This window comes from Harmonia axyridis, chromosome 1 (genome assembly GCF_914767665.1).
Source record: "Harmonia axyridis chromosome 1, icHarAxyr1.1, whole genome shotgun sequence".
NCBI classification, from domain to species: Eukaryota; Metazoa; Arthropoda; class Insecta; order Coleoptera; family Coccinellidae; genus Harmonia; species Harmonia axyridis.
Genome location: NC_059501.1, coordinates 43,979,339 through 44,101,234, shown reverse-complemented (window position 1 = coordinate 44,101,234; position 121,896 = coordinate 43,979,339). Strand labels below are relative to the sequence as shown.

General features: G+C 33.9%; 3 protein-coding genes across 4 annotated transcripts; all 3 read right to left on the bottom strand.

The window, feature by feature from the left end:
• Nucleotides 1-1,457: 1,457 nt before the first annotated feature.
• On the bottom strand, nucleotides 1,458-3,214 carry LOC123671467 (isopentenyl-diphosphate Delta-isomerase 1). Of its 2 annotated transcripts, XM_045605324.1 has the most exons (3): nucleotides 3,151-3,214; nucleotides 2,646-3,081; nucleotides 1,458-2,585 (listed from the first exon to the last, which is right to left on the bottom strand). In XM_045605324.1, exons 2-3 carry the CDS (start codon nucleotides 2,922-2,924, stop codon nucleotides 2,121-2,123), a joined length of 744 nt encoding a protein of 247 aa, XP_045461280.1. In that variant the 5' UTR covers nucleotides 2,925-3,081; nucleotides 3,151-3,214; the 3' UTR covers nucleotides 1,458-2,120. The 2 variants fall into 2 exon arrangements, with proteins under 2 accessions (XP_045461280.1, XP_045461281.1); XM_045605325.1 differs by having other exon boundaries at nucleotides 2,646-3,197.
• Nucleotides 3,215-6,078: 2,864 nt separating this feature from the next.
• Nucleotides 6,079-112,610, bottom strand: LOC123671464 (photoreceptor-specific nuclear receptor-like). The gene is made up of 8 exons (XM_045605321.1): nucleotides 112,529-112,610; nucleotides 84,205-84,472; nucleotides 56,981-57,084; nucleotides 24,291-24,411; nucleotides 13,773-13,900; nucleotides 6,975-7,204; nucleotides 6,679-6,910; nucleotides 6,079-6,616 (listed from the first exon to the last, which is right to left on the bottom strand). The coding sequence occupies exons 1-8, from the start codon at nucleotides 112,608-112,610 to the stop codon at nucleotides 6,378-6,380; spliced, it is 1,404 nt and encodes a 467-aa protein (XP_045461277.1). The 3' UTR covers nucleotides 6,079-6,377.
• LOC123671465 lies at nucleotides 108,103-109,560 on the bottom strand. The gene is made up of 3 exons (XM_045605322.1): nucleotides 109,109-109,560; nucleotides 108,834-109,055; nucleotides 108,103-108,783 (listed from the first exon to the last, which is right to left on the bottom strand). The coding sequence occupies exons 1-3, from the start codon at nucleotides 109,307-109,309 to the stop codon at nucleotides 108,118-108,120; spliced, it is 1,089 nt and encodes a 362-aa protein (XP_045461278.1). The 5' UTR covers nucleotides 109,310-109,560; the 3' UTR covers nucleotides 108,103-108,117.
• Nucleotides 112,611-121,896: the final 9,286 nt, after the last annotated feature.

The following is a 121,896-nucleotide window of genomic DNA, read 5'->3' as shown; positions in this document are numbered from 1 at the left end:
AAATTTCTTTCATAATGAAATGTTTATTGATCACCCTGTATGACGGTACTAAGCAGAGATTCAGAATTTTCATTATGAAATCATTCTTTGTGATTACGAAAACGAAAAAAATCATGATATCAACGTACAGGGTGATTCAATATTCAAGAAAAGAGAAGAGGTCTAAAATTTTCTTAGTCGGAATTTGATTTATTCGATTTCAAAAATTCTGAAGGAAGGCGATAGTAAACGGTGACAAAAGTTCAAAATTTGAAGTTATTCGGTGGATTAGTTGAAGAATTATTGAACTCTAAAAAAATTCACTCTTAAGGGAATGTTTATTGTTCACCCTGTATGACCGTGCCAAGCTGAGATTTAGAATTTTTATTGTGAATCAAATCTTTGTGTATGCAGAAACGAAAAAAAATCAAAATGTTCACGTGCAGGGTGATCCAATATTCATGAAAATAGGAAAAGTCTGAAATTCTCCTAGTCCGGATCTGATTTACTTGGTTTCAGAGATATTGAAGGAAGTCGATAGTAAAGGATGACAAAACTTCAAAATTTGAAATTATTTGGTCTATTAGTTAAAGAGTTATTGAACTGTGAAATTTCAGTCATACGATGAACATCACCCTGGATATCCCAAACGAAGGCACTCAGGCAATTGAAACCTTTTGATACTAGTCCTCCATGATGACCTTTATTCATGGTATCCGTTTGTCGCATTCTTCCCGGGGCACCTTGTATAATAATAAACCTAAGTCTTTTTGAGATACATTCACAAATATAAATAAGTTTATTTAATTAGGGGTTTATCTGTCCATAGAATTATTGTTAATATGAATTACAACCCATCCACAAGTGTTATACTTTTGTGGGAGATCAATGTTTGTTCATTCATTAATTAAGTTAGAATTTATGTACATTATTTTTTGTATTTCGGAATGAATAAACGGTATTATTGTTATTCTGTAAGAGCCTTTCACAAAATTCATGAATTTTTTTCATGGAATTATGTAATTAAAATACTCGACTCCAATAGTGGCACAAAAATTTTACACTTTCTGGTAACGACTTCATGAAAACAATGTCACTTAAATCCTGATATAAGGAATGTTTTGGATTAAAATAGAAAAGAACGAGTGAAAAAAAAAAGTTTTCATCCAGAGTAGAAACAATAAGACACTGGGCAATAATTAGCATTAAAAACCACCAATGACTATTGAACAATATCAATCAATGATAAAGTACCTCCTTTAAATGATGGTAATTTTTGTGTTCTTTTGAGGATGAGACTCAAGTTTAAAGATATAAAAAAATTTTGAATTTTCTTAATCTAATAGGCCAAAAAATGATATGGTAATGAAAAAGCATTCTGATGTCTTGAAAATCATATCATTTTTTAGTGAACATCACAAAGTCCCCTGACCTATAATCTCATAATAATTTAAAGGTTAAAAGGGTTTAAAAATGAGTCATTTGACACTTAAATTTATTTTCACTATTTTGAGGGTATTTATTAACTTACATGCACCTCAAAACTTTTTCTTGGGTAAGGCCTTGCATAACTATATACAAACGTCCTTATAACTAATATAGATAATTCTTGCTTTATGCAGAAGAACTGTTTTATCCTTTCTAGTCTGTAAAAAATAATATCTTGAAGAAATTTTTAATATCTACTATGAATTCCCTCATTCAATCATTTGATAACTTTTCATGATAGAATTTACAAATTCCAAAAAATGGACTAGACAGTATTGATATAAATCTTCTTTATTGTGGATCATAATTATAACTGCATATACCTATAAGTCACCGACACATTGAATTAAAAGTACTTCATAAGAATCAAGATCTACTTATAATTTGAGTATGTAAAAATGTTCAAACTGTAGGGAATCTAACAACTCGCCAAAAAACTAAATAGTAAATATAACTTTCAAAATCTTATTTTGGAATATCCTATAATCTTTTCCATCAAAGAAAAGAAAATAGGAAACTTGTGTCTTATTATACTTGTAGAAAAATCTTAATACTAAAAAAAATTCATTACTAATAAGTTTACAATAAGAATCTCACATCTTCAAAAAAAATATATGGAAAAACTATAATTCCTACTGGAAAAGAATGACAATTTAATGAGAATCAAATTTCAAAATTTTCTTGTGTTCTACATACGATTCCAAGTCATCTAAATTGTCCCACCATAATTTCAATCGATGTTTTAGAATAAGATTGAACCAAGGTGTTAATGGTCCACTAAGAGTAGGAATATAATTATCTACTTCAGTTCTTGGTACATAACTTATTTCAGATATTTCATTAGGATTTGGTTTTAATTTATAATCTCCTTTTAAAAATAAGATGTAGTCTATTTCATGTTCACCCCATTTGCCGTTACCTTCATCTTTATATATTATTCTGGTAAGATAGGTAAAATCCTCCACTTTCATGGAATCTAATGGAATTCCTAACTCAAAGTTCAATCTCCTGATAGCTGCCCTTTTTACTCCTAATGCATTTTCTTCAACTTCTTCTCCAGGAATATCAGCTATAGGATGACTGCAGCATGAATTTGTGTAGTGATCAGGATAAGTAATCTATAAATACATTTTTTAATATGAAACGATAATTATATTGATAAAAGCCATTTATCATACCTTTTCTGAAGAACGTTTTTGTAAAAGTAAATCTCCGTGACTGTTGAATAGAAAAACGCTTAATGCTCTATGAAGTAATATATTTCCATTTGCTTGTACTTTATGACAATCTCTTTTACTTGCCGTGCCTATGACTTTATCTTGTCTAGAAACCAAAAAGCAGTTTTCCGACATCGCTTTTTCTTGTACTTCACTGATTTCTTTAGTCATTTTAGAGGTAGTTGATATGTTCTTCAATAAAGGTAAGCTTATTACCCTTTTCAATGCCGATATCAACATATCCAATAAGAGAATATTAGCACTTGGAGAATTCCAAAATTCTATGAAAACTCTTTTCTATATGACTTTCAATCTAACCTTCAAATCATTTATTGCCATTGAAATTTATATTGTGATTGTAGTTCTGGCAATGATAAATTTTATAGTGTCATAAAATCTAAAAATAATGAAATGTTGAAGACTGTATTATTTTATATATAAAAATATATAATTGTCCATGCCTTACTATATCTGAGCGTAGGCTACGAATTATCGATGTCAACTATCATCTATGGCGTTATGATTCTCAACAAACATGGAGGAAAACTAGTAATTATTTCGATATGCATGTTGTGTTAGTGATAAGTGAGTTTTTATTAATATTTTTATTTTAGGTGATTACTTTCAATTAATCTATAAATTGTGTAGTGTATTTAATGTAGGTATGCGAATAAAAAGTTTTTTAAGTTTCAATTACATCGAAATCGAAAATTAATCGAAAGAAAAAATGGAATATTATTTGAATTCGACCATTCGACGAGCATTATTAGTAAACTAGATGATTTTGAAATTCCCTCAAAAAAAAAAACTCATCCCGGCAATATAAACTCAAGCTTTGATGCAAATTATGCTATTTTTTTCTATTAATTTGCGTCAGCTTATGATGAGATATAAAAGTGAACATTTCCATAATCTATGATTGTGTGTTTGCTTATTGAAGACAGTCAACAAAATATACTGGGTTCTAGTTCATGTTCAATAGGTGAGCCCTATCATTTCCTAAAAAAAGATAAAAAAAATATCTAACCTAACATTTCATTGAATCTATAATAAACGAAAAAATCAACAGAGTATGACGTTTCTTGATGAATTAAAACTGCATCTTAGTGATGTTTAAATTCATTATTGTCATCGAGTGAAAATTAATACTAAGGGGACCAAACCTGTCATAGTTACTCCCTTTTCATTGTACAGGGTGGGCAAATTTCGATGTTTTAGCACTACAACTTTTAAACCAGAGGAAAAAGACAAAATCTGATACCCCATTCTCGGTCTCTTTTCTGATTTTCATTTTTGGCCACCTTCTTTTGTTTTCGAGTTATAAGCGAAAATTGGAGAAATGGCGATATCGAAAAACATTTATATCTCCGCTAATACTGATTATAGAGCTCTGAAATTAAAACATTAGCCAGGTACTTTTTTAAGTAGAATCCAGTGGCTTGCTTGTATTTTCAAAAGGGTCTTTAATCACGAAGCTATGACCCAAAATTATGTTTTTTCAAATGGAAACACTAGATTTCTGTGCCATTTTTCGAAAGCTTATTTTTTCCTGATTTCAAAAATATATAACATTGTATGGTTTGTATCAAAATAAATAGCAAAAAATGGTCAAAAACCATTTTTTACCTAAGAGTCTCAATATTTTAATGGTTTCAACTGTTGTTGAGCACAGAAAAATTGAGCTTTCTATAATAAGAGCAGTGTCCTTTCTCCTTTCGTGTTTAGGTCTGTTGAATTTGTTTTGTTCACTTGGTTTCTGAATTGCTTCTGGGGAGTGTCATTACAATATTCGTTGTTTTTTTAATGTATTCTTGTTGGTACTGTTATGACGTAATGATATGTATAAGTTCAAATATAGATATTAGTTTTTTTTTGAAATTATGCTTCAATATCATAAAAAATATGTATCGGACAAAATGACATACTATCCTGATGGACAAAACGACAGTGTATGTCATTTCGTCCGATACATGTCAAGAAAGTATATTTTTGAAAATAATATGGAATTTTGTTGATTGATATTCACGTGAAACTAATGAGCTCATTTGCATGTTGTTTTGTACTCATTTTGCACGTACAATACGCGATATAACGTGAAATTCTAGTATGTATCTAGTAAAAAATACGATACCCTTTCCTATTGAAATTTTTTCACCACTTCCCCAGAGACAAGGCATAAGAAAGCCAAAAGCTCACAAGTCACAAATGCAATTGTCACTTAACGTTGACGCCTTATTTTGACAAAATTAAGGCTAAATCTGCTGCGACCAATCCACCCAAGAAGAAGAAGAAACGAGAAATTACTGAAACGTTGAAAAATAAAAAAGTTGTTGACGATGAAGAATTTGACACTGAACCGTTTCAAATCGAAAATAAAATTGAAGATGACGATGACTGTCCCTGCATTTATTGCAATGACGTTTTTTTTCGTTTCATACCTGGTAAGCAGTGGCTGCGTTGCATGCGGTGTTTTCACTGGGCTTATAACTCGTATGCTTCTGTTTCGAGAACCAAAACCTACATATTTTCGAACTTTGCATTCGAATATTATGTTTGTCATTATGTCTATTACTAGTATGTCATTTTGTCCTTAGTATACGGACAAAATGGATTTTGTTAGAAGTCAAAATAATTTCTTATATCTTTCATAAGTTCAATTCACTTTTCAGCTTATAATACTTAAAAACATGTATTTAGCACCAAAATGGGAGTATTATTGCAATAACTGAAAATATATGATTGAAAAACAAAACAGTATGTCATTTTGTCCGCATTTCCCCAACAGTTATTGATGCAACATCCAAACATCCTGTACGACGAGGTCGCTATTTTTTGTTTTTCAAACATAGCAGGTTAGGAAGGTTCAGGTTATTGAACTATTTTCTTGACAGGGTTGAAGGTCAGGTTGTTGGAACAAAAACCATTTATGGTTTATTTATTAGTGTTTTAAAAAAAAAAACTTGTAATTTATTATAGAGCCCTGAAGAAGATTTTAGAATAAAGTCGAAACATGTCGGCAATGGTCTGAGAGGTGGTTTTTGTTCCAACAACCTGACCTTCAACCCTGTCAAGAAAATAGTTCATCATTAAAAAAGGTCTCAAACCAATAACTCGTTCAGGTTATTCTTCTAGTGCATAATTTGTACAAAAATACAGCAGAGACGTCTCTGGAAAAATGAGATTATTTGAAGTCTCAGAAGTTTGAAAATTGGGGTTATAGCTTCTGATTAGCCTTTTTCTCCATAATTTGCAGATATATACAATATATGAATAACGTTTATACGGGATGTACAATTGACATCATAGTTTAAGGTTACACTTCTATTGCATAATTTCCTCAAAGAAATACAGGAAAGTCGATCATTGAGTACCTACCTACTAATTGGAAAATTTGAATTCTGAAAATTCGGATTATATTATTCTTTATATGGTAACCAGATCTACAGGCAATGTGGATATACCACAAATGTGGATCTATGGACAATGTGGATTTACTTGTGAGGCGTACAAGTGTTCTCTAATTATGATAATAATGAATTATTTTCCAATGATTTTTATTGCTCTAACATTAAATTCAATGCGAGTATTATTTATTCTACAAAACAGATTACATAATATATTCATGTCTATGGTTGATGAAGAAATAATTAATTCGATAACAGCGCAATGTAAATAAATAAATGTAATTGTTTTTTAATTTTTATACATATCACACAAAACTTTCTCCATAGGTGTATTTCCGATAGTTTTTTGAAAAAAAACAGCCTCTACTCGAGAGGGTGGTACTATCCGTAAAAGAGGTAACATTAGGAGAAGTCTTCCAAATCTGGCAACTTGCCCTGGAAGTTGAGTTCTGCAATGTTGCCACAACATTACTTGAGCTTGATCTTGAAGATTTTCTATCTGACTTGGATCCTTCAGACCCCTTGTTTCTGAAAAATTACATTACATTACAAATTTTCATGAATATAAAAATTTTTTCGCAGTCTCCTACCTGCTCTGAAAAGAACAATGGCTTTCAAACAGGCAAATTCAGCCGGGTCCACGTGAACAGCTTTGAATCGGATTAATGTATCTGCTAGATATCTCACATCGGTAACACTATTTCCGTATTTAGTGTGTTCACTGATGTTGAACAAGGGACACACTGCAACATCAATTGGCATGCACCACTGAATTGCGTTCAATAAGAATAATTCACTCCAGGATTCTTCGAGGAGTATGACCTAAAATAATTCATTCCAACGATTATAATGTTGAACATGTTTAAAACCCAATTATTTACATTACCTGGTCTCTAAAAGGCAAACTAGCAAAACTTGGCAAATTTTTAGCCCATTTGACTGCCATGAAAAGAAGTCTTGCTGAAGTTTCATAAATGGTCTCATGCGTTCCTGGATAAATTCCGGACAAGTTGCCTAGGTTTTGTGGCTCTGGTCTCAGTGGCCCACTACTAGAAGAAACACCGCATCCTGAAGTTGGGGCATCATCTTCTTCATTCGTGACGTCAATACTCTCTTCTACAAAATAGATAGTCTATTAGTAGATTAGTGGTTTAAGTATAAAATTTTCAAAATTAATAGAGGGGTGTTCTACACAAGAATTGTTCTATTGATCAAAAAATGTTTCAAACGAATTAGTTTCCATAAAAATTTATTTTAGTAATTCAGTTGCCACAAATGACTACAATTTCCTTGTACTATCCAAATCATGTGGCGTATTTTTCTCCATTTATCAATATAAGATCAACCATTATATTAGGTACTGAAAAAATACCAAGTATGTGCTATCGATGCGATCGATCAAATAGAATGACACACAATTTTTACTACCAATGCACTGGGGGTGCCATTTGAAAATAAAAAATGAGGGGTAGCTACCACAGGGCTGTCAAATGTAAGAACCTTTTTTATGCATCATTGGAAAGGTACTTTTGATGTTTTTCAAAGCAATGCTTTTAATCTTGTCAAATAAGCTAGACACTGCCTGTATACGATAATTGGGACACCTAGTATATGAGACGTTAGTGAAATCCAGTTTACTGAGAATTGGAGACTAATAGAGAAATATAAGAAACGATTGGAATGAACGCCAAAAAGTCACTATGGTTTTTAGAAGGGAACAAATCAGAAATGAAACACCTTTTGCAGAATGGGCATTTCTACACAAGTTATGCTTCAAAATGAGTTAAGAGACTTAAAATACACAGAGGGAACACCATTAAGAAAATTTTCGTCAATATCATCTCTGAGTTAAAGGCTCCAGGTGGAGAACTTGATCTAATATCCTGCTTCACCTCGTTGAAATGTCGTCCATGTTAGGGCTATTCTCTCCATCTTTGCAGTTTTATTTTTTTTTTGGATCTGGTGGTTGTATGAAAATCGCTCTCTGTGCAGTTGTAAGGTGATGATTCGTTTGCTTCGCACATTATTTGGTAGAACTCTGATGTACTTGCTTGATCTCTGAAGAATTCTCCTAGGCTCTTTATCTACCCACGAGCAAGTTCCATGATGTCCTTCAGGCCCCTGCCTCCATTATTTCTCGGAAGTATCGTCCTCTCAATGCTGCTTTTCGGATGGCGCTTGTTTGCTTTTGTTATCAGCGTTTGCAAGTTTTCGATGTCTGTTTTGCACCATGGAACTATACCGAATGAGTATGTTAGAATTGAACATGCATATGTATTGCAGATGTGAGCCAATAGTTCGAAGCTTCAATGTCGACATGATCTTGGTTCACTTCGTTAAAATGTCGTCCATGCTTTTCTCTTCATCTTTGCAGTATTTCTTGGAAGATCTGGTGGTTGTATGAAAATTGCTATACCGAAAAAGTATATTAGATTTGAACATGCATATGTAGTGATGGCTCTCGTCATGTTTTTGCTGTTGAGGTTTGTTTGTAACATTTTGTTGGTTCTCCTAATAAACTCAGTTATTAAGTCTTCATTCTTGATTCGTCGGTTTTATTTCATTCCAAGGTATTTGTAAAGATCGTCCGATTTCATTGCTTCTATCTCCTGTCTATTGGAAAGAACGATCGGTTCATCTTGAATTCTCCCTCGCACATCAATTACTGAATTTATATTCAGTTCAATTACTGAATTTATAGGGAAGAAGTAATCACAAAAGCAAAAAAAAAAACATTAAAAATATTGATAATCGTGAATCGAATTGATTAATTCTAAATAAGAAAATTAAAAAAACGTTTTCATAAGATACGGATTTTTTATTTAGTATTTCAAATCCCATTTCGAAAACTATCTTGTATCTAGTACCTCGAACACTCATGTTCAAAGAATTCTGTTTTCTTTCATCTTCATTTTGCCAATTCTTTTTATTTTGGTAATCCTGTTTATATTGTCAACTTTGAAAAATAAAAACCTTTTTTTTTATTCGAAAATATTTACTATTTTGAATCAGTTCGCTGTACTTCTTCTCTTACCCGTTCATAATCTTCCTACTTAAGAGCTTAGTGCTCGAAATATCGAATTACTTTTACTAAGTTCTAAGTAATCGTGAGTCTTTTGTGAAAATTGGTGCTCAGTGCTTAGTGCTCGAAGCCCTTTTTTTCGAGTGCTTGCTTAGTGCTCGACGCGCTATTTTTCAGTGCTAGTCACAGCTCTGATTGGGAAAATATAAGCTTTTTACGTTTCTAAATTAAAGCCTTATACAAAACCTTTGAAGATTTTCATTTTACGTAGTGAGTGTCAAAAAGAAAAAAAATTCAACAAACTAGTCCAAGGTCCAAGATCAACATCTAAAATTAAAATAGGGAACAGATTGTCACGTCCATTTTATGTAAATAAGGGATTACGACAGGGATGCACTATATCACCCACTTTATTTAAAATCTATATAAAGCATGCTTTAATGCAATGGAAACGAAAATGTTCTGGGATGGGCATACCTTTGAATGATACGAACATCTACACCCTACAGTTTGCGGATGACCAGGTAATAATCGCAGGAGACAAAGAAGATCTATAATACATGACACGTAAACTGAAAGATACATATGAGTATTGGGGATTGGAAATGAATCTGGAAAAGACTAAATATCTTTGTATAGGAGATCAATTGAGTGAACTGGATATTGATACAGAAAGCATACAACCTTGCAAAGAATACAAGTATTTGGGAGTGAAGTTCGACACAAGCGGTACAGATGAAAATGAGATAAGATCACGAGTAACAGAGGCAAGAAAAGTTCAACATCTACAATACAATGATCAAAAGCCAATTAACGTATGGATCTGCGACATGGAGACTGACAGAAAGAAATAAGAGGAGGATAAAGGCTGCAGAGATGGATGGGTTGAGGAGATCGGCTAGAATATCAAGAATGCAAAGAATAAGAAACCAGGAAGTACCTAATCAAATGGGAGTAGAAGGCACAATCATGGATGATATAGAGAGAAAACAGCTGATCTGGTATGGACATGTTCAACGAATGGGACAATCACGACTGCCAAAAATAACAGTGGAGTGGATACCAAACATGAGAAGACGAAGAGGGAGACCAAGAAAGAACTGGATGGAGGGAATACGAAAAGCAATGAGAGATCGAAACTTACAAGCAGGGCAATGGGAAGATCGCAAAAAATGGATTCTAGGCATCGGACAACGTCGTCGCACGTTTTAAACCGATATATAAATATATATATATATATATATATATATATATATATATACTAGTCCAAGGATGAAAGATTGATTATTTGTTCGAAGAAAGAACAATTGAAATTTTTTTCAATTCCACAAATGAAAAACTGCTTCTCTAGTGCCATCCTATATTCACATACGAGTACACCCTGTATAATTACGAAAGCTTTATTGGAATTTTACCCACTAATGAACCTAATCGCGGCAAGTTTTGTTTTTTCGTTTCGTAGTTATTGTGTTTACTGCCGGTCGGAAGGACGAACTGAATCGATTTTCAAAACTGATTGATCTTCAGTAAATTTGAGACTTTTCCTTGCTCAAAATTCTAAAACTACGGACATTGTGCCGAAATGATGTAACGACCGCTCGGAGAACGAGCGCTCAAAAAATCATCGAATACGTTACCACTCTTTCATTAATGACGTAATCATTTTAAAATTTTCAACAAAAGTTGGGCACTTAAAGTGAATAGTTGAGCAGATTTGATTCTATTTTAGTTACTCATTTCAGTGAACAAAAAGAATCTGCGTCTTTGCGCAGGCCTCATTAGCTTTGCGAGCACCTGAGGTTTTGTGCCCTAACTCTAGCGAGAATCGATGCCAGCTCGCAAGGGGAAATAAAGTTTGATTTGATTAGATCATTTGAATAAAAACGGGGGAGTGTGTTGAATGATGTTTTATTCGAGGCATTATGGGTAGCGATTTAAGTAGCTTGAGCGATAAAAGTGACATAATGCTAAAGAGGGAAGCGGACCTTTATTCGAGGTGAAGTGATTTTCGAATTACTGGTTGGGAAGAGGCTTTTAATGCGTATGTGGAAGAGAATTTCATTACATCGAATTGGATTGAATATAATGTGATTTATGTGAATGTAAAATTGCAATTGTGTCCTATTTTATATGTACTTAATTCAAAAATGAAAATGAAGGGTGATATAAGTCGGTGAATTTTGAGTTTTCAAATTCTTCTGATGATGTAGAGTAAAAATGGTACCCATACCTTTTTAGGGTGTAGTGTAGTATTCCCTATGGAGAAAATTTGTTCTGATTTATAATAATATTGATAATCATGGTAATGTATCAGATATGTCCGATCATGATGATATGAATTTTGAAAACTCAATTAATAATGCTATTGAATGCTGAATAAACAAATATCAGCAACATGAGGAAATTATCCTAACGTTGAAAACATTTATATTTGAATATATCATCTAATTTGAAATACAAAATCTTCAAATATATCAAGAATCAAAAATCAAGAAAAGGAAGACACCAACAGAAAAATCGACAAAGAGTAAGTGGTGACTTAATATACATAGCACAATGAGTTCGTATTGTGTTCAGCAGGTTCTAGTAGTCGTCAGTGAATAGGCTAGACACCGGTTTTTGAAACCCTTCCTTATAAAGGAATACATCTACTATTTTCTGAAAAACCTTATTTCGGGAATAATAATAATCTCAAGTTTAAAGGCAAAATAAACTACTCTTCTCGATATAATTTGAGATTAACGTGTTCACACATAAGACAGACAGATTGATAGACAGACAGACAAAACTAAAACAAGAGTTTTTTCATAAGAAAAGGGTTATAAACTCGATAATGCTCTGTTTTAGTTTTCAGAAATACATGCAGTAGTTTATATTACTTCATTATAAATATATTGTTATTGTTATAACATATTTTGAGTGGATATGTTTTTTAGCGTGAATAATTTTTTATACTATCCCCAGCAGATTCACCCTTTGAATAAAGCTGATTATCTTGCTGAAGAGTTGTTTTTCAGTTGGTTTCGGTTCAACGTTGCAACAGAATTAATTCTGCTGGCCCATAGAGCTTGCCATGAGGAAGAATTGTAAGTGAAAAATGCTAGAAAAGCACTGACCTCGTGTTGAAAGCTTTTGAGTGCTATTTCATTAATTCGTCTACTGCGCCCTTGGTGATCACAGTCATGTATATATTTATGTGTTTATTTATATACTATCAAGCCATTCTTGACGTCTAGATGAAGACTACCCTCAGTTCAAGGCAGCTGCATCGAAGAAACATCAATACTTTTTCTCTGCACAGACCACCCAACAGTGACCCTGAAGAAAAAGAAATAACCCCCTTCTTCACCGACAAGATCATAGCAGGATACCTGAAATCGAAGCAACTCAACTGATACATCAGTGCAATAAAAATTAAAAATTAGGGGAAATCCATAATCTTATCTTTGTAAGACATGATGACACAACACACACGTGCGGAAAGAAGAACTAATTTCAAATCATTGCTTCGGTTTCAAAAGAGAGCATGCTTCAATAGTACGGCAACTCTTGATGGAGAGATAATTTTTTTATTCTTGTTAAAATACTAAAACTTCCTATAATCAGCGAATAAATCTTCATACCTGCAGAGTAGTTTTCCATGAAAAGTTCTGCTAAAAAGTCGATATTCTCATTTTTTATAATTGAAAATTGTCTCAAGAAGGGAAAGAAACCTTATTTGAAAGTATCTTTCCTGAAAGTTCTACTTGTATTCATACTAACTCATAGTTTCACTTCAAAATGAACAGCATTTTTTTCAAAATGAAACTAGGTTCACTCAGCATAAAAAAACGGAATGGATTGAATGGCACTGCAAATAATAAAATGAGAGAACAGTAATTTCAATTTATAACATGAAATATATAACCAATCGGTTCATTCCTATGATTCTCAAATAAAGTTAAATGCATGGGGTTTGCTTAAGGAACCTCAGAATTTTAGTACGTAAAATCGAATGAAATAATAAAAAATATAGGTTCTAATTTGAAAATCTCGAGTTTTGATGGATTTGAGTTGTCTAAGTTCATGATCTTCTAATGAACACCCTGTACATTTTTGGTCGAAACCGCAAACAGTCTTATAATACTAGGTATTTGCAGAATCGAAACAAATTTTTTTTTCCGAAAAAAGCTTTTTCTGACGAAAAATTCAAAAACATTGTGAGTCCTCATCGCCTCCATTTTCTTTATAAAAATTCCATTATCTCATGAACCATTGAGTTTTCAACCAAGGTATGGCATATTGCCAAAATTGTCGTCAAAAAAGCTATCTAATGATGCAATAATATACAGGGTATGCCATTTGAAATAACAAAGTACCTACTACTTTTTGATATAAGCGGCAACACCGCAGCACTGAAAATATTTCAGATCGATAGAGCAGTTGTTCTTGTCTAAGAAACCAACTTTTCGATGAATTCTTGCTTTCCGTTCTTCGTAAATGTCTAACGTACCATCGACCGTGATACACCCTGTATATTAGACCCAAAGACGTCTTATGATGTTTGTTGAGATGATCATGAATTTTTGTTGTAAGTGAATAAACAATCATTGGTTTCGAAACAAATGTATTATGCGATCAAACAATATCATAAAATTTCGCTGATAAAAAAATATTGCCTACCGTCATTGTCACTACTCTCCTTTGGTGGTGAGGGTGCTCTAGTTGAAAGTGATGGGGGAGGTACACCGGGTAACAAATTTTGTGTATACCTACTTGGAGAAAGTGCCATACTTAGTGATACTGGTGGCCTGTAAAAAATAAGGTAGTTCGAGATTATGTATGGCGAGTTATAGAGTTATCTGATCGAATTGAATCATTTCAGATGATATTCACTACTCAGTCATCGATGATGAGTAGCAATAGTGCTACTCATAATGGATGACAGCACTTTCTGTGGTTAACTGTAACCTTAATTGCAGCCACCATTATGTTTATATTCGAATATGAAAATCGACTAAATTTTTGGTTTCTAAAAAATGTGGTAAGTTTATATAAACTCCTCTTCTTGGAAACATTCACATATTATTTATTGTATATCTGACCTGATCCTTTATGAATACTTTCTTGAAATTTCTTATTCTTCATTCATATAATTTGATGAATTGATTGATAAGTGCTGGACACGGAATTATTATGGTTTACTAGTCCAGTCAGTATGGATTTTTGACAGGAATGTTTTGGGGAAATTTTGATTTCTTCGATTTTATACATATGTTTTTCTGCATATAACTTGTAAAATATCAATTTTTCATGAATGGCCTTTCATACAAAAACAAAGTAAATAAAATTCCAACTAATTCCTTTCATTAAGGTTTTTTGTCCGATAAATCGTTCTGGCTCAAACCATAGTTGAAAATTGGCGTATTTTATCTGGTTCTACAAAAACCAATTTTTTATACTTTAGAACTGAAATTCATTATAAATGGGAAGTGTTCTACTCAATATTTCACCGAAACTTTTCCATAAGGGGCCTTGATATAGCAAATTGACTATACCTACGTCGAAGCGCCGACTCTAGAGCACGTCTACTCTCAAGGAACCCGCAGAACACATCCAATCAGTGTTCATTTGCGAATAAAAGGAGCCACTTAACTATCTGGAGAAACCAGACCACAGTCTTAACAACACACCAAAGATTTAAGAGACATGTCTTGAGGATTCAAGTTCAGTATCGCATTCTATATTACGGACACGAATACTTGCGACAAGTTTGCAGTGTCGTCGTTTTAAGAGCAATTTTCTACTGAATAGGATAGAACTAGAATCTTCAAAATCCTTTTTTTTTCAATTTCAATACGTCCATTTTTAACGAAAATACAGCCATTTGAAAATCCGTTAAAAACAGTTTTTTGATACTTTTTTTTTCCAGTAATGTAAATATTGGCGAAGCAGATCCAACACATTTACTTTTATTTTAGTTTTCTTTCATCTTTTTTATTCTTTATATTAATGGTCTATTTCATCTCAACTGGAGGAAGGCAATATAGTTTTGGTTCGTAATAAAATAAACTATGCTGTAAATGTGTTCTTGTGTTTTATGAAATCTTGGGGACTATTATATTTTTATTTTGTATACTCCTTGTGTTATGACCATGTTCAACGATACTTTTTTTTCTAAATTGGTATATTAAAGTTTCATAAATATATATTTGTTTGATATTAAGTTGTTTTGTCTCGTTGTTTAATCTATTAGTATATTAGTATTGAATAGTCTTCCAACTTCAAGAATGATCTTTAGTATAGTATGTTGGAAAATTTCCAAGTGTTTTAAATGAGTACGAAACATACCACCCCATTCTATTTTCTAGAATGCCGAACGTTTTAGCAATATTAATATTGATACTAATATTAGCAATAATAAAAAATTATCTCCGTGTTTGTTCGGTTCAATCAAGAGTTGCCGGACTATCTACTCTATGCTTGGAATCAGGTTTAGCCCAAAAAATTGATTTCTCCTCTAATATCCATTTATCGATATTGTTCATTATCGTGTCCTTTGCTGCAGCCAAGTTAAAAAAAGTCCAATTTCAATAGCCACTTGTATATTGTGACAAAAGTAAAAATAGTCTATATCCACATCCTTCAAAAAATAAACATTGTTTCCATAATCAATGTTTAGTATTAACCAATGTTTAGCAAGACACGAGATATGTTTGGCAACATTGCAAAATCTCGACGGTGATCATAGAGTAATCAGTAATTTAAATTTTCTAGTATAATGTTCTCCGATTTTGTGGTGGAAAAGTTAATATAAATTATTATTACAAATTGTCATTAAATGATAATTCACGATCTGAATCTGAATCCATATTTCAATTTCGAATTTTCTCACGAAACCAAACACAAAAAAACAATGTGACACAATCAAGTTATGTCCATACAGAAAAAATGTTTATGGTTATTTAATAATTATATTTAATTTAATAATATTTAATAATTTTTATAAGTAAGATGTCTAAAAACATGGTGTATGCACCCGTCAATTTTTGAAAGGAATCACATTCGACCAAATTGAACATATTAGTTTTATTTCGTGGCGGCGCCGCAATGTCATACTTTTCATTTCGATCTTTTTTCCTTTAATTTTGACAGGATACATTAATTAAAACCCGATCCTAGCCAATCAGAAGCTTAACTAATATTCTCAAAATTGGCAAAACCAAATCTAATCAGTCCATACACCTGGTTTTTAGACATCTTAGTTATAAGTCATATGTTCCGACGTTTTGAGTTGCACAGAACCATGTTTGAAACTAATCGGCAAGATAAACGTCCAAATTTTCCTGTTTAGTGCAACCGATGATTGGGCCACATTAAACGTCATTTAAAAGATGATGCAAGAGAAATCAGAAAGTTATCAATGTTTAAATTTTTAATCAATGTTTAGGCAAACGGTGCAACTGGACATTCGGGATGCAAATGAAAAGGATCGTGTTTTCAGTAGATATCAAGTTGTGTATCGAAAGAAGATAAATATGTACTACGTAATACATTTTGATACATCTCAAAAAATAACCGCGGATAAAGCATAAAATTCACTATTCAAAAGGTGGAGAAGAATAGTCCGACTCAAAATGGCGAAAGCGCCGGGGACCCGCATTTTCTCTTTCCTCCAGACCCGTTACTCCTGCCAACGACAAATTATTATTGCATTATTCTTCTCAAATAACACCGGGTATGCTTCGACGGTAATTTTGATGAAAGACATCAAATTGGTTGAAATATTAGGTACGTAAAGTGTATTTGGTAAATTAATTTTCTTCAACTGTAAATATCAACGTGACTTCACCTTTTTCGTATTTGTGTTGTTTGATCTTCTGTTGTTAATTTTAAAATATCTTTTTTGGAATTGTGATTGATTTCTCAGATCTGGATCCAATATATAGGTGCCGACTATTTATATTTACTTTTTTATTTTCACTATAGATTGGTGGTGTAGGATCAGAGAAACAGGAAAATGATACTCTGTTAGTTCGCCGACGTTTCGGAAAAATTTATTTATCATCAAGCACCGTTATGAGCCCTGAGGATGGAAATAAATTTTTCCGAAACGTCGGCGAACTAACAGAGTATCATTTTCCAGTTTCTCTGATCCTACACCACCAATCTATAGTGAAATTAAATTTTGGATCACCACTTCAGATCTTGTGAAATAATTTATGGTTATTTTTTGACAACATCATCTCTAATATGGGTTTTATGGAGGACATCAAGCACCGTTATGAGCCCTGAGGATGGAAATAAATTTTTCCGAAACGTCGGCGAACTAACAGAGTATCATTTTCCTGTTTCTCTGATCCTACACCACCAATCTATAGTGAAATTAAATTTTGGATCACCACTTCAGATCTTGTGAAATAATTTATGGTTATTTTTTGACAACATCATCTGTAATATGGGTTTTATGGAGGACATCAAGCACCGTTATGAGCCCTGAGGATGGAAATAAATTTTTCCGAAACGTCGGCGAACTAACAGAGTATCATTTTCCTGTTTCTCTGATCCTACACCACCAATCTATAGTGAAATTAAATTTTGGATCACCACTTCAGATCTTGTTTACTTTTTATTTCCAATTGCTGAATAAATTTTTATTTTTAGCCCTGAGTTCTAAAGTCCTATGGTTGAAACTACCACAATTTCCACAGTTTGATTTTATTTCCTTATCTGAAAGTTTCTTCTTATAGAAAGTCTATTTTATGTTCCAAAACTGTTGAGCCCTTTATTGTGATATTTACTGTTTTTTCAAGATGTGCTTATTCTCCATCACTCTTACTTGATAAGTTTTATTTTTGATTTCATCTAGAATTCTCTGGATTCTATAGCTATTCTTAAATTTTCATATGACATAGGAAGGGAGTATTACATTATGATCAGTAAATCTTTGTCAATTCAAATTCCAAGTTCAGATAATGCATCTCATCTTCCTCTATCAGCCGATTTATTGAGATGTTCTCGAATACCGCTTTCATTCATGTTTTTTAAAATCCTATTTAATAAAGTAGCAGGTCCTTTGAATTGATTGATTTTGCTTAATGTATCTTTTTTGGATAACATCAAAATTAATACCTACTGATCTTGCATTTGAATCACAATGGGCGCTTTCAGCAGAAAGATCGGTAGCGTAAGTAGCTCCGCTACTGATAGGTATCAGTTTGGTAACGTTGATTTTCTCTGCTGGACGGGTTGCTCCTTTTCTTGACAATTCTGTTCTGTGGGTTCTTCTTGAAGGTTATGTTATGATTACAGAATTTTGGGTTATAATTGATTTTAATTTCTAAGTTTAACTTCGCCTTTCGGTATTATTACTTTTTCATTTCGACACCTTCGAAATATTGATCATGGATATGAGAGTTATTCCATTCGTTTTTGATGGCAGAATCCCTGTTTTGAATTTAAATGTGCGAATATACTTATTGTATAAAACCGAAAATAAGATTCATCAACGAAAAAATATAAATTTGTTTTCAAAACATTTATTTCAGACTATAAAACTGGCACCAAGACTTTTAGCTAATACATGCTAAAATATCAACAACAAAAAATAACTCAATAAATTATTCTTAACATTAAGTCAATTATCTGTTCTTGAAATGTTCATTGAAAAAAAAATAACACAAGCAATTTCATTTTTACTAGTCATCAGAGGATTTTGAGGCAATTCATATCCAAATCTAATCAAGAGTGATTAGATTTAGATATGAATTGCCTCAAAATCTCATTCCTTTCTGCCAATAATCTGTTGTGCTCTTTTAATTCATTTGTAATTTCGGCGAGTTGATTTAATCGCCTAACCTATATGTTACGGTTTCAAGTTCAAATTCAAATTTCGTCCCAAACCACTGTCACTTGTCAGTTACTCAACATGTTCCCAAAAAGTAGCCTAAAATAAATTCGCTACCTAAAATGGCGACTGCTCCGTAGCATACGCTCCCTAGCGGAAACTGATAAATTGCGTTCAGCAGAAAAATCATAGAATATTGACAACTGTTCCACAACTGTTGTGTCTGCTGAACGCGGCCAAAGAATCCACTTATTTTGGGTTTGTTCTCAGGGCCGTCGCTAGCCAAACTGCCGCCCTAGGCAGAGACAAAATTTGTCGCCCTAACAGAAGTTTTACAGAATGCTAAAACTGAATTCTTATGGATAAATGATGAAATATATGAATTGAATTCAGGTTTCAGATTCTTCTGCTGAGTTTCGACTTCATAAAACACTCGAATATTAATTTTTTTCTTCAATATGATTAAATGAACCATTATTTTTAATTCGAATATATGTTGCAGACATTCTTGATTGAAAAACTTTTAAGATTAGTGAATTTGACGAAAAAAATCGTTTGTGATATTCGTTGAAATTAAAAAAAAAATTTATTTGATTCATTTTTTCAGTATTCTAGTTTTCATGAAAAAAGTTGATAATGCCGCCCTCCGTTATTTGCCGTCCCTCTAGAAACCCTGCGGTTCAGGTTCTTCTGCTCAGTTTCGACTTCATAAAAAGCTTTAACATTTTGTTTCCTTTTCTTCAAGGTTATCGAGCAAAACAATCGGATGAACCATCATTTTGAATTCGAATGCGCCCACGCCCAGCACTAGTTAATTTGATATAAAAAATGAAAAATATCAAAATACAATGGAATGCTTTACAAAATAATAAAACTCCTTATATTTCTTAAGAAGAATAGGCTTTGAATGGTGAAATGAAATCGTTTTTCGTATATTTTGCTTTCCATTCTGTGCAATCAACATTCTGATTATTGAAGAATTGAAAACAAAAATAATCCAGAAGCCGCCCCAAATGGCAATAAATTCGAGAATGTTTATTAGCAAATCGAACGCCGACAAAGTGATGAATGCGTGGGTTTTTTTAGCGTCAACTTGTAAACAACACTATGAGGGGATAACGTAACATCTGGTTATTTATGATTATAATGTGGCACCTTTGATGGTTTTTGATTATTATTTGTCGGTATTTTTCCTGTTGTTGCTGACCGAATCAAATCTCATTCGGTACTTTCCATTTCTACACATGTGATATTTGTTGACCGAGCTTGAAATGCCGCCCTTGAAATTTGGCGCCCTAGGCGACCGCCTACCCTGCCTACCCCCTAGCGACGGCCCTGTTTGTTCTTATGCTGTGTCACCAAGTTTGAATTCTTTCCAGGTACATTATCCAATAAACTCTGTTATATTTTTTGCTCGTGCTTGAAACATCGACGTATCATAATTATAATTAATCAATAGATCTTTTCTGTAACTTGTTGATATCTGAGTCAGTTACCTCCATCTATTGTATGATATTTCAATTTGTCGATTTGTGTTTTACATTCTTCAAATTCAACACTTGGAAAACTTTGATCCTTTCCGCCAAACTTGTCGTGAAGTATACACTATATCTCAAAGTTTGAGACATAGTGGTTTTGAGTTATTTTGATTGAAATAAAAACGCTTGTCAAATCATAATAAATATTCAACAGAGCGCGTCCAGTCAATCTCTCTCTTTCCATTGTACTTCTTGAATACATTTTCAGTCTCTTGACTCTGATCATACAGATACGGGGGTAATGAAAAATTATGTATTAATAATTGTGTCTTTCTCATGATATTTCTTCAACTCCCTCTTCAACTATTGAGAATTTTAATACATTATTTTGATATTTGAGCTCTTGGAATATCTCCTTCACTTGATGAAACTTGGGCTGAAAAGCAAATTGATAACCGATACAGTAAATGAACACTGTTTCATGATTGATTTCCCATTATTCTTGATACAATCCGTGACAGGTGAACGATCAAATCATTTCCTCCTGGAGAAACTGATGAAGTGTGAGGAATGACACTTTGATGTTTTTTTACGTCCTGCACTCCCTTTCGAATCAGTAGGTGATATGGTTCTATGTGATCAATCTACCGGTATAATAGGGCGAGTTTTCGACCTCAAGTCACCGAGTGAAAAAGTATTATGAATTATTCACAGATGCTTGAGAACTGAATCGTGGAACGAAGAGCATGAACATTGACATCACTGCCTGAAATTGTTGATAATGTCTCTTTACGAAAATCTATTTCGAGGTTTAATGGCAGTGGCGACGCCAGCTTTCAAAAACAGAGGTGGCCAAGAAGGGGCCGGATTTTTTTTGGGGTGGGGGCAAAGTAAAGCGGAACTATCGTTCTGCTAATATTTTAGCCTCATTTTTATAATATCAGGCATTAGATTCTTTGCGTTATAGAGTAATCATATTCAATTTAAGGACAGATTCGTAATCAGCGAGTTGAACCCTACCTTGAAACATTATTCACAGCTTTCCTGATAATATCAGGGTTGTTTGATCCATGCAGCATCAATTATTTCATTTATCCACTCATATTGAATTATATTTTCAACTGCTTTTGAGCAATTAATAGTATCTATTAACAAACAGCGTGAGTTATAATAACTCACTGCTATAACTCACTATAATAAATCGGAAAAGATGGCTCTGTGCTTCTATACTTCTGTGCTTCTATTCGGTTGGCCGAAAAGGAACATTCTATTATTGTTATTGAGGGGAGGAATGTCACCATAAACTTCAATTTTGACGTTCATAGATTACTTTTGGGGTTTGCCAATAACGTTCATTCTCTATTCTTGTATTTTAGTATTTATTGTTATAGTCGTAGATGAAGTATAGTATTCAACTTGCGATAATGGTCATAACTCACTGGATGAATTACAAAACGAGCCCCAGGCGAGTGCTGCAAACTTCAAACAGTTAGTGACTTTGCTTGACTTTATAATGTTATGAATTTCCTGAAAGGATGCGATATCGATCTTTAAAGTTTCCACATTTTCCTCTAGAATATATAATTCCTTGCATATCATGAATCAATCTGAGCGCAGTGCTTTCGCCGTTCGCCAAATACTGTTGTCTTTCTTTAAAAAGTGAGATTAGTTGCTCTTCCCTGCTATTATTAAGGACTTTACTGAGAATTTTCTTGACTCCATCATTGGGCTGATTGAACATTCGACGGTCCTCAGGAATGAACGTGTTCTGAGCTTCAAGTCTTGTCTTGCTTCTCCCTGATAAAGCCCTTGATATCTTCAGCGATCGAGTTTTTCGGTTAGACCTTGCATCGAAGCGTCCGATGACGTTTTAATCTTCTTCGATAATGATTCCACGGATGAGTCCTGTTCCTTGGGGGTCAGATATAAGCTTATCGGACGCATAATGTTTATAGTAAATAAACATTATATTATTATATTCCTCGACATTTGGTTCTCGAAAACCTACCAATCGGTCCATGACTTTGTTGTCATTCGATCTTCATTGAATTCGTTCCCTAGATGAATGAAAAGAGTATTGTGCTCCAAACCAAGCTCAGATAGGGCTGTTATCCGATGAACTAGTGGAATATTCTTCAACATCGCGATGTATTGGCGCGGACGACCTATCAACCCGTAGTTAGATGGCGCATTCGGTGTGTCTACAACAATTTCTGGGTATTGTCCGCAATATTAGTAAGAATTTTTTCATTTGAGTTGATGATTCTGCTATGCCATGTTGGATGCTTGCGATAATGGGCAGTGTTCTGGGATCGAAAATACTCCTCAAGTCCCCATTGAGTAGTTGCTGTCCTAGCCTGGAAATTAGTCTTTTTTCACCAGAGTTGGTGAACACAGTAATTTCTTTGGCATCTTATCACTCGAGATACTCGTATTTGAAACTATTTACAAACAGTCAATTTTTCATATTATGTGCTTTCTTCAATATCAAGTTCAAATTAAATTTCTGGAATACAGGAAAAACTTTTTACAAGATCTATGATAAAATACTTTCTCTCGAATGACTGAAAATGTTGTGGAACGCATCATGCGGACAATAACGAATCCTCGAAGAAAACAACTTTTGTCGATCACGTTTTCTGACTAATTTTTTAATGGCTGTGATATGCGGAGTTTCCTTGTTTTCACTATTTTTTTTGTTATATTGACTAATTAATTATTTTATTTTTGTGATACGTTATTTTTATCTTCTATGAACAGGGTGGTCCAGATTTTAGTTCTATAACTTTGGCGTCAGATAGAACAACTCGATTCATGAAAAAAAGTTCATAGAAATATATATCCTAAGAAACATGCTTTATTTTACAGATACGGGGTGTTCAATTTGAAAAAAATCAGTTTTTCACTTATAAGAAGTCACTGACTACTCCAGAATGTTATAAATTGCGGTTTTTCCTCATTTAAAAATCTTCCTGGATTACTCTCAAAGTATTCATTTTAGGTATAGGGTTTGCTTTAGTAACCCCCACTATTTTTGTTCGTAGAATCAATTGAAATAATTAAAAATATAGGTCCTAGATTGAAAATCTTGAGTTTGGATGAATTTGAGTTGTCCAAGTTCATGACCTTCTTATAAACACCCTATACATTTTTTTTTTCATAAGAATGGTAAGAGGTATAGCATATTGCCGAAATTTTTGTCAAAAAAAGCTATCTAATGATGCAATAATATACTGGGTGTGCTATTTGAAATAAGGAAGTAGTAGTCTGTTTCCGGTATAACCGGAGTTGTAGAGATATGAAGATATTTTAGGGAGAAAGACCATTGTCTCAAACCCCAATATGCAAATTTTCAGCTCAAGATTATTATTAGTTTTCCATAAACGTCTAATAGGCTATCCCGGTCAACCACCCTGTATATGCCTCCAAAATGCACTCCCATAATTAATTTTTTTTTATGTTAACTCGAACGATTCTGGTAATCGTTTGAATTTATGTCATTATAAATATCAATACAATGAGAACAAAGTAAATACCACAAATAATTACTTCATTTTATTCTATTCATAATGAATTTCCGCCAAGTAGGATCCGAATACATAAAACAAATATCAGTAATGATTTGTTTCCATGCAAGTATAATAAATCTTCAAAACCACAAGGGACAGTCCCTAGCACTTAATATTCAGAAACTTTTTTTTGTTAATAGAAATCGTCAAAATTTCTGCTAGATCCACTGCAGAGGCGTGAAAAAAGGTGATTGTAAGAGCAACCCACGTTAGGCGTCTTTTTCTTATTGAAGTCGGAGCAAAGGAGTCGAGGGATCAAAAACCCATATTTTAAATAATGTGAAAAATATAATATATTGTAGCCTACCCGAAAACTCCAACTGCCACTGCTGCTTCTCGTAGAGCTCTTTCTTGTTCTGCACTCATGTCTCTCAATGTTTCTGGACGAATGGTTGCTGTATTCCTTGGCTGTCTTTCATTTTGGACAGCTGAAAACAAAACTTTATCTGAACAGGTTTTTCATGTCAAATGTTAAGACTGTCGATGGTGAAATAATGTAGGATACATGTTCAAATAGATACCAATACTGTAATAAATAAGTATTCAAAAAATTCAATGACATACTAGTCTAAGTGTTGGCATCTGAGTCTATTCATTTCACAAGTCAAAGTCAAAAATATTCCTTTGAATTCCACAGACGTTGATACAACCAAAACGTAATCTTGCGTATAACCACCGATCTATGTAGCTAAAACCAACCTGCAATCGTACAGAAATTTAAGAATTAGGAAAACTCCTCAAAATAAACATTACAGTGGGTTATATAAAATACCCACCAGCATAATCAAACAAGCTCTGCCTGAAGTAATTGAGATCCTAGCGCACATGATCAATCTGTCTTTTGAGATAAGAGACTTCCAAGAACTAAAAAAAAACCGGCAAATATCGAACCGATACTGAAAAAATGGAATCCTAAAGACATGGGTAACTACTGGCCTATCAGTATTCTTCTAAGCTTCTCAAAAATGTTTGAATTGATAATGTGCTCAAGAATGGCAGAATTTCTGAATAGTTATGACTTCACCAGCACCAGCACATCACATGGTTTTTTGAAAGGAAAATCCACACAAACGGCAAACTAAGAAATTAGCTCTGGCAATGTTTCTGAATATGTCAAAAGCATATGATTCCATTAACCAAAATATCTGCTCAATAAACATCAAGCTCATGGAATAAGAGGAAGGGCATTAAAGTGGATCGAAATCTTATCTGTGTAAGAGAAAACAAAAGGTAAAAATCAGTGAAAATGGTTAGAACGCTGAATTTGAAGAACTTTTAAACGATAGAGGTTGAGCACAAAGAGGAATCCTAGGGCCTCTTCTGTTTTTCATTTTTCTCAACGACCTAGAGAACATCTTGGAGGAAGAAAGTCATTGATAAGCTACGCAGACGACACCAACTTACTGGTTGGGACAAAAGAAAAAATGACTTAGTCAGAGTAGAAACCAACTTCATATATAGGACACAAGAATGGTTAAAAAATAATTAATTAATAATACATCGAATTTACAATCTTTTAATTTTTAGCACCAACAAGAATGATAGATGCAAACCTATAGGCATGACATTGGGAAATGAGAATGTTCTACACAATTTCTGGGTATTTTCATAGACTATTTTCTGCCCTTCAGAGCACATGCAGAATACTTGAGTCACACACTAAGGCAAATCAACTTTTCTATCAGAATATTTAAAAAGTATTTGAATGATAAATCATTGAAAATAAAGTCATATTATCATGCGAATTTCAAATCTAGGCTCAGATATGGTATAATGATCAGGGGTGGTATTGATCCAAATTTGAGATAAATGTTTCTGCCACAGAAGAGACTAAGAATAATTTATAATCTAAAGTTTAGGAAGACATGTAGGAATTAGTTCGAAGGAAACAATATATTCACTGTGTACGGTTTATATATTTATGAATATGCTGTATTCATTCATAGGAACAATGATAAATTCATTGCACATATCACTAGTAATATAGGTACAATACTAGAACACAAAATTTACAATACACAGATGAATTTTGAATGAAAAACATCCCGCATATGGTGGTATAAGAATTTTCAATAAGGTAGGTACCTAATAGTTTTATATAAGTATAGCCTAAAATTTTTTAAAAATGAAACCATGGATTATAACCCTATGAATTAGGAGTTTTTTTCAATACCAAATTCAGTTGATTATGTTTGATTGTAGGACACTATTTCATTTCAGATTGTCATCTTGATGAATCTTGAAATAAAGAAATATTTTTATTACCAATTTGGATTCAGAGAATGTCAGCTGAGGGTGCCATCGAAGAATTGGCCAAAAAGGCTCTGTATGCGTTGAATGACAATAAGAAAATGTTAGCAGTATTTTTAGACTAAGCTAAGGCATTCGGCACGGTCTCTTATGGTTTATTGCTTCGAAGATTCGAACAGAGTGATGTTAGAGGATCGTGTTTGAGATTATTCGGAAGCTACCTATACAAGAGAATACAGTTTGTGTAGGTTGTTGGAAAACTTGAGTCTACCTCGAATTACACATACTGGTATGCCGCAAGGTACGATATTCGGACCGATATTGTTGCTGGGCTTCATAGACAGTTTTTTAAGTCTTCCAAATCTTGATATTATTTCTTATGCGGACGGCTCTGTTATTGTTTTTTTTTAGGTAACTTATTGTATGAAGTGTATGCTGCGTTAAGGAAGGAATGACTGTCATCAGGGAATGGTGGTCAGATAATAATTTGGCCATTTCATGACATATTCTCTCAAATCGGATGATTAGCCTGAATTTACTTATATAACTATAGCCTTTCAGCTGATTGCGGCTATTCGTCTGTATTAAAGGTTGATCGCATTGAATGTGTGCATATTCTTTGACCAATATTTGATATAGGATGTACAGATTGATTTACTTATTAAGAGGCTGAAGAAGTTATTTCATGTATTCTATAATTCTCGTGGAGTGCTGAGCCGCACAGGAATGTTGAGAGTATATGAATCTCTTGTGGTTTCAATATTGAGGTATGGAATTGTTGGTTAAGAAGGAGTTTCAATTTATCTTCGAAGTACCTATCCTAAAAGTACCAAAAAGACATAACACAAATAGCCTATATCTAGATACTTAACATCGTAAAACAATTATATCTTTATGAGAATCTCCTCAGCAAGTTCAGAGCAGAGAAATCGTTGGTTGATCAAGGAGAGACGTGTTCTTAATCAGGCGGTAATGATACCTAGACTGAACAGAACCCATATTAACCATAGTTGGCTGTATTTTCAACCTAAGTTCTTTATTATTCTTCTTTTGTATCTTGGAAAAAAAATTAAAGTAAGGAATAAGAAACACAACAACTAGCTCAAACGGTGTTAAATTCCTAATCATAATGAATTTATTCTGTAATGCAAGGGTCAAGTTATACGCCGCAGGTTTTGGATACTCCATGGGTGGATATCTCATAGTTAGTTTTGATTGCAAAATGGATGTAAATGAGTTTTTGTTCCATTTCGATTGGATCATCACAAATCGATTGGATTTATCACAAAAAAAATTTCACTGTAATTTGAATAAATATGTGTTGGGAGTCGAACTTGCGACTTTGAGATATACCCTGTGGAATGTAAATTTGAAGTAATCCAAGGATATTAATGGCTTCAATAAAAGAACCTTTTCATATTTTTCGGTTCTGTTTTCTTATTCATGTTAAGTATAAAAAATTTCAATTGTGATACATTTCAACAATTTCGGATGAATTTCTTTTTCGCTGTACCATCAAGGGCGGCCCTAACCTTAATTTTTGGGGGAGTCACCGTTATGGGATTCAAGATTTTTGATGGGACCATTTCGTAACTTGTCTGCTTGAAACGCATATTAAGTGTTAGGTGGTTCCATTTTGGTGGGGGGAGGGGAGTCATGACCCCCTTGACCCCCTAGGACATCGTTTATATACCATGACATGTAAAAAAGAATTTTCGATTTATGGAAATATTTTTTCATAGAAATTCTTAGAAAATTGAGTTCAGAAAATGAATTTCAATTTGGAAACCGAGAAAAAAATCCCTAACGTTGTAGGTTTCCCGCCATTTTGAATTTTTTGTTAGAGTTCATCTCTTTTTCCGACCACACTCAACAAAATATTGCTAAATGACGTTCTACACCCTGTGTCGCTCATGAGCGACACAGGGTGTAGAACGTCATGCTTGGAAAACGAGGTATGTATGTGTCTGTCATTGGGCAAAAATTATTCTCCCAGTTTCATCTACCTACATGACTATATATGTTTGTCCAGTTTATAATGAAACACCCTGTATATCAAGTCGTCAAATGTATGTTCACTTCTAAATATGTCGTAAGTATGTGAAATTTTGAATTTTATCAATTCATTAAAACATGAGTTGGCAAATATTTTTCTTGGTCCACTACCTTAAATAAATGCTTCCCGCAGTAAAAAAAGGTTTTTCCTGTAAAAACGTATGGTACCTTTTACGTTATTCCGGCCAAGATGTATCGATATGATCATTGTTATACCGTATTTATTCTGGAGAGCCTCTGATACATAAAATACGAATTACATATTGTTCATATTGTAATAAAAATATTTGAACTCGAAAACCTTGGTGGATGTTTGTTAAGGGAGTTGTCAATGCTTAAAAACTGATAATAATGACACTCTCATAGCCACTCTGCTACCCCAAAGCATCATCGTCGCATTATTTGAAAAACCACGCTCAATTACTGCAAGGGCGTTTTGAATGTGTTCTCATTAAGTCACGTGCTTGCGTGTCTATGAAGGGTTAATGTCGCAAATGGGCTCCCCACCGAGTTTGTTCAATCCGTGTAACTGTTATTCTTTTCGAACTGTAACATTGGCTGACATGTACGTAAGAAAAGTTTTCTCAAGTATCTACAACATAAATTGCTAAGAATCATAGACAAAAATATTTCAATGAGTTACTTGTGAATTATATATTGGGGTAACTTATCTACTATGAACACAGATGATTGTTATGAAACAGATTTTATTAATTTGACTGCGCACGACAAAAATCAAGAGAATTCTAAATAACTCTCTAATTATTGAATATAAGAGCATAAACATGCTAGATCATCTAATAGGCACTCGAGCTTTGGACACAATGTCTCAAATGGTTAAGGGGTTGGAAAAACACAATTATTGATTTCTTCCTTATTTCATAAGTTGACGTATCGGTCCTCGGTTGGGACCTACTTCATTACTTCTACAATAAAATAACATATCTAAAATTACATTCACAGAAGTGATATGTTAAAACGCACCGAAACGCGAAGAGTTACCATTTCATAAGTTGACTACACTTAGAAGGTAGTTGCACTGAAAGTCATACAATTTTGGTGGAAAAATAGCATAAAGTGTCTTTATCATAAGCTCAATATCCACTGTTATTCACTCTCAAAACTTTCAATCAAAAAAGGTTTAGCTAGCTCCTGAATCATCTGACAACTGAGTAAAAACGAAAAAGGAAAAAGTCGGGTTCATAGAATGACACTTCACTACAATTGACATTCGAGAACATGAAACTTATGTCCGACAATTCACTCTCATTGAATTGGTTTAAATATATTAGAAATGAATAAATGTTACTTATGATGTTCCCAATATCTTTTCTGTATATCTTTCACAATCCAAAACTCTCACTGAATCATAGTCCATCCGATCATCGATTGACATAATGTTCAGGTTATGCACAAACCTTTCTAGGATTCTTTATATCACTTTCATTCTGGGCTATTCTCTCTTCATTTGTTAGTCTTTAGTATAAACCTCATCACAGTTCAGACAAGGCATACCTATTGGATACCTATACTACGCAACTTTTCTTTTTTTCCTCTTTTCTCTATTTCATATTTTTAGTTGCTATAAAGTTTGTTAAGCTCAGTTCTTGGTATCGCTAGTATACCGGTTCTCTCCGGCACCAACCCGGTAACACGGTGATAATTAAAAAAACTTATATATGAATAAATATTTTATATAGTGTGTACATAATATAAGGAATAAACTCATTATGCAGAAAACGAAAAATTTCATTCGCATCTTTTGACGTTTTAGTCGCATTGATGGCGTCATTAATGTTTCGGCTATATAGTTATTGTCGCTAGCCAAACTGCCGCCCTAGGCAGAGACCCAATTTGCCGCCCTAACCAGAAGCTTACTCTGCAGAATGCTGAAAATTAATATTGGATAATCGGGATACAGGGCTAAAATACAAGGCTTTGTACAAACTAAGCAAAGGTTATTGGTGAATATGTAATCAGAGATTTTGTGTGGAAAACTCCACACTTTTTCGATATGATTGAATTTAACAAGCGGATGATGCGGGTGAATCATTATTTTTAATTCGAATAAAAGTTTCAGACAATGCAAAGATCTTTCAGATTAGTTAATCAGCAATGAAATTCAGTGAAATTTAAAAAAAAACTATTCAATACATTTTTCTAGGAATCCAGATCTTTCAGAAAAAGAAGATATTGCAGACCTCCATTTTTTTCCGCCCTTCTAGAGTGGGCTCTTCAGTTTCAGGTTCTTCTGTTCAGTTTCGACTTCATAAGAAGCTTGAAAATTATGTTGTTTTTTTTTTAAAGGGGTCTCTAATGTTTCAGCGGTCAGTTCAAAATTAAGAACACTTTATTCTATGCTAGAGAGCGTCGATTTATATGAAGTTTTCACTATTATTTATTTCAAAGAGTTCGTCATTGTGGAAAGAGAAAAGTCCTTATTCATCAATTTTTTGGAATGAAAAAAAAAATTAGATGAATTTTTTATTGAAGAGTAAATATATGCATAATATAACTTTCTAAACAAACATTTCCTTTATTATGAATATTCACATAAAAATATAATACAAAAAGTACCTATTGTCAAAGGCAGATTATGCAGTTTTTATAAAATTAAAAATAAAGACGTAAATACGTATTTTCAATTCTCACAAGCGGTAGAAAAGGTCGGGAATTCAGGGGAACGTTGGGATTGCTTCAATCGTCCTGAAGAGTGGTGGGATCTCAAAAACGCTGAGGGGAGAAGAGTAGTAAAACTTTGGCAGATCACGCAAATGCCACGTGGTATGAACCCTTCTTGAGATTATCGAGTAAAACAATCGGATGAACCATTATTTGCATATTCTAATGCGCCCCCGCCCAACACTAGTTAATTTGATATAAAAATGAAAAATATTTTCATATAATGGAATGTGGCATGAAATGAAAAAACTTCTTATTTTTTAAGAAGGATAAGTTGAAAATGATGAAATTAAATCGTTTCTCCCTATGAGCCGGGTTACGCGACATCTGGATATTATGAGTATAATAGATAATGCGGCACCTTTGATGGTTTTTGATGTTAATTAAATTTATCGGTCTTCCTTCCTGTTATTGTTGACCGAATTAAATCTCATTTGGTACTTTGAATTTCTACACTAGGATTTTTGTTGATCAAGCTTGAAATGCCGACCTTGAATTTTGACGCCATAGGCGACCGCATACCTTACCACCCCCTTAGCGACAGCCCTGCATTCGTAAGAACATATTTTTCTCCACTAGCACATCAAAAGTTTTGTCATGCTAATTAATTAATAAGGGAATTTTCGAGAAAAATAATGTTATATTGATTATACACTTTTCTAGGCTTCATTCTAACTAATTTATCAAATAATTTATAGCTGATGACGATTTGAATTTTCAATTTCAAATTTCAATTTTCCTTGAATTTTTTACAAATCTTTTTTTTAATTGTTATTTACAATTTTAATTTATTTCTTCTTAACAATGGGTGGGGTGTTATGTAACCAATAATCGTATCGCTAAGGTCACAGATGCTCTGAAATCTTTGATTTGTTTGAACAATTTATACAGGGTATATGGGCCGATGGTACCCTAGACTTTTAATGAAACGAAAGATTTTTAGGATTTCTATTGAAAAATTGGTTATATCGAAAACTACTAACAACATTGTTGAATAGAACACCCAGTATATTATTACTTTTATCATTTTGCCGTAGTTTCTTGATTATTTCTGTTTCAATTTCCTTGTCCCAATGTCCAGCGGTTTTTGAGTAAATGATTGATTTCCTTCTTGTTTGTGCTAAATATAGTTTCAATTAATAAACATCCATCATTTCGGTACTTTGAATCCTAGAATGCTGACATTACGGTTACGGATTACCAATATCCCATGTATCATTTACGTTAATAAAATACAGGGTAATTCGAAGTCACATCCTTCAACGAAACATACTAAAATGATAAACCATAAAGAGTAAGTTTTTTCAAATGCACCTGCATATCATAAGAGGCATCGAAAGAAAATGAAAATTTCCTTTCACTCGATATAACATGTTCCTATACCATAGGTACAATTGTTTTAGATATCCATATTTTTATATTAATTCCTTATAATGACGCATCGTTCTTTGAAGACCATCTAGTTTTCTAGTAGGACATATTCTTTTGAGGGTAAATTTATATTTTTCAAATGAATCATTAATCAACAGTGAAAAATTATCAAAAAAACTCAAAAACTTTAGAAGCCCGCTTCGCAGCATCGATTACAATCAAATTTAATGCGTGTGCTGCACAATGAACGTAATCTGCATTCGAAGTAGGCTCTTTTATAAGAGCTTGGACCCCTCCATATATCTATACCCGACATAACATTTGCTCTATCGAAACCCTACCCCATTTGGTGAAATCCATTGCATATTTTTTATGGTAATTCGAATTTAGTCTGAAGTCCTTCTGCACTACAATCGGATACTGATGTGAATTCCAAAAAGGAATGGCAGATTTTTTTTAGGTACAAGATAATCATTTTCTGCTATCGAGTTATAACGAAAAACTACAGAAAGTTGGTAAATTTTAGACAACTCTCGTGTTGTATCCAAAGTAACAGCCAGAAATGAAGCTTCCTTGAATTCATAAGCAATACCACAGAGTAATAAACACTGCGATAGAGGGAGCATTCGCCATTTTCAGTAATAATAAATTTTGCCCTACATAGACTATTGAATTTCATATAAAGAGGAAAATGAAACCCATATCAGTGATACGATATTTCACTCAATACGCTGGTTTCCCTGAAAATAAGAACTTCTTATTCTATAGCGAATCAAAGTTTCATATTAACTCAAAATATATTGAGATAATTATATCGAGCTCACCAAACGACGTGAAAGAACCGATGACTCTAGGAGTAAAACAGTTTGGCACCTAGCTTGGATATCAGCAGGTAGATGCAGAAAATAATAAATAATATTCTTACTATAAATTCTATAATTAGTTGAATTATCGAATTCAAATTTTCATAATTAATCGGGGATGAACCATATAAATATATTTCTTTTTTTTCACAAATAATACTTAATCAATAAACACAAGCAAGAACCTTAACCAGCTGATTATTTATGTTGCTCTTTTCGTGACTACACTGTACGGATGGACATAGGTTCAAGTTGACCAAAATTTTCTGATTTTCTACTTAAAAATACATCAGGAACAAAAGTTAATACTTTCAGTCCAAGAAATTTTACTGGTTATTTCAGAAAGACAAAATATAGTTGTTTGATTCTATAGTGAATTCGAAAGATATTAAAGTTTTTTTTTAATGAATCAGTTATTGGTTCGAAAAAACCTTCATTAAAACAAAATTAAATGGGGATTTCGGAAAATGTTATGTGCGAACTTCTCCTTATTGATAATGGTTTAATGAGTCTACTTTATTAAGGATATTCAATATAAATATCAAAAAATTGACCACTTCGTGACTATTCCTTCACAATAATACATCGTTATGATATATTTAGTTTATTTTTGTTTTGGAATATAATTCCAATTCTAAAAATGATAAAATATATAACCAATCAAAAGAAAATCAAAATAACTAAAACTTTACCTACAAATTGAGTGAACGATTAACAAATTGAATAAGTAAATTAACATAAAGACAGACGTACGTTTCGGAATTTTTGTATTTAATATTACAGTTTTTCATCATCAGTGTCTTATAGCATAGTATACGAAAAGGATTCCTCATCTTATACTATGCTTATAGTTCAACAAAATTACTGAATTTACCAACTCACCAGCTGTACCTATATCTACTTCACAAAAATTACAATTGAGGAACTTCAAACTAACTAAACGTAACTGTTTCTCTAGTAAGTATTCACAAAGAAAGCAATTACTTCAGGTACTCGTAGATTGTTTTCTTGTTATTCTCTTAGTAATACTTATGTATATTGAGGAAATAAAGTCATTATTATTATATACAAATCGACATTTACAATTGAAAAAACAACTTGATGAGGGATATTCAATATAAATATAAAAAAATTGACAACTTTGTGTCTATTCCTTCACGATAATATTATCTTTATGATATATTTGGTTAATTTTTGTCTTGGAATATAATTCCAATTCTATTGATGTTGAGTTAGTGATCCGGATCTGGACATATCTATCGTGCTTTGGAATAACATTAAACGCAGTAAATTTCATAGATTGCTTCATTATTTCCCCTTTTTTCTATAAATACCTCAATTCGAAAGAAAAATCTCATACCTAATAATTATCAAAGTGTAGAGTTAGAACAAAGGAGCAATATATTCGGAAAAAATTTGTCCAAAACATCAATGAAAATAAGAATTTTGAATATTTCTGAGGGAAATGAAAATTATTTCGGAGAATCCTAAATCCATACTAATAAAGTGTAGAATTCCACATTCATTCCGTAAGATTCTGGGTAAAAGATTCGGTAGAAAATTCGGTTAGGTAGGGGTCTGTCAAAGTCAATGCACTCTATACAGAGGATCTGGTATTCGTCCCAAAATCCAGGCCTATTCACTTGACGCGATTCGGCAATGGGGTGGGGAAATGGAAAATGGAACAGCAGACACTGCGCCAGTGTAACGAACATCCATAGCCGGGATTTAGGAGACGCTGATTAATGGGATTCGAAGCCGGTTAATTCCCACCAAAGGCTCCACCAAAACTCCCGGGACTGGAAGCTCGGTATGTGACCAACCTGACACGAAGGTCGGAGCTACAGAACATTCTAATCCGCATCTGAGAAATCGCATGCGTCGACTTTGTCAAGTTTTATTGGAATATCGAATATAGGGAGGGTTGCTATTCGGTTCGATACCGTATTTAATGTGACTTTCCTATTCTTTACTACTTCTACATATTTTTACTAGGAAAACAAAGAAAATGAAGAATATCTTTCGGAATAATAAATGATCTCTACTCTATTTCATATTACATATAAAGATTTGGTTATGATGAAAACTTATAGTTAAAATTTTTGGGAACATATACAGACAACCGAATTTAGAATATTCGATCACAAATATTCTAAATGAAATGAACTAGTGGATAAAATTAAAGGATCAAAATAAAATTAAAATTTTTCAGCGGAATTTCAAACGGCTGTATTTTTGATAAAAATGGTCGTATATCAATTTGGAAAAAAACTTTTTGAAGCTTGAAGTTTATAGTTTAGAGATCTCATGATGAAGAAATTCTTCAAGCAACGTTTACTGTTCAATACTAATAAAAACAGTAAATAAAATTTCTGTGGAATTTTTCCAGTTTCTATTTTTGGCATACAACTTAACCACTATATGGATGAGAAAACTTGTTCACTCTGCTTAAAATTCCTTCTTTCAAAACTTCGATACGAGCACTTCTCGCTGAAATATCGAACTTTGAATTGAAAAGGACCTTTTTGTCCTTCATCAATATCATCAATATCTCCTCAACCAATGTCTGCACAGAAAATTTGAGGGATGTTTCGGAATCTTGAAAGATTCCGCTACGAGAAGGTACCATTGATTCTTCGACAAAAATTTTTTTCGTTCTCTACATTGATTTGAAGAGTTGAGGAAAAAGGGCTTTCGGAGGTTAATCGGAGCCGAATTGAAAATTCGGACAAACCACCAATGTGAAGTATGCGTTTTACAATTCAATATCACCTCAAGAAGCCCACAGAATATCAATTTAATCCATGGAGCGGTTTCTTTGTTTCATTCGATCAAATTTTCAATAAAAATGAAGGATAACGATTTTTGATTTGAATGTTCATAATCTCCCATAAAATGAAGAAATGAAATGTTTATTTTTTTTGCATTTTCATCAATAACAGTGTTTAAATTCATGAAATTTTTTTTCACTTGAGATTCTTTTTTTTTTATTGACTACAAATAATTCAAGGCAACATGTTATTATCATTTCTGTATAAGTTGACATATTCAGATTGAAGGGCTTCTTCTTCATCCAAATAAAATCTTTACCATCCTTCCTTTGCTCCAAAAGTTGACGACGCATGTATTATAATTAAATCTGAAACCAAAAAAAAAACAGAAAAGGAATACTAAATCTTATAGTTTCTATTATATTGATTTGAAGTAACCGACCTATTCTAAAAAAGAATACTGAATGGATAGCTTAGTAATCACCATGAAATTTAAATATTGAACAAGTATTCACCAAGTGAATTCATTCACTGGTTTCATTCAAAGTTTATTTTCTACTTTTTTCTACTATTGCAATGACCACGACCAGTCCTGAGTCGATTTAAAATACATCAAATTTTAACCTAACCTAACCGACCTATTCTAAAAAGGAATTTGATACTGAATGGATATATCTTAGTGATCACCATGAAATTTAAATATTGGACAAGCATTCACCAAGTGAATTCATTCACTGGTTTCATTCAATAACAATAATAATAATAATAATAATTTATTCATCCATAGCGACATATTACAAATACGTATTGGACAAGTCAATAAAACAACAATAGAATGAAAAATTTCACATACTAGCTATTATTTAAAACATATTAAGTATATCAACTTCCTAACCTGATATGCTTACAACAATCGTAATATTCAGTTAGGGTATAGAAACATTGAGACATTAAGAAATCATTAACTGCCCTTTTTCAATATCCCTATTGTTCTTTGGAAGGGAATTGAACAACTTAATTCCCATATATCTGGGAGACCTCTCATATCCCACCAGAGTGTGACGTGGTATTATTAGTATCGAAGAGTGTGTTGTTAAGTAAGTATGATTGTAATTCATACGCAGAAATGAACCGTCATTAGTTTTTACATATGTTACAATTTCCATGATGAACTGAGATACCACTGGCAAAACACCGAATTTTTTGAAAAGCCCTCCCTCTACATGATGTTCTCATAGGAACTCCAGCCATATGTCGTAATGCTCTCTTTTGAAGAAGAAAGACTCGATTTAGTGCGTGAGAAGTCCCCCAGAATACAAGGCCATAAATTATCCTTGACTTGAATTGAGCATTGTAATGAGCCATGCAAATTTCCATATTGGTTATAGATTTGAACCTATAAAGAGCATAACAAACAGAAGACAACTTTTAACATAAACATTCAATATCCAGTTGATGCTGTCATCAATGATTATACCTAAAAATTTTGTGATGGTAGCATGCTCAATTGACCTATGTTTCACCCTTAACAGAAAACTTTTATTTTTATGTTCTAAGTAGTTCTTAAGCCTAAAACAAACAAAAAGCGTCTTAGAAGAATTAACAAACAACTTGTTCGATTCAAACCAATCACAAAATAAATGTATGTGCCTCTGTGCTTTACATGAAACGTCAGTGAGCGAGGTTCCCGAGCATAAGTATGTAATGTCATCTGCGAACAATGTTAGATCCTCAGCATTCTCAACAATATCTGGCAAGTCGTTGATATATAATAAAAAAAGCAAGGGTCCAAGCACGGAGCCTTGGGGAACACCCGAGGAAATGTTCAGAATGGACGACTTACAACTATTGACCTCCACTAATTGCATTCTATTACTTAGGTATAAGATTTCAAAAGTTTATTTTACCGCGAAGACCTAATCTATCCACTTTTTCAAGAAGCAAGTCATGTGATACAACATCAAATGCTTTACTCAAATCCATGTATAATGCTATGTTCCATTTACCTTCATTTATATTATCATAGAGTTTATTGATGAAATTGAATATCGCTGTTTGGGTTGACCGACCTTTTCTGAAACCATGTTGACACGATGACAAGATTTCAAAACGATTCAAAAATTTATTGATTTTTTCACATATTACTCGCTCAAGAATTTTAGACAAAGTCGACAAAAGTGAAATTGGGCGATAATTTTCAATAACTTTAGGATCACCCTTCTTATGTATCATTATGACACGTGCTAGTTTGAGGATAGGTATCAGGAAAAATTTCCTGTAGATTTTTTGGTACTTTTTATGAAAACTAACTGCATTAGGATGTTTTGTGGCTTTAGCTAGAGCATATAGATGTTTTAACATTATAGAAGACATTTAATACCTTTAGTTATCCATGGTTTCTTACGTTCTTTATTATTTAATATTTGTCGAATTAAAGGAAATGATATGTCTATATAATTTATTTATTTTACCGATATATAACCAAGCCATTTTAGGCTTTGCACTACCTATCGATAAGCCCTTCGATCTATCAATTGTGGATTTACTAACAATAGGCTTATATATGGAATTTTTATCAACATTTGGTCGTTTCTTCCGTGAAGACTGCGTTCTCTTAAAACTCGGGCCGCCGGGATCCTTAGTTGCAGAAGATTTAATTGAAGCAAGATCACTTACTACACCTTCTGTTACCGCTGCATACCTATGTTTTAGTGGATTTCTTGCGCTCTTTTATTGTTACAGGCTGTTCATTACTATTAATCATCTGTGTATTTACATTTTTTGAGGATCGATTATCTTTCACTCGTGAGACTTCATGATTTTCATTTCTTAACATTGATATTTCAGTTTTTAATGCCATAACTTCATCTTTTAGTTTCATGATTTCATTATTGGCAATTTCAAGTTTATTACATACCTCTGTCTTTAGTAGTTCACCCACATTTGCAATGACTAATTGTGACAGCAATGTATGAATTTCCTTATTACTTAATACATCACTCAGAATTGCTTTTAGGTCCGAGGAACTTCTTGTTTTGGTTCCAATCACTGCTGAGTGATATCAGCAGGATGTTACACACAATAGTTTTTAATTAGAATATCGTTCTCACAAAGAAATTACTCAATTTTTACGCACGATTCCATAACGGGTCTAACTCAAGCGATGTCCGTACGACAATGATTCTTTTATAGAATATATTTTTTTATATATATATAGTTTGTTTTATACTTTCTTTCTACTATTGCAATGACCACGACCAGTCCTGAGTCGATTAAAATACACCAAATTTTCCTAGGAATAATGAAACCTGGACTTTCTCTGAAGGATCAGCGAATAGTCTTTTATTGAAGGCATTTCAAGAACTCCATTCAGAACGCCAATTATCCTTTTCACTTCCATTAGATTGAAACGAAGTATTAGTCCATAAAGATTTACATGACTTTTATCTTGCAGTTCTAGTATCTGGCAAGTATGATACGATTGGAAATAAGTTGGGGTAGACATGAAATTCATTCCAAAATTTCTTGACTGCAACTTGACTACGAAACCGAGGCGGAAGTATATGTGATAGCACTGATAACCAATGATAAAAGTGTTGATCTAATAGTTCCACTGATAATTCTTATGAAAACGTTAAGCTGTGCATCAATTTCATGACCATGCACTATTGAACCAAACAGAACAACAGTATTGAGCAGCAGAAAAAAACAAGGCCAAAGCAGCCGTACGAAGAGTATTGGCATCAGCAACCCATGAAGAACCAGCTAATTATTGAAAAATATCATTCTTCAAATTTATTTTCATACGCAAATTTCCCAAGGGAATCTTGAAATTCAAAAAAGAATGAAGTCCAACTTCAAGATTTTATGTAGTATAATCATGATTCGAGATTAAATGTGACTAAACGCTAATCAAAAATAGTTTTCCATAATTTTTGAATCTTCATTTAAAGTATTTTCAATAAATTGGAGATGAGAATGAAGAAACACAAGAGCAATATCATAAGAACAGATGAATTACTCAAATAAGGTGATAAATTCGAGGTTTCAATATAGGATATTATCGATTATGAATTCTCTAATCTAATTGAAAGATAGCAAAGGCTGCTTGAAACATCAACATCCATTATCCATTTCTGTAAAGGAAAATATTTTCATTTTAAAAATTTTATCTTAATATAAGGGACCCGAGATTTCGATATATTTTCTTACTTTTGCGGCTTTATAAATGATATATTTCTGTCAACATTTTTTAACATGATGAAGGACAAAATTGACAAGCAATCGATATCATATCTCAATTCCCTGAAAGTTTCCGAAGTAAATCGGGGTACCTACTTTTTTCGGTTATTAAATGATGAAAAGGAAAACCAGAGGATAATAATAGAGGGACTTAACTTTATATCTTATGCAAATCCGTCGCTCCTGCTTTGCCACACCCTTGGGTGATTGGCTTCGTTTGAGTTCATTATCGGTTGGTGAGGCGTTCTCGACTAGTTGTGCACGTTTTGTTATTTGATGATGTGCTTTGTTTCACCTCCGCGCGGTTAACGCAGGATAAACTAGGAATAATTGTAAAGGGGGTGTCAGTATATTGTTGAGTCTAAGACTGAAAGACCATATACCGAAAGCATTCCCGTTAAGTTAAATTCCATTTTCCATAGTTAAAATGAGGTGAATATAAAATATATGAAATGAAGATAAAGATAATATGAGTATTATACGCCTTACAATATCTCTTTATAAGAAGAAAGCTAATTGCATTGAATTTGATTTAAAATCATTTTAAAATGATAAAAAAAGGTTTCGAAAAAATGATTGAAATGAATGAATTTCTGACTAATCTATGTAACTGAGGTTAGGTACTCTTGTATTCATTATGTATTCAATTGGAAAGATCGTGAAAATGAAAGCCGAGAATTATAAGAAACAATTTTACATTTCAGATTTTATACGTTATACAATTATCGGTCCTTCAAAAACTTGTATCAGTATTACTTTCAAACTGTAAAAATGTGCCATTATTGTAAGTTTTATTTATTCGAAAGAGTTAATAACACAACTAAAGCTTAAATCGAATTTAAATCATTTACTTGAATACCTCTCGAGATATATCTCTTAAAATCATGATTATTTTTAATGAAATAATTCTGACACCAATTTTTATGCAATATGCCATACCTTGGGTGAAAACTCAACTGTTCATGAATTAATAGGATTATTATAGAAAATAGTGGCGATAAGGACTCACATTTTTTTAAAATATTTCGGCAGCACAAGCTTTTTTCGGAAATATTTTTTTTTTCGATTCTGCAAATAAATAGTATTATAAGACTGTTTGTGGTCTGGACCAAAAATGTACAGAGTGGTTATAAGATCTTGAACAACTTATATTCATCAAATTAGATTACTTTTTATAGTTTCAGTCGAATCAATGTACAAAAATAGGGGCTGTTACTGAAGCAAACCCTATATCTAAAATGAATACTTCAAGAGTTATCGATGAAGAACTTTAAATGAGGAAAAACCGCAATTTATTACTGTGTGGAGTAGTTTGTGCCTTCTGGAAAATATAGAAAGAAACTAAAATTCGATGTCTCCATAACTAAATTTGACATTTCAAGAATTGTAATGAATTATTCGTAATTGAAAATTGTATTGGTTAATTGATCCAAACGAAAACTCAATTATAATTCATGAAATGTAAAATTTAGTTAGCCAAAAATCGAATTTTAGTTTCTTTCTGTGTTTTCCGGAAGTCACAGACTAGGTACTCTGCGGAAAAATGTAGGCACAAGAAGAATTTCTAATAAAAGTAGAAGAGAAAACTGGAATATGTGAAAGTTTGGAGATTTGTGAAACAAGAAAGAAGATAGAAGTTCACAATATGAAAGAAAGATGAAATAATAATTAACTGAAAACTATAAAAACACAAAAAGAGTAAGAAAATATTGATGAACAATGGAAAAATCGGGGGATGGAATAAAGATTTGCAAAAAAAATATAATGAATATTGAACGACAGGAGACAAATTCCACAAAGAATGTTAGAGAAGCAGTACTAGAAGAATTGAACAGAAATGTTAAAATACAAATACCAAATAATTTATTGGATGCAGACTGTATACAAAAGTTTTGAAAGAATATTAGAATATTTCATCCAAAAATTTTCAAAGAATTTTTCTGGAAGGAAATTCAACAGAATAAAGTAAGAAAACAAAGGAGGAGGATAAAGAAAGAAAGAAACGAGTAAAGGAGCAGAGAAAAAATGGAAAATAAGTTAAAAATTTGTATCCATTTGCGGAAATTTTTTTTTTTTTATTTTTCAAATTTAAACAAATTTTGGGGGATTTTGTTATAGATTTTTTATTATTCAAAAAATAGTTTGAAAAGAAAAAGATTCTATTGGTTTGATCGATTTCAAAATTGGGCGACAGTGCCATAGACATTTCACAGACGAAATGCATCGAATTGAGAAAGAAAGATTAAGGACTAGTTGCACCATTTGCCTATACATTGATTAAAATTTAAACATTGATTAATTTCTGATTTCTCTTGAAAAATCATAGATTAATCAACGTTTAAATTTTTAATCAATGTTTAGGCAAATGGTGCAACTGGCCATTAAAATCCAGGATAGGGAGAAAAACATTTGATAGAGTTTCGCATAATTTTTATTAGAATATTAAAAAGTCAAAAATTCATATTTTGTTATTGGATCGGATTATCAAATAATATCGACGATCCAAAACAATACCTATGTTATTACCAATACAATTCTTGAATTCAAACTGAAAATTATACTTATACATGACATTTAATATGAAAATAGAATGCTATATTGTAGTGGTACGTCAAGTCCGAAAATATGATTCATAATTTATATTGATAAACATCAAGCATCATATTGGAAAAGTCAGATTTAAATCATTATAAAATATATTTCCGCCGAGAGTATTATGGTCTTAAAAGTATGTATTGAATTTTTGAATATTTTATTTTGATTTGGGAACGAATACTTTTCATATCGAATCTACAGGGTGTAACATGGGTGGTTGGCCTTAACCTATAGTGATGTATACTGGTCATATGAAATTCAAAATCTCATCTGATAACATCAATTATTATCATGAAAGAAATAAAAACAGGACCGTAATTTAAAAAAAGTTACATTAAACATGAATTCTTTTGTTTGCAACACTTTCGAAAAAAATGTGCCATTTAAAGTAAAATTTGAATTCATTACACTGAATTTTCTTTTGTTTCATGGTACCAATGACATTCCTCTAAAAAGTATAAAAATATAGATTTCGAAGTCTGAAAGAAAAAACTCAATAATCTGAGTCCGGCCCTGGAAATACTGAAATAACATGAAACGTTATGTATAAAGTGAACAAACCCATAAAATTTGAACAAAAATGAACTGCTGATTTCCGTATGCCAAAAACTAACAGTATTAGGATACACATCAATCTGCATTCACCACTACAAGCTGGACCGTCGCTAGCCAAACTGCCGCCCTAGGCAGAGACCCATTTTGCCGCCCTAACAGAAGCTTACTCTGCAGAATGCTAAAAATTAATATTGGATAATCGGGGTCCAGCGCCTGCTCGAGCGTTTTTACCGTCCCGGCAAAAATACAAATAGGAACCCTTTCAGGTTTGGGATTTTTTACTAAGCAGCGGGGAGGGTGGAGTTTGGGTTGGATGTTGGTTTGGTGAATTTGTTTTCAAAGATTCAGTGTGTGAAAGTGTGAAAAACTCCACACTTTTTCATAGAAAGTATTTTAGGGAGGAAAAAATTTATTTTAAGTGTAATTTTTTTATGGATTCAAATTTTAATCCAATAGATGATTCAGGATAAGTGGAATGCAAAAAACAATAAACTTGCTCAACTGAATTCTAATTAATGAATGATAAAATATATGTATTGAATTTAGGTTTCAGATCCGTCTGCTGAGTTTTGACTACATATAACGCTTGAACTTTTCATTTTTTTTTCTTTGATATGATGGAATTGAACAATCAGATGATGCGAATGAACAATTATTTTAAATTCGAATAGATGTTACAGATATTCAGATATGTTTAAGATTAGCAAATTTGATAAATAAAAAAAATTATTTAATTCGTTCTTCCAGTAATCCAGATTTCCCAGAAAAAGCAGATAATGCCGCCCTTCCTTAGTTGCCGCCCCTCTAGAGTGGACCCAGCAGTTTCAGGTTTCTAGGTCAGTTTCGGTTTTAGAAAAAGCTTGAAAATTTGTTTGTTTTTTATTTATTTATTTTTATTTATTATTGAGTAAAATAATCGGATGATGCGGATGAACCATTATTTAATTCGAACGCGCTCACGCCCAACACTAGATAATTTGATATAAAAAATGAAGAATATTATAAAATAATGCAATGAAATAATGAAACTTCTTATATTTTTTATGAAGGATCAGTTGGAAGTGATGAAATGGAATTGTTTTCTTATATATTGCATTCCATTCTGAGAAATCAACATTTTGATTAGAGAATTGAAAAGATAAGAATCCAGAATCCCAAGTAGCAATAAAATTCGGCAAAGTAACGCGACAAACCTGATGAATGCATGTGTTTTTTTAGTGTCAATAACTCGTAAACAGTACTATGAGGGAATCACGCCACATCTGGAAATTTATGAGTATAATGTATAATGCGGCACCTTTAATGGTTTTTGATGTTAATTGAATTTGTTGGTATGCCTTCCTGTTGTTGCTGACTGAATTAAATCTCATTTGGTACTTTGAATTTCTACACATGTGATTTTTGATGCCGCCGCAGATGAAGTGAAGATAGCCATGTTGGTCGCCAACATTCGTCGTGAATAGGCACTCCAAGAAGAAGAAGATTTTTGATGATCAAACTTGAAATGCCGCCCTAGGCAACTGCCTACCTTGCCTACCCCCTAGCGACGGCCTTAATTCGAGTATGCTATTCTATGGGCAATGGCTGACTCATTTTACACATTACACCCTGTATATCGTGGTTTCTCCATAGCAGTTGATATATTTTATTATGTAACAGTAATCAAGAAACTTAATTGTAAAATTTGGAAATTTTGTTTGATTCTCAATAGTTTTCATAGAATTTTGGGAAGGCTAAGGCACCTAGCGATAATTTTGGATTCACTTTTTGTCAGCGTGCATATGACTGCAAGCAAATATCAGTTCATATCCTGTGGAAACGAGGTTTAAGGTTCATAATCCCCACTTTTATCAAATTATCACGAATAGCGGAGATGAAAGCAATCGAAGTTCGATGAGTGGATACTGGAGACAAGGGGGAAGGGGAATTTCAATTGCACGGCATTCATCCAATATGAGCCAACAGAAATCCTCGATGAAGAGAACGTCTCCTGAAGTTGTTCATTCCACGGCTGGAGTTGAATACTGACGAGCCTTGGGAATTTGTTGTTCGCCAACTCCAACAACGGGGATTTAGGAAGCCGATAAAGTTTCGATGTAAGAATATGCTACAACTAAGAAGAAACTGAAAATGCCGAAAAAAGTAAAATATATTGTTAACGTACTAAATTCAAATAGTGGAAAATCTCTATCCTCAATTTCATGTTTCAGTTCTAATTTGATTTGTCAATTTCTTTATGTTGTTCTTTTTGATCTGTGGATAACAGTGGCCTACCCAGACATAAACCTTGGGGGGATTAAAGAGTTATGAACGAAAAAAAAAATTGGTTATTCGTTTCAATGTTGAAATTCTGAATTTCAACATTGTAATTTGACGAGAGATTGAAGGCTCAATTTTAATTAATTTCAATACCATTTTATGACTGCAAAACTGAGTGCAAAACACAGTTGTTTTAAGAATAGTAGGCATTGTTTGTAGAATTGCCTTTCCATACAAGGAGACAGGATTGCTTTGGCGTTTACGCCCGGCTGATTATCGGTTCGAACACAATTAGGAAATAATTATTTCTCAAGAACACTCAAAATCTCGACATCATTTTGTCACGAAGTCTGTATTTTCTGAATTTCATAGAAAGTGGTCTCAATTACAACATTTGTCATGCGAGGTCACACTTGGGTCGGCCACTGGAAATGATATTTTCTTGATAATTTCGAAATTCCTAATTCGAACGAGATGAAGTTTCGCAGTTTGATGAAAAATAAAATTTGAAACTTGTAGAGCACCATACTGAGAAAAATCCCAATGTATAAAATCTCAATTCCTTGTGTGATGAAAATTGTTTCATATAAGTACACAATTGTGTACTAAATGTGTAAATCAACAGTTTCCGAGATATTTGAGTTCTTGTTTTTAAAAAGATTTCATACCTTACTTCTTTCTCGTCAATTTTTTCTATGTGGACCAAGTTTAATTCAAATTTTTTATTATTTTCATCAGAAAAGGATATGTATGAAAAAAACAAAACTGTGCTGTATTAGATGTTGAATGAGAATAAGTAAATATGATTTGAATTTGGTATATGAAGTAAAGAATAGTAAATTTCTAATATAAATTTGCCTGCAACTTTCGAATTCCACAATTTTTGTATGACAAAATTATTTTGAAAAACTAGCCAAATTCCTTCTTTATTTCCTAAAAGAGTTTTCATTAGAATGCCGGCACTAGGTTTGTTCAGGGAGATTTTGATTTGAAAGGGGAAAGTAGCAAATAATGGAAAGTAAGGAATTCAGTATTTTTTTTGCAGTTATACTAAAAATTTCAGGTGAAAATGTATTGTATTATTAAATCTTTTTTTTCTTGTGAACAACTACGCAACCGGCTCCTGCGCAACCTCCATCACGTGGGTCACCCCCTTCTACTATAAATACAGGACCTCTCGTGGTTGACATTCAGTTGCCTCGAAGGACGGAAGATAACCACACCTACTAGAATACTATTGTTGATGATACCTGGGGAGTAGGCAGATTGAGACCCCGGCGTAAAGTCAACGGTTCTTGAGAATGGCTCCAAAATCGGAGCCGAAACGTCGAACACGACAAAATATTAGATGCGGTCCAATCCGGAACACACAGTTGCCTCGAAGGACGGAAGATAACCAGACCTACGAGAATACTCTTGTTGATGGTACCTGGGGAGTAGGCAGATTGAGACCCCGGCGTAAAGTCAACGGTTCTTGAGAATGGCTCCAAAATCGGAGCCGAAACGTCGAACACGACAAAATATTAGACGCGGTCCAATCCGGAACACACAAAGTTCAAATATTTCCTACCGCGGAAACCTATCCGAACATATATATATATATATATATATATATATATATATATATATATATATATATATATATATATATATATATATATATATATATATATATATATATATATATATATATATATATATATATATATATATATATATATATATATATATATATATATAATTCTAATTTATATACTAGACTGGTGAGGAAGTTCCTTACATCCCTCTGAGCAGCCTTGGCACAAACTGTCCGGCTGTTCAGGGTTTACCTACCCTTTATGGTGATATTAAAAAAAAAAAAAAAAAAAAAAAAAAAAAAAAAAAAAAAAAAAAAAAAAAAAATATATATATATTATATTTAGTATTACCGCCTTCTGCATCCACATTATTGTATTGTGCGGCAAGTTCAGTTCTTTGATGTGTTGAGCTCTTCTATAATAACTGACAACAATCAAAATATAATATATCACTCAAAAGATCCTGTCACCTAGACAGGGTCTTTTTTCCTTTGAAGATTCGTATTCCGTTATAGCGACATTAAAAACGACTTCTTCTGTGAACCCTTGTAGAGTGTGCAGATAATTTGAGCAATTTTATGACGACCCAAAGCTCTACTGAATTAGAATGAGTAATGAGCAAAGGAAGCTTAAAAGTTGTTTGTTGGGTTTCCTTTGATATGCGAAATGCCCAAAGGATGGTGCAACAAACCGTGCTTTCAGAGACGGATGAGATGAATGAATTTCCCGAACATATAAGAGAAAATAGGAGGCCGCATTAATCTTCGAAACGAAAAATTTTGCTTCATGAACGGAAAGGACTTCATCAGAAGAAATTCTGTAAAATGATATTCGAATATCTACAGATGCATGCCGTAGGTCAATAATTTCTGATATATGATTTTCTTTTCTTTAGAAATAAAAAATTTAAAACATCCTAGAATTTGCGCAGTTTTCATTATAGGATGTGCTAAATCCAAATATCGAAAAAAATTCGTCCCTCCGCCAGTGCCGTACAGAGCTTTTCTCGAAATGTATAATAGTTATTCCCACGAAATTTGCTAGAAATCAGCAGAACACGATAAATAACGAGCGTTCATCAAAATTCGTGGTCAAGAGTGCTATGGAGAAATTAGAGTTGATTTTCTGTGATTACAAGTAGCGCTTAGCTTCTTCCCACATTCGAAGTATGTAAACAAAATGTTAGAGATATGGTATATGATATCCAAAGTCACTTGAATTAGCCCATAAAAACGCTTGGCCAGATGCTTAGAATATTAATGTTCTAGGGCCAGATGTCTCTTCGAGTTTGAAGTGGATACCGCGATCCGCTAAATACCAGGGTCTATTTGAAAGTATTGTTAGGCAATAAATTCACTGGCCCCAAAGGAATTTCTGAAAACTTGGACAACCTCTTTCAATCGAAATATTCTGGTTTCCTCCAAGTGACTTTGGATATACTATACAAGCTAAGCGCTACTCGTTGTCACAGAAAATCAATTCTAACTTCTCCACAGCACTCTTGACCACGAATTTAAATGAACGCTCGTTAGATTTCAAAAGCAAACATTGATGTCATAAATTTTCTATGATTCTGAAGACGTGATCAACAAGAAATTTTGCATAGAGCTAGGAAAGATAAACTATACGATTTCAGAGCCTATCAGCGTAAAAGAATAAACAAACCTCACCTATGCTTTTTCAACCTCCTAAAGCGGGAATATTAGAATAGAATAGAAAAGCCTTTATTGGTGATATTGCATAACAATATAGTGAACTAATTAACTCGTTAACTCATCCTGAATATTTAAATTATATCTCAGAACAATAGAGCTCGATCATGTCCGATCCTCGTCATCTCTCTTGTCCTCGTCCACGAGATCCTGTCCATCTTTGGGCTTGTCCGTAGCCTTCTGAGAATTTTTCCCACAGCCTAAGATCTACCTAAAAGTAGAGCTATCTGCGTTAACATACATATATGTACTCACTAAGTCTTAGTTCTTTGATAATTACAGTGCGCGTCAAAATCATGGAACAAATTTATTTTCTTAGAAGAAAAATATTTGGCAACAAAATCCTAAAACAGGTCAATTTTTGTTTCACTTTTACCAAATTTTTATGCATTTTTGAAGGATTTTTGTTGCACCCTGTGCCATCCTCATCAACCCTCTAAATTTTTTGAATAAGGAAAGTGGGTCATGTAGTACTTTTTTGGCATGGTCTTTGTATCTTCTTTACAGGCGTGCAGAAATTTTCAAGAAAAAAATGTTTTTTTTTTGAAAAATTAGTCAGTTCAAAGAGGTTATCAGTATGTGCACTTTGTCATGGCTCGTTTACTTAGAGACGATAGTACCTGATGAAATTTGTCACAGAATGAAAGTTGGCCATTACAGTTTTGTTCATGCACAACTTTCCGTGATATGCTGAATTGTTTCGTTAGTTGGACATCCATATCGGCATTGATCATCAGTAATAGTTCGATCCTTTATGATATGTTTGCAGAGTTTGTCGTTGAGATCACTCAATCTTGTATAGCTAGAACATTCTTTCTCTAATTCTGTGGTTATTCCGTTCATTCTTCCACATCTTGTAGAACAAAATCGTGCGAGAATATATCAGAAACGCACAGTTTTCATAGTTATATTTTATTATTCTATGTTGGTACTCCGAACTTTCCGCCACGGCTTTATCTGTCAATTCATCAATTTGCCTTGAAGAAATCAGTTCTGCCAAGCAACATTTTTCAATGCAAAAATCACTAAATTATATTTATGGAAATATTTCATTAATTTCAATGAAAATGCATTGAATTAGAGAAAATAATGTATAATACTCGTACAGAAGGCTCATTCTACCACTCGTTCATTCCAAAACTCGCCACTTCGTGGCTCGTTTTTGAATTTTGAACTCGTGGAAGAATATCAATGCCTTCTGCACTTGTATTATAAATAACTATTCTGGATACATTCCATCTAATGTGAGCCAATAGTTCGACTCTTCAATGTTGACAATGAGGTATCATAAGTCAAGCAATTGTCATTTTTACTGTGTATTTTATAGTGTTTTTTTAACGAGAAACAAGCCGTTTAAATCTATGGGAGATGATTTTTTCATCTATCTATCTATCTATCTATCTATCTATCTATCTATCAATATTTGGGCCCTGTAGCGATCCTGATACACCCGAGTATTTGAATTAATTTAGTTAATGGAACGACGTCAGTGACCTTTTCCAGTTCCCAAGATCGACGAACAATATCGGCTAAACATTCGCCAGATAGACTGGTGTCAGATCGAGGTCTGGGGCGATATTTCATGATTGGTCTCGAGACTGTGAGATATAGTATCCAATGAAGTTGTCACCACTGGTGGTTGAATGCAATGAACAAGGAAAGATTATATGGTGGCGGCGAGATAGAGGCAGATGAAGTTGGAGAAGAAGAACTTCTGCAGATGCTGGATTTGGCGATCAAGGATCTAAGCGGAGGGCGACAAGTACTGGCGTCAATAGTGTCAGGCGAGAAGGAGACGTGTTTGGAGGGTCCGAATAGGACCCAACCTAATGTGGTGGATAAAGCTCCAGGGAGCTCAGATGTTGGACGTCGAATTTCGGGTAGTATTAACGCGGGAAGGTTGTCTGAACCAAGCAACAATTTAATATCACGAGGACGATCAAATATGTAATCTACCAAGTGGAGACTTGTCAATTCGAGCTATCTAAAATGAAATGATCTGGACGGAATTAGGTCCATTATTCCGAAGTGATATGGGTATGTTGACTACCGGAGTCCAAGAGTGCGCGTGTGAAAACGTTTTTTATGGGCTGTTATCAAGCCGTAGGCATTAGATAATCGGTTTCGATTTTTTGAGTTGAAAAAGATCGAGGTCTAGGGAAAAAGAGGCGAGAAGAAGAGGTCAGATGGCAAGATGATGGTTTCCGCAAAAGTCATTCAGACTGTTCTTCATAGGACCTGAATGAACGGCGTTCTGATGTTGAGAACAGCGTTCTGATGCACAACTGCAACTCGTAAGGATTTCGAAGAAGTAGATGCGGAGGAGTTTGAGCATGCAGGTGATACAACACGAACTGGAGAAGATACCGATAGAGTGTCTGAAGATGATGAGGGTGTTGGATGTTGTAACCAAGGTTCTTCTTGCCACGTAGCTGATGAAGATGCAAGATTGTATGATTACAAGATTGGGAAGATTTTAGCAGTCTATGAGTTCTGAACAAAGTTGTTATTATCTCATAAAAATTATATTCAAGAGAGTTGTGGCTAGCTTCATAGGATGCCCATCCAATACAGGCATTCGCTTGAAGTAACAATAAATAAGGAATCAGGTAGGGTAGTTTGCTATTTCATCAAGACTAATTATTCTACTTGACTCGAAATAGCCGACTACCTCCGCCTAATTCCTTATTTATTGGTACGTTCTCAAGAGACCAGACGACTCTTAGTATTGAAACTAGTACGCGTCGCTGATCTACCTTGAAGGTAGATCTACATAGTCCATAGGTCCTATTTGCCCATAGATCTGCATGGACCACAGACATACACTAACCACAAATCAAAATTGCTAGTATATCAACTATGAAGGTACTTTGTCTCTGATAAACGTACCAATTTTGATAGTATAATCGATATCGGACTGGTATGAAGCGATATACTGTTTCAATAATTTCATAAATAGGTATGAGCAACGTCCAGCCTGTATATAATTTGGGTATTGGAATAATATTGAATTATTTTAATCAAGTGACAATCAAGTTGACAATAGTATATTTTCCATGAAACATCCTTGTTGAAACACAAATAAGAAACAAAAAATGCCAATCTATATGTGTGATCCGTTATTGAATTGGAAAAATAAGCAAAAGTTATGATCTCAATTTTCAGATTTCATGTCTCAATTTCTCTCTGTTTTCCTAATTCCTTATTTATTGGTACGTTCTCAAGAGACTAGTCGACTTTTAGTGTTGAAATCAGTGGCAAGAGCCTCACGGCTCTTTGAACAGGAATTCGCAAAAGTATTGACCAATGTGTTAGCAGCATCTCACAATACCCCAACAATAGAAATAGTGGTGATAGATATACTTGAAGAATTTTTCCAATATATGTTGGGAACTTATCTAAGTAGTTCCGAAAATCTTCTTAGACTATTTAACGAAGAGTAAAAGTATATTTGAAAACCTTCGGTGGGCCACAAAGTCCACTATCCTTCTTGTCCACAGGATAACTGCATTTTGTGCAAGTAGAGCAAATGCAAATTATCATCTCGATCGTATAGACAATTTTGAAATTGATACAAAAATTAAAACTCGAACATCCATATTTATGGGAACCTTCGTCGTATTATACCCATTAACGAACTTAAGCGTGGCATTTCAAATCTGAAGCTACCCTGAAAATTTTAATATTCCAGCGTTTTGTTCGGGAATTATCGTGTTGACGACAGGACGAGAAGACATTCTTAAATTGTATCACTAATTCGTCTTTAAACAATAGAATCTTTTCATTCGAGACCGTTCCTGGTTCAAAACTCTAAAATTACAGGCATTGTGAGGAAAAACTGTCACTACAGATTCGACTAAAATAAAATGTATTTTGTATTTGTGAAATGACAACCGGAATGTTCATGCCAAATTTCAGGAGGATCGTATTATGAAATGCTCTTATCTAAATAAACTAACCGACAATAAGAATCACATCTCATATATACTCAGGTACATACAGTTCTGTGATCTCCAAAGTACTTTTTGGCGATTAAATGAATGAGCGTTCAAACACCAAATGTGAAAAACATTGTCCTTTTTATGATAATTTGGATATACTATGCTATATGAGATAAAAAGGAATAATAAACCATGTGTAAAATTTTGAAGTCGATTCACGAGAAGTGTTAAATTGACAGACCTGATGATAAACTCATTAAAACCATACAATTTCTTCATTTATCAATTAACATTAAAATTGTCGTTATCTTTATGTGATTTAGCAGTTTGCTGGCGGAAAATTATGGGTGTTTTCTGCTCCGAGAAGCTGAAACCAATCGAAGAGTCCCTGTGTTGCGTTATGGACGAAACCGTGTGAGAATCAGGTCAAGAATTCTACCACTGTTGCTCAGCGGTTCGTGAAAAGCGATCAAAGGCCGTCTGGGAGATGATAAGAAGGAGAAATAGAAACATAGAGCCGCTACCTAAATTTCATCAGGCAGTGTCTGGAGCCAGCGTTGTACATAACAGCATGTGTACAGTTTTTTCGGTCAGTCCATCGACTGTTGCGTCACGGTGTCAACCGTAGCGTTTCGACGACTTTATCCAACCAATGGGATCAATGGCACCGTTTTATAGCAACCGCGCAGCTGGACAGCGCCTGGACGTTCCGCTGACTAGCGTAACTTCTTCTTCTTCATACGTTAGGACAAAGTCCTGTGTTTTCTACAATATTCCTCATTCCTGGGATACAGAGGTCCAACTTTCATACCAGCGCTTTGGTGGTCTCCCTGGAAGTCTTGCGGTGTTAGGCCTTTCCGTTTTTGCTATTTTGGGCATTCGGTTATCATGCATCCTATCCACATGGTCTCTCCAATTTATGCGCCTTATCCTTGCCCATCTCAGTACATCTTGAATCCCGCAGATATCTCTGATCTCTTCATTTCTCTTATGGTCGAGTAATGAATAGCCTGCTATATGTCTCAGCACTCTCATCTCAGTTGTTCTTAGTTGTCTCTTGGTTTCGCCATTTTTGGCTCTTGTTTCAATACCATACGTCATGATTGGCCTAACACAAGTCTTGTATATTCTGACCTAGATAGGCTCATATATTTGTTCCTCCATATTATGTCGATATCAACGAGGCTTTTGTAATTTGGCTGTTCACCTCCTCTTTCAGATTTCTTCTACTTGTTATATTAGAACCAAGGTATGTGTATGACATAACCTGCTCTATGCTTTTATTATATACCACTAGCTTGCATCTTCTTGGTTCCCTGGATATAGAGAGGCATTGGGTTTTTTGGTGGAAATAATCAGCCGCACTTTTGAAGGCGTAGAGGAGTCTCTGGAGGTTATCTTCATCTTCTGAAATTATGACGGCATCGTCCGCATAACACAAAATTTTAATTTCTTCATTTCCCATTCTATATCCTCGGCCTTTGATCTTAACCTGTCCTATGATTTCGTCCATAATAATGTTAAATAATATTGGACTTGTTACGATTGGTATTTCCTTCGTCATTCCTGAGTCTGTCTTGATGAATGTTGACGCATCAGTATTAAACTCGCTAACGACCCTAATTATGTTTCGATCTACTTTTCGTTGTTTCAGTAGCCTTACTATGTCGATTAGACGTACTCTATCGAACGCCTGGGTAAGGTCAATAAAACACATAAATGCCGTTTTGTTGAATTCTATGGCTTTTTCAGTGATCTGCCTAATGGTAAATATCGCGTCGATTGTCGATCTGTTATTTCTAAAGCCTTGCTGTTCCTCGGATATTCCTGTTGATGCTATCTCCTCTGATATAATTTTTGTAAAGACCTTGGATACTGAGCTAAGAAGGCTTATACCACGTTAGTTTTCAGGACAGGCCTTTTCTCCTTTTTTGAATATGGGGATCGTGATGCTTTGTTTTTACTGTCCTGATATTTTTCTTGTTGTGATTACTTTGTTGAACAACATATAGAGTTCTTGGATACAGTTGTCCCCTCCGTATCTGAGCAATTCATTAGTTATCTCGTCTAACCCAGGTGACTTTCTATTCTGTAGTGTTCCGAAAGTTTGCCGTATTTTATCTTGTGGTATGGAATAGTTTCCATTCTCGTCTGCATCATAATTTTCATTTACAGCTGCGCTTGATCCGCCATACAAGCGATGGAAGTGTTGTTCCCAGGCTTCTGATGAGATTTTTGTTATCTTTAGGTGTTCGTTAATTGTTTTTTTCTGTTTCACGGCATGTTCCAGACCTTTTTCTGAGCACCATATAGATCATGCTCCATATCCGAAGAGAACGCCCGACTTGGCTCTCTCGTGTTTCTCTTTACCGCTATAGATAAAAATGAAGTCTTCGTATTTAGTGTTTCCTTTTCCTTTCTTTTTTGTTTCTGAGAGAGCACATATGTCAATTTTGTGTCTTTTGATCTCCATCAGGATTTCTTGGTCCTTATTGTTTAAATATGTTATATTTCAGCATCCTATCCGTAGAATAGTCCTTAATCGTTTTTTCCTTTTTCGCGCCGGGTCGTTATCCGATTGATCAATCATATCATCCGAGGCAATATTGTTGATTCTAGGAGCGATAGTGATTTTTTACCACAAGCAGGCTGCTAACCTCACTTGTAAACCCTCCTCCTTTATCCGGGCTTGGGACCGGCAGTGCCCTGATGAGCAACTCAATCCGCCCATCAGGAACCACTGGTGCAACTTGATCTTTGTAATCTGATGACTTTAGGTTGGAGCGGCATCGTGCAGTTGTGCGTCCAGTGTTGTAAGGCGAATAGTTTAAAGAAAACTACAAAATAAATATAAAATTCTCATCAGAAGATGATGAAGTCCTAATAGATTCAGTGAGACAACATAAACCTTCATATAATGTTGGATGCAGAAGTTATAAAGGTTTGGTAGACAAGAATAATATTTGGAAAGAAATAAGGGAGACAATGGAAAGAACCGGTGAATATATTTATTGTTATTCAATTAGAACATCACAATTGATCCAATTATAAATTAATGTGCAAATTGATGCGTGAAATTTGACATCCGAATTGGTTGAAACCAATTTTTTTTCGATCTTTTTTGGGCCTATACAGTGCTTTTTGTTCAAAAATCCGGGGGCGTTCATTCAGATCAGGATGCAAATTCAAATTCATATTCTGATACTGAGGTGCTTAGTGATTTTTCTCGTTGAATCGATTGAGCCCAACAGATTTTGGGTGCAAAAGAGCCTTATACGAGATAAGAGGCCCAACTTTGAAATTTCAAATGCAAAGCCATCTTTTTTATAGCAGATTTCAAAGTTGAGCCTCTTATCTCGTATAAGGCCCTTTTGCACCCAAAATCTGATGGGCTCATTCGATTCAACGAGAAAAATTACTACTGGTAATCAGTATCAGTATATGAATTTTTGCATCCTGATCTGAATAAAACCCCCGGATTTTTGAACAAAAAAGGGCCCAAAAATGGTAGAAAAAATTTTAGTTTCGACCAATTCGGATGTAAAATTTCCCGCTGAATCCGAAACGGCAATAAAAAAGATGGGTTTGCATTTATATTTCAAATTTGGGTCTCATATCTCGTATAAGGCCCTTTTGGGTCCAAAATCTGATGGACCTATTCGATTCCTCGGGAGAAATTACTAAAGACCCCAGTATCAGAATTCCAATTTTCCAACTGTGCGCGAAATAAATTCACCGTTTCCAGACTTTTGAACCACCCGGTATATACTGAACTATATTTTATTAAGGAATTCATGGAATATTCGTTCAGGGCTTGATAATTGATTAATTTGTTACATTTTTGACTGCTTTCTTTTTTCATTTGTGTGTTTTACATTAATTAAATAAAGATTATTGTTATTTCTTCATTCATTCTTCTCTGTCATTACAACAATTCCCATAATTCTAGAACATCCGGTAATAATTGTTAAACGTATCGAACAAATTCTGTTGAGACTTTGCCTTTATTCATATAAGTACCTAAATGAGAATATAAATGTTACTCTTCCATCGACGAAGTTTACATGCAAACGACTTTTTCATTTCTTATACAAAAATTGAATTCAAAAGCATATATGACTTACCGTCTTTGTTCATTCCCATGGTAAGACATTTTTTCAATCTGCATGCTTGACATTGATTTCTATGTGCCTTGTCAACAATGCATCTTCCTGTCCCAGCTTGGCATCTGGAACAATTTTTCCAATTGTATCACATTAAATTATGAAAACGTGGAAGCAGCCATTTTTAATTTGAAAGTTGAATATTTCCGAATGAATATAATGTTTAAAAATTTTACATCCCGAACTGCGGAAAATTATGCTTTCCACATGCGATTCCGTTGCGGTAAAGACATGTACGAATGACATTGCAACATCATTTTTTCTACAACCCCAAATAAATTTTTTTCTGAAATGCAATACTTCATATTATGTAAATCTACCCATTATGAATATCAGTTTTCAAAACAAGTTTGCTTGGATACTGAAAATGAAGTACTACAGTCAGTCTCACAGAATTTGTTGGTGCTGGCTGCTCATAGTATGACTGGTAGATTGTGAATAAGAGATAGAAAAATCGGTTATAAATTGAAATTACATGAAAACAAAACAGTGTGTTGAGTCCACTTTGTTCCTGAGATATATAGCGATACATTATGATAGTCAATAGTCAGGCAGCAATCCTTCGATAAGTGAGCTCAGTGCTTTTACTGAGCTCACATATCATCGATTCTAAGATGGTAATGGAGTGTCTTAGAAAAATCAATGAAATAGGCAAGAATAACATGGTATTTTCAGTCAGGATAATGAAAAAACCGAAACAGAAATATTCGGGTAGAATCTTCCTGGGTTGGATCATTCCAAAAACTTTTACACTGCGAGATTCGAGAAGTATACAGGGTCTTTCACGAGGAACCTCACCCATATTTATACGGGAAACTACTGAACGTATTTTCATGAAATTCAGCACTTATAAGTATTTCACGATGCTGATGAAATCTAAAATATTTTCAAGGCATGAGCACCTCCGGTTTTTCCGGAAATGACGTCAACTTCCGTTTTTCAAATTAGAACACCATTTTTTTATTGCAGAAATAGATTCCTTAGAAAATTTCAAGTTATTTTGATGTAACATTTTTCAGTTTTGGTTGGAAAATTCTCTCTGAGCGGGAAAATTCTAAAAAAAAATCGAAAATAGAGCTCCGCTGAAACAAGAATAACTTCGAGGTTTTTGGATGGAAAATTTTGATTTTTGGGATTTTTGAAGATGTAAGATTGATGTATCCACTTTAGAAATCGAAATCGCGATTCATGATACAGGGGGTGAAAAAATCGCTTTCAAAGTTAGGGATGACAAAATCGTGAAAAATCAATTTTTTCAAATTAGAACCCCATTTTTTTATGGCAGATATTGAATCTACGTTCAAAAATAATGTGAGTGTATGCATCACACCCTTGCCCTAAAGTGGATATTTTCTGAGTTATTCACAAAAAACTGTTTTGCGTCTTGAATTTTCAGCTATTTCTTTTCCCTTCACGCCAAAAAGATGAAATTTTCAGGAACTGTTACTTAAACCATGTTTTAGATTTTACTACCCTTATATGCAAGAGAAAAAAGTTACAGGTTGTTCCTAAATAGATGGCGAATTTTGATTCGAATTTGTATCGGAAACCTCTTTATTTCAACTAATCGGCCATCGGTTTTCTCTCCAGTGATAAATAAATAATTCCTTATGAACCATATGCAAAAACTTACCATGTTTTACATTTTTTTTTTTAATGATAGATATCATTAATTACATCTGCCAAATTCCTCTTTATTCAGTAGCATTTTGTGTGTACTATTAATTTGGTGATAATTCGTATTAAGTTATAAAATCGATCACTATGCCTAATTTTACCAATGAAGATTATTTAAATCTCATTCTACTTCATGGAGAATGTAATAAAGTTGTAGATAGAACGATTCGACTGTTCATTGAGAGGTTTCCTGACCGACCCAGACCAACGAGAGATACCATTAACAGAACCATGACAAACTTGAGAAATGTCGGATCTTTCGTTAAGAAAACTATACACAGAGAAAAAAGTGTAGTAGAAGATGAGAACAACGAAATTACAGTTCTTGCATATTTTCGTGTGAATCCTCAAAATTCTCTCAAAGATGCCGAGATTGATCTGGGATTATCTCAATCGAGTGTTTGGAGAATATTAAAAAAAACATAAAATGCACCCATATAAATTCAATAGGGTACAGCATTTGAAGGAAACTGATTTCGTCAGGAGAACAGAGTTTTGCGAAGCTATGATGATTCGATTTCAAAAGAATGAAAACTTTTTGGACTGTATAATTTGGACAGATGAATCTAAATTCACAAGGAATGGTTCTTTCAATAGGCATAACAGTCATTATTGGGATGAAGAGAACAACCACCACTTCAGACAATGGAACTTTCAAGAGACCTGGAGTTTCAATGTTTTTTGCGCCATCAAAAATAATGCAATTCTCGATGTTCACATTTATGATGGGACTTTAACTGGTAAGATAGAACACTACACATGTTTGCATTATTTAAAGAGTGTTCTCCCTTAGGAGATAGATATTCTGACATATTGACTCAAATAATTGAGCCGCTAGTACAGAACCATAATGACTTATGGTATCAACAAGATGGCGCGCCTCCACACAATCCACTCAATGTGTCAAATATCCTCTACAGGCTATTTGAAGATCGATGGTTGGCGGACAATGGTCCACATCTTTGGCCACCACGTTCTCCCGATTTAACTCCTTTAGACTATTATGTTTGTGGTAGGATAAAAAATATTGTCTACTCAACTCCCCTGACTGATAAAGAGGACTGCATAGAACGAGTCAGAAATGCGTTCAGGTTTGTTTAGATTTTTAGATTCATAGTTTTGAAACTCAATTTGGTTTTTAAACACTTTTGCAGATCTCTTCCTCCCGATGAAATAAGAAGAGCAACGCACGAAGCATTCCTGGGACGTACAAATAAATGTCTAGAAATTAACGGTCAAAACTTTGAGCACCTTCTCTAGTTATAACTGCGAGAGTTTGCCATGGTTCTCCTAATAGTAACTTGAAGTCGGTTTCAAGGAGGGGTGAAAAATCTACAGCATGGTTCAAATAACAGTTCCTGAAAATTTCATCTTTTTGGCGTGAAGGGAAAAGAAATAGCTGAAAATTCAAGACGAAAAACAGTTTTTTGTGAATAACTCAGAAAATATCCATTTTAGGGCAAGGGTGTGATGCATACACTCGCATTATTTTTTAACGTAGATTCAATATCTGCCATAAAAAAATGGGGTTCTAATTTGAAAAAATTGATTTTTCACGATTTTGTCATCCCTAACTTTGAAAGCGATTTTTTCACCCCCTGTATCATGAATCGCGATTTCGATTTTCAAAGTGGATACATCAATCTTACATCTTGTAAAATCCGAAAAATGAAAATTTTCCATCCAAAAACCTCGAAGTTATTCTTGTTTCAGCGGAGTTCTATTTTCGATTTTTTTTTCGAATTTTCACGCTCAAAGAGAATTTTCCAACCAAAACTGAAAAATGTTACATCAAAATAACTTGAAATTTTCTAAGGAATCTATTTCTGCAATAAAAAATGGTGTTCTAATTTGAAAAACGGAAGTTGACGTCATTTCCGGAAAAACCGGAGGTGCTCATGCCTTGAAAATATTTTAGATTTCATCAGCATCGTGAAATACTTATAAGTGCTGAATTTCATGAAAATACGTTCAGTAGTTTCTCGTATAAATATGGGTGAGGTTCCTCGTGAAAGACCCTGTATATCTAAGCAAGAACATACACCTCCTCACTGTATTCCTTCTAGGGCATTGTCACCTTATACGTCATGAGAATGACAAATGCAGATGATGTGGGAAGGAGAAAGAAATTCCGGATCACCAGGTGATCCCAAAATCTGCTTTGGACGAGAAACTTGTAGATGTAAGAAAGTAGCCTTTTTGTAGCCATCGCAAGTACAGAGTTCATTAGAACTCTGCAACTGGAAGATGAGCAGTAAATTACGTTATGGCGAGAATAGCTATGATGGGGGACACAATAGACCATTAGGTCGCTGTGTAACGGAACCCCTTTAATTTAATCTTAATCTCAAGTCTACTTTTCATGAATGGATTAAGTTGTATTACAATAACCAAAGATAATGCCACAATTTTATAAGTTAATAAAAGGTGCTTACGTGTTACGTGCAAAATTTTTTCAGCAAAAAATAACAACTTGGTCAGAGCAATCAGTTGATGTTATCTGATTTTGAAATCTCATCAACTCATGAACCGTTGAGTTTATACCCAAGTTATGGCATAGATACTGCTGAAATTGTCATGAAATATTATTTGAACTGGGGTCGTTGTGGCTCGGTAAGCCTTCCGGGAACTGCGATCATGTAGATCTTTTGTTATCTAACCACTCATTCGAAGTGGTCGTCAATGCCGTTGATAAAACTGACAACCTTCTCAGGGGCCTTGGCCATTACCTCACGGGTATCCAGGACCGGCTTCCCCATAATAATGGTTCTTAGGCCAGCCAGCTCTGGACACTTGCATACCATGTATTCAACCGTTTCTGCTTCTGTTCCACAGAGCCTGAAAATCTCATCTGATGTCTTTCCCATACGGTACAAATGATGTTTGTACGCCAGTGCCCCGTCAGCAGTCTCACCATCACCCGAAGCTCAGCTCGTGACAGCTTCAAGAGCTTTCTGGCATAGGTAGGTGAAATCATCACGAATTTCTTGGCCTTAGTAAGTCCAGGAGTGTTTTTCTAGTGGATTATCCTGTTATGTAACTTCCATTGCTGGACCGCTTCCTTATATTGGTCTTTTCCTCGCCCATAGAAAGGCTCAGGTCCAGCAAGTGTTAACCTTGATGCACTTTTTGCAAGTTCATCGGCTTTTTCATTTCCTTCAACACCACAGTGCCCTGATACCCATAGTAGTGTCAATTCATTGCTTCTGGCCAGTTGCTTCATGGTGTTAACGCCCTCCCAGGCCAACAGAGCTCTGGCAGTACGATTCCAGGAACCTCCCTCAGCGTGGTCTAGCTGTCCTAGGTGATGTGGACATGCGCCCCTTGAGGTTCATTTTAAGATACCCTGAGCGCATACATAAACAGCCAGTATATCGGTCTGTAAAGTAAAGGGCTCACTTCCCAGTGCTTTAGAGGTCCTCAGTTTAGGTCCAGATACCCCAATGCCAGTACCTCTCACTGATTTTGAGATAGGTGTCAAGAAATAAGCAATCTAATGATGTAATAATATGTACTTCGTGGGCCATTTGAAATAAGAAAGTAGTAGTCTGTTTCGGGTATAACCGGAAGTTGTAGAGATTTGATAATATTTTAGGGAGATAGATCATTGTCTCAAACCCAAATATGAAAATTTTCATCACGTCTAATATGTCATAGCGGTGAATAACCCTGTACAGAATTTGCGGAAGGAACGCACAGCAAAATACAAACTGTCAACATGAGAAATTATAGACGAAATCCCCATTCGATGAACGAACGCCAAAAAATTATTGGAATTAGCATTTCAGTGATGGCGTGAACACACCTGACTTGTCGTCAGTTATTTTTCCAAATTTTTTCAATTCAATTTTCGAGTTTGATAAATGTAAACTGTGTTTTTTCAATGACAAAGGATATCAATAGAAATAATAAACCGAAAGAGTAGAGTTAGTATTTCCAGCTATTGAAGAGAGAAGGAGGATGACCGAAAAATGCGATGGTTCATTCTGATACTCTGATGCTGAGTGGTACATAGTGATTTCTGCACATATTGATTTCGACTGACCATAGGAACCTGTAACAGGATTAAGGCACTGATTTAGGGCTCCGGTAAATTGAATACGGCGGCAGGAGAGGATAACGTTCGATCTGCCTGCTGCGGGAGTGCTCTGTCATTCAATATCCGAAAGCTAAACCGATTACCAGTTGGCGATTAAATGCGCCAGACTGACGCCGGTATCGACCATGTTTGCGACTTGATTACGCGAGTTTTCTGTGAATTTGCTAGTGATACATGCTTAGACGAAATCCCTTTTCGATTATCAGAAGAAAAGAATCCGAAGATTCTGCAGCTATTTTTGATAATTTCAACCGTTTTCTCTTTCTATGTGAAAAATCTCATAGCGAGTAATCGCATAAAAATATAGAAACATTTTTTCAATACATTCTCAGATTTGCCATTATCCATAAATATCCATTTCAGTCCAATTATTTATTGGATCAAATTTCAAATCAATTTTAATTAGGCTTCATTTAGTTTTAGTTTGCTTACTTTATAAGAGAATGAAAGCACTGGAAATATCTCCGCATGGATTATTGTTCCTCTTTTCTCATAAAATATACCAAAATATTGAAAAAGCTCCTTTTAATAATATCTATAATTTGGAACATGAAACTGTAAACTGTGACCTACCCATTCGACTATTGTAACGTGTATGTAAAATGTAGTTATTATGTTCATAGCACACACACACACACATAAGTGAATATGGCCATATATATTTCATATGGTATTTATTACCTGCTCTTTGATGATTAATAAAATTTTCCTTCTTTCCTCAGTAATGATTAAAATGAAAATTGAGTATGAAAGAATACAACCATTTAGTAATGCTACATATATACTTCACTAACATAAGTTAATTAAAATAACATGTATCTCACCTTAAATGTCTCATTATTTATGACAAAATCAGTATATTCAATATAAGAGATCTAAAAACCTGGTGTATGGACTGATTAGATTTTATTTTGCCAATTTTGAGAATATAAGTTAATTTTCGTTGTCAATTGTAGGTAGCGCTTTTAACAAATTTTGTCAGATTCTTGTTATTTATTATTTATGAATTTTGTGATATTTTGAAGCTATGTATCTTTCATTATAGTTATGACCTGTGTAAGCAATTTTTGAAATTGTAAGAACACCAATAAACTCTCTCTATATTTCAAATATTTGAATTCATTCTAGTAAACATTTTGTGTTTTGTTTCACGACTTTGCATAATCATACTCGCTTACACATCGCTTCTGATTGGCTAGGATCAGGTTTTAATTAATCTATCCTTCAAAATCAAAGGAAAAAAGAACGATATAACAAGAAGCTATGTTATTGTACAAGTTTTATTTCGTGGCCCACGAAACTAATATTTTCAATTTGGTCGAATGCCATTCCATTAAAAAATTCACGAGTGCATACACCATGTTTTTAGACATCTTAATCAATATCAATCAATATATGTTTATGATATATTTGGTTTATTTTTGTCTTGGAATATAATTCCAATTCTAAAAATGACAAAATTAATAACCAACCAAAAGAAAATTCGAAATAACTAAAACTGTACAAATTGAGTAAACGGTTAACAATTGAATAACTAAATTAACATAGAGGCAGACGTACGTTTCTGAATTTTTGTATTTAATAATACAATTTTTCCTCATCAGTGCCTTTAGTTCAACAACTACCAACCCATCACTTTATATCTACATACTTCACAAAATATGGTGAGTTGGTAGATTCAGTAATTTTGTTGAACTATAAGGCACTGATGAGGAAAAATTGAACAAAAATCCCGAAACGTACGTCTATCTTTATGTTAATTTAGTCAATTTGTTAACCGTTTACTCAATTTGTACAGATTTGGTTATTTTAAATTTCTTTTGGTTGTTTATTAGAATTGGAATTATATTCAAAGACAAAAATAAACCAAATATAACATAAAGATATATTATGGTTAAGTTATAGACATAAAGTTGTCAATTTTTTGATATTTCGTATTTTTTTATGTGTCATGTTTTAGGATTTGTCTTCTTTTTTTTTGTTGTGTTGAATTTTTGCAGAAAGGTACATGAAATTGACTCAGTTGTTGTCTGGCATTTACCGTTTTATTTAATTTTGATTGTATCTCTATCATTTCCCATAATTCTCTCTGTTGTCGATCAAGTTTTATTTTGTATTTTGTCTCTTCAAATTCATGTTTCTTTGGTTTTTTATGTTTATTGAGTGCCGTTGTTGCGTTTTTCGTGATTGTTGAGTCTGTCGTGTAGAATCTTTGTGATGTCTGTTCGATGTATTGCTTTTATTTGTACGAAATACTGTTAATTAAATTAGTCCTCTTTGATTTGGCTGCTGAAGTATTTAGTCTGCTAAGAATCTCCTTTATTTGATTTTGTATTTGATTCGTATCCACACAAAGGTTTGGAAAGATGTACTAAATTATCCCAAATATCTTAAAATCATATTGAGGAAATTCAATATTTTGTTGGGTTTCTTCAGATCTTTGACCGTTCTGTATTTTTCAACTTGGCAACGTTCGAAGTTTGAAGGTTCACAGATAAATATCATTTATTTATCCTTATAAAAGTGAAAAGTAAAATGGATAACTCTTGCACGAAATGAGATAAACAACGATAATAAATGATTGAAGATGAATATCAAAGTTTATTGAAAAAGTGAGTTTATGTTGGCTTTCATAATAAAATAGCTCATTTTGAGGGTTAAAATGGTATATCTTATGGTTGGAAAAACTTTAGTGTGATTTTCAAATAATTCATTGATAATAATTCATCTAAGATATATTTTAATATATAAAATATAGTCAACTATGAATATGTGAATAGTCAAACAGTGGAATAGCCGATAATGTGGACATTAGTGTTTCAATTTTACCTTCTAGCACGTCAAGCGACTTATGAAAAAGTCTCTCTTAGATTATTGAATTACATACTTGTTTCCATTTTTTCTCTTTGTTCTGTTTTCCTCTGCACTGTATTTTCTTGTGTAAATTCTTTAGGAAAGACAACCTTCGGCTTGGTTTGTCTAATAACTAACTCATTTTGTTTTCCGAATGAAAATAAAGACGATATATTATTATTACTCGTATATATACCCGGTGATTTTTTTGTGCTGAATCAGTCAAAAATCTCGTAAAGAAAAAATGTTTCAAATAAAAGTTTGATGGTTTTGAGGGGAAGCCCACTTATGTCAGAACCTCTTACATTCAATTCCGCCTTGTGAGGGTATGGGGGTTCACTTTTAATGAATGTAACATTTTTTGAAGTTGAATATGAGTATTGTAACGTTCTTTCAAAAATCTAAACATCAATAAGTTCTGCATTCTCCTTGGAAATTATACTTTTTTACTATTATCAAGGATATGTTATATAACAACAAAATAGAATTGTTGGGAATACTTCATGTACCTAATAACCGAATATTTATGCATTTATTCATTATCAAATAGAATCAAATAAATTTCCATTTCATGGATTTTTCTGTCAACTTTAGAATTTTGTTACCATATGAGTTGGTCTACAAGCTCTATTTTGCATCAGTGAAAATGTAAATTTACCTGAAGAAGCCACAGTGTTGGTAAAGCAATTATAAATATTAAAATATTTGAATATTCCGAATGTACGAAACAGATAAACAGTTTCCACGCCATTCTATAAAATCCCAAGAGACGTTTGCCGTCTGGTGATTCAGGATTCAGGAACGATGTGGAGTTACCCTTCAGTAAATGTTTTAGGGCTCAGGTGGTCAGGCCTGACGGGCTCTGTCACCCTGCTATTTAGGGTCTGATACCACCCATTGGTGGCATATTGTTGGAGAGAATCAGACTATAAAGATTTCACTTTGCTTTAATGTGCTTTTGATGGATAGGGATCAATGATTGATTGCCGTTTGATGATAAAATTCCACCAACTCTCTCTAGTATAATTTTTGCATCTAAATAAGAAAATTAGTGTTCTGCACATAGAAATAAATCACACCGACTTTCGTTTAATACTGCCGTAGAACTTTATTTGAACATCAAAGAATATGATAATCAGATAATGACAAAACTTATTCTGTAATAGTTCGTGGATTTTATCAAAAACAATAACAAAAGATAAATTGCAAACTATATACAGGGTGTTTCCTAAACATGCGGCAAAAATTCAGGGGGTTGTTCCTTGGACTATTTTAAGCATGTTTTGTCCTTGGATGATTTTTGAAAAACCTCTTTGTTTCGAACAACATTTTTCATATTTTTAAAATTAATAATAGTTTAAATAAAATTGCGTACCGCACTGTGTTTACTAAGTAGGCACAATTTATTTTTAAATTTGTTTAACAACATTCCAATTACTAAACCCCTTAGATTATTTCCTATGGGGCCATCTAAAATCATTAGTTTATACCACTCCAGTAGAAAATGTGGAAGACTTACGAAATCGGATCATTGCTGGGTGTAACTTAATAAGAAATGATCCTGGTGTTTTTGAAAGGGTTCGGCAGTCAATGAGGAGAAGATTGGATGCTTGTATGCTGGCTAGAGGTGGTCATTTTCAACAGTTTTTGTAGGTTGAGTTGAATTTTCATGTAATTTTTCATAATAAAATGTTATTATCTGAAATTTTGTTTCCCCTATATCTTCGAAACAAATAGGTTTTTCAAAAATCATCAAGGGACAAAATATTCTTAGAATAGTCCAAGGAACAACCCCCTGAATTTTTGCCACATGTTTAGGAAACACCCTGTATATGGTTCGTTCAGTAATTTTGACATCCCGGGCAGCTAAGGAATATCTAAATTAAGTTGGTAATGGCTCATTCAGTAATATTTCGGATGCAGAATTCGGGTTGGTATTGGAAATATCTGGATAGTATTTGACCAAGAAAACAACAACAGAAAATTACATAAAATTAATTGGTTACAAGTTCAAAACAGTTGATCAAAGGAAAATTCTTATTAATGAACAGAAAAATGTAATGAGTAGAGTACCATATGGTAAATAGGTAAAGAGAATATTTGCAAGAAAATGTGGAATTCGATATTTGAAAATGGCAGTCTTATTCAACAAGACTCTAGAAAGAAACCAAAAGGTTTGCCAAGTCTATTCAAGGGTGAAGGTAGAAGCCAGAAGGTACACTATTTTGAAGGAAGATAACCAACAAAGCTGATATCAAGCTACGAGTATATGAATAATATCTGTGAACAAGGTCTTGTCATTTCATTTATAGTTTATTTATATTCTACTTTGAAATTGAATATTTTCATATCCGTTTTGGTTCTCCAATAAGAAAAAATCTGATAGATTCAAATTTTTTTCATGGAATTTTATTAATTATTCAATCGAAAAATGTATTCATAAGAGTAAATTGAAGAATTTCTTTAGCTCTTTACCACTTAAAGATAATAACAAAATACAAAAAATTTAAATTCACAAGAATTATTTCAAAGCAAAAATTCTTCAAGTGGCTGGAGGGTGAGTCAAAGCAGTTATGGGCAAAATACTAAGGATATGTAAGTAATATTAATAGCAAATAGTATAAAAACATTCTCATAGGTAACCGATAAAACATAGGAAACTTGGTAGAACAAATATGTATCTATATTTTTCATAACAGTTTAATCAATTAATCATGTCATGTACACTTTAGTGGTAAAATTTTTTACCGCAAGTCTCTACGATGAGTGGATCCTGAGATATAGCCGCTTACCTCGCTTATTTGCCCACCCTGTACAGTTTCAATGTGTAGTGACTTTTGAAAGTATTTCACACATTGGCTTGGCTGATAAATTGGTTTCAATTTGGAAAGTTACAGTACATCTGCATTGTTGATATTCTTCATATACTAAATGGATCCTTTAAAATTTATTTCTACCTTATGGTATGGCACTTTCATTCAAACTCATCAACCAGTTTTTTCTGTTTTTTTTTCACCAGTACGGCTACCACAAATGAATAATTGGCCGTAGATCCTGGGATAGTGCTCAAGTACTAGTACCTCAGTGGAATTATCGAGATTAATAAAGCAGGTAGCATTTTCAAGACAAAAATTTCACTGGATAATATTATAACTATAACAATTTTCGTCTGCAAAAAAGTTTTCGCATCGAATATGAATGTTGCGCTTCAAAAACTTGACCACTCAATATGTTAACAAAGATAAATCATGTGCCATTTCTATGTTCAGAACACGGAGAATGTCTTTCCTCAGAATTTCAGCGTGAGCCCATAAAAGTAATGGATTCCGATTGAATTGGTTTCGTACTTTGGCAGGATTGGAAAACTTTTAACGAATAGGCCCTTGAGAAAATGATAAAATCACGGAGAAGCTCATACGTTTTCGTAAAAAAAAATGAATTTTATTACATCACCAAACCAACCCAGCTCCACTAAAATTTATGTCTGTGACTATGAATCCGATGGAATTAATCAGGCAAACATTCAATAAAATGAAAAATTTGCGATAAATATTGTCTTTATGCGTTTGCAACATTTTCGCTCATGACTTATGATTTCTTATATACAAGATAAGGTCGAATAGAAAGCAGTATTTAACGTCACAAGTTCATAGTCAACATTCGATTATACCTCGAGTCACGAGACGTAGATCGAGAAACATCACGAGAGCTCTAGGAGATCGAGTAGTATTTCGCGAGTGTTTCTATTTCTGAGATTGAACTAAGGTCGAATTAAATACTAAAGATAATAAAAATAAATAATATTGAATATTCAGTTTTCTTTCAGAAGTTTCTAGGATATCTGATACATTCAATATTAAAATCATAATAAATATTCAACAGAGCGAGTCCAGTCTCTGACTTCCCATTGTACTTCTTATATACGTTTTCAGTCTCTTGAGGGTAGAATAAGTTCTTTCTGACGTGTCCGACAATACTGGTAATGTACAAAATATCTTGCATAACATGGATATGTTAGGAAATAACTGTACAGTGCATCCCATTTTGGGTGAGACTGCCAGGTTTCTCGCTTGTTATTTAAGATAGAGCCTTGCGGTTTTCACGTTCCTGTCCTACTTTTTCGTGAAACTCAAGTTGGTTTAATCAGATTTTGCATAACTGTTTCCGTTCAAAAGATACAGGGCGATTTTGGAAATTGATACTTTTCGGACCCCTCCTTCATCTCCGAAGTTATTAGGAATAATGCTGAGGTGAAAACTACATCTGATTCAGAATTCTGCGTAGAATCCAGTGGCGTACTCAATTTTTTTTCTCGGGGTATGGTTTTGAAGATTCAATACAAACCTATATTTTTTTTAATGGAACACCCTATATATCATTACTTCGTTGAATTCGTTATTTTTTTTCCTTCAAAATGATATATAATACTATATAGGTAGGATGGTCAGAAATGTTAAAAAATACTAAAACATATAAATAATAAAGACCTTTATTATTATTATTATTATCCCCCGACTTTTGCCTATACGCGTAGGATTTCACCTCGCCGTCGGCTTCTCACTCCTCGTTAAGAGGAATATTCACTCAATCCCAGATATTTAAAATATCAGAAGGGCAGAGCTCGGTCGTGTCCGGTCCTTGTGGTCCCCCTGGTTCTCGTCGAACTTCTGGTCCTCTTACAAGCGATCCTTGGACCTGTCCTTCGCTTCCTAGGAATTTTCTTACCGTCCTTGCAGTACCTAAAAGAACAGCTTTTTGCATTATATTATATATATACTCACTAAGTCCTAGTTGCTTGATATTTCTCTTGAGATTTTTGGGTACTATTCCTGTGGTTGAGATGATAATTGGAATAGTTCTCGTTGATATCATTCCCCACTGGCGCTTTATCTGAAATTCGAGGTCCCTATATTTTGAAATTTTTTCGACCTCTTTTTGACGCATGTTGTTGTTATTGGGTATTGCTACGTCGATGAGTATTGCTGCCTTTTGATGTTTATCAACTAGCAATATATCTGGCCTGTTGTGAGGGACTGTTTTATCAGTCAAAACTGTACGATCCCAGTACAGTTTATAGCGTTCGTTTTCCAGGATGGTTTCCGGTCGGTATTTGTAGTATGGCACTTTTTCAGAATGAATTAGTGTTAATTTAGTTGCCATTTCTTGGTGTAGTATCTTTCCTACTGCATCGTGTCTCTCTTTATATTCATTTCCTGCAAACATTTGACATCCTCCCGTGATATGTTGGATTGTCTCATTCGTTGGACACCCATAACGGCATCGATCGTCAGTAATAGTTCGATCCTTTATGATATGCTTGCAGTAATTTCTTGTTGAGATCACTTGATCTTGGATGGCTAAAAGAAATCCTTCCGTTTCTGGATACATCGCACCTGATGTGAGCCAATAGTTCGACGCTTCAATGTCGACATGATCCTGGTTCACCTCGTTGAAATGTCGTCCATGTAGGGGCTTTTCTCTCCATCTTTGCAGTTTTTCTTGGATTGTCTGGTGGTTGTATGACAATTGCTCCTTGTGCAGTTGCAAAGGTGTTGATTCGTCTGCTTCACACAGTACTTTGTAGATCTCTGACGTGCCTGATTTGTGTTTGAAGTATGTTCGTAGGCATTCAATTTGACCATGGGCAAGTTCCATGATGTCTAGCAGACCTCTGCCTCCTTTATTCCTCGGCAGTGTCGTCCTCTCAATGCTACTTTTCGGATGGTGCTTGTGTGCTTTCGTCATCAAGGTTCTCATTTTGCGTTTCAGGTTTTCCATATCTGTTTTGCTCCATGGAATGATACCGAAAGAGTATGTGAGAATTGAACATGCATATGTGTTGATGGCTCTCGTCATGTTCTTGCTGTTGAGGTTTGTTTTTAAAATTTTGTTGATTCTCCTAATGAACTCAGTTGTTAAGTCTTCCTTCATTCTTTGATGGTTTATTCGTCGGTTTTGTTTCATTCCTAAGTATTTATAAAGATCGTCCGATTTCATTGCTTCTATCTCCTGTCCATTGGAGAGAGCTATCGGTTCATCTTGGATTTTTCCACGCACTACGCTAATCGTACGACACTTGTCCAATCCGAATTTCATCCCCACGTCTTTCGAAAAATTTTCCACTAGTTTGACCATAATTTGCAAGTGGTTTCTGTTGCCTGTTATAAGTTTTAGGTCATCCATGTATAGCAAATGATTGAGTGCAATGGTATTTCTATTTCCTTTGACATTGAAACCTCTTTCAGTAGCATTCAGTTGTTTAGAAAGGGGGTTCAGCGCCAAGCAGAACCATAAGAGACTCAATGAATCTCCTTGGAAAATTCCCCTTTTTATTGGAATCTCTTTAGTAGTTATGTTCGCCGTAGAGAGTTCGATATTCGTTCTCCAGTTGCACATTGCATACTTCAGAAAGTTTATTGTAATTGGATCGATCTTGTATATTTCCAAAATTTTTGTCAGCCATCCATGTGGAATAGAGTCGAAGGCCTTCTTATAGTCAAAATATGTCATAAAAAGATTTCTGTGTTTTTTGAAGGCTTGGTTACATCTGATGGAATCTATGATCAGCAGTTCCTTCGATCCTAGTGCATTCTTGGAACATCCTTTCTGCTGTGCTGTCATTATGTTATTTGTCTCGCAATGTTTGTAGATACGAGATGCTATACATGATGTGATGATTTTATATATTGTTGGTAGACATGTAATGGGTCTGTATTTCGATGGATCCGCTGTGTGTTGCAGATCCTTCGGTAGGAGATAAGTGGTTCCTGTTGTTAGAAATTTGGGCATTTCCGTTGGATTCCTCATAACCTCATTTATGGTTTCAACTAGCCTGCCGTGTATACACCAAAATTTCTTCAACCAAAAGTTGTGGATTCCATCTGGGCCGGGTGATTTCCAATTGTGTGCGTTTTTCAATATTTCATGGAATTCTTCTACAGAAACTGCGTTATGCGGCATGTGTTCTATTGTCTCACAGGATTTCTCTTCACTTCTTATCCAATCAGCCTGGGAGTTGTAGGGGGTTGGTGAAGCCAATTGATCTGTCCAAAAATTCTCAATATCCTCGACGGTTGGATAACTTCCTGGTGTTGCTGACATATTGTTGTTTAACATTCTATAGAATTTTCTTTCGGAGTTTTCAAAAATCATATTATCCTGTTTTCTTCTATAGCTCTCATTGTATCTTCTGAGTCTTTCGGAGTACACACTAAGTTTTTGTTTCAGTGTGTCTAAAATTTGTTGAGCATTTTCATTGTTTGGATCATATGTTGTATGTTGCCGGTGACGATCCATTATTATATTCACCATTTTTTGTAATTTTCTAGACGGCGAACCTTTTGCAAATTGGGTGAGCCTCCCAATATCTTGGCGGATGCTATGCACTTTATTTTCTAGCCTTTTTTGCCAATGTGGTTTATTTTGTTGTTTTTCTCTGGCTGGTTGCTGACTTTTAGGTTTTGGCTTCACACCTAGCACTGTTGCTATTGAAAATGCTGCACAGTATATGATGAGGTGTAATGATTCGAGATCATGGTAGTCAGAAAGATACTTTGGTATAATCTCCTTGTTGGTCATGACCAGAAGATGAGATAGTTTCTTGGATGTCCTCAATCTTGGTAGAATCGGTCGTCTCAATGGATTTGTGCCCTCAAAATCTATAACGCATCTATTCATTGTGGCAGATAATCGCTCCAGTAGTTCTCTTTGGTCTTCTTCTGGATTTTCGACGGGTGCAACATATATATTCCGTCGTTGAGCATCACTTATTGCTATCACATCTGCGTTGTTTTGTTCCTCAGTGTTCATTTGTGCATTGATGTTCTGTTGGTTTTCAGCACAATCGTAGTTTTCTTCAATTGTCGTTTCGTTGTTAGTGAGGTCTCTATTCTGTAGCCTCAGTTGGACTTCATTTTTTATGGTGTTAAGTCTCTCATCGGGTACAAGTTTATTTCTCAATATGACCCGGTATTGGTCGGCTACTCTTTGCTCAGAAACTTGGAGTTCGGGATAGTTTCTGTGGAATTCTGCAAATAATTTTTGCCGGTAGCCTATTTTATCCTCTTCCATATTAGTCACTTCATAGTATATGCGCATGATCGTTTCATTTATCGAACTTGTCCATTTCATGCGTCTTCTTGGTAGACCTGCTTGGGTGAGTGCTGGTTGGGGATCCTGCGCAGCACCTTCAGTGGTCGGAGAAACTCGTGTTATTCTTCTCCTAGAATGTTGAGATTGTGGAGGCGTAGCATTTTGTTCGACAGACGCCCGTCTCCTAAGCACTCTGTCACCGACGTCCCGCATACTGTCATGTCCAGCGCCGGCTCCAGACACGCCCTGACGAACCTCAGGCAGCGGCTCTATATTCCTATTCCTCAAATTCACCATCATTCATGGGTTCCCCCGTGTCGTGGGGGAGACGGCCTTTGATCGCTTTTTACGATCCGCAGAGCTACGGTGGGAGAATTCTTGAGCTGCTTTCCACACGGCTTCGTCCGTTACCCTGGACAGGGACCCTTCGACAGGTTTCAGCTTTCCGGGTCAGGGAGCTCCTGGAATCTGCGGTGGGCAGGAGTCGATTCAACTCTCCTGATAGGTGAATCGCTAGGAATTCACCTACCGCTACCCGCTTATTATTATTATTATTATTATAATGATGATTTTTTGTGAATGAGCAATGGATTTCCCATATGAAAAAAAGGATCAATTGGATAATTTTCATTTGTGATGTTTATTTATGGTAGAGTAAGCAAACAAAGATAATACACTCATCACTAACATGAAAAACAAAACGTAGGTACCTACCTCATAGCAACAAATGAATAATACAAAAATTCATAAACATTGCATAATATCTTTCAGATTAAACTGTTCAAATTGCTGTCCATTTTCCCTAATACATATAATATACTACAGTAAAAGACATAACAGTCCCGAATAACTTCCTGCATCAACAGAGGTAGTTTTCCAGGATTTACAAAACCGCCCTTTTATAATATTAAATGCACTCAGGCGTATTGAAAAATTTTGTCAATTATGTATTAGAGAAAAATGGACAGTAATTTGAACAGTTTAATCTGTAAGATTTTCAATTATGCAATGTTTATGAATTTTTGTATTATTTATTTGTTGCTATTAGGTAGGTACCTACGTTTTGTTCTTCATATTAGTGATGAGTATATTATTTTTGTTTGCCTAGTCTACTATAAATGAAAATCACAAATGAAAATTATCCAATTGATCCTTTTTTTATATGGAAAATCCATTGCTCATTAACAAAAAATCATCATTATTTGATGTTTTAGTATTTTTTAACATTTCTGACCATCCTACCTATATAGTATCATATATCATTTTGAAGGGAAAAAAATATCGAAATCAACGAAGTAATGATATATAGGGTGTTCCATTAAAAAAAATATAGGTTTGTATTGAATCTTCAAAACCATACCCCGAGAAAAAAAATTGAGTACGCCACTGGATTCTACGCAGAATTCTGAATCAGATGTAGTTTTTACCTCAGCATTATTCCTAATAACTTCGGAGATGAAGGAGGGGTCCGAAAAGTATCAATTTCCAAAATCGCCCTGTATCTTTTGAACGGAAACAGTTATGCAAAATCTGATTAAACCAACTTGAGTTTCACGAAAAAGTAGGACAGGAACGTGAAAACCGCAAGGCTCTATCTTAAATAACAAGCGAGAAACCTGGCAGTCTCACCCAAAATGGGATGCACTGTACAGGGTGGGCAAATAAGCGAGGTAAGCGGCTATATCTCAGGATCCACTCATCGTAGAGACTTGCGGTGAAAAATTTTACCACTAAAGAGAACAAGAGAACACACTGGAAATTGTTTGGAAATTCATTCCTCTACCGCTAGGGGGCGTAATAGCTACCGTCGAGTAGAAAAATGAATTTTACTCGAAAATGTTTCATATGAAGTTGAAGAAAAAATATCATCACTGTAATCCTTGGAAAATTCTCTATCTTTTTAAATTATCACTTTCGATTTTACGACATCAAATAAGGGTAGGTGAAAGGGAGAAATCTGACTGATTGAAATGCCTGTAACTTCAGTTTGGCTCAACATTTTTGAGCAAATTAGATCTCGTCTGAAAGATAATATCTTGTTGATTGAGGACAAAATATACTCATGATAAATTTGTTTTTGCTGCTTTCGATAGGGGGCGCTAGGTCAGAAGTTCATTGTTTTGTTCATTTTACTCCGAAATTTCAAATGTAATGATAGGATTTTTTTAACAGAAACGGAAATTCCATCAAATTTGCATGAAAAAACCTGAAGGTCGCAAAGTGATAATTTCCGGCGTTCTGAAGTTATGGCCGAAAGAAGATATTCTTCAACTGATGCACTGCGAAAAACCAAATTGTGTCTTTAGGTTCTGACAGAAACAGAAATCCCATCAAATTTGTATGAAAAAGCCAGAAGGTTGCAAAGCGATAGCTTCAGGCGTTCTGGAGTTATGGCCGAAAGAAGACACAATTTAGTTTTTCAGTGCATCAGATGAAGCATATCTTTTTTCGGCCATAACTCCAGAACGCCTGAAGCTATCGCTTTGCGACCTTCTGGTTTTTTCATACAAATTTGATGGGATTTCTGTTTCTGTCAGCACCTAAAGACACAATTTGGTTTTTCGCTGTGCATCAGTTGAAGAATATCTTCTTTCGGCCATAACTTCAGAACGCCGGAAATTATCGCTTTGCGACCTTCAGGTTTTTTCATGCAAATTTGATGGAATTTCCGTTTCTGTTAAGAAAATCCTATCATTACATTTGAAATTTCGGAGTAAAATGAACAAAACAATGAACTTCTGACCTAGCGCCCCCTATCGAAAGCAGCAAAAACAAATTTATCATGAGTATATTTTGTCCTGAATCAACAAGATATTATCTTTCAGACGAGATCTAATTTGCTCAAAAATGTTAAGCCAAACTGAAGTTACAGGCGTTTCAATCAGTCAGATTTCTCCCTTTCACCTACCCTTATTTGATGTCGTAAAATCGAAAGTGATAATTTAAAAAGATAGAGAATTTTCCAAGGATTACAGTAATGATATTTTTTCTTCAACTTCATATGAAACATTTTCGAGTAAAATTCATTTTTCTACTCGACGGTAGCTATTACGCCCCCTAGCGGTAGAGGTATGAACTTCAAAACAATTTCCAGAGTGTTCTCTTGTTCTCTTTAGTGGTAAAATTTTTCACCGCAAGTCTCTACGATGAGTGGATCCTGAGATATAGCCGCTTACCTCGCTTATTTGCCCACCCTGTACATGGTTGAAAGTAGCGATATTGCATTAAGTTTGCAATAGAGAATTCTTGATAATTCCTTCTTCCATATCTTGCATAAGTTGCGAATAATTAATGAAAGACTATACAAAGAACTAGATAGTATATAAAACTGGGTATCATAGATTTAACTTCAATACATATAATCTTTGTAGGTATAATGTAGGTATGCAATTGAATTTGATGAAGCTATCGATAAAGTTCAACATGGCAAGATATCAACAAATATTTGAAGATACGTGAGTCGAAAACAAATACTTAGGAGATTGAATTTCAGTGGAGATTTCAGGAGAGGCTCTGGGTAGTTAATTTTCATTTACTCGTAGAAAAATTCTTCAAAAAAACTTCAAAAGACAAAAATATGATTATAAATGGGGAAACACGTCTACTACATATTATGATTATTCAAAAAAAAATGATTAATGACCTTCAAAATGATGGTTTCTGGTCAGTATTTTCAAATATGTTACGCAAATTTGAAGAAAAAATTCACCAATTCTGAAAACCTGTTTAGTTCACGATTCACATTTGTGGTCGTCAAATTTATTTCTTTATTCAACTATCTATTCGATTTACGATATCTGTGAAAAAAGTTACAATAATCAAACAATTGTCTACAGGGAATAAATATTCATTATTTGTTGAAATTTTACATGGTTAAACTATTGTCCAACCTGAACACGTATATGAAAACGGAATAAACAATTGTCGTTTTTTTTCAATTAAGATTATTTTTGATGCTGAGATGAGATCATTTCAAAGGTCTCGAAACTTTATTAAAATAAAGATTGCGGGACAATAAGGACTTTTTTTTCAGAATTCAAAGAAATTAAATAACTTCATGTAATAATCCGGGTTTTTCCGTCAGTTCTAAATGAACATTTTGGCAGTCGTAGGCCAACCAGTTTTAAAAAACTCAGTTTGAGTTAGACCTGGAATCTTACACCATATCTGAATTGAGTACCAGAAAATCTCCCATAGTCAACAAAATACTGAAAAAAACATCTCGCTTATGCTTTCAAAACGGGGTATATTATGTCATAAAGCCAAAATGATTCTCCTGATATGATTTTCACGAATATAAATCTTTTGATTATAATCGAGAGGTGTAAAGAAACTTTTTACGAACTCTTTTTAAAAAGTAAAATAATAACATGAACCATATACGGAATTCACATTTGTTCGATATCATTAATTCATTAAAAATATTTGGATGATTAAGAACCACATTTCTTTCTTGACACTGTTTCATTCTTCTTTTTTGTAACTTGAATTGTTTTGAAATAAAGATTATTTATTATTATTATTATTTATTATTATTTCACCCATATACTAAATACCTAGAAATATCCAGATAGGTATCAGAAAAAGGAACAGATCTGTTGCATCAAATCAATTCCATTTCAAGAGTTCTGTCACGGGAGGGATGGAATGAGAAATAACATCCAAATATCCCTTGGGGTTTCTCGCATGCATTGGGCAAAAATATCTAACTTTAATTGAATCTTAGGAGGGATTTATTTTTGCGATTCCTTAGTAATACTTTATGATTGCTGGCATGAAAAATCTGCATGGGGGTGCTTTGGTTACACCACAGAGATTTAAAATACCCTTGACAATAAATTATTTCGATAAAATCTAATCGTTCTGAAGAGGAAAATATATCACAATATTCAGTACTGATTCATACCTTGGAAAGTTATGTTTTATGAATTCCAGAATACTCTAATGCAATATCACCACATTTTCATTTTGATTAATCCCTTATCGTTGATGATATCCAGTATAATGTTATACATCAACTTAATTGTACAGGGTGTTTCAAGTAAGCGGGTCATGGAATTTTGTCGCTTATTCATTGAGCAATATTGTAAAGTGACCCATCACATTGACATTTTTTTTCAGGGGCTATCCGAAAAACTATCGAACCAAGGCATGGAAAGTTATCGAGGAAAAAAAATTTTTCCAAAACATTATTTTTTGCAAATTTCACTGGTTTTTCAGAATAAAAAGATCTAGGGACCATTTCTCACCAATCATTTATTCATTTGAACCGGTTTTCTAGAAAATAGAAAATTTTTCCTTGCAAAATATACTTCCAAATACTTTCCTGTATTTTCTGCCCAACCGATTCTGAATCCGAATATATAATTATAGTAGTAGTTTTTTTATTCATTTCAAGCAATTCAAGTCAAAATTGACTTGATTAAATTCAGATTTAATATTAGGAAAATATAGCCATGTATCTATGGTTCTATAAATATTTGATAGTCAAATTCTAAAGTGTAGATTATAATAGAAGCGAAAATTTTGAATCTAAATTTTCATTCGAAGCTCTCCATATGTTAACTCTCGAAGAGAGAAGTGTTATTTCGGAAATAGTTCTCCAAGAGAAAACAAATTGAAATTCTTTCTATCATATTGTGAACTTCTATCTTCTCTCTTGTTTCACAAATCCCCAAATTTTTACATATTTCCCTTTTTTCTTCTACTTTTATTACAAATTCTATTTGTACTTCATTTTTCCTTGTATTCAACATTTCATTAAATTCCATAAGTTTATCCCCAAGTTTCTTATTCATGTTAGTTAAATTATTTTCCATTTTCTTCATATCTTCATTTCTTCCTTAATTTCCTTCCAAATTCTTCATCAAATTTTCTTCCAAATTTTTCGTAAAATTTTTTTTCCATATTTTTCGCATGAAAGGTTAATTGAATTTTCATATCTTCCTTAAAATCTTTCATTGCATTTATTAAATCCAAAAGATTCGGTTCATTTCTATTTTCTTCAACAATTTCCAAATTACCTCTTGTATTTTCTTCATTCTCCTTTTCCCTAATCTTCGTTTTACTTTATGTTTCCATTTTTTTAATAGATTGATGATATAACAAATTGATAATTTGCCCCACGTTGGGCGCCAATTGTAATGAATAACAAAAATATGAATTTTAGACTTTTTAATATTCTGATGAAAATTATGCGAAACTCTGTCTCAGTTGGGTTCACAACTTCTACCTTTCATTTCATTTTTCTTCTTGACGTATTGTTCTAATATTCTCGCAAAACTTTTGTATACACTCTGCATACACATACAGGGTGTTCTGATTTGTTTCCGACAAACTGAAATGGGTGATAGATCACATCATTTTAAGCAAAAAAGTTCCTATGAACATGGGTCCGGAAATGCTTCGTTTCCGAGATACAGGGTGTTAGAGTTGAAAAAATAATTCGCGTTTTCTTTAATATGTTTTGACTACTTCGAAATCCTTTCATGAAATTATTTCCATTCAAATATTAAATTTAAATTCATTTTGAAAATTTCTAAGGCGAAATGCATGCGGATTTTCTATTGCCCACTAATGAGTAGAAGTGGTATGCTATGTAATTGTTGTTTTTAAGTGTTCTGAATATTCTGTTTCCTGAAATATTGCGTTGTTGGGATGCTTTACGAATACTGAGTTTTTATTTTCTTCGAAGGTCTGTAAAATCCTATTTCTCTGTAGATGATTTCTTCTTTGTATGCTTCGTTCGGGCCTTTGGTAACCAATACCATTTTCCTGTATTTGTTGATAAGCTATTAACTTAGTTAACTATAATTATAATTAATGACATCTGCACCTAACACCCTTTAAATCTGTCATTGTGTATAGCCATTTTAAATCTATTGCCGCAACAATTGTTGAATGTAAAACAATCAATCATTCGAAGATGTCATACATTCAACAGAACGGTGGACATTTCGAAGACCTTCTTTAAAAATTATTATGTTATTTTGTTTTGTTCTAAATTGTAACTTCTAAATAATATTTAATCTAAAATTATTACAAATTTGTTTCTACATGTTTTAGAGATTACAAAAATATGGATTTGGCTTTAAATGCATTGCCCCTAGCAACTTGAATGAGTTATACCTTTTTTAACTAGAAAAGTCAGGGGAATCAATTTTTTTAGTCCAGTATGACGTACAGGGTAGCACAGAAAAGTTGCAACGGTTTAAAGGGGACGAAATGATTGCCAGTGGCGCCCTCTAGAAAATACAACCAAATCGACCACAAATTTGAATTTCTCACCTCAAAAAACCCTATGTACCAACTATCATGCAATTATTTGGTATCAGTCGAAAGATATTTAAGAAAACGCGAATTATTTTTTCAACTTTAACACCCTCTATCTCGGAAACGAAGCATATCCGGACCCATGTTCATAAAAACTTTTTTGCTTAAAATGATGTGATCTATCACCCATTTCAGTTTGTTGGAAACAAATCAGAACACCCTGTAGATATTTTTCAGAGGAAAAGACCTTAGGCGGCACAACGATAAAACATACCACCACGAACATATTGTAGTTCCTATACTCACTAGCAGGTGTGTGAGAAAATTCATTTGCTGTTCTTGAACTACCCTTTTCCCCCTGGCTACGCCCGAGGGTTCTACTAAGTCGAAAAACACAATGTACTCCCTAAGAGTTCAAGATTTTGTTGAAGTAGGTTGACTTGATTCGCGGTTCAAGCTATGTATATTTTTTAAAAGGTTTTGATATTATTCCCACTTGTTATGGACAATTAAAGAACTGCATCATTTGAAACAATTAGTAAAAACGTCCAACATTGTCTGGTAGGGTACACTTCAATCGATCAAAAAATTTAACTGATTTACGAATATCTAATTCACCCAATATTCATATAATTTTCATGAGTCAACTCAAATTGAATCATGAATGCATGTTGATATCGAAGTCAATAAATGGAGATACGTCATATAATGATAATTCAAACGAAAACAAAGATTTTATAGTTTTCATCTCTGAAAAATCAGGATTGCGCTGTAAAACGGGAAGTGCGAGGCAAAAGGGTCCCTTGGGAGCTCATCAAATCTAATAGGATACACTTCAACCCCAACGCCAGATGAGACCGCAAAGACGATCTGACGATATATTCTTTGATAGAATCTGCCGCCTACAACTGAAGTAGCGTTTTCTTGATTTTAAGGAGTAGGAATTGCGTTTGCAATTTTGAATTATATTTCATTCAAGTTATTAATGAAAAACGAAAGTATATTGTCATTCATTTTCATTTCACTGGAACTAAAATGTATAATTGGCAGAATCCTAAAACTAGAACCTATATGTAATCTGAAGAAATCAAGCTCGATACTCGAGAATAATACCATTATGGTTGGTTTCCGAATCGACGAAGATCTTTCTTTTTGTTTTTCCGATGTAATATAACAATTTGTTCACACTGTTTTCGAATATGCTGCATTCGGTGATGTGATCGTAGACATATTTCGTATAAAAAAAAATTTTGTTAACGTATCTTCTGTTATTTTTTCTACCAGTTTATTAAAATTTTATGCGATTATAAATTATTTTTCAATTTGAAAACTGTTAATTATAATCTCAGTTTTATTTGTGCTCCTTTTTTTTTTGGTTAATACATTTAATTCGACCAGAGATTTTTATGAACATGTTCAATGTTTCTGTTGAATGAATATTTTGAAATGATGGTAAATTATTTGTTTTTTAATTTAGAAATGAAAAAAAAATGTGTTTCTACAATTCGTTACTATCGCTTGAGTATGTGAAACACCGTACTAAAATAAAGCATATCACAAATCTAATCTAAGTATCATCAGTCCATAGTACTCGATCGATCGATAACTATCGAACAATTTGGGTTAGAAAAATGATTCAAATTTTGGCTACATCGTCTCAACTCAGCGCATGAGCGCAGATTTTTTGACTCTATATAGGCTGATTTGAAGCGTAGTGGAACACGATACCACCAGGTTTTTTTTTCAAATGAGAATACACATTTGTCATATCACATTCAGAACCTCCATAAAATTCCTTTCACGAAACTCCCCAATTCTCATAATTTATAAATCTTAATTTTTTAAGTAAGACACCTTTTTGACCAAGTCAATTTTATCACCGGTATATAATTTTGTTTTCATTGAATGTATACATTCAATGTGATCTTAGAGTTTGATTTTTTCAAGGTCAAGTAGATTTTTCGAATAGGGAATATATATTTACTTTGCAGTAAAACTAGGACCATTTTGTATTCCTTGTTTTTGCCATGAAATGAACCGTTTTGGGGATAAATGAAATGTTTTACGCATATAATGGTTATAATCTTTCGCACACAAACTATTGAGCATATTTTGAACAAGTGAGTGTTAATGGAGAGATGAATAACAAATCAAAAATTGATTTTTAATCGGAAGAACCAAACAGAAATTAAAATGTTTGGACATTTCACCTAATTGAATTTTTTGAACGCTTCTATTGATTTGTTATACTGATGATATTTTCTTCCCACAGAAAGTTTTAGGGGTAGTTTTCCCAAACCAATTGAGGAGTAATGCATAAAACTCCCGATTACTATTTTTCTGACATCCGAGGAAAATTTCGATATTTTTTTCCAAAATCTGATAAATTTTACGTGGAAAATATACTAAATGACAAATAAACTGCAACACCCAGAAGGAGCTGTTTAAATTTTTTTCTGGCAAAACATAGATAGTAGGTATAGCAGTGAATGATTGAAATTTGGAGAAAAAAACGAAGGGTTTACATTTTTTTTTCAATAAATTCGTTAATAATGTGTTTGTTCACCGCGATTATGTATACACTCCCCAATACGTCTCGGCATTGATGCAATAAGATGGTCTATTTCTTCTTGAGGGACACTATCCCAAGCCAAGCTACCTGTAGCTACCTATCGTTCAAGTCTCAGAGCCGTCAAAGTCCGTGAGGGCGGGTCAAATTTCCAAGCCTTCTACCCATGATGTCCCAAACATGCTCTATGGGCGAAAGATCGGGGCAACTGACGTTCACGTCTTTGTTGATGTTATGTTATCTATGTTTTACCAAAGAAATTCAAAATTTAAACAGCTCCTTCTGGGTGTTGCAGTTTCTTTGTCGGTTAGTATATATTCTGTGTTTTATGATGAGCTGTTCTCGACATATAGGTTTCTGAAAACGCTAACCTATATCACGAGAACGGGTCATTCTATGGAAAAAACACAAGATAAATTTTTACGTAAAATTGATCTGATATTTAGAAAGACCTGTCGAAAGTTGTCTCGGATGTAAGAATAGTAAACTGGAATTTTATGCATTACCTCTTAATTTTTTTGCGAAAACTACGCCCAAAACTCCTAAAAATTGAGATGATAAAAAAAGTAATTATACATATATACTGTATGTATTGCATCTGTTCAATTTTCAGTCATAACTTACCTATAGATGAGTTTTCTTCTCACACTCCTTTTGAAGAATCCAGAACAACCATTGCAAGCTAAAATTCCATAATGTTTACCACTGCTTGTATCACCACAAACAACGCATATCAATCCAGGGGTTCCTTTCTTTGTTGGAAGGGTCCAAGGTGGAGGGGGTGTTCGGGAAGCCTGAACTAATGTTTGTGAACTGGGCAAACACAAGGCTAGAGGATGATCGGACCCTTCAGTAGAGAAACAGTCGACACTTGACGGTCTATTCCCAATATCTGTGAAAATGTCTTCTCTCATGAACTGTATCAGTTACTAATTGAATTTATGATAATATTCTCTTATTCTTACAGATACTATTTAAGAAGCAGTCACATAGTAGGTTCTCAAGTTCTGACGTAATACTTATTTATTTATTTATAAATTTTCGCTTCGACACCTGGGTCATTAGCGATTTTGGTACAATAAAATTTACATTTCATTTACAAAAGTTTAGTTAAAATATTGTACTGTTATATGTTGATACCAATTTTTCTAACAAATAATATTGTGTTGAAGAAAGCCTCTGGTCTGTTGAAGTTAAGGGCATCTTCCATTTTGGAGCTTGACAGTTACTTGGACATTACATGAAGTGCACTGTGGTGGGGGTTCTTTCTTCAGTAAGTATGAGTGGGTAAATCGTGTATGACCAATTCTATGTCTTCTCAGAATTACAAGTTGATTTCTTTTCGTCATGATGGGATGGGATTTGGCGTTAGAACGTTCAATGAATAAGAGTTTCGATCTTCGTTCATGAAGTAATGTAGCCCATTTCTGTTTTATTTCGTTCTTATATTTAGTGCTTAGGTTATATGTAGTCGTGATTTCCACAGGTTGTCCTTCGTATATAGCTCTTTTTGCGAATTTGTCGGCTTGCTCGATACCCTCGATTCCTGTATGAGATGGTATCCAAACCAGGGTTATTTTTGTTGGTGCCTGGTGTTGGTTCATCAAGTCTGAGATGTTAATGACGATTGGATTTTTGGAGTATATGTTCATTACTGCCTGAATTGAGCTCAAAGAATCGGTGCAAACAAGTGGGTTTCGAAGGTTTTGAGAGACTGCATATTCAATAGCTTTTTGTATTGATATAAGTTCGGCCGTGAAGATGGTAAACTTCCAGAAGATTGGGAGTTTATACATCTGAAATGATGCCGTTGAATAATAAGCGCATCCAATTCCATCCGGCGATTTAGCTGCATCCGTGTATATCATTAGACAGTTTTTATAATATAAAACCATCTGCCTGAAGTGTTGTTGTAGAATTTCTCTTGGAGTTTCTCTTTTACGGTACTCTGTAAGATGTAGGTTGACGCTGAGTTTCTTATTGATCCAGGGTGGATGAGTAGGTTCTTTATATGTAATTGTAGGGGGGAAGTAAGAGATCAATGAATTGTTCACCAGGTAATATAACGGAGGTTTATTTTCATTTTCATTGTTTTAGTACAAGTGTTTATATTTCTGGGTGACTATTAGATTCTGGTTTGGGTTTTGGGTGTTATCAGAAATTCTTGCAGAGTACGCTAGCTGTAGCATTTGTCGGTGTAATGATAAGGGTAGCTCACCTGTTTCCTTGCATAGGCTATCTGAAGGGCTGGTAATATGTGCACCTAATGCTAGCCGAAGTGCAGTGTTCTGTATAACGTTTAGCTTTTTTAATGGTTTTGCTAGCTTTTTCCATTCAGCATTTTCATGACTAAGATGAGACTTAAGACTTGCAGAAAAATGAATCTCATGTAACAGTCTAGATATCCGATTGAGTGCTATCGTGCATATATTGAACGATATTCGCCATAAGTCGACTGGATATCTGAGCTGTTACCTCTGAATATGCAGGTATATAAAGGTTGGCTGACCGTCGGTTGAGTTCAACCGAGCGTCAACTACCAAAATTCGTTTTATAAACGTCAAATCGTAGGTTGAGCTCGGACTCAACTGGAAGTTGACCCAACTGGTGGAGGTTTTGCCTCGAAGCGACGGTTGAGGGTATTGACTGTTGAGGAAGATAAGGATATAACCTTACTTTCTATGTTTATTGTTCATTTCTAGGTGATCCCTAGAAACTAGAAGGAAACAAAACAACAAACGTAATCATGATAAAATTTTAAATGAAATTATAGCATTCCAGTATTTTTCTTCTATATGTCTTTTTGATTATGTATTCAAATCATAAAATATATAAGTACATATAAACTGTACCTATATGAATTTTACATTTACTATGAATGTTTTGTTATTTTGGTTCAAAAACAGAAATAAGTAAAATAATATAATATAAATTATTATACAGGGTGATTGCGGAGGAGACCGTAAGATTTTAGGAAAAGTTTACACTAGTCAAGGCAGTTTCGAAACAATGTTTAGTTTATGGTTGGGGGCCTTTATTGAGAGTCTACAGGGTGATTTGTCCGATTCGACCGATTTTTCTATTATTCAAAACTTTGGTATGGCTTGAACAATATTGATGGAATTTTCAGTGTAGAACACTATAATTGTCCACTTTGAATAATTTCAACACTTTCTCAGAAATACAGTGTGGGAGTCATGATAAGTTCAGATTAAATTTGCAGGTTTAAAAAACACCCTGTAAATTCCGTTTTCAAAAATTCGTTACCTGCTTCAGATTTTACCATAAGTTTACATTACTGGAGCGTTTTCATTTTTTATGGCACACGTCAAGGTTTCCTAGAAAAAATTTTTAAAGATGAACATTATCGTTATTTCGCTGCAAGGCACTGAGAATATTCTGAACTAGATAGTAAAGCAGTATCGTTCAATGATACAAAACTCTTGCGAATTCCATTCTTAGTAAACATAGCCTCGTCGATGAGGCCACTGTAATGACTTACTTGTGTTCATTCTACCCAGGATTTTGATAATTTTTGCTGAAGATAGGTCAACTGTCGTATCTGCTGTTTAAGGAAGATCTAAAGAACCAGCTGAAACATCGCTTTCAGGTGTTTGTGGAATGGTGTAGAAAGAATGCACTGATGGTTAATATAGGAAAAACTAAATGAGTCCAATTCAAAACTAAGAGTTCCCATGATAGTGTGTTTTGTGTTTTCAGTTTAAGGTCTTCAACATCCAATCTCTGGACTGCACAAAATTTTTGGGAATTTTCGTGGATCGCCATCTGAGATGGGAGCAGCAGTTAGATGCTCTCTGTAGAAAGGTGAATTGTTTCCGTCCCGCTATTTCGCGCCTAAAGCAATTCATGCCAAAGTTAGCAATATTGTCAGTTTATTACGGCTTAGTATACTGCCACCTTTCATACAATGTGGTATTTTTGAGGATTCTGCGCACAGTGAGAGAATGTTCATTGGACAAAAGAAGGTAATGCGCACTTTGTTCAGCATACCCCATAGAGAGTCTTGAAAACCTTTTTTTTGCGGCCCACATGATTTTTATAGAGATTGGTTTGTACAACAATTATCTATTGCAGACAACACCGAAAAAGTATCCAGAACGTCCCATATGCAGGATCCACTTCTAAATCAAATACAGGAAATGACTGAAAATCATATTGAATAACAACTTTTCATAACCCAATTTAAAAAAAATTTATAAAGGATAAACGAGTCTACTCGATTGACAACTTTGTGTCTCTTCCTTCACAATAATTTATCTTCATGATATATTTGGTTTATTTTCGTCTTGGAACATAATTCCAGTAGAAATGACAAAATTGATAACCAACCAAAAGATCAAAATAACTAAAACTGTACAAATTGGTTAAACGGTTAACAAATTGAATGACTAAATTAACATAAAGACAGACGTACGTTTCGGAATTTTTGAACTTAATAATACAACTTTTCCCCTTCAGTGCCTTATAGTTCAACAAAATTACTGAATTTACTAACTCACCACGTGTATATCTACTTAACAAAAATTGCAATTAAGGAACTTCGAACTAACTAAAGGTAACTGCTTATCTAGTAAGGATTCACAGAGAAAGAAAGTAATGGTCGCGCCTAAGCAGGAGTAAAAGCGATGAAAAGCCTTGTCCTGGAATGCATGGATGACGGATTTTTAGATGGAAATGAATACCCCAGTGACTCATAAGAAAGGGAGAGTGCTCCAAAAGCTGATGGTTTCTCAGCTGCATAAAGATTATATGGTCGTCCTCTCAGAGCATTGATTCCTGCACATGCAAATTCATTTTCATTGTAAGAAGTGTCTACGTTGTATGTATGGGGCGTCTCCTGATACAAAACCATCATGCTCCTAGTATTGAATGACGGAACATAAGAATTAAACCTTTACAACAATTCAGGACAATAAATCATGCCATTCAACAGCTTGAAAACAGACAACAAATCCAAATAAGAACTCCTAGATTCTGAAGAAGGCAACCGCAGAAAGGACCTTACCGGATCATTTCTGAGATGAAATACCCAGTCTAAAAGCACGCCTACATAGAAACCTATTCTGAATTCTCTAGAGATAGGCGATGTGAGTGACATACGACGGCGACCGCACAACAAAGGAATACTCATCAATAATTCTAATGAATATGCAATATAATAATTTTAAAGTTTCAACCGTAAAAAAATTTCCATTTCGAGCATTTCCAAATAATCACACCCCTCTTCTTCTACATATGATTGCAAAAACTCAATACACCGAAGTCAGTAACTTCACTCACCCTCAGCAAACAACGAGTTGTCGATTCATATAATATTCAGGACTCGGCCACGATGAAAGAATATAATATGACATTTATCAATGTTTAAAGAAGATCTGTTCAGTTCACACCAAATGCAAAATAAGTCATGCTGCAAAGCGAGGGCATCGTCAGTTGTAGATATGGACCTGAAAATCTTCATAATCAGCAAACAGCAAGAACGGACAACTCGAGAAAACAGCAGCGACATCATTAACAAATAAAGGAAATAGTATGGGCCCAAATGACTACCCTGAGGTACCCCAGAAAGAGAAAAAAGGAATGAAGAAACGGAGATCGCGCAAGAAGTCCTCGATCGATACCATAAGGTTGAGCTTATTCACATCAAAGAATTATGATTAACCCTATCGAACACTTTCCGAAAATCTGTATAAATACAATCGACACTGCCTCCACCTCTCTGCTATTGAGCAGACGTAACACAATCAACAAACAATAACATATAGTAGCAATGAATCTTGACTTCACAAAACCTTGCTGTTCACTAACAATTGTGTTTTTTCAAAGTTAGATAAGAACAAACCAACTTATCGATTATCTTTAATCGATAGCTTATTAAAAATAATAAATATTTAATATTTAAAACCAGTGTGTTTTTCTTTTCATATTAAATTAGATAGTATACAAATTCCCCTGTAGTTCGATGATAAAAACTTCTCCAAAAAATTGGGCGAAAAGTTCAGAAATCTCCTCACTGTTCAAACTCTCTACTCTGTTGAAACTCATTTTATCAGGAAGATTGGTAGTTCCCGTAAGTCAATTTAGGTATGTGGTTCCAAGAAAAAATAGAATTAGACTATATTCTAGACTCAAGGAATAAACAATAAAAATCAAAACACTTTTTACTCTCCATCTTACACTGATTGCGTTAATCAAAGCGTGCCCGAGCATTCATCTTTGCTGTGATCAAATGTATTTATTATTATTTATTTACATCATCAAACCAAGAGCATAAATATTTATAATCAGAATTCGAAAAATCTCAAGCCAATCCCAACCGGCAGCAGAGTTAGATACTAAACGTTGGGATCAAATCAGACGAATGGTTTAGAATTAATTATAAGGGTAAGTATACCATCAAAATCCCAAGTGGAGGAACTTACGGGCAGGGGCGGATATGGGGGCCATGCCCCCCCTCGCTGACCTTATAAATATAAAAATATATCCTGAAAAATAGAAAAATATGCGTGGGCACTCAGAAGGGTGAAAGATTGGATATGATCTAGAATGGTTGAAGACAGGTTGAATGTATTGGCATTAATGCATATACATAGAACCATTTGCAGCAGTCTTAATGTTGTAAATATCATACAAAGATACGCTGATCAAAAAAATAGGAGACTAGAATTTGTCATTAAGTTTGTAAAATTTCATCATATTTTTTTATTTAATATGTGTAGTAAAAAGGAATCCATTATTTTTCTAATAGATGGCTTCATTCGCTATATTTTATAGTTTTTCTTAGATAAAGACAAAAATTAAAGCCAGGCGGCTGAAAATGTAAATAGTGTTCATGGACCTGATACTTTAATAGCCAATCAGGTGCAATTTTGGTTTCGTCGATTCCGTTCCGGTAATTTCGATGTCAAAGATGCAACGCGCACTGAAAGGCGGCCACTGGCCAATTGTCGAAAATAGCGATAAAAGCATGGAAATTATCGAGTCCTGTTTCGATTGCTCAAGAGATTAAGAGTGCACAATAAACTGTTTGAAACACTATTTGCATAAGGCTGATCTCAAGAAGATGCTAGATGTATGGATACCACACGAGTTAACGCAACAAAATCGCCCTATTTTTGAAACGCTAGGTACCTGCTGATGAAAAATGGATTATTTATGACAACGTCAAGCAAAAACGGTGGTGGTGAGCCTTCGGAAAAGGCCAGGAAGGTTTTGCTGTTTGTTTAGTTAGATTGGCAGGGAATTATCTACGAAGAGCGGTTCCCCTATGACACAATTGTTAACTTGGAACTGTAGTTATCGAACGAAACAGCGCATAGGTATTTGACCCGAATTGGATCATTCTATAACTATGGTAATTGAAGCTTTGTTCTTCATGCAAAAATAATTGTTTTCTTTTTACGACACCTTATACTTTCTTGCACCTGAGTTTTCTTATGAAATAAATTCACATATATTTATGAAATATGTTAAATTTTTTTTGAACTCGTTTTTCTCCTACAAAAATTCCGGAAATTGAATATGATATGATTTACTAAAATTCATCTTTCTATAAAAAAAAACACTTGACCCAGTAGGTACCATCAAAAATTTCCGCTATTTTGCTATATGAGCCGTGACTTTCTGTGGCCCCCCCTCAAACATCTTCTGGATCCGCCCCTGCTTACGGGAGAAACAAAAGAGTAATCTGCCAATATTGATTTAAAAACAAAAAAAGGTGAAAGAGGGGATGAAGGATGTTAAAAACTAAAAAGAGGACATGTGACGCACTGGATATAGTGACATAGTGACAGAGATAATTGTCAAGTGGATAGTTGTCCATTAGTTGAGATGTGCCGACAAAGATATTATTCGAAATATTAAAAAACCTAATTTTCTGGAAAATTCAACATCTTGAAAACTAAGCATTTTAGGACCTATAGACAATTAGTTTAGCAAAATATTTTAACAATCGATTACTTCACACTTTGCCGCCTCCTTTGTTAACTTAACAGCATATATATTTTTCACTGTTGAGGATTTTGCATTACTGGAAAAAGCAAATTACTTCAATTTTTCTTCTTTTTATTTCAGATACTTATTTCATTTAATTGACTTTGCATTCTTGAATATTTGTTTTGATTGAGGTCAAGTTGAATAGCTTCATCTACACTTTAGTTCAATATAATTATTGTTATGTCGTAAATAAAAGGCTCTTCATTAACTATCATTAATAATATCAAATCTACGCCATGAATAATCTCGGTTTGATGTGTTCAATTTGCACCAGTATTACTCTCGTAATAGATTTTTAATTTGCCCACCACATGTCACTAATTTCACCCCATATACGTAGTGTGTAAGATTCGATCGACCCCTGTCAAAAGTTCCTATTATAGCTACCCACTTAATCCCCCTATAATACAAATTAATTCACTGGTCCCAGCTAGTAACATTTTGTAATCCTTTTTCATTGTGCCCACTTTGAGACCTAAGGCAAGGATCATGGGGTTCGATAAAGTTAGATAAATTAGTTTATCGTTCATTTGAAGGATAGATCTTCTATCTCAAATGTCTGCAATAACCAAATACATACATTCCATTGAAAATATGCACTTTTTATCATTGTAGAATGTCTCGTTGAAGCCTGTAATTTTGAACAACAATTGATAAGGGGCGTATTTTATTACCTACACATAAATGATACACGGGATATTGGTAATCTATACCCGAAATTTCTATGGTTTTAAGTACCGAAGTGATGAATATTTATTTGAAGCTGTTTTGAACAAAAAAAAAATTAATCAATTATTCAAAAACCACAGATAGGAACAAAGTTATGATATACAGGGTGTTCTATTTGCAATATCAAAGTTGTTAGTACTGTATGATACAAGCGGCAACATCACAGTGCTGAAAACAGTGGTTTTGATTGTCATAAAATTATCTCATCTATTCAATGTCCTAAGGATATTACTACTGATAATTTGAATTTTCACGAAATCGGTAGAATATACGACAAAACTACAAGAAACCAAAAAGTTTAGTATCAGATTACTGTTTCTCTTAAATTTTTTCAAATTACCAGTGATTCACCAAAAAATGTTTTACAGGAAAAGAACGGGCACTGTTACAAAAAATATATCACTCCTTAGGTTTTAATCAAAATGGGCATATCACATGATATAAACTCTAAATTAGAATAACTATGCCAAATTCCTGTTAAATATTTTGTATTTTGTAGATGATGCTAACTTTGTTAGATTTTGAAGAAAGAATGAATCAATCGAATTGAAATATAATTATTACATTCGAACAAATTTTCAACCTAAATAAACTGAGAACTTGACAAAGTATACTAATTAATATATCTGTTAGTTATATTAATTTCAATAAAATTTTCAAATTGTTGAAAAATCGATAAATCATAAAGATAACAAATTAATTTAATTCCTAATAATTGGTATATAACAATGTGCTCCAATTTCGCTCGTTCTATAATTAGTAATTATTACCTTGTCCTTCCTTCATATTGTGCAGATCAACATTTGACAACTCAATATAGTCAGAATCAAGAATCTAGAAAGTCAGCCAAATTTTTTCAGTAATGATCAAATATATAGTGAACAATCTTATGTCTGTTAAAATAAAAATTAACCCCAATAAATTTACAAATATCAGATAACCGAAACCTAATTATCCATCAAGATGTGACATCATGTGACTATACAAAACAGTTCCATTTTTTATTTGGATAAGGGTAGCCTTTTCATGTAATTTTCTTAGCTTCATCGTATGCTTCTATTTTTTCACCAAAACGAATACAACGAAAGGAGTTGCCCCAAAAAAAATCATGACTCTCCCTCCAAAAACAGCCTTTATGAGAAAATCAAAAATGTAGGAGTGTAATAAAAAAAATTATTTCAACAACATAAATTTATGCACGAAATTTCAATCGGTGGCATTCACCAGAGAATTTTTTTTTTAATTTTAGCAACTTTTGAAGGATATATCTTCGTTAATATGCCATAATGGACCATAAGTTCATTTATCAAATTAAACTTATTTTTCAAAGTATCACCCCCAGAAAACTCGGTAGACATTTTCAACTAACCTTGTATACTGGTCACTGTTTTCAGCATACATCGGATATGGTATTTCAGTATCTAGATGCAGGAGGCGATCTGTCAAGACTAAGACTCAAGAGATGAGAATCTTTTAAATTAGTAGGGGAATGTATAGAAAATTTTATGCGAAATCGGATTAATATGCAAATGAGTTAATCTCTAGTTCTATATTGGACATATCCTCAACCTCGGATGCTGTATTCGGTGCCTAGTGAAGGGATCTCAGAACTCCTCTGAGCTAGAAAAAAATTAATGGCACATTTTCGGCCTCGATTTTTGAGATAATTAATTTGGTGAAAACCGCAACCTCATAAAAAAAAAACTGTTTTTCGGCAACCGTCCGGGAAGAGCTCACTTCCCGGACGCTTTTTCTCTGAGAAAGTAGCATTTCCCGGCCTAGTCCGGAAAGTACGTACTTTCCGGACTAGGCCGGAAAAGAATCATAGAATCCATAGCAACCGAGATAAAGGCTGACAGTTCATATGAAATTAGTTGTCAAAAATTTGCATGTCTTTTGATCGCAATCGCAATAAAATATGGAAAGCAGCAGCGTTAGTGTTATTTTACATGGTTGCCGAAAAAATATTGTACGCAACACGCCCGAAAATGGTTTTTTTGGTCTCACAGACTTCCAGGACTCGCTTACGCTCATCCTGGAATTTTGTCTATTCGTCCAAAAAAAACCCAATTTTACGGACTTGTTACGTAAATTACTATTTTCGGCATCCGTCAGGGAAGTGAGCACTTCCCGGACGCTTTTTCTCTGAGAAAGTAGCATTTCTCGGCCTAGTCCGGAAAGTACGTACTTCCCGGACTAGGCCGGAAAAGAATCACGTCGTTTGTATCATTGTGATTATGAAAATCTTGTTAGGTATTTAGGTATATTTTCAATGAATGCAGTTGATCATTACCATAGCAACCGAGAAAACGGCTCACAGTTCATATGAAATTAGTTGTCAACAATTTGCATGTATTTGATCGCAATCGCGCAATAAAATATGGAAAGCAGCGATAGTGTTATTCTACAAGGTTTCCGAAAAAATATTGTACGAAACACACACGAAAATGGCTTTTTTGGACTCACAGACTTCCAGGACGAGCGTAAGCGAGTTGTCTGTTCGTCCAAAAAAACCCTATTTTCCGGACTTGTTACGTAAATTACTATTTCAAATGAGAGTGATTTGGAAAATGGCGTGAAATGAAAAGTTCTCATAACATCTTCATTATTGGTGTTATTGACATGGAACAAAAACATTCTATACAGGCAGTTTTTTTAAGTAGAATCCATTGGTAGACTCGTTGGTAGATATATAAAATCTTATTTTCAATTGCCATTAGTTTTGAAGTTATAACACACACTTTTGGTGTTTGTAATTCATAACAATATTTATATCAAATAGAATCGCCTAATTTTTCCCTCTTCAAACTTATACAACATGTTATATAAATTTCTTATCAAATTATAGGAATCATCAAAAATTTCAGTTTTAGATGGCAAATGAACCAAGAACCTACTTATCTATAATATTCTGTGAACTTTAGATAATTGAAATATTCGGTGGCCACCATGGTCTCCAGATTTAACATCGTTAGATTCGATCCTTTGGTCACATTTGAAGAACAAATTTATCAAGTTTAAAATATTGAAAAAATCTAACGGTGTTGAATCCGGATATCTTGGTGGCTACCGAATATATCAATACTTTGAAGTTCACAGATTTTTAAAGGTAGGCACTTGGTTGATGTGCCGTGTGAAACTGAAACTAGGTCAAAGCGATTTTAAGTCTAAGATCCCCTCACTAGACATCGAATTTGGGATAACCGATACATTATAGTACAACATGTATTGCTTCATCTTCTAGACATCATTCAAAATATTTCAGAGAATATTTCTGCTAGCTTTGCAATTTTAATACTTGTCGAAATACCTTGGATAGAAGTGTCATTATGGAATAGTGATTGATGATTATAATATTCCTGAGCTTGTGTTGCAATCAAAATAAAATTATATTAAGCAATTTGTCATAGGAATTTGGACAGAAATGAATAATCAATTATGATTTTGCCAACGTTTCGGAATGTCTTGTCCTTTTTTCAAGGCTGAAAAATGATTATTTATTTCTGTCCAAATCCCTATGACAAATTGCTTAATTTTTAAAACATGGACGTGAATAGTACAGACAAATTATATTCTTTCCTAATTTTACTTCAACAGTCCATTACACGGTTGTGGTGACTTTTCATTATGGATTACGGGATATATAGATATGTAATTTATATCGCTCGTAGTTTATGTCGTTTCGATAGAATATAATAAATAATATATCTCTCAATGAATCTAAGGAATGACTCCGATGCTCTTGGTTCCCTGGGCTCGCACTGAGAATGATAGGGGAAAGTGGGGTAATTGCGAACACCTGAGGAAGAACTGTAATAAAACAAAAAAAAATTGTCGTTTATTGATCAATGTCAACTTGAACTAATCATTCTTCTACTGACGTAAGTAACTTTGATAAATCTAAGTATATATAAAACCGCTTGCACATATACGTCAAACTTTAAACGTAAAATCACAGCCCAAACGGGACCATCTAGAGCAAAAATGACAAGAATAAGACCCCCCTCAAAATCGTCTGGAGATCCCGGGAAAAATCCCAAACCTTCGATTCTCCTCGCGGTTTTCGAGTATACGGGGTGTTTCGGATCATTTTGACATTTCGTGTCCCATATTTCTGTGGTATCTGTGGACAATTTGGCTGTCAGTGTCATGTTAATAATAAATATTCCATTTCGATATATGAAAGTTCCTGAAAAAGTTTGCAGTTTCCAAAATTGTTATTCAATATTTAAATAAATGCCGACAGATAAAATGCAAAGTCTTCGGCGAATCGAAAATTCGATAGATATTTGTCAAAATTTAGAAATGAACATTTATATCATCGAATACATTTTCCTCAATTCAGGTTTGTTTTAAGTGTTTGTATTATTTGGAATTAATTGGATGAATGTTACTTTATTTCAGGAATTTTTCGTTTATTTTCCACAAACTATAAAACTACATTCCCTTTCGTGAAAATTTGAATTTATTGCGACAGAAGATGGAACTACCAAAGAGAACAGAAGCTTCATTCATCAATTCAGTCTTGGATTGGAGTAAAAGTTGTGCTACTATGAAACAGTATTAAACAGATAGAAAAACTCCTTATAGATAATTCACAATTGGCTTTATTACTGGAAAAAAAGAGCCAAGTTAGTCAGATAACATTCAAAAGTTTCCATATGTTTTTTGAATATCTAAAATATACACTTTTACGACAGAGGAGTGCAAAAATATAAGTGACCACTCCGTTTTTGAAGAATTTGAGTGCAGTGCTGTTGAATTTATAATGAATAAGTCAAATCTTTCATACTAATGATTTCAACTATATATACCCTGTTATATTATTTTCCGCTCAACTGAAACATGTATTAATAAACCTTGGAAATTAGAGACTCTCAAACTTATAACCTGATTTCTCAAAAAGGTTTCACCAAGATAAGATATTATAGGTAATTGCTTATGAGGTAACATAGGCCATGGGTATTTGAAAGGCAAGTCTATTCATTATGTCTCTTTTTAGTTGGTTTATTATAGCTATACTGAATATTTCTAAAAATAACATTCACTTTAGATGTGAATTAATTAAATTTGGACTTATGCATCATATCATATATATATATGACTATGAAATTGAGAAAGATATATTCTTCTAAATTCCATTATAAGTCTTTTGAATAGTACTTTGAAGATATTGATTTCAATAACGTATGGAATATATCAGTTGAAATACTAGTCAAAATGTTACGACAGAAATAAATCTTGAAGGATCATTCAGTATATGAAGAATTTTAAAATGGCAGTCACTTTCGAAATTGGTATCAATTTTCCAGCAATTCAATGAAGGTATAAAATACTTTAAAAAGCAGACTATTTATTGAAAATTTCCATGTCATGAATGAATGATCAAATTTGTATAAAAATGTAGATACCTACCTATTTGTTCACTAAAGTTTCCAATCTTTTAATCGTTATGGAAATAGGTGCTATATGGCCATTTCAAAAATGCTATCCTACTGATTTATTCATTGCTTTTCATTTTGGTAGAAATTAAATTATTCATTGATTCAGATCCAAAGTTGACATTTGAAAAAATCGAGTCAGATATCGAACCCACTAATATGGGTCAATAGTATTGGCCGATACAATTTTAGTACCGATTTCAAATACTCAGTTCCTTTTGACTGAAGTAAAAATTGAACAATGATCTTTGTATCTTGAAATGAGTTTTGCACTTTTCTAGTGTTCAACAATGAGATAATTATTAAATTGACTCAAGAAATTAACAGAGTATGCTATATCAGGAGTAGTTAATACTGCTAAAGATGTTAATAAACCTATTAATTTCTTATATGGTTCATCATTACAACTCTCTTTTGTTGAATTAAAATTCCATTTAGTTTTCACATGTTCACAATCAGACATGTTGAATTATTGCAATACATATTTGAAGAATATAATCGATAGCGTTACTACTTTTTCCATAATTTCTAGTAATATTCAACCCTAATCATTTTTTATCTTCCCCTAATTTCTTTATCATAAAATTTTCTATCAGAAAATTCATTCAGAATTAACATTAGTTAAAACAAAAAAGTCATCCACGTACAATGCAACAATAGTAAGCCAGTTATTTTTTGATTTATGTAAATACTATGATCAGTTGTTGATCTTTTGAAACTTATATCTATCAAAATTTCATTTACTATATAGGACATAAATTGCCCTGTTTAATTCACTTCTGAGTAAAACCCAGAGCCACAAGTCTCGTTCTATAACATAGCATCAATACAATCTTCAGATACTAAAAAACTCCTTAGTTCGTCAGGAATTTCCAATAGGTCCTTCGAATTGTTGCAATTATATTGTATTTCTTCACAAAATATGGAATAGAAGAATAATTTGCTGCTCAACTGAAAAATGTATTGATAAACCTTGGAAATGAGGGACTTCTTATAACCTGATTTCTCAGATATGGGTATCGGAAAGGTAGATCTATTATTCATTCTGCCTCTTTTCAGTTTGTTTATTACAGCTATACTGAATATTCCTAAAACAAAAATCTCACTGTAGGTCTTTTCATAGATCTTATCGAACGATTATGTAAATTCAATATTTGTCAAAACTGAAAATAAACATTGAATGCAATTTCTTTATTTCAGGTAGTATTTCTATTAATGAGTCAATTGAATAAATGTAACTTCATTTTAGGGCTCACAAGTAAATATCCAGTGGAATGATAGCCCTTAAAATATATCTATTATTCATTTTGAATTGACTTACAAGAATATCAATATTTTCATCGGCAAGACATAAAATGACAAATTTTCTTTCAAAGTTGAAATTCAGAGAAAAATATGCTAATAATTGTCTATTGTAACTATTAAATAAACAAAAAAAAGGACCATAAAAAGGATTACAACTTAACTAACAAACATAAACTTTTTTTGTCAATTTTTCCCACCCAATCATCAATTAAATTTGGACTTATGCATCATACATGTCTCTATAAAGAAGAAATGTGCTAATTTAAAATCTTAATGTTGGGATTATATTATTATTCAATATTCTCTAAAAATTTTTTACAAACCTATAAGCATGAATAACTTTCTTGAAAGACTGACGCTCACATTTTGATTATTCATTTCTCCCAAATTCTTCAAAGAAAGAAATTGCCATTTCTGGAAAAATGAGATCTGAGAATTTGGTTGATATCGGTTATTTTTTATTCATTATTAAAGAATACAATATACGATTTATATTCGAACAAAATTTTAAGACATGCGTCTGAGTTTGACTGACAATTATGGTCATAGAGAAATCTTTGTTTATGGTTATGACATCCACACTAGGGATGGGCAAAGGTCAGAAAACTATCGATATCTATATATTGTATCGATATTTTCTGACACTATCGAAATGTATCGAAATATGTAAGAGTAAAATATCGATATATATCGCTGTGATATTTTGGTGTGAGAAAATTCTGTTGATTTGAATAAAGTTTTTCTATCATAGAGGATAATAATAAAATTCAGTGGAAAACGACATATTTAGTAGTTTGCTTCCATTTTTATGGAGTATTTTGTCCTCCTGAACATTCATAGGGACATTGATGTTGACGAGGACGCTGTGATTACAAGGTTCTCAAAGGGTTCAAAGTTTTGAAGACCAAATTAGATTTTGTGATGTAGTTGCCAATTGTCTTTTTTTTTTCATATCAAACAATCTATTTTTTTTTAAATTTCTACCTGAATGGTTAAAACCCTGATAAGTAAATAATGGTATTATAATACAACAAATACATAAGGATAAAACTTTTTTTGCGAAATTCGAGGCTCTATTGTAAAAAACTGGTTATACATTTATAATTCAAAGTATTGCCCATCGCTGGTCACTACTTTCTCCCATCTTTCGGACAGCGTACGAATTGAAAAAACTGGTCATCTTTTGAAGCGATCCACGAATCGATCCAAGTTTTTACTTCTTCATAAGATCGGAAGTGTTGTTCAGCCAGGCCATGTGCTATTAATTGAAACAAGTGATAGTCCGTGGGAGCAACGTCTGGAGAATACGTCGGGTAGGGTTGTGGGGTAGGAATTCCCATTTTAACGTTTCCAAGTATATCTTGATTACTTTCGCAACATGGGGTCGAGCATTGTCATGCAGTAAAATCAATTCATCTTCTCTCTCGTTGTATTGCGGCGGTTTATCTTTCAATGCTCGGCACAAACGCATTAATTGCGTTCGATAACGATCGCCTGTGATTCTTTCAGTCATAATATACTACGCCGAGCTGGTCCCACCAAATACTGAGCATGACCTTAGAACCGTGAATATTCGGTTTGGCCGTCGATGTGGAAGCATTGTCAGGATATCCTCATGATTTCATGCGCTTGGGATTATCGTAATGAACCCATTTTTCGTCTCCAGTCCCAATCCGATGCAGAAACCCCTTCCGTCTTTGTCTTGCAAGCAGCTGTTCACAAGTAAATAAACGTCGTTCAAACACCTCGCGGCTTCAACTCGTACCGCACCCAATTTCCTTGTTTCTGAGTCATTCCTATGACTTTCAGGCGTTTTGAAATGGCTTTTAGTGTCACTCCTATTGATCCTACAATTATTGTTGCGTTTGACATGAATCTTGATCAATTATTGCCTCCAATTCTGCATCTTCAAAAAACTTCTCTCTTCCACCGCGATGCTGGTCTTCGAAATCAAAATCACCATTCTTGAAGCGTTGAAACCACTCATCTATTTCTTTATTTATTTAATCAAACGGAACAAGCCATTTTACAGATGTACCAGAAAATAACTAAACCTAGACATAAACAATATCGTTGGTACGTTCTTCCACCAATATCGTTCTCACTATAGGTATTTGAAAGCATTCGATGAACCTCAGCCGCGGATTTTTTCATATTTTAGTAGAAAATTGAAACCTCCCGCAAATGACGAGAATTTGGCTCGTAAGCTAACATGGTTAGTCGTGAATAACTTTATGATGCAGACACAAATCGACTAACATGTCAATGGCGTTATGTTCACAAATACCTAAACTTATTGTATGACATCTACGATATATTTATTTCTCTAATTCTGTGGTTACTCCGTTCATTCTTCCACATCTTGTGGAACAAAATCGTGCGAGAATATATCAGAAAAGCACAGTTTTCATGGTTATATTTCATTATTATATGTTGGTACTCCGAACTTTCCGCCACGGCTTTATCCGCCAATTCATCAATTTGCCTTAAAAAAAATCAGTTCTGCCAACCAACATTTTTCAAGCCAAACATCACTAAATGATATTTATGGAAATATTTCATTAATTTCAATAAGAATGCAATGAATTAGAGAAAATAATATATAATACTCGAACAGAAGGCTCATTCTACCACTCGTTCATTCAAAAACTCGCCACTTCGTGGCTCGTTTTTGAATTTTAACTCGTGGAAGAATATCAATGCCTTCTGCACTTGTATTATAAATAACTATTCTACTACCACTTACCGTTACAGCCATCTATTGCAAAACGGCGGACGCAAAGTTGTACGCCTTATATACCTAAATATTCATATGAATATCTAAATATAAATATTTTTGAGAGGTAAGGCTTGATATCGGTATGATCTGGGATTTGGTCCCATAGAAATACTCGAAGCCCATAACGGCGAACCCCCTCAAAATTGAAGGCTAGGACCGCCCTTGATTTGTCGTCATGGAAAGTTATTTGCATCAAATATTTTCATGTGAACAAGGGCCAAACGGTATGTTCTAGGAAAAAAAATCATACAGAATTCCACCCTAGAATCAGCATAGTATACCGAGTGAATCGTCTGAAATCAGCTAACGATACAAGGTTTCCGAAAAAAATCTTTTATTTTCTAGAGGGATACCCAGTGAAGGATCTACCGGCATAGTGACGGGGTCCAAGGGGCGGAGCCCCTTCGGCGAGCAGAGCGAGTATTCAATATAAAATCAAAATTTGAAGAAAAAGCAAAACCCTTGGTGTCCGGGATTACCCGCAGCATGTGGGGTAATTACGGACATGGTCTAATTGGCATAAAAATCATAGATGAATCCTCTGGACGTGGTTTCACCACTGGTATAATTTTCATGGGTTTAGCTTTTACACTTATTGCATATAAAAGCTAGTCTTTGATTATTGGAATTTCATATTTTTCATTTCTTTCAGTACAAATCATACAATAATATTCTTTTTCGTAGATTTTCTAGTGGATTTCTTTTTCTTAAACAAAACATGGTCTTCTTCGAAACTTTTATTGGTACTATCTTATTTTCTTCTTTTCCCTTGTTTTTGTTCTGCTTCAAGAATCACGGACATCCGAGATTGCCCCACTCAATTGGTCCGTCATTACCCGATACACACTAATTCGTGAAACTATATAGTTTTTAGTGGTTAGAAACTGACAATGCATGTGGTGATTATTGAAATGAGTTACATGTTTAGTACTTCCTTCACAACAAAATTTCAGATTACAGTGTTTTGCAAGGAGTTTTATACAAGTATACAATTTAACTGAAAAATTAGATTAAATTACAAGAAAAATAACAAATTAACTTATCTTGAATAACGAGCGCAGCCTCACCTCACCAGTTACTGTTCGACACACGATTGAGTCATTCGAAATATCTACTTTTTTTTCTAACATACGAAAATCTTAGTGTCCGTCATTACCCGCCGTCCGTGATTACCCCACGCTCTCCTACACTAGCATCGAATTTTCATTATAATATATACATAATATAAATATAACTGCAATCTTTTCATAGAAAATTGGGGCTTCATTTAATGAAGCCTACCACTTCAAAAACCTAATGATGGAAGATCAGGATTCAACAGTTCAACTTTCAACTCTCTCTCATAGCAGAAGAGCAATCCAGCATATGCGTCCCCTCATCTGTTCGATAATCCTCAACAAACTTCATCAATACAGAGATGTTAACTCGGGTGTAAGTTGATTTCATAAACAGGACCTCTCTTTAGTCCTTCCAATTTGAGGCCAACACACCAGAGACTACTAGAGAGAAGAGAAGATCGATTAATTTGGCCACGCTTTGCCGACTTCTATTGAGATCACTTATTCAATTGTAAACGTATTATGACGCGTTAAAATAAGATACCGTCTGTTGTTTTCCTAAAGGATCCACATTGGTTACTTCAAAATGTTTGAATAATATCGACTACAATAATATTTTGAATTCCTAACAATATTCAATAACCTAATTATATGAAGATAGTGCGTAGGCCGTAGAGCGAGTAATCTAATGCAATTTAGGCGTGAAACGCATTATATATCTATCAGCTGAATTTTTTTTATTTAACAGAGGGAATCCATGTACGAACTACCTCATGAAGATCGAACAGTGTGTTTTATGCTTGAAAAACACGACCTACTCACTAAATCTATAATCTGCTGCTTTTAGGTTATGGGACCTTTTTTGTTTGTATATCTTGGTTTTGGTACTTATAGTAGTAATAGTTTTTATTTGTATATCTTGGTTTTGGTACTTATGGTAATAATATAGTAATAGTAAAATTTATTGAATATCAACTTACTTGTTATGTCAAATTAATCATATTTTAACAAACTCGAACTTCTTCTTCTATGCTATAAAATAGAACCATTTATTAAAAACTCTTTGATGGTTCAATCCAATTTGTTCATTGGCAGGGTTTTGATTCTTGAAGGGAGGGAATTGTAGAATTTTACCCCCAAGTAGTCAAAAAATTGTTGTATCCGGTCTAAGTGATGTAATGGTGTTATCAACTGATGTGTTCTTCTCGTATAGTACTCATGGTGATCTTGATTTGAATTCATTGACTTCTTGTGTTGGTGTATGTATTACTGTTACTTCAAACATTCCCTAATGAATATTGAAGTTAGCGTAAGTATTTTTTCCTCTTTGAATGAATTTCTGTATCTCTCTCTCCTACCCAGTCCCTTTAATGCTCTTATAGCCTTTTTTTGCTGTTTGAAGACTTCTCTTGTTGACTGACTTGAATTTTGTATGTGAGATAACTGTGTACACGAGCATATACATGCAGTCTTAGCTGTTCGGTGCGTAGTTATTTGCTTAATCTTTCTAATAAGATACATATACTTGAGATTTTTTTGCAGATCTCATCTACATGTGTTGTCCATGCTAGTTGACTTTCTCTCATAGAAGAGTCTCTCTTTTTTTTATGTATTTGAAACTGAGTCTGTGACCTTCGTGATAGGTTGGAATCCTAATCACGTTGTTGTAGTCAACTAGTCCCTTCAGTTCGTCGGACTAGTTTTCATTTTTTTGTTAAGGATTAATTCTAAAAATTCAAGTAAAATAAAACAAAAATGTGGAAGCATCATTGAAATATCTCCAGAAATGAAAAAGTTATGGGACTTTGAAGTTGCGCTTGGAAGATTAATTTCATAGTACGTGTAAGTGGCGTGACGTCACACACTAGACGACTGGTATTCGCAGAGTGCTTATGAATTCATTGGTGTACAATCACTTGTGCCGTTCGTGTCGTGTTTTGTTCGTTACACGATGGCTGAAATAACTTACTATATACAAACATATAAATTACTTTATCTACTCCTATTGAATTATAAACTCATTATTCAACTGCTTTTGAGCAATTAATAGTATCTATTAACAAACAGCGTGATTTATAATAACTCACTACTTATAACTCACTATTATAAATTGGAAAATATGGATCTGTGCTTCTATACTTCTCTACTTCTGTTCGATTGGCCGAAAGGGAACATTCCATTATTGTTATTGAGGGGAGGAATGTCCGAGGGAATGTCACTTTTGACGTTTTCAAATTAAGTTGATATCTAATTATTGTGAATGTTTTGCTGAAAACGATTATTTCAGATAGTGAAGATGAAATATTATAAAGGTATACATTTCCAAAAGACAAACAGCTAATGTTACCATACAGAATTAATTGCCCGAAAAAATATAAAGGAGTTTGAAAAAATTTTCAAGATTGGTGTAGCAGTAAGATCGTAATCGTTTACAGGGAATATTTTTTGGTATATTTTAATGCATTTTTATAGGCAATTATTAAGGTTTCTATGTCTGTACGATGTACTGGATTCGAGCTAGCCGAAGCTAGTTCGATTGTGATTGGTAGCACTAAGTTTCCATCTCTCTTGTACGGGATCGAGCACATTATGTTTATTTCCCGTTCCTTCTGTCTTAATTCTAAGTCTGTATTTTTTTCTTAGTATTTATTGATATAGTCGTAGATAAAGTATAGTATTCAACTTGCGGTAATGGTCATAACTCACTTGATGAATTACAGCACTCGCCTGCGGCTCGTGCTGCAAACATCATCTGCGTGAGTTATGACCTACATTACCGCTCGTTGAATAATATACTATTTTTCTCTTTTTACTTTTTACTCCTCACATAAATATGTTTTGCCATTGATAGACTTCAACAACCAGTACTGACTTTGAATATAAGTACCTACTATACAAGATTCACGTTTGTCAGAGGTTTTTTGCCAACTCTGTCGAATGTCTGATCTAATTTTTCATTCCTCTTCATCATTAAAACAATAACTTGTCCGTTGCCTACCGTCACATTAGTTTACTACGATCCTTATTTTGCAAGAGTACGGATTGTAAAAATTAGTTTTTTTTTCGCACGTATTATGCATAGCTTATTACCTTAGGAAAGAGCTAATTGACAGATAACTGGAACGTTCTTTCCTCAATATTACATTGAACATTCATTGAGTATATATCAAATGACACTACAAACTAATAACTCTGCTTCATTATTTTATTTATTTAAGGTTTTTCGAATGAAAACGCTCGTATAGCTAGGCAAAAATATGCACGACAATGTCCTAATCGAAGATTACCAAATAAAGAAAGAACTGGCAGAACGAAAACTTTACAAAGTATATAAAACGTGATAATCGACATCCCAATGAGGAAAGGACAGCAATTGGATTTAAGGGAAAAAACCATTCTGAAAAGGAATCATCTTCAGTCATTTCACCATACCCCTTTCCTGTTCAATATCCGATTAGATTATAAATAGATTTTGTAGATGGAATCTAAATCAATTAGATTCTTGGAGATATGACCAAATGTTCTAGACCGAAGAGGAGATCTTTACTCTGAAATATTTTATTTCCGCAATTCCAACATTCGGACTCATAATAATCCAAATTACAACTCATTATCAACACGTGTCCAGGGTTGATGTATGGCTAGTCATGATAAGAAATGAAATTTTCATCAGACCGTTAATAATTCCATTTTGAATTCTGCTATTCCCGTAAATTTTTTAGATAACGAAATTTTTGATTTATTTAAAGACATATGCCTCTGAACCAACGTCGCCTAATTTGATTTGAAATGGACAGTTTTCCAAGCCACAATGATAGGATGGTTACAGAATATGTGGAGGTTAATTTGAAGGACAATAGATAGGAAGATCTGATGGTCTGCTCGAAGTCCCGAACTTAAACCTATAGTTTATAGATTTCTCTCTTTTGGGTGTTTTGAAAGCTAGAAGGATGAAGGTATAAATAAGTACCTATTGCATTTTTGCTAATCATTGAGAAATCTACTGTGTGCTGAAAATTCATTCATGACTTATTCAAATGTTACTATCGGGTGCCTTCCCAATGGCGTACACTATATTTCATTTTCTCATGAGGTAGAAAATTTTTCGAGGATAATAAACTCGCTATCTTATGAAAAAAAAATCAAATACAGGTGTGCCATTTGAAATTAGCCCGATATTAACATTTCAATATGTTATCAATGAATAGTCTTATTTCGAACACCCAGTAGAGTTCGCAGTGGTTATAAAAAAGTCAGTCCGGTGCTAATAGCCACAGATGCTGATGCACCGAGGAGGGTTTTTGGTGGGTATGCCTGGATGGTTCCACCACCGGTGGTGTCCTTAACGAATTTCCCCTCCTCACGAAAAAAAAATCAATTCTTACCTCCGTTTTTCTAGAATCAACATTCAAAATCTCATTCAGATAAATTTATTGATTCAGAGTTATTAGGTTTTCCCAAAGACACTACTATTTATCGGAATAGGTATCTCAAAAACAGAAAGATTCAAGCATGTTGAACTCCGAACAAACTTAGTTTTATTTATTTCAATCAATCTAGAAATTCAATAAAAAATAGGTTGTTCCATAAGAAAAAAACGTATGTTTGGTCATTTACACTTATGTAGTATTTCCAAGATGTCTTCGTAATAACATAGAATATTTCCCTCCTGTCAAAAATTCTATGTATCTGGAGAACAATTATCGAAAATTACAGCGATAATTGCATTGTAGGAAGCGAAACTGCACTGCGATAATTGTTCTGTTCATAGATGCATAGTTTCTATGCATCTTACACAGTTAGAATCTATGGCAATTCAATTCTACACCAGTTTGACAATTGATGTAACAGTTTATTCGGGAAATATTCCCCCGAATTACACTCGTGCATCAAAATGACCGGATAATTTCGCATTCCAGCGTGTTTTCTTTGAAAAACTGCATTCGGTCATTTTCATTTTTGGAGAAAGAGCCCTCCACCTTCGGTGTCGGGCTCTTTCTCCAAAAATGAAAATGAGTTCATGCAGTTTTTATGACAACACGCTGTCATGCAAAATTATCGGTAATTTTGATGCACTTGTGCAATTACCTACGATAATCATATGTTATTAAAAATATTTATTTCATACTGATACATTACAAAGGCATAAATGCTTAGTTACCGTAACTATAAACATTGTCATAACTCCCTTGGGAGTTAAACAGGGCAGTTATAGATCTTTAACTCCCTCTAAAGTGTTCACAAAAATAAACCGACATTTGTCGAATTTACCATTAAAGTTGTTACCCGAATTGCAAGGATTTTCTATTAAACGGTTGTCACTGTTAATGACTGTATTCAAACATGAAGTTGTTTCCCTTCTTTCATCTGACATGCCAGCTAACATTCTTGCAGTTTTGTTTTTCAATTCCATGCTGTCGGCCAAATACCCTTCTGCCACCGTTGAACTTCGCCATCCACCATGTCTCTTCAATGTTGTCATATTTGCTCCTGCATTGACCAAGGCAGTCGCAGAAGTCCTTCGCAGACAATGTCCTGTGAATGCTTCTGGATTCGACAATTCCAAAAAACTAGCAATTTTGCTTGGAATTTTCCCGAATGTATTTTTTCCAACCGGTTGAACTGAGCAACGTTTTCCTCGATACGTTAGAAAAAATCTTTCCGGGCCCGATGGACGTAGAAGCATATACTTCCTCACTAGACTCAATGCAGAGCACTCGTTTTCTTCCACAATAGTAAATCTCTTACGAATATCTGTTTTACTTTCCGGAATGTCAACCACCATAACAGAGCCCCTATCTTCGATGTGATTAATTTTCATATTCAAAAGTTCTTGACATCTACAGCCCCCGAAATAACCCATAATCAAAACTACCTGTGAAACAGAACAATAAATGTGCAATCGTTACAGTTTGCATTACATGCCTTATGAAGTAAGTATTTTTGATCAGACGCATTCTTCAAAAATTTGACAATATCTTCCCGACTAAACACTTTAGACTTTTTTGGCTCATAGCCTTTACTTTTGCGTTTGAGAAACGCTTCCAATTCGTGAAATTTACTTCCATCTATGTCATCATGTATTCTCATCATCAATTTTAGCATTGACCACTTAGTCCACAGCGAATTAGGACTATACAATTCAGACTGTAAGAAAAATAAACCAATTCACATATTAGACTAAAAGAATAAATAGATACCATCTCTTGAAAATACGCCAACATTACAGTTTCACTCGTGTTTTTACTATCCATACGGTTAACTTCCATCCACTGCAGAAATTTGTCATATTCCTTTTTGTACTTAAGTTCCGACTTTGTCAGTAGTAGTACGGAACGAGCTTTTTCAGCCTTTTCCAACAAATCTCTTGAAATCTCAATTCTCTCTGAGTTTGCATTCATTTTCACAAATTTGAATATGATGAGAAACACGATATGACAAATATCTACAATGTTGTCAGTGACATTTCCATGGCAACCATGCCTACTTAATTCTTAATAAAGATAATTCGTTTTGTTCTGAAAACCAAAACAATTTGGTTTTTATATTTCATGCAGTATGAAATAAAATTAATTATCTATCTTGTGAGTTATTGGATTTTAACCACCTCGGGCAACGCAACAATCCCTCGGGACTTACGTCCCTCGGGATTGAAATCTATTGCCCACTGTGGTTAAAACCCTCTTATCTCCCTTGATACATAAATAACTATTCCAAACAATTTGCGAATGTACGAGTAGGTACTCAGCATCACCGGAAGATGGTGTAACTATCGCAAAACAAATTTACTATCGTGTACTTAGTACATCATCGTGGACGGCTCTCTCTTCAGCCGTTTGACATCTAATGTTGGATATAGGCCTCTTCTAAACTCTTCCATGTTTTCATATCCCGTGCTTTTTTCATCCACTGATTTCCTGCGATCTCCTTGATGTCATCCCGCCAACGCTCAAGTGGTCCGTAGACGGCCACTGTTGAAATTTCAGCCGAATCGGACGTTTAGTTTTGTTTTGACCGAGTGTGGAAGTGGGCGTATCCAGGTCCGTCGCTAGGGGGTAGGCAGGGTAGGCGGTCGCCTAGGGCGGCAAAATTCCAGGGCGGCATTTCAAGCTTGATCAACAAAAATTCTACTTCTTCTTCATCAGCCACCAGCTGTCCACTCCTAGACATAGACCTCCCCAAGTTCTCTCCATCTGCCCATCTGGGTAGCGGAAGGACACGCTTAACAATCCCAGTTGAGACAGGTGCGCCCCTGCCTTTGCGAGCCGTGATTTCTTCCAAAATCCGATACATTGGAGAATCATGTCCCACCACAAATTCCCACCAACTCTATTGTCCTTAACTATCCCTCAACCATCTTCCAACACGCACGACCAGCGTGGAAGATTATGGCCAAAAACCCTCAAACTTTCAACAAAAAACACATGTTTAGAAATTCAAAGTATCAAATGAGATTTTATGCAGTCAGCAACAACAGGAAGAAATAGCGACAAATTTAATTAACATCAAAAACCATCAAAGGTGCCGCATTATACATTATACTTATAAATATCCAGATGTGGTGTGATCCCCTCATAGTGCAGTTTACGAGTTATTGACGCTAAAATATACATTTGCACTAATCAGGCTTGTCGGCGTTCGCTTTACGTTGGCGAATTGTATTGCCACTTGGGGTTCTGGATTATTTTTTTTTCAATTCTTTAATCAGAATGTTGATTCCTCAGAATGGAATGCAAAATATAAGAAAACAATTCCATTTCATCGCTTCCAACTGATCCTTCTTAAGAAATATAAGAAGTTTTATTATTTCATACCACATTCCATTATTTAATAATATTCTTCATTATTTATATCAAATTATCTAGTGTTGGGAGTAAACGCATTCGAATTAAATAATGGTTCATCCGCATCATCCGATAATCTTAAAAAAAAACAAAATATCGAGCTTCTTCTAAAATCGAAACTGTGCTAGGAACATGAAACTGCAGGGCCCGCTCTGGAGGGGCGGCAAATAATGGAGAGTGGCATTATCTAATTTTTCTGGAGAATCTGGATTACTGGAAAAACGAATTATTTTTTTCATTTAAATTAATTTCACTAATGATTTATTATTATTTTTTTTTTATCAAATTTACTAATCTTGAACATATTTGCATCGTGAATATCTGAAACACCTATTCGAATTTAAAATAATTGTTCATTTGTATCATCCGGTTGTTTAATTCAATCATATCAAAGAAAAAAAAAGTATTGTTCGAGCGTTATATAGTCAAAACTCAGCGGATAATCTGAAACCTGAATTCAATTCATATATTTTATCATTTATTCATTAGAATTCAGTTGGGCACATTTATTGTTTATTGCATTACACCTATCCTAAATCATCTATTGGATTAAAATTTGAATCTATCATATAAAAAAAAAATTACAATTAAAATACATTTTTTCCCTCCTAAAATACTTTTTATGAAAAAGTGCGGAGTTTTTCACACTTCCACACTGAATCTTTGAGAACAAATTCACCAAACCAACATCAAACCCAAAAACCTCTTCCCCCCTCTTTGGCTTACTACAAAATCGCAAACCTGAAAGGTTTCCGATTTGTATTTTTGCCGGGGTGGTAGAAACGCTTGAGCAGGCGCTGGACCCCGATTATCCAATATTAATTTTTATTATTCTGCAGGGCGGCAAAATGGGTCAATGCCTAGGGCGGTAGTTTGGCTAGCGACGGCCCTGGGCGTATAGAGATGGAAAAAGAGCAATTTCGGTCGATTCTTGATTTTGAAAGAGGAAAGCACGCAGCGAAATCAAAGAGCGCTCGGATACTGTGTAACTACGGTAACTCTTCTCCTTCGATGGCAACCGTAAAAATTTGGTTCAATGAGTTTCAACATGGTCGCACATTGGCAGACCGCCGTTTGAAGGTGCGTGAGATAGCTGAGGCAGTAGGCATCTCCAAAGAACGCGTTGGTCGGTTGGTCGTTGGTCACATCCTAATTGAAATATTGGGCATGAAAAAGCTATTTGCGCGATGGGTGTTTGCTCACTCCGGAAAACAAGATCTGCTGTTTCATCGCAATCCGCTGGAGTTTCTGCGTCGTTTTGTGACCTTCGACGAAACATGGATCCACAGGTACACACCAGAAATCGAGGAAAAGTTCAAACTGTGGGTTTTACCCGACAAATGCGACGCCTTTCCTATTAGCTGGAAAGGTGATGGCCACCGTTTCTGGGATTCACAAGGTGTGATCTACATCGACTACTTAGAGAAGGGTAAAACGATCACAGATCTCTACTATTAAGAATTATTGAAGAGATTCGACACCGAAGAAATTAAGGTCGAATGAGAAGGTTACAGTCGCGACGGAGACCTACTTTGCAGACCTCTCAAAAACGCATTCTTTAGTCGGGTTAAAAAAAAAGAGAATATCTGGGTTAAGTGCGTCGAGCTAGAAGGAATCGCCATTTCTCTGGAATTTCCGGTTTTCTTCTCTAGGGTGAGTACTTATCAGACCTCCCTCGTATAGCTCTAATGGAGCCTAATGATACTGTGGGACAAGTCAATGAAGGAACATTGTATATATTCGATAATTCAACCAAATAAAAATTACTGCACTCACCATTGGCTTGATGAATTTCTGGTGAACATGATTGATGTAAAGATGGTAACATTGTATTTGTCTGTGATATACTACAATCCATTGCTGCAAAAAATAAATTTATATATTTGAAGAAACATAGTAAATGTTGCAATAATATGACATTTCAAATAAAATTTAAAGGTAAAGTGCTAATTTCATTACCAATCTCTTCTCAAATAGGCAAGAAGAAAAATGTTCATTCTAATAATTATATTTGTATCTATCAGTATGCAATGGCTGAAGAATAGTTAATCTTCAAATTGTAAATTGTAAGATTATTATGATTCGCGGTATTTATTCAATTTTAACTGAAATAGCTCAAGTTATTCATGAAAATTCAAGAAGAATATTAAGTACCTATACTGAAAACGTGACATTGATTCATGAAAAAAACCTGAGATATTATCAACCATGAAAACCCACGACTATAGATATAAGTTTCTGTTCCGAATCTCATTTGTTTCCACGAAAGATTTTTTTTATTCATTAAGAATCAAATTACCATTTTTCTCGAGGCAAATGTTTCAAATCCATAATAATATTTTGATGAGAATTTGCAGCCAGTATGTAGGTACATACACTGTGTCCGTAAAGTATGGAACAAATTCATTTTTAGCTAAACAGACCATTTTAAGAAATAATCCTGAAACACGTCGATTTTTTATTTTAGTTTACCGTATTTTAAAATAATAATCTAATATACAGGGTGAATAACTTTCGAGTAATGACCGTCATTTTTTGTTTTTTTGTCATTGTTCTTGAATTTCTTGGAAATTCAATATTCAATTCATGCTAATATATCATATATAACAGTGTAAATAGGTACTGTAAATTGATATCTTAAGTTATATTAAGGAATTTTTTGTCATTACGGATGTGTGTGACAAAAATTATAATGATAGGCAACTAATCGAATCCTTTTCAGCCGAAAGTTTCAATCTTAAAATTCGTGTGAATTGCTTGGTAAATCTTCACATGGCTGGTGAAAAAAAACTCAAATGTTGAATATTTGAGTATGATATGGGAAAAATATTCAAAAGGAAAAACCCTAGGGAAGTCCTAATTAAACAAACAATACCTATATTTACGAATACAAAAAATACTGGAATGATTCAAGAACTAGAATGATATACTGAAACTCGACCCTCTAGTGTTGTAGAATTTTGAATGATATAAATCATACCTAATATGAAAATTATAGCAAAAATACACATGTTAATAGAAATCACATAAGCAATTATATACAGTTCATACATAAGGAAAGGAATAAATCTTCATATAGAAAAGGAGAAGCTTTTCGAACAAATCCATGGACATGTCAACTTCTGACATTAATGACATCATCAATGCGACTAACGTCTTACGTCATAAAGATGTGCACTTGAAATAAAAGTTGACATGTCCACGCGATTTGATCTGATTTCTTTTCTAGATAATGAATGTATTCCTCATGTCATGTACCTATACCCTGTATTATAATGAACGCGGCTACAGACAGCATTTCAAGAAACATACATGTTCCTAGAAATCTATATGAAGAAATGATAAATTAAAATAGCGAACACATCATAGGTAAACGATAACAAAGAAAATTTCAAAAAGGGAAAAACGATCCCGAGTGCCAACAACAGAGGATACATTTCTTCCCTCCTAAAATACTTTTTATGAAAAAGTGCGGAGTTTTTCACACTTCCACACTGAATCTTTGAGAACAAATTCACCAAACCAACATCAAACCCAAAAACCTCTTCCCCCCTTTTTTGCTTAATACAAAATCGCAAATCTGAAAGGTTTCCGAAATCTATATGAAGAAATGATAAATTAAAATAGCGAACACATCATAAGTAAACGATAACAAAGAAAATTTCAAAAAGGGAAAAACGATCCCGAGTGCCAACAACAGAGGATACATTTCTTCCCTCCTAAAATACTTTTTATGAAAAAGTGCGGAGTTTTTCACACTTCCACACTGAATCTTTGAGAACAAATTCACCAAACCAACATCAAACCCAAAAACCTCTTCCCCCCTCTTTTGCTTAATACAAAATCGCAAATCTGAAAGGTTTCCGAAATCTATATGAAGAAATGATAAATTAAAATAGCGAACACATCATAGGTAAACGATAACAAAGAAAATTTCAAAAAGGGAAAAACGATCCCGAGTGCCAACAACAGAGGATATGTCCGTCGGACGAATATAAAAAGAGATGAATGTCTGAAATGAAATGCATACAAGTCAGAAATGAGAGAAGAATCAAAAACAGACAAAGGGTTTGAGATATTTATAAAAAGAGGTCATAAGACTTTTTAAGACAAGAAAAAAGTATACCTATGTTTCTAGGTTTGGCTTCACATCTATCGAATTGAAAAGGGCACAACAGATATAGGTATAATTATTTAATATCTGTCAAAAAAATTATAGTTTCGTTCCAGCAAGAATTTTCATCTGAGGAAAACGGATTGAAAATGTGATTGAATGTGATTCAGAAGTGGTATCAAATGTACAAATTCATCTGGCTATATAGAGTTGCAATGAAGAGATCTTCCTCTGCAAGACAGAAGGAAACTAACACGGATTATTTTTGAATAACTAAAATACAGAGAAGGATTCACACCAACAAGGTCGATTCACCAAAACGTTCAACCTACATAGGTAGGTGGAACGCGGTAGATCGATTATACGAGGCATGCTTAGCCAAAAAATGAAAACTGCAAAATATTATGGGGAACCAAGCGCGGTCCCAGGGGGGGGGTCAAACGAGTCATGACCCCCCCAAATGGAACCATCTAACACTTAATATGGGTTTTAAGCAGACAATGTACGAAACGGTCCCATCAAAAATCTTGAAGCCCATAACTAACAATACAGTCTAGATCAAGTATTGACAACATTTTCAATTTACCTGGAAATTTGGGAAGAATAGCCTCTTGATTTACACTTGATTACAATAATGATCAGAAGCTGTCTGTCAGTCATAAGAATCAAAATTGAAATTGTGTAGGGTGTTTAGCAAAGATATTAAATTTGAACAGATCGATCATTTATCTACATAACAAATCGCATAAAATAATGTAAACAAGTCATATAGTTTCGAAAGTCGTTGGAAAAATCTGGAAAAAAAATAAGATAACTCTAGACAATATGTAATGAGATCAGAGAAAAATTGAACAACAATCTGGAATGTTATATGTAGAAGGAACCCGCAAAGACGTATAGCTGAAAAATTTCATTTGTTTTTTACATATTTTGTTCTTACATTCTTTTATTCTTCTTATGATTTTCATTTATTTTATATTTCCGAATGGAAAGAACAGGTAGTCAAAAATAATTTCTTGTGTTCAATAATTCTTCGTTTCATTTTTGGCTTTACTTCATCAATTTTTTCATTTTCTGTAAATCGGTTATATCATTATGAACTATCCATACTCATTTGAGCCAGAATCCTATGCTACTGGAACCTATACTGAGTTTAATGCTTGTTCATCTTGAATTTTCTCAAAAAGTTTTTTATATTCCTAATTGAAATAAATGCTATTTATTTATTGATATGTCTTATTCTTTATCAGAATTCTATGTTTACTTCTTATATTTATTAACATAATGTAACTACCTATAACATATCTTATGTTTAGGGCTGATATGAAATAAAAGGAATCAATTAGCCCATTAAAATGAATTCATATTTCAATCTTCAACTGTAAAGGTCAAAACAATCAAACAGAAATCCTTAATTGAAATCTGGAGGGAGAAGGTTCACAATTATATCCATCAAGATCAAAATTTTAAGTGAATATAAATTTTTACAGTGCGTAGATTTCAATCTGGCATGTATATGAATTGCTTGAAATGAAGATATAACTAGAATTTAAAATTTTCATATTTAGAATTAATGATTCTAAATATGAATTATATTTATATTTATATATAAATTATATGATTCTTCCGAATCATATAATTTTCGATGTTGGCAATAATGAGTGAATAAATAAGTATTACCTAATAGTAACCAATAGAAATTCTTACCTCGCATGAAAATGAACTAAATATGCACTCACGATTTTTCACACTAATTGTAAGATAATAGTTCACACATCTTCAATCACTCTGAAACAACTCGCTCAGCCTCCAGCACAGATTCAACTAGATCACTTGATAGCATCAGCAGCACCATAAACATTTTCTGGTGGCGGCATATGACGCCTTCCGCTTTTCGAGGGTTGGTAAGGGAGCGAGAGGGTTGTGAAGGGGCGCCGTCTCCTGATCCATGGGCGGGATCAGAGCTCGCTACCCTGTGTTTAACTTCTGTTACGCCGCCACCTCTGTCAAAACGACGCTTGCGCGAGGCATTTGTGAAAGTGCCATAGGAAGAGGTGAACTTACGGCAGATGAAAGATAAAGCTGATAGTGTATAGGAAACGAGACGATTCTGTACTCTTTGAGATTCCGCCACTTATAGATACCAGTGCAGTTGTGTTCTTCCTTTTGATGTTATGTTATTTTGATTTGAGGATACACCTGCGACCTGTATTTGGTATTCTACAATTATTTGTGACTTTTTTATAGATATGTTTTTTCATTTCACTTTTTCAAAACTTATTTATCAGTTTTTTGAAAGAGGTGGTAACCAAATTTATACTGACTATGATTACCTACTTCTTAGAGTTTTGTATTTGAACTGCATCATCAGGAATTAAATTCAGGTTGTTTCTACAGGTAAAAGAAAATATTTACCAATTGAAGGAAATATCATTTTTTGAATTTCAAAAATATTCGGGCTCATTGGTTAAATACCTATAGTTATTGTTCCTGTAACCAAAATGAAGTTTTTCTTTTTTTAGTCTAACAGGGTTTTTTTACTTCTTTGCGAAATGATTCAGACCTTATTCCACGATTTGCCTAGCGGCAAGTAGGTACCTATACAGTGAGCGCTATAAATTCATATCGTGGGAAATATTAAATTTCAATGGAAAGCCTGCTTAAGTACTCTTTGCTAAAGGTGACTATTCCTCAACATTGTTTCCAAGACATTAGTGGTTAGGTAGGTACAATACCTACCTATGCCCATCTCAAATGCAATGAACGTCTTTTCCTAAGTGCTATATTTTATTTCAGATGATACCTATATGGAATCGATGTTTTTATTTTTTCTGCTGTGAATAACGATGTTTTTTTCTGGAATGAATACCTTTTAGGTATTGTGCTATATAGATCGTTCTTGCCTAGAACTGAAAAACTGATATAATCCTTGAACTATCGAGGTCTTCATATTACACACTGACTGCCTCGAAATGAGAATTTTTGGCTAAATTGAGAAGAAATGCACTACCGAATCATAAATTCGGAACATCCATTGTGTCATGCATACTACATACATAAAGAATCATGCAAAACTTCATGAGGCTCTGAAAATCGTTTAGATAATAGTTTTGGTCGGTTTATTTGAAACGTATCATTAACTAAGTGTGTAATGTGCCCTACAAAAAAAAATTCTAAATAAATAGATATAAACACCAAAAATGGTGCATCCCTAGATATTCGATGAAATAAGCTACAACTGGTGAGAATTGGTTCAATATGAATATGATCAAATACTCTGTGTAGAAATGAGTACGTACTGTTATGGATTTGTAATAGATATCGATATCAATCAAATACATTACCAAATTCTATATTTCGGAAACAATTACCTAATTCATTAATAAGTTTATCATAAATCTTCAAATTGATAAGATCCATAACAATTGGCGCACAACGTGGGGCTCATTATATTTTTATCACAACATTATTTTCAAAAATTCAAATCAGTACTTAGGAAGGGTAGGAATACGAAAAACAATTACGATCTTATAGTATAATTTTCGAATTCCAACACGGGGCTCCAAAGAAGCAATTCTGTAAAATCTGACCAAGTCGAACTTGGTCGAAAAGCAACCCTCACAAAGTGGTATCTGAAATAGCTACTTGACTATTTCATCCCTTATACCGGCCCTGGCCATTCAAATGACATGAAATTTACTACACCTGATGCATTAATCCAATTTGTTATTTGGTCCTGATTTATATGGAACCTAACATTTCATTTATTTGAGTCGTGTTAATTGTAAGGTTCTATTTATTTGATGTTGCATAAATTCAGTGGCGACGCCAGCTTTCAAAAATAGGGGTGGCCGATTTTTTTTTGGGAGGACAAAGTGAATCGAAGTTATAGTTCTGCTAATCTTGTAATTATTTTAGCTTTAGTATGTCAAATTTTAGGGGGTGGGCTCAGGCCTCTTCATCATAAATTAGGGGTCTTTGGAAAAACCTAATAACTTGGAAATTAATGAAATTAGTCAGATTTTGACAGTGAATACTAGAAGAACGGAGGTCAATTACTGACTTTTTGGTAATCATTGAGAAGTCTACTTTATGGGTGTTCAACGATTCATTGAATTAATTATTCCTAATGACACACTCTATATTTTATTTTCTCATACACTTATTAGGTAGAGAAATTTTAGAAGATGATGAAATTTGTTATTGAATAAAAAAATGAAAGTATGACATTTGGAATGAGCCCGATATTAACGTCGGAAATGAGTCATCAATGAATTAGCTCATTTGAAACACCTAGTAGGTACTTAGAGATCTCTATATATGACTAGATACTTATCAAAAAGCCATTAGGTAAGGTAGGCACCTACCTAGGTATCTGATGCATTCTTATGGGATTGAGTTCCAAAATTACATTCAAATAAATTCATTCCTTTCGGCGTCGTAAGGTTTCTTCAAAAACCCTTTTATTTATCGAACATTTAAATAGGTATCTCAAAAAAAAATGTATGCATATAAACAATCTAAGGTTCATTTGTTCCATGCAATCAGCAAATTCAATAAGAAACAGGGTGTTTCATAAAAAAACATACTTATGTTTGATCATTTACACTTTTTTGATACAGCATACCTACATTCCTATAGAGGTACCTATCATCTACCTACCTATTTCCAAACAAAGCGAGACTATAGCTCTAATGGGGCCTATTGATAGGTAGGTATCTACTATGTCGAGAAAAATTCGAACGAAAGTGTAGGAAGGTAACCTACATTGATACCTACCTACCTTAAATTTTATTGACTAATTACCGATAAATAGATAATTATTTGAGTACAATGTTAAATTTCCCATAATGAATATTTCGAATTAATCAAGAAAATACAAGCAAAACTGATATTGTCAGTTCATATATTTTGAAAGTTTTGGAACGTGCAGAATCTAATTATCTATGAAATAAAATAATTCACTGGTTAGCTAAAACTCAAGAGGATTACATTAATTTGTTTCAAAATTGTTATAATTTATTGATTCCCTACACTCGCTTCTCGGAAACTGGATGACGTCAATATTATATTGAAAAGACTTCATCTCAATTTTAAATGAAAGGTAGGTATATGAAAAGTATATATACATACACGCTTTTTATATATCTATAAGCAATTGCTTCACGTAGAACAATTATTATATGCGAAATATTTAACAGGAATGTTGAATACGATGCATTTCCTACAATCAGTAGCCTTCCCACTGAATTTATTGAACCTGGGATGTTTTCCCTTTCCACAACTGAAGCATTGATCTGTGGTGTGGCTCTTGCTTCGAGCGCGTTGCTATTGGCTGTAATATTCTAATCCCATTGGTTCTTGCTCTTTTGGAGACACACCCATTGATTCTTGCAGGTCCTCTCATTCCTGTGGTAACAAGAGAAAACCAACCCATTCTTATTTATTGAAGGACCGTCGAAAAATAAAATATTTTCTCTCTTTCAGTATCGTAATAAGTTCATCACAGTACTAAAAACAGTGATGTACTTATGAACTTATTACAGCATGGTTTTCAGTTTCATTTTGCGTTTTGTGGTTGTCTACTCTGACTTCAAATTTCAACCCAAGTAGGTACCTGAATTTACAATATTTTGGATGGAAAGAAATGATTTGCAACATTATTCGCAATTTCTCTTAATTCTATATTTTCAATATCCTATACCTTTATTTCATCACTCATATGATTGTTATTTCAAACACCTTAATTGATCAAGTTGATTAGATATGTATTTATAAATAACATTCACATCTTTCCTTTCACAATTGCATTTGAATAATTTTTATAATATTTTTGATTAACTTTTTTTAGCCCTGAAGAAGAAGGAATTGTCCCCCAAAGGCCCCAAAACGTCGTTCTTGTTGAGATTGTGCTTGATTAAATTTGTCGAAGAACCCAGTACTTCTTTCTTTTATATCATGAATTTAATTCGACAAAGCTCTTCTAATCCGTGATCAAATTCAATCATGTTTGTCCATTCGGCCAATAAGTATTTCAAAATAGAATTTGAGAACAGATTGAGCGAGTCGAATCGTATCGTTCGAAACTAGTTCCGCCTCAAAATTTGAAAAATACAGACATTTTGTCGAACAAGGGCGTAGAAATGGGGGTACTAGGGTAATTATCCCCCTCCCCCAAGATTTCTAACATAAAATTTCATAATTCAACCAAAGTCGAAGAACGAAAATATTTTCATAATATGAACCAATAATCTTTTTATTTTTCTTTAAAATCGACACGGCAGCAAAAAAACCGGGACCCTTTTACGGTTTATGAGTTTATTATCACTTTCAAAATGATTACTTTTATTTCACTGCGAGCACGTCTGTCTGAGGTTTATCATTTGAAGAAATACAGTCCTATAACATGGGTCCGCAAACGATTTTTTTTCGAGATATAAGATGTTTCTTGTAGTCCTACTTTTTTGTGATGCTAATAACAGTTCAAAAAACCTTCATTAATCTTCTCTACAGATTGAGTAAATAAGTACCATCTTGTAATAATTTGAATTTTCCCATGTATTGGACATTTTATTCTTAAAATTTGAGGAATCTCTCATTTTCCTTCGATCTGATCAAAGACGACCAAATATCTGATCAAAGACGGCTCAAATATACATCAGACTTCGTGAAATTAGGTAATGATTGTGTATATTAATATTACATAAACAATTTCTCGAAATACTTTCTTTCACTCGTCATGCAGATTGGTACCCATTCCAGTATACTTCTGTTTTCTATTTATATTCAAAACATGATTTCGACGTTCATCAATAATAGATTCGGCAAAGACGTGCGTATAAGGGGTGGGTTCAACCCCAAGAATAGAATTAACCTTGTTCGGATTCAGAATGGACACTCTTGATATATTTCCAGGCGTCTGATTCTTAAGTGGGTTAGACATTTCGATTCACTTCTACTAGATAACAACATAACGTGATTATTGACTTATCGCCATTGTATATGAAGTGTTCCTTAATTTGATGAACCC

Excerpts from the sequence above, each read along its gene's own strand:
- LOC123671467 (XM_045605324.1), bottom strand. The coding sequence starts at position 2,924 with ATGTTGATATCGGCATTGAAAAGGGTAATAAGCTTACCTTTATTGAAG. Across the intron at positions 2,586-2,645 it reads AAAAACGTTCTTCAGAAAAG|ATTACTTATCCTGATCACTA; the intron begins GTATGATAAATG and ends ATGTATTTATAG.
- LOC123671465 (XM_045605322.1), bottom strand. The coding sequence starts at position 109,309 with ATGAATGCAAACTCAGAGAGAATTGAGATTTCAAGAGATTTGTTGGAA. Across the intron at positions 109,056-109,108 it reads TGGCGTATTTTCAAGAGATG|TCTGAATTGTATAGTCCTAA; the intron begins GTATCTATTTAT and ends TTTTTCTTACAG. Across the intron at positions 108,784-108,833 it reads AAAAATACTTACTTCATAAG|GTAGTTTTGATTATGGGTTA; the intron begins GCATGTAATGCA and ends TCTGTTTCACAG.
- LOC123671464 (XM_045605321.1), bottom strand. The coding sequence starts at position 112,610 with ATGGATTGTAGTATATCACAGACAAATACAATGTTACCATCTTTACAT. Across the intron at positions 84,473-112,528 it reads AGAAATTCATCAAGCCAATG|ATATTGGGAATAGACCGTCA; the intron begins GTGAGTGCAGTA and ends ACATTTTCACAG. Across the intron at positions 6,911-6,974 it reads GTTTGCCTTTTAGAGACCAG|GTCATACTCCTCGAAGAATC; the intron begins GTAATGTAAATA and ends GAATTATTTTAG.